At 55.1% G+C, this 125385-nt stretch overlaps 8 protein-coding genes across 22 annotated transcripts in view; 5 read left to right on the top strand and 3 right to left on the bottom strand.

Annotated features, from left to right (window-relative positions):
* Window positions 1–13669, top strand: part of LOC117643846 (hemicentin-2-like) — a 166533-nt gene extending 152864 nt beyond the window's left edge. The window contains exons 10-13 of the mRNA XM_034382963.1: window positions 880–1039; window positions 8542–8838; window positions 10660–11070; window positions 13303–13669. Coding sequence (XP_034238854.1) covers window positions 880–1039; window positions 8542–8838; window positions 10660–11070; window positions 13303–13634 — 1200 coding nt within the window. The 3' untranslated portion in view covers window positions 13635–13669. The remainder of the gene's footprint in view (window positions 1–879; window positions 1040–8541; window positions 8839–10659; window positions 11071–13302) is intronic.
* A 29517-nt stretch (window positions 13670–43186) lies between these two features.
* LOC117644148 (sphingosine-1-phosphate lyase) lies at window positions 43187–47138 on the top strand. 5 transcript variants are annotated; one of them, XM_034383409.1, is made up of 10 exons: window positions 43187–43342; window positions 44075–44253; window positions 44346–44564; window positions 44650–44858; window positions 44955–45188; window positions 45273–45618; window positions 45709–45811; window positions 45891–46037; window positions 46113–46233; window positions 46312–47138. In XM_034383409.1, exons 2-10 carry the CDS (start codon window positions 44100–44102, stop codon window positions 46414–46416), a joined length of 1638 nt encoding a protein of 545 aa, XP_034239300.1. In that variant the 5' UTR covers window positions 43187–43342; window positions 44075–44099; the 3' UTR covers window positions 46417–47138. The 5 variants fall into 5 exon arrangements, with proteins under 5 accessions (XP_034239300.1, XP_034239301.1, XP_034239302.1 ...); XM_034383410.1 differs by having other exon boundaries at window positions 43204–43353; XM_034383411.1 differs by lacking the exon at window positions 43187–43342 and adding an exon at window positions 43458–43618.
* Window positions 47139–47708: 570 nt separating this feature from the next.
* Window positions 47709–60666, top strand: LOC117644146 (2-oxoglutarate dehydrogenase, mitochondrial). Of its 9 annotated transcripts, none has more exons than XM_034383399.1 (18): window positions 47709–48063; window positions 48798–49079; window positions 49160–49375; window positions 50367–50487; window positions 53546–53801; window positions 53889–54123; window positions 54210–54389; window positions 54493–54673; window positions 54762–54889; window positions 54972–55124; window positions 55207–55435; window positions 55534–55812; window positions 55904–56205; window positions 56300–56463; window positions 56539–56686; window positions 56781–56935; window positions 57329–57517; window positions 59332–60666. In XM_034383399.1, the coding sequence occupies exons 2-18, from the start codon at window positions 48852–48854 to the stop codon at window positions 59429–59431; spliced, it is 3264 nt and encodes a 1087-aa protein (XP_034239290.1). In that variant the 5' UTR covers window positions 47709–48063; window positions 48798–48851; the 3' UTR covers window positions 59432–60666. The 9 variants fall into 9 exon arrangements, with proteins under 9 accessions (XP_034239290.1, XP_034239292.1, XP_034239296.1 ...); XM_034383401.1 differs by lacking the exon at window positions 47709–48063 and adding an exon at window positions 48082–48236; XM_034383405.1 differs by lacking the exons at window positions 47709–48063; window positions 50367–50487 and adding exons at window positions 48118–48293; window positions 51926–52028.
* A 505-nt stretch (window positions 60667–61171) lies between these two features.
* LOC117644177 lies at window positions 61172–71289 on the top strand. Of its 2 annotated transcripts, none has more exons than XM_034383453.1 (4): window positions 61172–61613; window positions 69032–69186; window positions 69262–69639; window positions 69709–71289. In XM_034383453.1, the coding sequence occupies exons 1-4, from the start codon at window positions 61569–61571 to the stop codon at window positions 69914–69916; spliced, it is 786 nt and encodes a 261-aa protein (XP_034239344.1). In that variant the 5' UTR covers window positions 61172–61568; the 3' UTR covers window positions 69917–71289. The 2 variants fall into 2 exon arrangements, with proteins under 2 accessions (XP_034239344.1, XP_034239345.1); XM_034383454.1 differs by lacking the exon at window positions 61172–61613 and adding an exon at window positions 67277–67590.
* A 246-nt stretch (window positions 71290–71535) lies between these two features.
* LOC117644176 (SNF-related serine/threonine-protein kinase-like) lies at window positions 71536–83782 on the bottom strand. Of its 2 annotated transcripts, XM_034383451.1 has the most exons (9): window positions 83637–83782; window positions 78457–78703; window positions 77972–78374; window positions 77710–77851; window positions 77394–77609; window positions 77179–77316; window positions 76953–77073; window positions 75552–76866; window positions 71536–72983 (listed from the first exon to the last, which is right to left on the bottom strand). In XM_034383451.1, exons 2-9 carry the CDS (start codon window positions 78694–78696, stop codon window positions 72910–72912), a joined length of 2649 nt encoding a protein of 882 aa, XP_034239342.1. In that variant the 5' UTR covers window positions 78697–78703; window positions 83637–83782; the 3' UTR covers window positions 71536–72909. The 2 variants fall into 2 exon arrangements, with proteins under 2 accessions (XP_034239342.1, XP_034239341.1); XM_034383450.1 differs by having other exon boundaries at window positions 71536–76866.
* Window positions 83783–83871: 89 nt separating this feature from the next.
* On the top strand, window positions 83872–92471 carry LOC117644175 (intraflagellar transport protein 172 homolog). Its single transcript, XM_034383449.1, has 32 exons — window positions 83872–84021; window positions 84292–84352; window positions 84426–84569; window positions 84638–84750; window positions 84834–85019; window positions 85097–85184; window positions 85300–85520; window positions 85600–85767; window positions 85843–86059; window positions 86139–86266; window positions 86338–86456; window positions 86576–86754; window positions 86824–86967; window positions 87052–87340; window positions 87414–87560; window positions 87650–87830; window positions 87913–88115; window positions 88206–88363; window positions 88612–88756; window positions 88829–89019; window positions 89152–89334; window positions 89430–89576; window positions 89655–89809; window positions 89894–90074; window positions 90144–90338; window positions 90423–90537; window positions 90618–90762; window positions 90846–91050; window positions 91115–91288; window positions 91403–91618; window positions 91705–91929; window positions 92015–92471. Exons 2-32 carry the CDS (start codon window positions 84314–84316, stop codon window positions 92336–92338), a joined length of 5325 nt encoding a protein of 1774 aa, XP_034239340.1. The 5' UTR covers window positions 83872–84021; window positions 84292–84313; the 3' UTR covers window positions 92339–92471.
* Window positions 92472–92573: 102 nt separating this feature from the next.
* On the bottom strand, window positions 92574–97842 carry LOC117644178 (circadian clock-controlled protein-like). Its single transcript, XM_034383455.1, has 6 exons — window positions 97693–97842; window positions 94064–94156; window positions 93814–93967; window positions 93597–93730; window positions 93374–93523; window positions 92574–93222 (listed from the first exon to the last, which is right to left on the bottom strand). Exons 1-6 carry the CDS (start codon window positions 97766–97768, stop codon window positions 93068–93070), a joined length of 762 nt encoding a protein of 253 aa, XP_034239346.1. The 5' UTR covers window positions 97769–97842; the 3' UTR covers window positions 92574–93067.
* A 3880-nt stretch (window positions 97843–101722) lies between these two features.
* On the bottom strand, window positions 101723–105968 carry LOC117643778 (phenoloxidase-activating factor 3-like). The gene is made up of 6 exons (XM_034382856.1): window positions 105505–105968; window positions 104755–105002; window positions 104363–104471; window positions 104008–104285; window positions 103612–103805; window positions 101723–103523 (listed from the first exon to the last, which is right to left on the bottom strand). Exons 1-6 carry the CDS (start codon window positions 105885–105887, stop codon window positions 103413–103415), a joined length of 1323 nt encoding a protein of 440 aa, XP_034238747.1. The 5' UTR covers window positions 105888–105968; the 3' UTR covers window positions 101723–103412.
* Window positions 105969–125385: the final 19417 nt, after the last annotated feature.

Raw genomic sequence — 125385 nt, forward strand, 5'->3', positions numbered from 1 at the left:
CTCTCCGCCCGCAGCGTAAATTGACACTTCTCGCTGCTCCTGAAAATTAGGAAAACCAAGATGAAGCAGCTCGGTCACCGAGGTGAAATTAAGACTGAGCTGTATGCGCGAGTCAAGCACAGCGAGAGAAGCATGAAGACGAAAATCCACTGCACTCGGAAAAAGAGGGTCAGGCTGTAGTTTTTCCAGTGTGTATTTGGTTGGGATGTGAGTCGGATAAGCGTCTGCTTGACGGTAGGTCGTCTAGCGGGCGATCCCTTGAGGCCACCAGCAGACTGATTCGTGGCTCTGTCTCTCTCGCACTCGTGAGGCGTCCCCTGCAGGTGCGAGAGGGACAGAGCGACGACTCTCGGTCTTTAGTTCCGAGGAAGTGAGTTTGCGTCACAGCAATTGGCGGCGTGTTACAGACCCATCGAGCCTCCTTTCTTTCGCTCGGAACGCCCAAACTAACGCGTCCTCTATGACGCGGGAACCGAGCGGGGCGAGCGCGCGTCATCGCGTCAATGCGTCGCGTGCCGGCCGAGTGAGAGAGTGAGAGCGAGGTTTTTTGTCTCTTCTCGATTTTTAGCATGGTGGCGCCACGCGGACACGCCCCCGGGACGGCAACCCATCCTGCCCTCCTTTCCTTCCTGCAGCGACGTTGAACTTGAAATGCCGCTCGCTCTCTCTCTCTCTCTCTCTCTCTCTCTCTCTCTCTCTCTCTCTCTCTCTCTCTCTCTCTCTCTCTCTCTCTCTCTCTCTCTCTCTCTCTCTCTCTCTCTCTCTTTCTATCTCTCTCTCTCTCTCTCTCTCTCTCACACACACACTCTGAGGACGTCCAGCGCAGGTGCGAGAGAGAGAGATGTCCTTTGCTTTAACCGCGGTTGTTTGTGCTTGCAGGGGACGCCGGTGACGCACAACGTGTCGGCGGGCGTGGTGCTGTCCACGCAGAGCCTGGTGATGCAGGGCGTGACCCGCGCCCACGCCGGCCACTACGTCTGCAAGGCGGCCAACGACCAGGGCGAGACGGCCAGCCAGCCCGTGCGCCTAAGGGTCAAGTGTGAGTACTTTCACCACAAAGTTTCCGGCGCGACACAAAAAGTATCACCGAAAAAAAAAGTGAGCCGCAAGCGATGCTGGCTCTGCTGCTGCGCGGCGTGGCGCTGCACGCTCGAGGAGGCCTGATGATGCAGTGTAGAATGGGTCACAACAAAAGTCTCGGAGGCCGTTAAGCCGCGCGAATCGGCAGGCCGTTTGGTTGCATCATCGGCAGTGGGTTTACTGCGTCGCCTTCGATGTCCGGAGCCCGACTCGAAGCTACTTTGTCTGCCAGCCAGACACGAATCAATCTCGCGTCGCCGGAGAGACGGTTCGGCTCGGGCCGCGCGAGCGGAAGGGCTGTTAAGCGCTTTATGAGGCCCTCACTCGCGACCCGGTGCGCCTGGACCTGGAGCCTAGGGCCAGGCGGCGCTAAGTAGACGAAGACGTGTGTGTGGACACCGTCAACGACCCCACCGACGCGTCAATGGAGCCTCCAGCAAGCCCTCGAGTCGGTCAGGTCATTCGAGTCTATATCATTTCTCCTACCTAAATGTTCGCCTACCTGTCTATTTCGCCTACCTATATTTCGCCTACCTAATAAAAATATTGAATAAGAATATTCAATAAAATATTGCCATTTTTCGCCTACCTATAGTTCACCTACCTAATAAAAAAATTAAATAAAAATATTCAACAAAAAAACGAAAAAATCGGCGGCAAAAAGTGGCAATACGAAAGTCTCAAGGAGACCCGCCGATCAGCTTCGGTGTTCTTATGGGAACCGGGCCTTCATCCGACGCTCCCTGCCGCGCAATTCGACAGATTAGTGGGTTCGTATTGGGCTGGCCCACCCGAAGTGCGCGCGGTTTCTGTGGTACAGTGAGAGTCCAGATTCAGAGGCCTTACCTCAGAGGGGTCACATTGGGTATTTGAACCCGCGACCCCGAGTGCCGAGTCTAGTCAACTCCTCTACCCTGACCGCTCAGCCACCGAACCAGCTTGTCGGCGGCGATGTCGCAACTCCTCTTGAGCTGCCGTTCGAGAAATCTGGTCCCGAAAAAATGGTACTTTGAGCGGTCTCGAACCCGGGACCTGCTGCTTCCCACATCATGCTCTTAACCACTGAGCCACCGAGACGCCATGGCACCCGCCCTGCCTGCGCTGGTACTCAATCTTCTCTGGATATACCTCCCCAAGCAATTGGTCGCCGAAAAAATTGTGTATACTACCGGTCCCGAACCCGGGACCTGCCACTTCCCACAACGTGATCGTAACCGCTGAGCCACCGGGACGCCATGGCACCCGCCCTGCCTGCGCTGGTACTGAATCTTCTCTGGATATACCTCCCCAAGCAATTGGTCGCCGAAAAAATTGTGTATACTACCGGTCCCGAACCCGGGACCTGCCACTTCCCACAACGTGCTCGTAACCGCTGAGCCACCGGGACGCCATAGCACCCGCCCTGCCTGCGCTGGTACTCAATCTTCTCTGGATATACCTCCCCAAGCAATTGGTCGCCGAAAAAATTGTGTATACTACCGGTCCCGAACCCGGGACCTGCCGCTTCCCACATCATGCTCTTAACCGCTGAGCCACCGGGACGCCATGGCACCCGCCTTGCCAGCGCTGGTACTTATTCCTCTCTGGATAGACCTCGTCAAGAAGTCGGTTGCCTCTGCCGAAAAATATGCTCATGGCACTAGCCTCGAACCCGAGACCTGCCAGTCAGGAACGCAGCACTCTAACCACGGCGCTACCAGGTTGCTATGCACGCCACTAACCTAGCGCCAAACTTCAATAGCCACCCATCTTGCTTGATGCTGGACGAATAATAACTTCGGCGATGGGGTGAGCGCTGTGCGTAGCAACCAAGTAGCGCCGTGGTTAGAGTGCTGCGTTCCTGACTGGCAGGTCTCGGGTTCGAGACTAGTACCATGACCATATTTTTCGGCAGAGGCAACCGACTTCTTGACAAGGTTTATTCGGAGAGGATTGAGTACCAGCGCTGGCAAGGCGGGTGCCATGGCGTCCCGGTGGCTCAGCGGTTAAGAGCATGATGTGGGAAGCGGCAGGTCCCGGGTTCGGGACCGTTAGTATACACATTTTTTTCGGCGACCAATTGCTCGGGGAGGTATATCCAGAGAAGATTGAGTACCAGCGCAGGCAGGGCGGGTGCCATGGCGCCCCGGTGGCTCAGTGGCTAAGAGCATGATGTGGGAAGCAGCAGGTCCCGGGTTCGGGACCGGTAGTATACACAATTTTTTCGGCGACCAATTGCTTGGGGAGGTATATCCAGAGAAGATTGAGTACCAGCGCAGGCAGGGCGGGTGCCATGGCGTCCCGGTGGCTCAGCGGTTAAGAGCATGATGTGGGAAGCGGCAGGTCCCGGGTTCGGGACCGTTAGTATACACAATTTTTTCGGCGACCAATTGCTTGGGGAGGTATATCCAGAGAAGATTGAGTACCAGCGCAGGCAGGGCGGGTGCCATGGCGTCCCGGTGGCTCAGCGGTTAAGAGCATGATGTGGGAAGCGGCAGGTCCCGGGTTCGGGACCGTTAGTATACACATTTTTTTCGGCGACCAATTGCTCGGGGAGGTATATCCAGAGAAGATTGAGTACCAGCGCAGGCAGGGCGGGTGCCATGGCGCCCCGGTGGCTCAGTGGCTAAGAGCATGATGTGGGAAGCAGCAGTCCCGGGTTCGGGACCGGTAGTATACACAATTTTTTCGGCGACCAATTGCTTGGGGAGGTATATCCAGAGAAGATTCAGTACCAGCGCAGGCAGGGCGGGTGCCATGGCGTCCCGGTGGCTCAGCGGTTACGATCACGTTGTGGGAAGTGGCAGGTCCCGGGTTCGGGACCGGTAGTATACACAATTTTTTCGGCGACCAATTGCTTGGGGAGGTATATCCAGAGAAGATTGAGTACCAGCGCAGGCAGGGCGGGTGCCATGGCGTCTCGGTGGCTCAGTGGTTAAGAGCATGATGTGGGAAGCAGCAGGTCCCGGGTTCGAGACCGCTCAAAGTACCATTTTTTCGGGACCAGATTTCTCGAACGGCAGCTCAAGAGGAGTTGCGACATCGCCGCCGACAAGCTGGTTCGGTGGCTGAGCGGTCAGGGTAGAGGAGTTGACTAGACTCGGCACTCGGGGTCGCGGGTTCAAATACCCAATGTGACCCCTCTGAGGTAAGGCCTCTGAATCTGGACTCTCACTGTACCACAGAAACCGCGCGCACTTCGGGTGGGCCAGCCCAATACGAACCCACTAATCTGTCGAATTGCGCGGCAGGGAGCGTCGGATGAAGGCCCGGTTCCCATAAGAACACCGAAGCTGATCGGCGGGTCTCCTTGAGACTTTCGTATTGCCACTTTTTGCCGCCGATTTTTTCGTTTTTTTTTTGTTGAATATTTTTATTTAATTTTTTTATTAGGTAGGCGAACTATAGGTAGGCGAAAAATGGCATTATTTTATTGAATATTTTTATTCAATATTTTTATTAGGTAGGCGAAATATAGGTAGGCGAAATAGACAGGTAGGCGAACATTTAGGTAGGAGAAATGAACAACTCCCGGTCATTCCCAGACGCGTGACGCATGAACCTCCCCTGCCAAAGTTTAAAAACAAACAGCACAGTTAGTTTTCGACTTCATTTTTTGGTGGCGTTGAGACGGTTCACACATTGGCCTTTTCTAAACAGCACGTCAGGGCACAATAAACCTGAGGAAATTCGAGCAAACTTTTTCGACACTGTGCTCGGGATGTATGAAAAGGGGCCCCTCAACGGTTTACGACGGTGCCATCAAGAAGCAGGACAGTAGTAGCGATTAAAAGTCACTGGAGCGCGCGGAGTATCGCCGGACCGTTTAGCGCGGAGCAGTGTGCTGTTGTCATCAGTCGCAAAAAAAAAGAAAACAACTCTACTGTACTAGTCGATGACCCTGCTTACAGCTCTCTAAAAGGGAACTCGAATCACACACCGTGACGGTGACAGTGGATTGGCACGTGGAGGAAGCGAGGGGGAAACAACTCAAAACTTTTGTGTGCACTTCCCAAAAATTTTCAAATGTTTTCGAAAGTATTCACTTTTTCATTTTTTTTAAATTGAAAAAAGTTTTTAAAATTTTAATTTTTTAAAAAAATATTTTGGAATTGTTTTGACAATACGGCAACTTCAAAAAAAAATCTCTAGTTTTCAAAAACTTTTCAAAGTTTTAAAAAAAATTCAAAATTTTAATTTTTTTAAAAAAATTTGTTTTTGCGTACACTTTTTAGGCCAGTGGTTCTTGCCCCCCTCGGGACGAAGAACCCGTTGTGCGTGTGACTCAAGTCCAGTTTGGGCTCCAAAAACGTGCCATGGATATCGGCGCTGCTCCGCCTACGGCCCGCTGGCGCGTGCGGTTCGAGCCGCCTGCCTCACCTGGCCGCCCAAGAGGCTGCGGGGCGCTGCGAGGCGACTCGACGGTATCTTCGATCTGGGCCGCCCGGCCGGGTCGCTGCCTCGCTGCGTCGCTGCGCATGATAAGGCAGGAAGTGAAATAAAGTCCCCGGCTCAACTAACTGGATGGCTCTTAAATTTGGACCGAGCACCTCGGCGCAGCTCGACTTGCTTCGCGCTCGGCCGCGGCTGGAGTCCCTGCCTTGCCTTATCGCCAGCTCGGCTCCCCGGTCGCCACCATTCGAGTTTCGAATCACGTCCCCCCGGACCGAGACAGGCGCCGAAGACCGTCGTCATGGCAACGAGTCATTAGACATTCCGCCGGGAATCAATTCGCTTATCCAGTCTGCTGCGAGCGGCGCGGACATGACGATGCTGCTGCTCGGGTTGCTGTTTTTCAGAGACGTCGGAGTGATGTCGCACGGGAAGCGGGACCAGGCCAACACACTGGTGGTTAGGCTTGAATGAAGCTTACAACAACTGTGTTATTTCTGGAAGGCCCAGCCGCGGGTCCCAGCAGCCCTTGCCCAGGACGAGACTAGACAGCACCTCGACCCTCGGTCACTTGGTCGTTAGCAGGACAGCGTCGTCGGCAGCGACCGGAGGGGGGGGGGGGGGGGGGGGCAGCAGCCAGGTGCAATGTGACCGCACCGAATGCAGGGAGGCTGCCAACTATTTCCATAACTAGCTTGTTGTCTACCTTCCCGGCTGGGCCTGCTAATGGCGTGCGCAGAGCGGTGCAGAGCCGGCCTGGGGTCCCTGCCCGAGAGGCTGAGCCGGGCCGGGCCGAGCCGCGGTACTTTCAGGCGCGCCCCGGTGCCGTATCGCTGGGTCTTAAATCCGGCCTTAACCTGCCCCGCCCCGCCCCGCCCCGCCGCACCTAGCTCCTCTCAATTTACCGACGATGAGGGAGCAATTCCTCGCGCTGGGCCGCTGGGCCTCCGGGGGCGCGGCGCGGCGCGGCGGTGGGCGCGATCTCCCGGACCACTGGCCGCTGCCTTCTTTACGTTACTCAAACTTTATCCCCCCCTGCGAGTCGAGGTCAGCACTGCCGCTTCGGCTCGCCCAAAAATTCACAACTTTTGAGCGAAAATCTCTTGTGATGCGCCTTTTTCCTGGGAGAGGACGCATGGAGGTCTTTTCGCCGAGGTCATTTTTGCGCGCGCGTCCTAGCCGTTGCCGGGAGTGCGTGTGCAAGGAGTGAGCATGGGTGTGGCGGGCGTGGCGGGCGTGGCGGGCGTGCAGTGCGGAGGCTAAGTAGGTCGCGGGGGCGTGGTGCCGGCCCCGGTCGGCCCCGAGCGCTCCGGGCCGGAGGGCGCCTTGAAGCCCTTCAAGACCGTTATTACCGAGTACAGCGCGGCGCGGTGGGCTGCAGGGTGCTCGCCGAGTCGGGCCATTCCGCTGCCCGCTCCGTCTCTCTCGCACACACTTGTGTCGCGGCGGTGAGAGAGACGGAGCGGCCAGATGTGCAGCAGGCACGGCGTGTACGCTCTCGAAAACTGAGTTGCCGTCCGGGAGGAATGCCGATTGCGCTTGCCAGGGTGCGTCTTAAACCGGGCGAGTCACCGCCGGGGTCCTCGGCGTCGCTGTCGCGGGGGTGTTATCGTGTTATCTGGCTCGCGGGGGCCGGGCCGCAGTCGGCCAGAATCGGCCGAGCACTGAGTATATACTCGTGCACGCGCGGCGCGGTGCGGTGGCGAGGTGGGGTGGGGGACTTACGGAGCATACACGGATTCCTTTGAGACTGGCAGCACCCCGTCTTTGGGATGCGGTCTGGAGCCTTGCGGTGGCGATAGTGGCGCCCTCCCCGCCAGCGCCCCGCCAGCGCCCCGCCAGCGCCCCGCCAGCGCCCCGCCAGCGCCCCGCCAGCGCCCCGCCAGCGCCCCGCCAGCGCCCTGCCAGCGCCCCGCCAGCGCCCCGCCAGCGCCCCGCCAGCGCCCCGCCAGCGCCCGCCAGCGCCCCGCCAGCGCCCCGCCAGCGCCCCGCCAGCGCCCCGCCAGCGCCCCGCCAGCGCCCCGCCAGCGACCCGCCAGCGCCCCGCCAGCGCCCCACCAGCGCCCCGCCAGCGCCCCGCCAGCGCCCCGCCAGCGCCCCGCCAGCGCCCCGCCAGCGCCCCGCCTCCTCGCGGCCTGTCAGGAAGCTTGACGCCTTCAAGCCGCCCCGCCCCGCCCCGCCCCGCCCCGCAGTGCTCGAGCCGTGTTCCCCTGACAACGTTGCATGTGCCTATCTGCTCATTCTAACCGCAGCAGGCCTGCCACCCCTGCGCCCTTTTCCCCCTCCCCCTCCCCCTCCTCGCGCCGCGGCAGTCTTTGCAACTTTAGGCGCTGCCGCGTGCTGCCGCGTGCTGCCGCGCGACCCGCATCCATTGCCTGCACGTCTCCGGCGGATTCCCGTCGGACTCTCGGCACACCGAGCGAGGCGGAGCGGCGCCGAGCAGCGCCGAGCAGCGCCAAGCGAGGGGTCTATTGTTTGCCACGCGCGCACTTGCAAAGGCGCGCCTGGGCCCGCCTCGTTTGTTGTTGTTGTTGTTGTTGTTCGTGGAGCGGGGACAGGCGCCCAGTGGGACAGGTGAAGGACCCTCGCCCTAAGTACGCCTGCCCCACCTTACCCCATCTTGTCCCGTACATGCGATGGCACCATCATTGAGGCCAGCACGCACACACGCACCCACACTAACGACCATGCATTTTTCGTCCTGGAATTCCAGTGCAGGCCTCTAGTTTCAGGGTCCTGAGGGACCTTGAGGTCGGGCCGGGGCCTGGGTCGGGGCAGACGCGCGTCGCACCTGGTCGACGCGGTCCTCTGATGTGCCGAGCCGCCGGTGCCGGCATAACGAGGCTGAGGCCGTGGGGCCGTGGGGCCGCTGGGCCGGGCACGACTTTGGGAATAAAGTTCCCGAGGTGACACTCCCCCTCCGCTTGTTCGCGCGCAGGCCGGGCCGGGCCGGGCTAACTCGGCTTGCGGCTGAGCAGCCGACGCGGCCCGAAAGCGAGGCGAAGCACGGCCAAAGTTACCACGCAGCGGCCATAGCACCGGCAAATTGTTTAGTCCGGAGGGTTTTGAAAGTTGTTGTTGTTGTTGCAGACGCGCCAGTGTGCCGCACCGCGGCCCCCGTCATCGTGGGCGCCTCGCTGGACGAGACGGTGCGGGTGCACTGCGCCGTGGACGCGGACCCGCGCGACGTGCGCTTCACGTGGCGTCTCACCAACAGCGCGGACACCTTCGAGGTGGCGCCGCAGAAGACGGGGCCGCACAACGCCACCACGTCCGAGCTGCGCTACCAGCCCGAGTCCGACAAGGACTACGGCACGCTCACCTGCTGGGGCCGCAACAGCGTGGGCGGGCAGACCGACCCCTGCGTCTTCAGGGTCATCCCTGCCAGTGAGTAGCTCGCGCCTATTATTTGGGGGGTGTTTTGAGGGTGCATATCAATTCATATCGAAATGACGATCAATTTTCTAATCTTTCCACCTCAGAAGCCCCCTTTTTTTAGAAAGTAGCCCAATGCGCGTTTTGCAGCTGAAAAGTCACGTGGAAATGGCAATCAATTTTGAAACCTCTCCATCCTTGTTGAAGCTGTTTTTGGACAGAGTGGCCCAAAGGGTTATTGTGCTGGCGAGTCGCTGCGCGGAGAGGGAGGAATAAAAAGTTTGATGCTCTAATGAAATCTCGGATCCCCGGTTTCAAGTTCCAAGTTTTGACCCCCCCCCCCCCTCCCCTCCCCCTTTCCGAAAAAAAGAGTGGAACGAAAACGAAAGTCGAAAGGGTAAAAACAGAAGGAAAAGCGGAAAAGGGACGCGGAGTGGCGGTTCGCGTTACAGCACGCGCACGTGTCGCGACGCCGTGTTCCCCGTGCCCCACCTGCCGACTCGCGCCGCCACGCCCCGCCCCGCCACGCCCCACCCCGCCCCGCCCCGCCACGCCCCGCGTCGCCCACTGAATGCCCGCGGAGAGCGCGGCGCGATTCGCGAGTCTCGTAAAAAGCGTCATAAAAAGCGACATTAACGCGAGTAGCTGGCACGCGGGGCGGCGCGGGGCGGGGCCGGGCCGGTGGACCCCGAAAAGGGGCCACTTTGTGCCAATCCCCCCGGCCGGGCAATGCAGCACCCTTTGTGACGACGCGGTGCCCGCCCGCCCCGCCGCGCCGCCAGTCACAGGTTGCGTCGTCGGTTCGCTTTACATCTCAATCCTGAAAGACCTCGCAAACCTCTCTCTCTCCGTCTCTCCTCTCTCCTCCGGTCGGCCGAGGCGGCGAGGCGACTTTACGAGACCAAAGTTATATTTCACGTTATTCGGTTAGGCCCCAAACAGCTGCTGTCTCTCTCGCGCTCTCCGGCCGTAAACGGTTGCCCGCTGCCGTTAACGCTAGCCAGGAATTTGCGGTGGGTCGGACGGATGGCGCAGCGCGGGAATATCCCCGTGTCGCTCCGCAGCGCGCCTCGTCGCCGCGTCTCTCTCGCACTCGGGGGGCGTGCGCAGGGCGCGAGAGAGACAGCGACGAGTAGTGCGGAATCGCTGTGCGCGCTGCGGTGACTTCGCAGCACCCGAAAGACCAGGTGATGCCCGAACTGGGTCGAGCTGGTCTCGCATTTCGGACAGAAGTGCGACCTTGGTCCCGGGTCGGTGGCCGATGGCCCCGCCGACGGCCCCGCCGACGGCCCGGTCGGTACGATGACGAGTGGACAATTAGCTTCCCGCCTTGCTTCCCGCCCCGCGCTGCTCTGCCCCTGGCCCTCCTTGTTGGACTAGCGCAATCGACTTCGCGCGCTTCGCCCCCCCCCCACCCCGCTTCCGTTGTGGATCAAGATGGGTCTGTTTGCGCCAAGTGGTGAAAAGATAGGTCGATAGACGGCTGCTCGCGCGTATCTCCTCGGCGCCGGCGATAAAAAATGAGGGGGAATTTACAGCTTCAGGGGGAAAATCAATAAACAGAAAACGAAGGGTTGCGATAAACCGAGTGCGAGCCGACCGCCAGTGCCCTGCACTGGAAAACCCTCTCGCGTTGGCGGTCGGCCCCGCCCAGTCAAATGGCGCCCGAAACCTCACCAACTTTTGTGTGTGCATACCATGTAGTTGAAGAATGGCCTCAACAAGGTGTTTTCGAATTTTCTTGAAGGTCTGAAATAGTTTCTTAAGTTTGGAGAGTGCAAGTGACAGTGTCGTCAACGGACTGCGTCTGATGCCAACGCTGTGTTGTTCCAGTGCGGCCCGGGCCCGTCCACAACTGCACGCTGCGCTCCGCCCCCGCGTCCAACGGGTCCTCGCTGCAGCTGCTGGCCCCGGTGGCGCCGGGCAGCGGCACGGGCAACGCCCTGGGCCACGGGCTGGGCGAGGCGCCGGCGCCGGGCTCCGGCGTGCTGGACGTGGAGTGCATGGCGGGGCCGGACGGCGGCCTGCAGCAGACCTTCCACCTGGAGGCCTACGAGTCCCGCACCATGAAGCTGCGCCACAACGCCACCTCCTCCGAGCCCGCCTTCCGCCTGGACCCCGGGCAGCTGCTGCCGGCGCGGACCCACACGCTGCACCTCGTGCTGTACGCCAGCAACGCCAAGGGACGCAGCCAGCCGCTCACCATGGACGGCATCACCCTGCGCGCCCGGGAGCGGCACGTCGGTCAGTCTCCGTGTTTGTGTTTCACGCGAGAAGAATAGCACAACGTCCCTTTTCACGGTGTCCCAGCCGAAACTAAGAAAGCCGCCTTTGCACTCCTGCGGCAGCCTGGCGGCATGATTCTTTTTAGTCTTTTAGGAGGGGCGGCCCACCTTGCCTGGCTTTGCTCCTGATATGACGGCAGGCAGCAGCCAGGCAGCCAGGCAGCAGCCAGGCCGCCGTGCAGGTCGGAGGCGCAGCCAGGCAGCCAGGCCCCCGGGAGCGCTCGGTCTAGACAGTCCTCGGCGCCCAGACGCGCGCTCTGTTTGCGTGCGAAATTAGGAAAGCACGCGTCGATGCACCGCGTTGGTAATTACCAATTCCGCGGCGTGTGCGTGCGTGTGTGTGTGTGTGTGTGTGTGTGTGTGTGTGTGTGTGTGGTGTGTGTGTAGGTGTGTGTGTGTTTACGGAGCCAACTTTGACGGTGTGTCGACCTGGCGAGACAACAGTTTGGCCGCAAAAGCGACGCCCGCGGCGGCCCGAACCTGAAATTTAAATCGAGCGAGGAGTAAGGTCTCCTCCCCCCCTCCCCCCACCAGCCCGCCGGCACTTGGGTGCGACTTGTCGGCAGACGCCCCCGGCTGGTATTCATCGAAGCCCCCGCCAAAATGAATGGACTCTCTCTACCTCTCTCGCTCTCTATCGCCTTTCTTCCGTCCCGGCAGTCAATGCGTCTGTCGCTGGAAAGCGGCTAAAAAGGATGAAACCGTCCTTCATGATTATTCATATGGATATCACAAAAGGCCAAATAACGGATCCAGGCTGCTCGTTCCCTCGCGTCGTCGCCCTCCACGCCGCGCCCCGCCCCGCACCACGCACCTCGCGCCCCGGGACCTCGAAGAGCTTCGAGAGCTCGCGAGCTCTCGAAGAGCTTCGAGCTCTCGAAGTACTGCCCCTATCCCGTCGGGCAAGCCCAAGGGCCAAGGGCAAGCCTGCAGCCCGTCGCGGCCCGCCCCTGTAATCTTGCAGTCGGCCCGATGCGACTGCTGCCCCTCCACTTCCTGCTCTCCGCACTGTCAAAAAATTCCTTTCACTTTCAGACCAGAAAAAAGGAGGGGACGCTTTCACTCTTTTTAAATGCGACAATTTCATCACAAAGCTACGCTTATGGCGTGGGCTTGCGACTGCAACTGATTTTTTAATGACCTTCTGGAAAGGAAAATTATTAGCAGCCTTGAAATTGTGACCAAAATTTTGACAGCACTGCCCTCGCACTCGTCGCGTATGAATTCGCTGCCACGCAAGTTGCGTACGTCTCGATCGTCCCGCCTATCCCCCTCCGCGTCTCTTCCGGTCTCGGATGCGACGCACTCGCAGTGGCGTGCACAGTGCACAGACGTGCACACAGCGCGATGCCGCGGCGCCGGCTTTGACAAGATAAGTGGTCCAGGGAAGTGCCAGCTGCCGCCGCGCGCTGCCGGTGCTGCCTGCAGTCCCCCTCCCCCCCCCCTCCCCTTTTCACCCCGCACGTGGCCGCTTAGGCAACCCGCAACACGCCGCAGAACTCTCGTCGTAACGTCTCGTGACATTCCGCGCGCCTGCAGATTCCCCTGCAACACCCCCCCTTTTCCAACCTCCGGGCCCTCGGCGAGGGGGCCCCCCAAGCCCCTCCACCCTTCGCACTTTTGCAGCGGCGTCGCCTTTTCCTCGCGTTGACCCTTTTTAATTGGCCCACCTTGAGAGGGGCCACGCTGCTGCGCTGCGGAGCTGCGGAGCGCCACCTGAGACACTGCGAGCCAAGGGCGCGGCCTGCAGACCGAATCCGGGAGTCGGTTTCGTCGCTCTGCCTCTCTCGCACCTACAGGTCGTTAAGGTGAGAGAGAGACGGAGCGACGAAAATGATCCCCCGTCTGCTGCGCCCTCACGCGGCCCCGCCGGCCGCCGTTTATTATGAAATTGACGCGACGGACTTTGTTATTTTAAACTTGTTCCTCGATATTGCCGCCAGCCCCGCCAGCGGAGGGCGAAGGGCTTCTTCTGGAGGTGGTGTCGCCGAGGCGTGAAACTGGCTTCGAAGTGGCCCGGCTCATTTTCGCTTTCTCTCTCTCTCTCTCTCTCGCACACCCCACGGCACACGCCACGAGTGCGAGAGAGAGGGAGCAGGCAGCGGGAAGCTCACCTAGCCCTCGTCGGTGTAGAACCTCGACGCTCCGCGATTTGCCTACGTTGTCTGACCTTTCTCTCTCCCTGTCGCAGAGTACATGGGCGACGGAGAGGGGCTGTCGCAGCCCCTGCTGTACACGCTGGTGGCCACGGCCGCGCTGCTGCTGCTGGCCGGCTTGGTGGTGCTGTGCCTGGCGTACCGGCGCCGCCAGGACGGCCACCCGGGCGCGGCGGCCGGCGTGGCCAAGGCCAGCCGCCACGGCAACCAGCTGGACATCAAGCAGGACCAGTGCTACGTGGTGTCGTACACGCTCAAGTCTGCGGCGGACTGCGCCAGCGAGAGGAAGCCGGACATCCTGGAGACCCCGAGAGGGAACGGTGAGGCCGCTGCATTCAACGCGCTCAACGCAGCCCTGTCAGGGTGATGATGACGGTTCTCGCTGTGTTTGTCCGCAGAGACCAACGCCGTCCTGGACGGCCTGGTGCCGTCGCCGTCCTCGGCGCAGAGGCCGGACCGGCCGGACTCGCTGTTCGGCGGCTCGGGGGGCTTCGCGCTGGTGTCGAGCGCGACTCCGGGCGCCGGCCAGGGCCCCGGCCAGGGCCCCGCACTGGGGCCCGCACTGGGGCCGGCGGGGCCAGGGGGCTTCCCCTACCCCGCGCCCAGCAGAGAGCACCCCAGGGAGCCCGCCATATCACACGTGAGTGTCCTTATCAATGTTTTCGCCGTCGTGTCTCTCTCTGTGCGCTCACGGCCATGGGACGCCCCCTGCGGATGCGAGCGAGACAGGGCGACGGAGCCACTGTACGGAGTCATCCTGCAGGCTAGCCCACTGCAAATAGCCGCGGTGCAAATAATGCGTGGCCTTTGTGTTTGCAGATATCCTCACCGGGGATCAACTCGCCGCTGTCGGGCACGGCGCCCGGGCTGTCGCTGCTGGCGGCGTGCGCGCCGGGCCAGGGCGCGGGGCTGGGTCTCCAGGGCCACGGCGTCCAGGGCCTGGGCAACAGCCCCAGCTACATCGAGAACGTCCTCGGCAACGGCACGCTGCGCAGGACGCCGCGCGAGCCACTGCGGGACGCGCCGCCTCCGCCGCCCATGCGCGACGCGCGCACAGTGGTGTCCACGGACAGGAGCATATCGGACTCGATACCGGGCCCCGAGAGCTGCGTGTGAGGTGGCCGAAGAAGTGGCAGTGACGCGTGGACTTCGAGCTCCGGAGCGAGCGCGGCTGTGAGTGTGTGCGTGAATGTGTGTGTGCGTGCGAGTGCGAAGACTTGCAAGCGTGGCGCGGGGAGGCAGTGCACTCAGCTGGCGGTCGCATTGCCCCAAGCGCAGAGCTCTGCGCAGGCAAGAAGCAGATTAGGGAAGTGGCTCGCGTGCCCGCCGCCGGGCGGTCCCGGAGCCGGCAAATACTTATCTTACCTGACTAAATAGTCTCCACTAAAGTACCCCCTCTGCAGTTTCTGCCTTCTGAGTGGCTGTGGCCCCCTCGCGCGACGTCGTGTATTAGTGTCTATAAATTAACTACCGAAGGTGCCAACTTTCAAGGAATTATTAATGTTATTATTGTTGAAATGAAAACTGGGACTAAAAAATTGGTGCATGCTTCACAGCGGAAAGCACCATGGCCGAGGTCCTCCAACTAGCATCAATGTTAACCCACATGCTGTTCATGCTGGTCATCTGCCTGTTGGTTGTTGTAACGCGCCGTCTTAAGTTAAATAACTGAATCTTCTCTACCAACCAATGTAGTAATTATACCAAAAAATAAACGCAGTTTCTTCGTTTGCGATAAAACTTTACATAAGTGCAAACTGGATTGACAATGCTCCCAAAACTATTTTTCTACTTGTGCTGCAGAGACTATGCTTTCAACTTCAGCGACCATTTCTTTGGGAATTTAAAGGCGTTTCTCGGCCACCTTTAATGATCCCAAGCTGGAAATGGTTTATGTTATGCGTTGTATAGGATAATAAAGAGAGTTTATGTAAATATTTTGTTTGTACATATGTAAATGTACATGAGAGATTTGTACAAATTAAACATTTTATAAAGACATGACATCCCACATGTTTTATTTTGATTCCTGTCACATCTATCACATCCCGAAATTAAGTCAACTGACCTAAAATTTACAAAATATAAAAATTAAAAGTAGACTACATCCATTTTTAAGCTAGGCGTCAACCTGGTGTCGAAGAAGAAACTCCGTTCTAAACACTCAACTCTTCGTTCCTAAATTCTCACGCCCCATTCGACAAAAAAAGCAATCTGGAATTTGGCGACATGACGCCCGACGCCTCTTCCCCCTTCCCCCCCTTTCCGGCTTCCTCTCCGACCACAGCTGGACAGCTCAGCACTTTCCAATGGCTTATCGGACCGAGTCTCTTCTACTGATACTTCTTGGCAATGAGGTCATCTGCTCCCCCATCCAGAAGCCCCGCCCCGCACTGCCCCCGCACTGCCCCTTCACCTCCTCGAAGGATCGTTTCTTCGTTCGCGGGCCCCGTGGCAGCGCCCCGGGTACTGCACTGCATGGTCAGTCCGAGGCTCCTGGAAAGGATGCTGCTGGTAACGAAAAATGGCTGAAACTCCGCCCAAAACTGAAGTCATAGTTGATTCCTGACGCTGTTAGTGTCGCTGCGCGGCGGACCCGGCCTCCGCCGCGACCCCACCGAAAGAACCCTTCACGCGATCGGCTCCGTTTTTGCGTCCTACTCCGCTTACACGCGGTGGGGACTCTTGCCACGACTTCTACGTAAGGAGCTACGCCAGAATGCTCAGTTGAGTTGAATCCGAGCAGCCTGAAGGCGTACGCAGACATGGCCCTGGTGAGCGGAGTGGTGGTGCTGTCCGCGCTGGCCGCCGTGTTTTTATAAGAATGGCACCTAGTTTTAAAAGAACTGTTCTTGTTTTTGTGCTCTCAGCAGTATTAGCTTATTTAAAATTATAATTGCTGTCGCCTTTCATATAAGTTCAACAAACCCATCTTATCAACGCAGTCGTTATTGTAGGTTATAATAATAAAAATATGGAAACTGAAACTGTTTCTTATTCATCACAGACCAAAACTCCAAAAGAGCCAGACCATTAAAGAGCCCTGCCGCAATCACTTTGCTCGCACACGCACTGACTCACGCATTGCCCCCTCTCCTCTGTTTTCCACTCACACACGCGCACGGGCTCGCAGATTAAAAATAAATGAAACTTAGATTGGGGACTCTGAAGCGGCGCACAAACCCGTATGCTGTATCGTCAAACAAGTTGGGAGCTGGTGTAAGTTGTGGAGCTCCACCCCCAGCGGCATGCGGGCGTCTCGGAGGGGTGTTTTTCTCTTTCTCGCCAATACGACCCCTGATCGCAATGCAGTCGTCCTACGGTGACACGAGGACCTGCTCTGGAACTTTCCATAGATGCGGGCCGAGTATGATGAGTACCCGCGTGTGACACTGTCTTGGCAACAGAGGTGCAGGCCTCGGTGCAGGCCTCGGTGCACCTCGACAGGGGCGCACCTCGACTGCCAACACTCCACACACCCTGCTCGTCTTCAGGGAAGGCTCGCATACGAGTGGAATTTTAGACCCCTAACAACAGGGAAGAGGATATTTTCCGAGGCACATCATGAGTAGTTCCAAGACGAAGATTATTGATTTACAGTCTAATCCCCACGAGAGCTATTGAACACACGCTCACTCACACAGAATAAAAGCAAATAAACATACACTTACACGCACGCTCTCCCGCCCCCTTTCGCTCTTTCCAACCCTGCCCCCCCCCCCCCACACACACACACACACTTTTCAGCTACTTTGTGTTTACTCGCCCCCTGAGTCGCTGCCGGCGCCCCAGAGGCAGTACATAACAGCAGCAATCATGCAAATACGGCCTATTGAAAAAGTATTAGCCTTCGGAACGCACCCCTTTTTCTCCCTTTTCCCACCACAAGGCGTAGGCTGCAGGCTGCTTCCGACCAGGGCTTCCGTCGCGCTGTCTCTCTCGCTCTCATGGCTCGCCCCGCACGACAGGGCGAGCCTGCCGCAGCCTGCCGCCTCGTCTAGCTATCTCATCTCCCACCAGAATGCGGGGCGGGATCATCGACAGACAGCGGTATCGGCAAAGATGAGGCCTTCGAACACATGCAAGGAGATCCATCACGGCCCCTAGGGGCGGAAGCGGCAGCGCGTCGTTCCGTGCTTCTCGCAACTGCCCCAAGTCAAATTTGAGATATTGCGTATTTCCCTACGCGCAAAAAAAAATTGTCCGCACTAATCTGACTGAAGTCACCGCATTTACAGAGGACTTTTGTTAGTTGTTTAAGCAATGACTTCTAGCTGCTTCCCTGCAGTCTCGCGTAGTGGGTGGCTTTCGAATCTCCCTTGCCATGCATTCCAAGTCACCGTAGATAGGTCCGCACTGTCTGATCGCTGGCTTCTTGTCAAAATCGTGGCGAGGCAGGCAAGGAGGTATCGGTCGGTGAGAGTTCGGGAAGGAGGTTTGGGGGACCGCTGTAAGGGGCGTAAGGTTGGCAGCCAAGCCATCCCGGTCCCCTCTCCCCCCCACCCCTTCTCTCTCTCACACACACTCACACACACACACACACACACACACACCGCTCTTGCTGGGGGACTTATCTCCGCACGCGTCGCTGCCCCCTTCATAGATAATTAACCTTGTTTTGAAAAAAAGGGTGTCCGTGGGTGGGTCTGGGAGAGGGGGCGGTAGGGATGCCTCCTGGCGGACTGTCCATCCAGAGGCAGACCTGTGGCCCTGGCCGTGGCCCTGGCGTTGCAAGTAATGTCCCTCGCGGCCTCGGTGACGTCTTAGCCACAGTTGAGGGTCTACGTCTTTCAAACATCCGCAGCCTGTTCAGGAAAGGCAGGGACGGGCGGGGCCGGGCGGGGCGAGGTGACCCGCAAAAACGTTCGGCACCATGCGTCCTCCTTCAGGCTGCGCCGCAGTTGGTGCTCAAACAGCGTTGACGTCGTACGCTTCATTATCCACACGACCTGCGCGGACTGTTTTAAGTTTCGAAGCGTCGCGAACCGAATTTTAGTCCTCGCTTTGAAGCATGGACCCTATTTTGGTCCAGACTTGGATCAGAATTCCGAATGGTTGATATTCCGGAATCAGTCTCGAACGGCCTCTCGGCCTTGTCCGGGCGGTGCAGGCACACGGCACGCGCTCCCCTCCCATCACGTCTTTATCTTTCCAGCGCCATTTGTCGAGAGGTTGACATGCATCGCCGTGCAGCGCCACGGAGACAATGATGTGCAGGCGCGAGCCGAACAGGTAGGCGGAGACAATCAGGCAGAGCGGTTCGGCGCACCGTTCCGACGCGCTGTCTCTCTCGACCCCTCGGCGGCTTCGTCTGCACGCGTGGGGACAGTCTGCTTCCGTCCAGCCGGCCTGCTTGTCTGCTTCCAGACACGCGGAGACGCGAGCGCTAGTCGCTCACGGAACTAACTACGCAGCCGCCGCCACCGCAAAAAAAAAGAAAGAAAAGGAAAAAAGGGGCGGGCAAGGGGCGGAAGAGGAAGGAAGGGAGTCTGTCGGCGAGGCGGTGCTGAGGGCGCCTTACAAATTCAGCGCCAAATTTTACATTCCAAGGAGGCACACGGGCGTCCGCAGAGAGGGGTTATTTATTAATGCGATAGCCCCGTGAGAGAACGCAGAGCGGCGCAGAGCGACGCAGAGCGACGCAGAGTGGCTGGAGCACTGCGACCAGCCGCACTGTAGAGCCCGGCGACGAGCAGGAGGAGGACGACGAGCCGGAGGACGACGAGCCGGAGGACGACGAGCCGGAGGACGACGAGCCGGAGGACGACGAGCCGGAGGACGACGAGCCGGAGGACGACGAGCCGGAGGACGACGAGCCGGAGGACGACGAGCCGGAGGACGACGAGCCGGAGGACGACGAGCCGGAGGACGACGAGCCGGAGGACGACGAGCCGGAGGACGACGAGCCGGAGGACGACGAGCCTCCTCCCTCTGTCCGTCCAAATAGCCGCCGACCAGTCGGTGCGAGTCGAAGCATGTCGAAGTCGCTTCAGACGTTCTTGACAGTGCATGGCCTGCCTGGCCTGCCTGGCTTGTCGACGAGCTTCTCATAAATTATTCGCTGCTGGAGGATGAATAATGCTGGCGCGGCCCAAGACACCCCCCCCCCCTTTCCCCTCCGCTCTTTTTACCGCGCACGGTTGCGCTCAACACGGTTTTGATGCGTTCCATTGTCGGTTCGAAGCACCAGATTGTCGGATGATTGAATTCCAGACGGAAAATAGCGAGCATTTGCAGGTTGGATTGTATGCCCCCTTGTGTGTGTGTGTGGGCGGGGGGAGATTCCACACCCCGCTCTGTCGGGTGAAAAAGTCAGTGCTCTCTTCCGAGGGTCCGCTGTTAAGATTTGGCTGACTCGAAGGCATTCAGACTGGCCAGGCAGGGCTGCGTTCCGCCGCGCTCTCTAACGCGCCGGTGCCTCTCGCAACTTATGGACACAAGGAGCGACTGCAAGCCGAGCCGAAGTTGGCAAAGGGACTCCAGGGACGGCGAGGAGGCCTGGAGGCTCGCCTGGAGGCCTCGACGCCCTCAGGCCATCCAAGAGCACTGGACGACACCTGCCTCGCCCTCGGACCGTGAAATAGAGAAGCACAGCCAGACAGGCTACCGCCACTTCCGCACAACCACCGTTTACTCGAAACCGCGGCGGTGCGGGTATTGAACCCGAGACTGAGCGGTGAGGGAAACGGAGGCGCGCAGCGCGCGGAGGGGGCGGCCGGATCGGAAAACAACTTCTTGACAGAGTTGAATCTTGAGACAATTTATAACCCACGCAAGTCCACATCTTCCGGGGAGGCTCCCCGGTGCGGGTGGCCGGGTGGCTGGGCTGGCGGAGGAGAAGGCGAGGAGGGTCCACGGCCTCCCCCGGCCCGGCCCACGGCCCACGGGGACGCTCCAACGGCGACGCATCGCTTCTCCAGAGTACTCCACTCCGGGACGCGTCCCTTTGCGACCAAAGCAATGCACAGCCCGGCGGCACAGCGCGGCACAGCGCGGCACAGCGCGGCACAGCGCGGCACGGTGGGGTGGACGATTGGGAATACAGTCAGGTATTAGGCGGGCCGCAGTGTCGGACACCGGAAGAAAAAAAAGGGGCGGCACTGCGAACGTGACAAGCCATACGCAAATATCTTTTTCATTTCGAGTCCGAGCAGGCGCAATATTTAACGGGTTTCTCTGCTCATTTTTTTTCTTCACAGTGCATCTTATTTTTCTTTCCCGCCGCCTGGGAACTCGCAGGGGTGGTGGCCCTCGGCTTGGCCCTCGGCGCCCTTGCCGCTCTCGGCCCGGCGGTCAGCAGTTTGCTGCTTCGCTGTTTGCCTTGCGAGCTAATTGCCCTGGCTGGCCGTGCCGCCGGTGCCACCACGACGCGAGGCTGCACCTGCCTGGCCCGAACGAACGCGTCTCGATGGAGGCTAGGCGCCCCGACCGCGGGTAACGCGACTCCGCGAGGCACCGCCTCTCTCCTTTCTCGGCGTGGCGGAGAAATCGGCTTGTTTTCGGCGGCTTTTGCGGATGGACGGACGGGGAAACTTTGGGCACGCTGTAACGAGATCGGCCGGCCAGGGCCATCGGCCGTCCTGTCCGTTTTTTGGCGCGATATTTGTCTATGCAAGATTTCCCGCTCCCTGGCCTTTCCGTGCCGTGCCGTGCCGTGCCTCCCCGACTGCGGCAGTGGGTCGTGCGAGGTGCAGCATCAGCGCCTTGCCCTTTGTGCGACACCTCCACCGTAAAAGCCACACAAAGGAAAGGTTCTGCTGCCCATTCGACCGATTCCACCGTCGCGGGTCGGAAGGGGGGAAAAATCGCAAAAATATTGCTATTGTCATGTAATGCGTATACTTTCTTTCACGGCTGCGCACGACATTGTGCGTCGCGGTTCCTTTCGTTCTCGGCTGTGCACTAGAAACTGAATAGTAATTAAGCGAGCAACAAAAATAATAAATAAATAAAATAAAAAGGTGCGGGAGCCCCTGTGCATCCGAGGGTAGGCAAGCCCGTTGCACACCGCTGCATCCGGGACTGCCCGCCTGCCGGGCGCCATGCAAGCGATTTGGCAACTTAATTTTCACTAGTGACGCTGACTTCTTTTGGCTGCGACTGTCAGCACTGTCATTAAATATTAATGACGTGACAGGTTGGAAGCGATGCACACCCTTAGCTAAACAACAACAACAAGGGGAAATGGGACGCGTGGCGGCGATGCGGCCCCGGCGAGTTGCGGTTGCCATTGTGGTCGGTGACTCGTCGGTGACGGTATAGGATTTGGATGCGTGCTTCCTCTTGAAAAGCGAAAACAATGACCGGCATCACCGCCCGCACTGCTTATCTGTGTGTGTGCGTGTGTGTGCGTGTGTGAGCGCCGAATTGTGTGCGCGTGTATGTGTGTTTGTGACACTGAGTGCTCTGGGTGTGTGTCTGTGGGGAAACAAAAGTAGCTTATCCATGGACTATTCAGACGACTTAGCAAAAGGCACATTGACCTGACGTTCACGTTGACACACACACGCACACTCACACACACACACACACACACACACACACACGTGAGCACGGACTAGTCCGATCTACGATTATTCTCCATCCCCCCGACAATCCGGACGGGTCCATTCGAACATGCCATGGCCAAGCCGCAGGTCACTGCCCGTGAAAACAATATATACTCTGATTCATCGTCAAATCGAGATTTATATCAATTGTTGACGAACTGTCATCGGGAGTGATGAAAATGTCATTCTATTTCTTTCATTAACTTCGCCATTCTATTTTTACCAATTTGCCCTGTTAATTGAAACCCTCTTCTCTGGTCGAAGCGAGAAACAAAAACAAAAACAACAGTCGTCCGTTGCGCCTCAAAGTAATGGAAAGACTCTGGTGTTGAGCTCCGTGACAAGGGAGGAGCCTCCCAGTGGTCTACCACATCTTCTGGTCTACCTGCCGAAAAGTCCGAACGCCGTGGCGTGGCGTGGCGTCCCCAGAAGAAAGTTTTGCTGCGCCAAGCCGATAGCAGGAGTGGGGGCGGCAGGGCTTCTTCGCCTTGTGCGGGGTGGAGTCGCGGGAAGGAAGCGCCGCGCCGATTTCTGTGGTTTTCCCTTTGAATCCGTGTCGGAAAACGCATCAGAATTCAGCTGTTGTCGCCGCCGGCCAACGCTGTGGTGGACGAATCGCCCCGCCCCGCCCCGCCGCGCCACAGCCGCCTGCTACTCCCAATTAGACATCCATAAAAATACGAGTCCCGACGGCGTCGGGGGTTTGTTACAGGCCGCTAACTTCTTGTGGTTCCTTTCGTCCAGCCTTGCTTTGCAATTTGTACCTCCTTAGCCCCCCTCCCCCCTTTCTTTCTCTTCCCTCCCCCCGCGCCGCCTTCTCTCCCGTCACTCATTTAGTAAGTACAATTAAACTTAATTAAAATAATTTATTCCCCGCCTGTTTTCCTCGAACCAGTCCGCCGCGCTGCTCGCAGGTCTGACGCGAATCTTGAGGGGCCCCTCCCCCCTCCCCCTTCCAACCGCCGCCTTCTTTGAACCAACTCGGGGAGAATGCAGGGAAAGGGCAGAGACAAGGCGGTGAGGCGGGGATGAGGGGTTTCGCACAGACGAGTCGCCAGACTGAGAGGCGTTTCCTCGCTCTGTCTCTCTCGCCCGCGCCTTTGCGCAGCGGCTCATGAGTGCGAGGGAGACAGAGCGACGACTCTAAGTCGGCTGGGACGCGGCGCGACGCTCATTCAATCATGTTTATCGGTCGTGTATCCATCCTTTCCTTGTTTACGACGGCTGATCCAGTGGATTCAGTGCGTCGGGGGACTCTTTACACGCCCGCCAGACCCGGCCGCGGCCACGGCCCCCACGGGGCTGCCCCGCCCTGCCCGAGCCCCACTGAAGGAGAGTGCAAAAGTGCAATCAAGTTTTCATTGGCGCGGCCAGGATGGACGCGAGCGGGCGCCCGCCGCCGCCAACGGGCCAACGGGCCGCCGACGGCTCAGCAATTTTTCAGGGTTTTCAAGTTGCAGGCCCTCCCCTCCCCCTCCCCTCACTCGGCTTTCCCTTTCTGAAGCAACCTCTCCGGGGACCGGGGCGGCGGTTGCAGCGGCCCGGCCAGCGCCCGGCAGCCCGGTGCTGGGGGGGAAATAATTGAGTAAAGAAGTGTTTATGTCCGAGATTCTCCACCCTCCGGCCTGTTTTTTACACGCAGGGGATGGGCTACACTGCAAAAAGTTCCAGTAGTGCGCTCGTGCTAGAGGACTCTCCCGCTGATAGTTTGGGGGAATTCCCCTGTCACGATCGTGGAACAGTCCAACTCGTTGCTGTTGGTCCCTACATTGCACCGCCAGGTTCGTTGTTGTCGTCCTTACCCCGTTGTTTGGTCACACAGAGAGCGATCCTCCGCGCGACCCGACGAACCCTTGACGGTAAAATCTAAAACGCGGCGCGGTCCACTCGGGGTAGCGGCAGCACGAGCAGTGCAGGCCCCGACACGACCCGACCCGACCCGGGCACGTCGCGCAGGGCTGCCGAGGCTGCCGAGGGCTGCCCTGCTCGCTAAGTCTCAGACATGTCTTTTCAATGCAAATCAGCATTACATATGTATGACTGCGGCGGCTAGGTGCGAGGAAGGAGTTAAGGGGGCGATAGGCCCGGGGGTGGGGTAGGGCAGGGCGGGGCGGGGCGGGGCGGGGCGGTGTCGGCGTCCGCCCTCTGGGGCACGTCAAGATGGGAGTGCTGCAGCGGAGACATCTGTGCGTGCGCACACAGCGCACAGGCGATCCTGCTTGTGGCCGTGCCTTGCCGTGTCGTGCCGTGCCTTGCCGTACCGTGCCGCGCCCAAGGGCTGCAGCGTGGGACATGTGCAGCTGCCAGGACGACGCAATAACACCACGTCGCGCTGCATTCCGGAGGAACGCCTTTTAGGCGCCCCAGGCCGCAGGGCCGCAGTCACTGCACCACTTGCCGACGGCGACGCGCGAAGCCAAACTCACGGGGAACACCACCTTGAGCGCCGCAGACCCAAGGGGTAACCAACTCAAGACTTTAATGTATGTACACTGATTATGTTTATATTATAATTATAGAGAGTATATGGATTACTTGTGATTTCTTTGCATTATTTTATTATTACGAATATCACTGATTATTTGATGTTATAAACGATTTTGTTGATTATTGGGGAATATTGCGGAATATTTGAGCACCGACCTCGGAAAGCTGTCGAAGTGTCGAAAATCTATTGTAGCTGACTTTAGGCGGCCACTGCGTCCAATTTAGTTGCGGTCAAAGGCCTCCCTCAACGCCCTAGTATTCTTAAGGCCCTACTCTTTCATTCCCCGCCTCGGAAAGGCTTTGACCGCTGATAGTTTGGGAGCAGTGGCCTCACAAAAATAGGTCAAAAGTGAACGAATTTCAGAAAAATGCCGTTTTTGCTGACTTTGGGCGGCCACTGCATCCAATTTAGTTGCGGTCAAAGGCCTCCCTCAACGCCCTAGTATTCTTAAGGTCCTACTCTTTCATGCCCCGCCTCGGAAAGGCTTTGACCGCTGATAGTTTGGGAGCAGTGGCCTCACAAAAAAGGTCAAAAGTGAACGAATTTCAGAAAAATGCCGTTTTTGCTGACTTTGGGCGGCCACTGCATCCATTTTAGTTGCGGTCAAAGGCCTCCCTCAACGCCCTAGTATTCTTAAGGTCCTACTCTTTCATGCCCCGCCTCGGAGAGGCTTTGACCGCTGATAGTTTGGGAGCAGTGGCCTCACAAAAAAGGTCAAAAGTGAACGAATTTCAGAAAAATGCCGGTTTTGCTGACTTTGGGCGGCCACTGCATCCAATTTAGTTGCGGTCAAAGGCCTTCCTCAACGCCCTAGTATTCTTAAGACCCCACTCTTTTATGCCCCGCCTCCGGAAGGCTTTGACCGCTGATAGTTTGGGAGCACCCCTTGCACAGACCTGCTCAGGCAAAATTATGATGTCAGGTTTCCTGCCGGCTCGCCGTGGCGCTGTACCAATGGAGTCGAAGGACCCTCATTAATGCCATCGTGCTTTTGACAGTCGGATTTGGCAGTGCGGTGCCTAGCAGTGCGGTGCCTGGCAACCATAACTAGCGCCGCCAAACACCTCGTCGCACACCGGAAGTACCGGGAGTACCGGAAGTACCGGAAGACGCACTTTCCGGAAGGATTTGCAGCGCCGGAAATTACAGCCCACGACACTGGCAGGGGAGAAGGGGGGCTGTTTCGGAAGGGGGCGGGGGGAGGCATTTCAAAAGAGGGGGAGGGGCGGGGCCCGGACCGGCCCGGCCCGGCCCCAGCACGGCCCAGCGCGGCCGTCCCTGGCCGTCCCCATCGTAGAACGGACGCAATCAAACTTTTCGATATCTCGACTGCAGTTTTGTCGGTCGACTGGACGACACGATGCCACCGCGGCGCCGCGACGCCGCGCCCAGGGCCGCCAACACAGGCAAAAAAAAAAAGACGGTTCACCGAGCTTTTCTCATCCTGCGGCCGCCGCGGCCGTGCGCTAATTACTCCCGGCGAAGTTGGCAACGCGGCATTCTTGGTGCGCTGTGCTGTGCAGTGCTGTGGTTGGCAACCTTGTCACCGGCAGACGGCACTCCCACCGCCAATCACTTTCCGCGTCCCACTCTCGCGGGGGGAAACAGAGTAACACTGCCTCGGCCTGCTCCGCCTGCGCCGCCTCGTACTTCACGCCGAGGGCTCCCAGGGCCGGGAACCAATGCGCGGAGTGAACCACAGCGGAGGTGTGCCTCTCTCCGTGTGTGTGTGTGTGTGTGTGTGTGTGTGTGTGTGTGTGAGGCGTGCGTCTGTGTGCGTACAAGGGAGCGCGCAGGAGCGCCACGCCGATATTGTGTGTCCAACGAGGCGCATGATATTGCTGTGGAGACGCGAAATTCCTTTGACCCAAACAGAGCGGGCAGGCTGATGCCGAGGCGTTGTGTCCGTCTCTGTCGCTCTCGCGGCGCGCCCCGTAGCGGTGCGAGAGAGACAGAGCGATGACTGTTCGGAGCGGCGCGGCAGCCGGGCCGGGCCGGGCCGAGGGCTTGTCGCCCTGCGTCGCTCTGCGTACTGCGCACTCCAGAACAGCCCGCGTGCCGCGACGTGTGAAAAGGCTGGAGGGGGGAGGGGAGGGGAGGGGGGGGGGAGGGGAGGGGGGAGGGGGCAGGAATGTCGTGGCGGTCTATTCAGCGCGGCAGGGTCCTTGGAGTGAAGGGGATTTCTCCATGGGGCGCCACCTGCCGGTCCGCGGTTTGCCGGTCAGTGAGCTTAGTTTTCACTCAACGAGAGTAGGGGAGGGGAGGGGAGGGGAGGGGGCAACGCGAACAACAAAATCAGCGCGTTCGTGGATTGTTTTCAGCAGGGGGTTTCGACTCCGACAAGAGCTCGCATCGTTTCCGGTAAGACCCTTTTTTGACGGATTTCGAGGTTAAAAAAAGAGAGAAAAAAGTTGTACATAGAATACGCATGCACAGACATGCAAATAGGCAAAAAAGGCACAAAGTGTTTGTTTTGTACTTCTTTTTCTAAATTGCTCGCTTATCAGTGAGCACGGCAGACACTTGCCAGATACGTCGCCAGATACTGTCCCATCTTATGGCCTACAGTCGTCAAGTCAAGATTTTTGCACCGGGCGGCCTGGGCGGCGCAACAGAGGCACTCGCAACCTGCTTGCCCTTGCCCCCCACCCCACACATACACGCATACTCACACACATGCGCATACTCACGCGCGCGCGCCAAAACGCACGTAGAAACAGCCGACGACAGTGCCGCGCTCCTAATGGAAAAGATAATGAAAAGTGAAATGAAATGTGTACAACATGTTTTAATTAAGGTGCCGTGTGTGTATGAGGGCAGGCGGGGCAGGCTGGGCAGGCCCTGCGCGTCGAGTCACAAAAGCACGCCGTATTTCTCCCCGTTTCTTTGTCCTTTTTTTAATTTTTTTTTTTGTTTGCTTTGACAGTGAGCTAAAGGACTCGTCGTGCGACGTTATGCCAATCGAGTGTGTGCCACTCAGCAGACTGATTTCGCACAGCGTGTCCTTCTCTCTTTCTCTCTCGCACACCTATTGCGAAACGCCCCAATGGGTGTGAGAGAGACGAAAGCGATGAATCCCTCTGCAGAGCTGCCACCCGAAACAGCGACGCGGAACGGAGTTGTCGAAAGAGTAGGGAGGCGGGGCGGGGCGGGGCGTGGCGGGGCGGGGCTCATGTAATGAAACTGTTGTACGGCAATAAGAGATGTGCATTTCCATTTGGAGCCGCCTTTGCTTGCCTCATTCCCTGAAGGCCCTGAAGGCCCTAGTCGTTGCCGTTCCGAGCATCCGCCACGGCCGCGCTTAGGCCAATGAGCTGAGTCCATTCCCGAGAGTTTTCCTCTCAAATCTCGGCCGGCAGCCTGCCCCTGTCTCTCTCTCTCTTTCTCTCTCTCTCTCTCTCTCTCTCTCTCTCTCTCTCTCTCTCTCTCTCTCTCTCTCTCTCTCTCTCTCTCTCTCTCTCTCTCTCTCCCGAGGTCCACGCGGTCCGCGATGGTCCACGCGGCCACCGGGAGGCCTCGCCCCTCTCTTCCTTCTGACCATTCACTTTCATTCCCGGACTCTTCCTCAGAATGCTGCGCGCTGTCCGTGCCGTGGCCGCGGAAGGTCGCTCGCGTTTGCAAGTTTCCGTCACGCCGAAGCGAAGTGCCGAAAAAGTAGGTTACGTTTACGTCAGGTCAGGTTTGAATGAAATCAATCTGATCACGTCTCTAGCCGAAGTCCTTCCGCCCCTCCACTACTGGGGTGTGGCAAGCGTGCTTCTCTCGTCGTGCAAGTCTCAGACCGCGCGCGGAGTCGAGGCAGCATGGTCGCGGCAGCCTCCCTCGACCGCACGGCCGCACCTCGGGGTGTGGCTCCGAGCCGACGCCCTCACCTGCCCACTCTCCGCTTCGCCCCTTCGGGCCTGTGAGGCCCGCGGGCCTGCGGGTTTGCCTGCGGGCCGACACCGCGCTGTAAGCCTAATTTATACGCCCTACCTTGTCGGATTATGACGGGCCAATTTCAGCGGAGTAGCATGCCGACCTGTGACGCGCTCGACGCGCTCGACGCGCTGCCATGCCTCTCCGAAGACCACCCCTCGACCAACACCGCAGTGCCTCCCCTCCCCTCCTGTTGAGCCGTCCCTTCGCTCCGTCTCTCTCGCACCATACATGAGTGCGACACGGCGGCGATACGACGCATCTATTTCGATTTACTTCATGGTGCCAAGTAAAATCGCGGTATTTCAAGAGTATTTTTAGTTTCCAGCATTTTCCCTGGTGTGCATTGTACGCAGTGCCACGGCAGGGCCGCGGCCAACGGCGGCAGCTTCTCGTGAAGCCTCGACGGGGTGCTGCAGCGCTGCAACGCTGTTCAACAGTGTAGTGTCTGTCCGCCCCGCGTCTGTCGCGCTGAACGCCCAGCCCATTCAGCTACTTATTAGGGTCCTTAGGAGCCACCCAGAGCCCTGAGACTGTATTAACCGCCGAGGCGCGCGCGGGGTGGGGTGGTGGGGGGGAGGACGGCGTCGTGGTGGCGGGGGCGGCGTGGGCGGCGGGCGCGGAGGCCATGGCGGTAATAGACGAGAAGGAAGTGACTCTCTGGCAGCCCTTGGCGATGAGGTGTGGTTTGTCACGGCCTGCAAGGCCTCTGCGAGAACAAAGCCGCTAAAGCCCTCCGCGGCCTCCGCGGCCTCCACCCCGCCGGGGAACGCTTTGAAGTGAGGGGACAATTTAGTGCTAATCGGAGACGTTACCCTCCAGGAATGTGCCGGTCTGATTAGGCCGAGGGTCGAACGACGCGCCCGTCGGCGGCCTCGGACACGGCCTCCACCGCGGCCTCCACACGGCCTCCACACGGCCTCCACACGGCCTCCAGCACGGCCTCCAGCACGGCCTCCAGCACGGCCTCCAGCACGGCCTCCAGCACGACCTCCAGGAGCAAGAGTGACTCGTCCCGCCACGCGTAAAGGGACCGAACAAGCCGCCGGCAGCGGCGGCGGTGGCTATCGACTTCCGGTGAGGGAATCCACCACCTCCAGATTAAGTCCCGCCGGGCCAACGGGCCGACGGACCGACCGACCAATGGGGAGAGCGGAGCAGTGGCCATTGTGTTTCGGAGAAGAGCCCCCTCCCCCCCCCTTCTTCACGGCGACTCGTTTCAATTCGGTGACGCCGCGATAGAACTTGATAAGCGGAGAGCGGCACGCTGTGTAGCCCTCCGGGAGAGTCGAGCCTGGAAATGCGAATATTTCATAAAGACCGGTCATTGTGTGACTGTTCACTCTGTGTTACGCGGCGCGACGCGGCGCAGGGGCCATCCATAAACCAGGCGGGGCCCGAGAAGGGTGGAAAGGCACGTGAGGTCCTTTGCCTCGCTAAGTAGAGGGTTCGTCGGTGCTGGAAAAGGCTAAAGAGGAGCTGCACAATTCATGGCCGGTCCCCTACACTATCGTGGCCATGCAAGTTTGAAACAAAGCGCGCCAGGTCTGTTTCTCGGCGCGTTTGCCACCTATCAGAGGCGCGCCCCCACCCCTCTTAATTGGCAAGTGTATTATTTAACGCTGCCGGCGCTGCTCGCCACGGCCAGCCCGGGCGGCCCGGGTGGCTCGGCGGCCCCTTCCACTTGATCAGGTGCGGTGAAAGGGTCTCCGCCAAGTTTCCCTCTTTATACCCGAGTACCTTGGCGGCGCGCATAGCCGCGCATAGCCACGCAGCCCTCCGTTCTGGATGAGTACCCTCTGTCGCAAAGTTTACGACCAACAATATCTCCGTCCCGCGACCAGCCTACCCAGCCGAAGGCAGCCGCGGGCCAAAGAGACAAAATTCCATGTGAGCGCGCGAACTTGGCCAGGCCCTGCCAGTGGCCGCTGTATCAAGCAGGCATGATTTTTCCACGCCCATGAGCTTCACAAGTAGTGCCGGCGCGTTGGGACCGCAGTGACATTGGGGACGGGGGCAGCGCCGTGCCCAGCCTCTAAGCCGCCCTGCCCTTGGCACCCTTGGCGCCCTTGGTCCTGCCCGTGGCCGGCCACCTTCACGGCGGAAGCGTTGCTGCACCGCAACCCCGTCGGCCAGGCCGGCCAGGCCCACAATGAGCACAACGCCCAGGACGGAGACCGCCACGACCTTGCTTTCGGACAGGGTCGCGACGAAGGTGACCCGCCCCCTCGCCCGCCTGTGATGTTGCCCGATGTAGCCAGTGCACTTGAATCCAACTACTCCACTCCGCCAGCATCGCCCGCTTTAACCGCCTCGCCAGCCCCATCCCGGTGGGTCAAAGGTCGCAGCCACTCCACCGCAACGAGGCGCCAGTCAATGAAAGCAGCGAGGGCTTCGTGTCGACCCTCTCGGACGCGAGCCGCACGACGACGTCGTCCCCGAGGGGCCGCGCTCCCGACCCAAGCCTTAGGTTAGTTTGGATCAGATCAGATTGGACGATGTTTAGATGATTAGGTTCGGTCCGAACGCCCACCTGATGCTGCTGCAGGACAATGAGAACTGTTACGCAAAGTCTGCGAAAGTGAGGTTAGGTCATAATAAATTAGGTCAGGATGAAGAGGTTCCGTCAGGTGAAGGTAGTTATGTTAGGACGTGTTACGTTGGGTCGCGGTCCAAACGGACGGACACATAATAGGACGACGCAGTGTGCTGGTGGAGTGCTGTTCTGCAGAGTTTCGTCCCGTTTTGGCGCGCTTTGCCGCGCGTTGCCGCGCTTTGCCGCGCTGCCGCCGGTTGGCGCGCTCGCTCCTCCGGCGGAGTTTTCTAATGTCCCCTCCGCCGGCTCCACACTGCACACTTACGTGGAATGTGTTTCCGGCGCTCGGCTGGCGATGAAGGCTTGTCATGCTCGCTAATGGTTTGCGCCCCGCCCGGCCCGCCTCGCCCCGCCCTGCTGATAGTTTGCAAGCAGCGTGCCGCTCAAATTAATGCACTTGGCGGAGTAAGTGTTGCCAACTCTCTTTCAGCGACATGGAAATAAATCATGCGGCCGTCGCGCCGCCTCGCTCGCGTTAAGATGCTGCTCGAAACTTCCAGGGATGCGGTCTCATCAAAGTGGCGTGGGAAGCGGCATTGTCTCGTCGAGCAGGAAAAAATCCAGGCCGATAGTCATTTTATGTGGAAAAATTTTAGAAAAATAATCATATCATCCTTTTTGTAATTTTTTTGAGCTTAGCGCGGATTCTAGGTAAAATGGCTGTCTTAATGTCCTAACGTCCTAATTAAATCAACGCTGAAATAACTGCCCGCCACTGGTCATGGAGTCTCGCAACGGCGCGATTTACTGTTATCGTTAGTTGTTGTTTTTTATTTGTTTCCTTTTTTGTTGTTTTTTTTTTTTGCCGGCATGCCGCCTCGCGGTGCGGCTACAGTCCATTCCACCCATACAGAGACACAAGGGGCGGGCGCGCTGCAAGGGGGCGGGGGGATTGTTCTACAAGCTCGCGCCCAGCTCGCGCCGTGCCGTCATAAAAGTCAATGTAGCGATCAGGAAAATCGCTCACGGCGTTTGGCGATGATTGCCACTCGACCAATCGCTGGACGCTGGGCCGGGCCGAGGGGCGGGCCGCTGCGACGACACGCTCGGGAAAAGGCGGCGTGTTTTAATCCTCTGAGCTATGACTGTTGTTGTTCGGGCTTCGGGCGGGGCCGGGCCTTTGCACACCGCGGGGCAAGACATGCAGGCGGGGGCAGGCGGCGATTTTAACCAAGCCGCGCATGTTGGCCGCAAAAGCCGCCGGCGGCTGTGTATGCGCGGTGGTGGTGGCGAGGGTGGAGGCTATGCCCGGAGCTGGGTTACCTGACAATGGAGCCCCCCCCCCTCCCCGGCCCCACAGCACCGTGACAAAGGGGATGATGATCGCCTGGCGCTCCGCTGCGGATTGAACAGGTCAGGCTGCGGCTTCGCCGAGGCTTCGCGCAGACTCGTCCGAAACTATGACGGGGAATCAATGAGGACCCCGACGAGCCGGGCGGGCGGGCCGGCGGGCCGCACCAGGTGGCCCGGGGAATCCCGGCGCGGTTTTCCCTGCCCCTCCTGGAATCGGTTGCATGATTTACCGGCCACCGCGGTGCGCGCGGCGCCCCACAACAACAACAACAACCTCGACCGTCGTGTGACGAGCGCCTGACGGATGCGACGCACTGCCCCGACTCCCGGGGCTGCCGGCCTGAGGATTGGCGGCCGCGGCGGCCAAGGCGGCAGCGTTGAAGCCTTTGTACTGCGCCGGCAATCCGATGCATCGGAATTAATTCATCAAGCAATTTGTCGGTCAGAGGGAACGCCCGGAACGCTCCGCGGCGGTAAACAGTCGATTAGGGGCGTCGAGTCGTGTGATTAATGGGCCGATTAATCAGGCGCGAGTGCGAGGAAAGGGAGGCCCGCTTTAAGGCGCAGGACGGGTGTTCGTTCGAAGGAACTCGCAAATAAGGCGTCGGGAAAGGGGGAACCAAAATGGCGCGCGTTTGTCTGAGTATCGCTGCGAGGCGCGTGGGTCCCGTCCGCCGCTCCGTCGCTCCGTCGCTACGCGCGACGAGATTTCATGCAAATAAAGGATGAATGAAAAAGATCCCCCCGAAAAAAAAGGGAAAAGAAAAGTCGACTTCTGCTTTCGCCTCCGGCGTGATGACAGAGTATTATCATCGCCGCCTAGAAAGAGGCCGGGATAAGGCGAATAATTAGAGCGAGAGAGAGAGAGAGAGAGAGAGAGAGAGAGAGAGAGAGAGAGAGAGATTTATCGGGCAATTTGCTATGCAATAATTCAAGCCCTAACGCGCTGACGGCTACATAACAACCAATGAATGATCGGACTGCAGCTTGTGGCTCGCAGCCCCGGCCTAGGCCAGGCCTATCCCAGGCCCAGGCAGCCTTGGCCTCCGGCTGGGACCTGCGGGCCCCTGTGGCCCCCTGTGGCCCCCCGGGGTGGTGGGGAACGCCGGCGCCTTGGTCGAAACACGCCTTCCAGCACATCTCGGGGGATGAGAATGCTCCGGGGTGCAAGAGTCAGTGGTATTGTCAAAGGGTGTCAGTGGCAAGACGATCTTACGTGAACACTTTTAGGTACTCACTCACTTATTCACACACACACACACACACACACCGGTGGAGTTTAGAGGGGTCCAGGGCCTAAACCGCACGCCCCCTCTCAAACCGCCACTCTCCCTCTCTCTGTTTCTCTGTCTCTCCCTCACTCTCATTCCAGGAACGTGACATCACGTTGAAACGAACGTGACAAAGTGTCACGTTCGTTTGAGCATTGTGTCACGTTTGTGTGGTTGTGCCACACAACGTTCGTTTGAATGTGAACGAGCTGATTTTCGGCCAATTCACACCCAAACGAATGTGACACAATGCTCAAACGAACGTGACAGTTTGTCACGTTCGTTTCAACGTGATGTCACGTTCCTGGAATGAGAGTGCTGTCTCTCTCTGTCTCTCCTTATCTCTCTCTGTCTCTCTGTCTCTCACTCTCAAGTACACGCCTACTCGTGCACGCACGCCCGCCCGCACAAACCGTGCACGTCCCCTCCCCTCCCCTCGCTCCAGAATACCGGATAAGCCCGTGTACGGAAGGAAATTGAAACCGGAATGGAGAGATATGAAGACATTACCCCGGGCGTCAGAGTGACGACATCAGGAGCGAGCCTGATAAGGGCTGCGTGCGGAAGTACGAGGAGGACTGGGGGAGGAGGGGAGGGGAAGGAGGGGAGGGGGAGGGAATTACGCATCAAGGATTAAACGTGGGAGACGTCAACGTGCGACTCCTTGTGTGGGTGGTGCCCGGAAAAAAAAGAGAGAACTGGTATTCGATCCTCAAACTTGTGGATTTTGCTAACGGCGTCGCTGGGGGACGAAAAGGAGCTAATGTTGGCGGGCCCGGTTTGCTGGCGGGCGTTAATACAGCACTTTACTAGTGGAGTGACTCGACTCCCTCGTCGTTTGTCACGATTACGGTGCCCGGGCCAGCCGCCACGCCGCGTCAAAGTGTGCGGAAGAAATTAAACCGTGCCATGGTTGGTAATAAATTTGCAGTCTAAAGATGGGCCGAAGCGATCCGAAGGGGGCAGACAGGCGAGGCAGACAGGGCTGCGGGGTGCTTCTGCTCAGCTCGAGTATATTTTTAAATGTTTGTGTTGTTGCTGTTGCTGTTTTTGTTTGTTGTTGCTGTTGTTGTTGCTGTTGTTGTTGCTGTTGTTGTTGCTGTTGTTGTTGCTGTTGTTGTTGTTGTTGTTGCTGTTGTTGTTGCTGTTGTTGTTGCTGTTGTTGTTGCTGTTGTTGTTGCTGTTGTTGTTGCTGTTGTTGTTGTTGCTGTTGTTGTTGCTGTTGTTGTTGCTGTTGTTGCTGTTGCTGTTGTTGTTGGAGCTGCTGCCCACCACAGGTGCCGCGGGCCGCGGGTACCACCGAGTGCTCCCCTGTCGCTGCCTGTCGGTTTGCGGGTCGGTGCGGGTAGCTCCGTGCTGCTGGGCTGGGACTCGGCTGGGACGCTGCGATTGCATCCGAAATAAAGCGGGCCGCATGCAAATGACCCCCACCCCCAGTCCTCCGGCACTGCCTGTCACTCTTTCCCCGCGGCTGCGGGCCCGTGGTCGGCAGGCACCCCCACTGCAAGCGGCAGCAATGTGCTGTTTTTCGTGTGTCACTATTCTCGTCATTTATTTATGTATTTTCCAATGGCGTTGCATTCACTTACCGGAGACACAGCCAGGGCGGCGGAGCGGGGCAGGAGCGGGGTGGGGGTTCCGGAAATAGCGGAGCTCAGCATCTTGGTAATGCTCTTCTTGGCCGCGCCGCCCCACCCGGCTGTCTGCCCGGCCCGACGCGGGCCGACGCGGGCCGACACCCCGGAGTCGAGCCCTAGCCTTGCCTGCCCTGCCACTGATGAATCGGACGGGCGATTCGTCAGCATCATCCGCGGCCGTGTATTTGTCTGTCTTACACCAACAGGTCCCCCTCCCCTCCCCCCCCCCTCTCTCTCTCTCTCTCTCTCTCTCTCTCTCTCTCTCTCTCTCTCTCTCCCTCTCTCTCTCCTTACATTCTCCGGGCGTCATTTCTCCTGGCCGCTTGCACCGCCCGCAACGGACTGGCGAGAATTCGGCGCGCTGTCTCGGCCTTCTCGGCACGAGCATTAGTCTGCTTTTGGCTGCCGCAGCAAAACGACGGTTTGCTGCCGCCGCCGAAAACAGCAAAATGGCAAATTGTTTCATTTCACCCATGTGTTTCATAAAAACAATATTATTCACGCAGCGAGTTCGCGCGAGCAAGGCGACGAGGAAGTTCCACGCACCTGGCACTCCCTGGCACTCCCTGGCACTCCCTGGCACTCCCTGGCAGCCCCCGATCCTTGAAGGCGAGGACGCGACGGGACGCGGCGGGACGCGGGGTTAAATGGAGATGAGCTGAGAAACGAGAGGCAATCACTCTGACTGGCAGTCGTGCTGGCAGGTATGTCATTAAAGGATATCGGCCGGCCATTAGCGCCCTCCTCACGAAAGGGCCGAGGAGGTTAGGGGGGAGGGCGTCAAAGGCACGGGGATTAGCGCCGGGCTTGGCACAGTGGGTCAGAAGAGAGGTGGAGGCGGCCGAAAGTCTAGTCGCGCTTTGAGCTCCAGAGTCGCTAAATGGGACTCGAACCGAACGTGTGACCCCACCAATGGACTGCACTCCGAACGAGGAATCCATTGGTGGGGTCACATGCTCGGTTCGAGCCCTGCTCAGCGACTCTGGTGCCCAAAACGCGTCTGGAGTTTGGGCCGCCTCCACCGGTCTTCTGGCCCACTGTGCTTGGCCGCGGGCAGGCGGTGGCGAAGTAGTCGTGGTAGTCGCGTTAGTTGTCGAAGTGGCGGCAGTAGTGTGAGAACGGGGGACGCACGCCGCCCTGCAAATAGATTAATTCCCCCGGTGTAATTAAACGCAGCGGGTGCCATCTGAAACGAGAACAATAAAAAGGAGGAAAAAAGGGGGCGATGGCGGGGAGAATATGGCCCGGGCGGGGTGAAGGGGTGCTGCCTGAAGCCTGAACCGCTGCGAATTTTAATCGGTCCCGGGCCGTCGGCGGGGCGGGTTGGGTGGGGTGGAGCGCGGCCCCAAGGGGGTGTAAATACAGAGAAGAGAGCCGGCGGCGTGGGAAAACATGCCGTCTCGGCACTCCGGCGTGGCCGTGCCGTGCCGAGCCGTGCCGTGCCGTGCCGCGTGGCCGAGGCCGTGGCTGACCGCCAATAAAAAGATGGTTATTGCGTCGTCAAATTCGGGGGCATTACCCACTTTGCCGCGCTGCCGCCTCGTTGGCCGCCTCGTTGGCCGCCTCGTTGGCCGCCTCGTTGGCCGTCTGTTTCCGGATCCGCGATCGAGGGTGCAGCGTCCTAATGGCGTCGCCGGACGCGTGTTCCTTATCGACGCGGCGATGCAGGCCGCGCTGCCGGCCGGACTCGGCGCGGACTCGACCGCGTCTGCGACAGCCGGCGACAGTCAGTCTGCGATTGGCTTCGTTACGCCGGCGACACGTCGCGTCGACACGTCGGCCACGCGGGCCGGGGCAGCGGCGCCGCGCTGCAGCGCGTTAATGCGACACGCCAAGGGTGCGAGGGGTCGCGTAGGGTCGCGTAGGGTCACGTAGGGTCGCGTAGGGTCGCGTAGGGTCGCGTAGGGTCGCGTAGGGTCACGTAGGGTCGCGTAGGGTCGCGGAGGGTCGCGGGGCAGCGCGCCCGGCAGGTAGGCAAGGCCGCCGCGTGCGCTGTGGCGGTGCGCGCCGGGACTGCCTACCCGCACGGCGCTCCCCGGGCCGCGCGTGGTTTGGCTGCGCCGCGGCAGGCCGATGACGAAGAGTCGAGTCGTCGCTCTGTCTCTGTCCCGCATGGGCGCGTGAGACGGCGTGAGAGAGACAGAGCGACGAAGGGTCCACGGAAGCGCTCGGCGCTGCGGCAGGGCGGTGCAGGCCGGTGCAGGCCGGCGACCCCGAGTGGCCGCCCCACTGCTACTGCGCTGCCGCCCGGCCGGCCAGCCTCTCACTTTCCAGCTTGGAGTCTGCGACTTTGCGCGGGAATCATCGGGTTGGATGAGGACGGCCAGGACGGCCTGGGCCGGGACGGCTAGGGCCCCACAAAGGTACAAAGGTAGGGTGGGTGCTGACGGAGCAACTTACTGCGGCATTGTTTGAGTTATGGACAGAGAACGAAGCGGAGCTCCCCTGTACTCGGAGGGGGAGCGAGAGAGAGAGAGGGAGGGAAGAGGGGGCGCTGCCGCGGCGTGTTCACGGCAGATAGCCCGTTCTGCCATGCTCCGCGCGGCCACGCGGCCACGGTATCACGGACAAAATTAATATTCGTCAGCTTAGAAAAGTGCCCCCTTTCCCCCTCCACTCCGGTTGACGCGCCATCCCTCCCCATACACTGCACCGCGCGGCACCCGACTGCACGCATGGCGCGACGACCGCACACACTGTAAAGCCAGGCCACTCGTTCGAACTGTGTCCGCAAGAGCAACTCGTATTGCGCTGCTTGGGAAGAAACACTCGGCTAAATGACTATCCGCGAGCAGCGCCGCTAAACGGCGAGTCCAACCCGTTCCACTTTGCCCCGACACACGGACCGTAACCTACATTCAACAACTTTGGACCCTTCGTCTTCCGACCACGGCGTCCGGCGCGCTCTGCCTGCGCTCTGCCTCGGCTCTGCCGGCGCGGCCGGGTGTTACTTCAAATGCAAGAGTGGCGCATTCGCGCGCTGCTGCCGGAAGGTCCGCCGAAGGCCTCGCCTCGCCGAAGGCCCGAACGTCCGGGGGCCGTGCCGCCGCGGCGCCGCGCCGGGCAGCGGCCAGGTAATGGAGAGGGGGTGGGGGTGGGGTGGGGCTGAGCCAGGCCGCGGCCGGGCGATGCGCGGATAAGTTGCAGAGCTGTTTCCGCTGACCAGACGGAACAGCAGCCAACGCCTGCGGAACCTGCGGCCGGCTAGCCCTCCGGCAGCAGCCTCGTCCCGATCGCCCTGTCTCCCTCGCACCCTGCGCAACGCCCGGCGAGTGCGAGAGAGACAGAGCGACGAAAGCGACTCTGCGGGGCAGCCAGCAGGCCGATTCCGAGCTAGCAACGGTGGTGCGAGAGAGACGGAGAGAGGCGCGCCACTTTGTTCGGAAGGAGCCGGTTGCGAGGGGCAGCCGTCCGGGCCGCCAAACCCCCGGCAACCCACGGCAATCCACGGCGAGGCACAGCGACAAAGGGCCACTCCCCTTCCTTGATGTGGCCACGGAGGGCCTGGGCGGCCTGGGCCCAGCTCGCTGCCGTGGGCTGGCCGTTGGCCTGGCCAGCCGGACGGTCGTGCTGGCTTTGACAACGACGACCTCGCGCAGCCTGGCGCTGCTACGCAATCCGTACAGTGTGCCGCGTTCTCGTCGCACCGCGGCACGGCGACGTCCAGGGTCCAGGAATACAAGTCCAGCTCGCCGGAAAACCGTGGAAGGTTCCCTTTCTAATAAATAATTTTGAAATCACCGAAACTTGCACTTTTTTTGGTGGCGCTGGTAAAAGACTCGTGACAAACCGCGCATCTGCCCTTTTCCCTCCTCTCCCACGCTCTCGTTCTTTTCCTTTTCCCTCTCGCGGCGCGCTTAATTCGTCATGCTGCGAACAAAGGCGGCGAAGGCAGCGCGATGACGCGTGACCCTTTCTTTCATTTACAGTGTAGACAGTGCAGGCAGTGTAGCGGCGAGCCGCTGCAATTTTAACCGGCCAGCCGGGCCGCCGTTCCATTATGCCTCGGCGACACTCCGCGACCTTTCTTCCCCCATTACACATTCAGACTGTATTCAGACCGCACTCTCGGCCCGCCCGTGCAGGCCACCGCCGCCGACGTGCCCCGCCCCGCCCCACCCCGCCCTGCTCGGCGCTCCGAGGGACTCAAAAAGCTACTCCCTTTTCACCTTGCTGGCGCCCCGCTTGGCCGCGTGCAGGGCGTGCAGGGTGCTGCAGCCGAACACGGCAAGGCACGGCTAGGCCGTCCCTGCGCTGCCGGTCCGCGTTCGGCAAACTCCCCCCTGTTGCAGGCCCCGCCCGCCCCGCCCCTCTCAACGCGCGGCCTGGACCTTCACTGCGCTCGCCGCGCGCGTTACAGCACACCAGGCCCAGTCCGAACACCGCTTTCATCGCTGTCTCTCTCGCACTGCTCACGAGGCCCGCCGCAGGGGTGCGAGAGAGACAGAGCGCGTTGTTCGGAATCGCTGTGCAGGCCAAACTTTGTCCGAAAAGATGCCATTGAAAGTGGCCCTCCTCTCCCTTCCCCTCGGCGTCACGCACCGACTTAAAAATTAATTTTCCGTACAAAAGACACTTTATAAAGGGAAAGGTGTGGAGCCAACGAGCCAACAGGCACGTGAAATGAATAGAGTGGCGCCCGGCGGGGGCTGCGGGGGCTGCGGGGGCTGCGGGGGCTGCGGGGGCTGCGGGGGCTGGAGGGGCCTCCAAGTTTCTCGGAACACCGGGGCGGCCGGAGCGGCCGGAGCACTTGGTAACTGCTTTCTCTCTCACACCCCTTGTTTCCACGGTATCGAGTCAGGGCGAGTCGCAGCAAGGCGGCGTTGGCGGCGGCAGCTTGACGTCGGGAAGCGCGTTGTTTCCCGTCTCTGTCTTTCGTCCTTGCCAGGCCTCCGGAGCGACGCGTCTCAGGTAAGGAACAGCTTCGCCAGCCTCGCCGCGATTTCGGTTCGAATTTCCGGGAAGGCCCGAGCTAGAGGTGAGTGAAGCCCTGTGGAGGATGGAGAAGCTTCGCTGGCGAATGGCCGGAGGCAGCGGCGCCGATCGTGCTTGCTTTTGGCGTAACGCGTTACAACGCTGCAACCCGGTACTGTTTACGTAACGAATCGCTTTCCCGTGTCGAGTCCGTGTAGCGCGCCGGCGCGTGCTGTACCGTCGAGTGCCACTTGACGCCCAGATTCCACCCACACCGGTGCGGCTACTGCTTGCTGCCCGGCGGCCGCCAGCCCGCGCCAGCCCGCGCCAGCCCGCTCAGATAAGGGCCGGATTCCAAAGGCCACCCGACTGTGGCCTAATGCATGCACGGCCGGGCCGGGCCGGGCCGCGCCGGACCGGACCAGGGCCCACCAACATTGCGCACCAGCATTACAAGTTATTTTCTCTTACGGAAAAGGGGAAAGTTTCCAGTGGGCTGCTTGCCGTGTGTGAGACTGTGAGGCCCGCTCTCGCACTCACTTTACCCTTCGTCCTCATCCTGATAATGTGCTGCCCTTGTTAACCTTGCAGGGGGAGGGGGAGGCTGTCGGACAATGCAAAACAAGGGGAGGGGTACTTCCACTTCGCGCACCTTGGCTCTCTGCAGGGCGTGCCCCCGGCGCCGCCGCCCCCGGCCCCGGCCTCGCCGGAGGCCCTCCACTGGAGCGACAACGAGTACTAGTAGTAGGCTGAGCCCTTGGCTGAGCCCTTGGCTGGGCCTGGCCGTGTGCCCTACAGGGACCAGGCATGCGTGGGCTCGAGAGACACACACACGCCCGCACGTCCGCCCGTGCGCACATGTGAGTGCGCAAATAACAGCAGTTACACTGCAGAAGCAGGCCAACCAGCTCACTGGAGCACAAGCAGGCCCTGGAGTCCGAAGGAGTTTTCATAGAAACATTAAAAAGTTGTGAACACGGGGGAGTGTGTTGTCTGATTCTCGTCCCCCTCTGCCCCTGCCTGCCCCTCGGTCGACCCGTGGCGTGGCCCGGTGGCGCCCCAGAGCGGCCGTCATGTGAACTGGTGCTGCAAGAGCATGGCTAGCATGGCCAGCACGGCGAGCATGGCCCACCAGGGCGTCAAAGTACACCAGCGTGGCGGCGCGACCTGGCCCGACCATGGCATGGCGGCGGCCAGGGGAAGGGGACGGCCTCACCCGCTAAAAAGAAAGTTCCTTGGTTTGTGGCATTTTTAATTTTATTCCATTTTTTTAGCACACTTCTTGTTGCTTCGTGCTTCTGACAGGTGCGCGCGAGCCGGGCGGCTGAGTGTCACGTTCCAGGTACACACAGGCATGACTGGCGTGGCGTGGCGGGGCGGGGCGGGGCGGGGCGGGGCGGGGCGGGGCGGGGCGGGGCGGGGCGGGGCGGGGCGGGGCGGGGCGGGGCGGGGCGGGGCGGGGCGGGGCGGGGCGGGGCGGGGCGGGGCGGGCGGGGCGTCGTCTGGCATGGTATCGACACGATGCCGATAGTGAGTGTGACTGTGTGACGCGTGCGGCGGCGGTAAGAAGACGTCACCGCATTTCACGCATAAGCAGCGCGCTGCAGAGATCTCTGCGCCGCGCGAGGTTTGTCAGCCATTTCAGCGCTTGTGTGTGTGTGTGTGTGTGTGTGTGTGTGTGTGTGTGTGTGTGTGTCGCTGCCTCCGCGGGCTGCCTGGCTGCCTCGCGCACTGCTTGTCCTCCCCTCCGCGGCCCCCGTGTCGCGTTGGTGTCGCGGGCCGCAAAGTACACTCCACTCTGTACACTTTTTGCTGCTTTGCTGGCGCTGCGCGCCACGCCCCGCCACGCCCCGCCACGCCCCGCCACGCCCCGCCACGCCCGCGCTGCCGTCGCGTGCCAAAGTTTCGGTCAGGCCACGCTTCCGCTGCCCGCGCAGGCGATGTGAGAAATTGTCCAGCAGAGTGGATCCGCGCGCCCCGGAAAAGCGGAAAAGCACATCGCGCGTTGCGAAATGAACAATGGAAAGATGTGGCCTTTACTTTGGGGGACGGGGGGTAATCCTTGGGGGGGAAAGCTGTGCTTCTCGGATTGGTGCTGAGGAGTTTTAGCGAGTGCTGCGGCCATTGGGTGGGAGGGGCGATAGGTATGAGGAGCGGGCTGTCATTTGGGCCACACGGCCAGTGCAGGCCCCGAGGCAGGCCCCGGGCCCCGGGCCTTTGGGGCTTGGGCCCGGCCCCAGCCCCGCCAGGCCCGTATCAGACCCCCAGCACCAGGACGGGAGCCAAGCTCGGAGCCAAGCTCGGAGCCAAGGGCGCCGGGGAGGCTTGCCAAAGCGCCGAAAGCCATCGGAGCGACGAGGGGGAGGGGGAGTGAATGGAAGGGAAGTCCCGTTGCCGATCCACTGCGTCCTGCACGAGGCCCTGCACGAGGCCCTGCACGAGGCCCTGCACGAGGTGCTGCAGCGATCACTGCCACACTGGCCAGACACTGGCGGCACTGGCTGGATTATTCACTCTTCCATAAATTCTGCAGACGAGCGTCTCTCTCTCCCTCGGCGGCGCGGCGTCTGGTCCATTTCCCTGCAATAATGCACGGCAGGCAGCCTTGGCCGCCTCGGCGTCACCATGGCCATGCCAGGCTCGTCCTAGCTCGTCCTGCCCGAGATCCATCTTGATTATCACCAGCACCTTTATGATGAAATATGGCGGGGCGCGGCGTCGTCGACGACGTCGTCGCTGCGTCCTTATCTTGTCTTGGCACAAAGCTTCCCCCTCCGCCTCGCCTCCCTCAGCCTTTGCAGCACATTCAATATTTGCACGCGCCCCTTGATTTCTGCTCTGAAAATGAACTCCGCCGTCCCGTCGCCGCGCGGAGAAGGGGAGGGGTGGGGGAGCCGGAAGAATCCCCAGCAGAGAAGATACTGCGACGCTAATCCAATAACGCACTCTTCCGTGGCCGGGTCATTGCCTCGCGTCTTTTCGCGAGAAAATCGACCAGAAAGTTCGAGCTGGCGGGGAGGCGCGGCGTGCGCCTGGTGACTAGGCGACCCAGCGGGCCCCTCTGGCTCGCCCTGGTCCGCCCCGTCGGGAACGTTTAGAGGAGGAGGACTGCACACCGCCAGGCGAGCCGCCAGGCCAATCGTGCACGACAACCTTTTATCAGGTGCTTGGCAGAGCGCGATTCCGAACCAAGTCGCTGTCTCTCCCCCGCGCGTATGAGGGCCCGTTTAGGGAGTGCGAGAGAGACTGCCAGGAGCTATCTGTCAGGACATCGACACGCCTTATCGATTTAGTTCCCGATGCCCGTGATAGGCTTGGGGGACGTGCGGCCCGCCTGCAGGCCCGCCGTAGTGCCACCGACTGGGTCCTCTCGTCTCCGCGCAGCTCCGCGGACCGCCGTTGTCGCGTGGTGAGTAGAGAGTGAGTAGCCTTGCCCTTCAGCTTCGCTTCCGGCTGTCTCCAGCTGGTAGCGGGGCAGTGTCGTGTCTAGCCGCGCCGTGCCGTGCCGCGCCGTGCCGCGCCGTGTCACTGTCACGCTACATCGTCCGCAGTCCGCAGTCCATCGACACAACTACCACAACTACACGACTTCCCCCTCCGGCCGTGTCTAGCCGTGTCCAGCTGCATGCAACATGTCGCGCTTGCCTTCAAACGCCCCACCCACTTTCGCAGTTCTGCTACCACGGTGAATCAAGTCCAGGACTTTTATGTCACGCGCAGTGCAATAGGACGGGTGTAAAATCTTTACGGCAAATTTGGTTTGACTTTTTAGAAAGGTTTGAATCGTATTCAAAGTTCAAAGTTGATGACAAAGAGGCAGATCGGAGGGCGTGTCGTATGTTGCTGTTGGCTACAGTGATGCATTCCTAGAGCTACCTAGCCAGCCTGTCCCCTGCCCCAGAGCCGCAGTCCAATAGATCTTTGTTTTTTACTTCGTGAACATACGCGTGTCTGTCAGTGTCAGTGGTTGCTTATCTGATGCTGTTGCAAAGGTAGTTTGTGAAAATTGTTCGGTGGAACCTTCGTAATTTTCTTTAAATATCGTCAATATTTCGTTTTACGGGGTCTATAACCTCAAGCGATGAAGATGGTGAATGAAGTGTCATCATTGTGTCTGACATTTGTACTGTGTTCATTCTAGGTTATTTCACCGCTTTTAAGTGACAATGGCACTGTGCTTAGTCAAGTCTGCTGCCACCAATTCTAAGGAATTTGTCAACGGTTTGGTGAGGCACAAGGAACCATGGCAGATTGTGGCAATAACAGCTACGGGGACTTTGGTCGGTGTGTGGATGTTTGAATTTATTTTTGATGGGGATGGTGAGTATGCTATTGTTTTTATGGCTGATTTATCAACCTCATTATTTTTATGATGTTTTTCTGACCTCTCTGCCATTTTGTTCATCTCTCAGAAAGTGCTTGGGCCCGAATCAAAAAATCGGCTTTTCGTCTGTTGCGAAAGATTCCTGCAGTGAGGAACAAGATTGACTCTGAACTCCAAAAAATCCAGGTTTCATTTTCTGAAGATGCTAAGAAACGTTATCAGGGGAAAGAGTTCTTTTACGCTCTCCCCAGTAAGGGACAGGCGGACTCTGAAATCATGAAGCAAGTTCATGAATACCTGGAGTTGGGTAAGATATCAAATTAAAGCTCACATAAGTCAAACTTTCTCTGCTAAACCTTTATGTTTACATATTTTTCTTACCATTTCCTCAGGGGAATACCAATGGAAGGATGGTTACCTGTCTGGTTCTCTCTACATGTGGAATCAAAAATTGATTGAATTACTGACAGAAGTATGCAGTGCTGCATTTTACACTAACCCATTGCACCCAGATGTCTTCCCTGGGGTGAACAAGATGGAAGCTGAGGTTGTACGGATATCTTGCAACCTCTTCAGGGGAGGACCAGATTCTTGTGGCACTGTGAGTTCAGTTTGTCGTTTGGTTCTCAGTAACAATTTATTCGCATTGTATGCATGCCTTGTATGATTTATTCGAACAATCTTGTCTTATTTGCAGATGACCACAGGAGGTACAGAATCCATATTTATGGCTTGCAAGGCATACAGGGACTATGCTCGAGAGACCAAAGGCACTCGAAGGCCAGAGATTATTGTCCCTGTCACTGCGCATGCAGCATTTGACAAGGCTGCTCATTACCTTGGGATCAGAATCAAGCATATTCCAGTGAATGAAGACACCACAGTCAATATTGCAGCTATGAAGCGTGCAATTTCTAAAAATACCTGCATGGTAGTAATCATTTTGTCGCATGATAGCCCATTTTATAACAATTTTCTAAATAGGCATTTAAAATAAAAAATTCGTCTCTTACAGCTTGTTGGGTCAGCCCCCAATTTCCCATATGGCACCATTGATGACATCAAGAGCATTGGAGAACTTGGGCTCAAGTACAACATTCCAGTCCATGTTGATGCATGTCTTGGTGGATTCATCGCTGCATTCATGGATTATACGGAGTATCAAATGCCACCATTTGATTTCCGTGTGCCCGGTGTTACAAGTATCTCTGCTGATACTCACAAGTATGGATTTGCACCTAAGGGATCATCAGTTGTGTTGTACAGTGAGCAAAAGTACAGGAGGTTCCAGTACACTGTCACCACTGACTGGCCTGGTGGTGTGTATGGTTCTCCAACTGTCGGTGGCTCTCGGTGTGGAGGTTTGTATCATAATGTGATTTATTATTCTGGATCATACTTTTCATATGTAACCTTTCTTTCATAAAATTATATTTTATTATTATTTCTAGCTATTATTGCTACGTGCTGGGCTACATTTATGCATTTTGGTATGGAGGGCTATGTAGAAGCAACTCGTCAGATTGTGAAAGCTACCAAGCACATTGAAAATGGGTGATTGTTTATTTTTAAAGGAATGTTTTTCAATTTTCATGCTGTATTTTTACATATTTAAATTTGTTTGAATCTTCAGGCTGCGCAAGATTGATGGAATCTTTGTCTTCGGTCGTCCAGTGACATCTGTTGTAGCAGTAGGTTCAAAGGATTTTGATATCTATAGGCTTCAAGAGGCTATGCAATCAAAGGGCTGGAACCTTAACACCCTGCAGTTCCCCAAGGGGTAAGTATGCTGACAATTTTTTTCCTACACCTTTTTTCAGCCATACTCATTTATTTCATTTTTTATTTTGTTCAGAATTCACCTCTGTGTGACACACTTGCACACAGAAGAGGGTAGGGCAGATGCTTTCCTGAAGGATGTTAGAGAGGCTGTCGCTGTCATCATGAAAAATCCTCAAAAGGAAGTTGAAGGCAGTGTGAGTTTTTGGTCAGGTTGTGATTGGTCCTTATAAGCAAGTAGTCCAAGTCTCATTCATTTCTTATTTTCATTGCAGATGGCTATGTATGGTGCTTCAACAACTCTGCAAGACCGCTCCATTGTCACTGACTTCACAAGGTTTTGGATTGACGCTTTGTACTACACTCCTGATTCTGCATGATGTTTTTCAGTACAGTGTGAAGCAGTAAAAGGAACCAAGGGATCAAAAGTAATGTGTTAACTTATCTCACTCTATATTCCATGAGCCGCAGCAGTACTTAAGAAATGTAGTTTTGGAAGATGCAATTGGCTTAGACATCTCAAATTTTATTTTTGAAATTATTTTATCGAGCATACTTTTTAAAGAGATACATACTTAAGTATTAAACATTTGAATGCCTGCTAGCTTCCCTACAATCCTTTCATTCTAGCATCCGATCATTGCACTATTAGCAAGAGTTTAAAATAATGAGAAGTGGGGAAGGCCAGCTGTATTATTAGAGTTGGCAACTTTTTGCCTTCCAATATTTTTAGAAATGCACATTGATGTCCTTGTTTTTTAACGATTTTTGGCTAGTGAGTTTTTGTGTGTACCAAGAGTATTGCATTTTTATTCAGGATCACAGTAACTAAGTGTGATATTGTTACATTTATATGTCCTTTGCATTTATTCAGATTTTTTAAATGTTGCTATTTCATTGTAAATTATTTGTGAATATGGTTATATTTTTTTACTGTCTATGTGTTAATGAGGTGTGAAAAGATGTATATTCTCTGATTTTGTTTCAGACAGATACAAACTTTGCTAGTCAGATGACTGCCTTTGAAGTTGTAAACCAGTGCTATTTATAATTTTGTAGAAGTGCTCCTTTTTATCAATATATGCACTTTCCATGTTATGAATTATTTTTGGCTGATTACCTCCGGTTATATTTATAATGCATTGTGAATTGTGAAATCATTCTAGTTCCCCTCTCACAATCTTCCCCGACAATTAAAAAAGATATACTTATTTTCCATAAAGAGCCAAGTTATTCGCCCCAAAACCATTCAAGGTTATCACGTTCCGACGGTATCTGTTTGAGGTGTATTTCAAAACGAAGTTGATGTCCTGATGCTTAGGGCAGTGTGTGTCGATACCCCGCGGCTGCCGGCTGCCGCCGCCCGTGCCGCTACTCCACGGCACAGAGACGCTAAGCGCGCCAAAGTTTTACCGACGCGAGTTCGGGCACACTGACGGACTAAACACGTTTCCCGGTGCCCAACTTTATGGCCACATGCGATAAACGACCTGCCACAGCAGTAAATGCGATGGTACACTCGCAATTCGCTGTGCCCAGGTGACTTTCTCGGGCATCGCGAGGTTGGCACCGCCTCGGCGCCACCGACTGCAGCGCCACCTAGCACACGCCCTCGCCCAACACATGACATGACAGCGGCGCGGTAATGTGGCGGGTGCAGCAAGGGGCGTTTTCAAGACCGAGTAATACCGAGTCAACGCCTCCGCTGCGTTCTCGGCCGCGCCCCTGACGTCGGCGGGTTACATGCGTTGAGGCGACGCCCCCGGGTAGACGGTCGGCTCTGAGCTGTGCAGTGACCCCCGCTCGTTCCCGTGACCCCCATTCAACCCTAGAGTCCCGAACCGCATCGCACCGCATCGCGGTCAAGGTTGCCCCGTCCGTCCGTCCGTCCGTCCGTCTACCGCGCGGCGCGGCGAGCCAGGTTGGCCACCACCACAGCAGACGCTGCGTTATCGACCGCGCAGGCCGCGATCTGTCTCAACACGTCGTTTTTTTTCTGCCGACGGAAAACGTTTTCCTTCTGCTGGGTGTGTATATAGCGATAAGCATAACCGATTAATCGGACAGCGGCTAAGTGCTTCAGTCTGTCGTCGCGTGTGTCACCATCGAGACCCTCGAGAAAGGCTTATTCATTGCGCTACCCGTTCTCATACATTCTTACATCCATCGCGGGACAAGGGCTGGTCGTGGCTGACATCAGGTGACAGACGGTGTTCATGCCCTTGCGAAAGTGTGAAAGTGCGCGGACAGATACTTGGTAGGGTGCTTTCCGACGAGGTATTTCACAACTCGCGTGGGAGGTCTCGAAATTTCGGGCTGCTATGACTGCTTTCTTCTTTTATGCGCGCGTGACTTTAACGATCGCGTAGGGTTAGGATCCTCTGCTAACTTGTGGATAGGTCGTGGACTGGTGTTTTCGGAAAGTCGATTGACTTGTGAATTTTTCTAAAAGTACATTCTCTGTCAATCACGTACGGAGATTTTTCCTAATTTTGTCCTGTGAACCGAAGTTTGTGGGCCTCTTGGCCTGTGATCAAGTGAAGGCAACTGTCCAAGCTGTGCTAAAAATAGTGTCCTGAGACTACAGGTCATACAGGACATTTACTGTTTCTAGCAAAGACATTTAAGTGTCATGGTAGCCGACCACCATACATAGATCCTAGTCTCAAAAGTGGCTCTCCTCTTCCATGACCTAGTTTTGTCCAATCATTTATAGTGTAGTATTAAAACTGACAAACAAATTTTTCTTCTGTTTTTATAGGTTTTGTTGACGCTTGTAAATTCAACCTTGGCCTGAGAAACTGAACATATCAAGATGCATCGTGCACGCTCCGTAGCAACTAAGTTATCGCCCCTGTTGGGACCAGAACAGTTTGGATCGTGGCTTCTTCAAAGTAGCAAACCCGCCCGATCATTATCTATAACAACCAGCAGACATTACAATGCACCAGTCGCAACAGAACCTTTCCTCAATGGCAGTTCCTCTGCTTATGTTGAGGAAATGTACAATGCCTGGCTGGCTGATCCCAAGAGTGTCCATGTGGTAAGTATTTCAGCTCACAACTTAAAACAAATGTGCTCAATTTTCTACTTGAATTACCACTTATTCTGATTTCTGTACAGTCGTGGGACTCATTCTTCCGCAACAGTACTGGTGGTGCCGCTCCAGGCCAAGCCTACCAATCTCCTCCTTCCTTAGCTCCACCCGGTAAAAACCAAGTGCCTATATCTGCCATTGTGCCACAGTTAGGAGGATTAGGAGCATCAATGCCTGGTCAAGTCAATGAGAAGCTGATTGACGACCATCTCTCCGTTCAGGGCCTCATCAGATCTTATCAGGTAGGAAAATATTAACAAATGATTTTATCATTCTTTGCTAGGATTCCCGTTCAAGAATAATAATAATATGGACTATTTTGGTGGTAAAAATGAAGTAAACAGGACCATCAATGAATCAATATTGTCTTGCACCCTAGTGATGCATGCCTGAAAAGTTGTGTACTGAGTGATGATTCAAAAGTGTCAAAGATTAATTTTTGTAATTTTATGTAACTGTTGATTTTTTTACAGCTGTTCTTGTTTTTGAATATTTTGTTGTTTTGACTGTGTTCATGGTGATTTTTGTAACAGTGTGACATTATATTAGAAATGTGTGTCGTGCAAGCAAATCAAATGTTAGCTTTGTCATCACCACCCACTCAAACTGTCAAGAGCTTTGACTTTTCTCTCCTTAAAGAAAAATGTATCAAAATTTAAAAAAAGAATCTGTTATAGTAGACTCATTGAAATATCAGTAGAATTCAATGAAACAGTATTAGTTTTTTTTTTCTGTGAATTGTTTAGACTTCTCACACTTTTTTGCTTGAAGTTTAGTTTTAATGAATTTTTTGTTGCATACATTCCTATCCGAAGTAAACTGCTTAGATTACTTCTTATCATTTTTCAGCTTCATCAGTTTATATACTAATTTTACTTTCCTCTTCTACAAATTGCTATGCATGAGGTGCATGTTGTTGGGCAGGATCGAGTAAATAATATACATGGCAAGTGCAGTCTTTTATCAGCAAAGGGGACATTGATTTCACCAAGAAAAAATATGATAAGCCATAGCCATTTCTATTGAAATTTACGGGGAACTCAATCATTCAATTGTGCTAACAAATATTTAATCGAGTAATCGTGCATTTCCTGCTTCAATTGATGCAATAGCAATAAGAGTATGCATATCACATGACTTTAATTTATGCGATTTGCCAGGGCTTAGCATGTTGACAGTGTAAGTGTTTATTTGCTGAGCCTTGCCTTTGCTTTATTTGCCTATCGTCTCTAGGCTCGAGGTCACCTTGCGGCTGAGCTGGACCCGCTGGCCATCATGTATGGCGCCACCGATGAAACTTACACTGTCCGCAAGGGTGCTCCACCAGAAGTGGTGGTGCGCCAGCATATGCTGGGTAAGGCTTGGGATTGAGGAAGAATAGCATTGCCCAATAGCCGCTCTATCCCTGTCAACATCATATTTGTCACTTTCTCACAGCAATTTTAAAACCTTTGAATCATGATACGGATCACTCTATCTTCACATACATTCTTAACAAAATAGGACTACAGTTGGGGTAAAATCATGACAAAAAGCAAGTTGGTCTCACCTCTTGAAATGGTATGAAACTAAAGGCCTGCAGAATTACAGTATTATTAAAGGAAATTTTGGTTAACCGCATCTAAAGCATGAGATGCTGATAGAAAGAGATTAAATGGAATAAGCTCATTTTCTGCTTATTTTTGTGCTTTGGGGGGGCGAACGTGGTTTTGTGTGCAGTAGTTTCTTAGGCTACTACTTCTTTGTAAGTTTGTGACTGGGCTATGTAGTTAAATAAATTTGGGCATGGACAGTATGGTGGATGTTTTAGTTTTTATCTTTGTGTTATTCAAGTTACATTTGTTATCTTTCTCAGATTTCTCATAAACACTTGCTGAAAGGTATTTCACGACTTTGATTGATGCTGGGTGAAATTCCTCTGCATGAAGCTTGGTTTTCTTGTCAGGGATGCTTCTATCATGCATGAAAAAGACATGTTCCTTCAACTCTGGACTTCTCCTCTTTGCTTGCAAATGTTTAGCACTGATTCCCCTTCTTATATCACTTCAAATTAATTCTGCTTTACCCACTCAGCCTCTGGATTTTATCAGAGAAAAACTAGAACTGGAACTGAAAGTTAGCTGCCGAGCCATCTACCCTCTGTTCACTGTACTCTCTGCTGCAAGGGTCAGGACTCCCATGTTGACCCAATTTTATCACAATCCCAAAACCATTTTCAGTCAATGTGCTAAAAACCATTCAATTGTGATTTTTCCTGTTCTTCTCAGTGTTTTTGCTCACATCAATGAAGGATGATCTTTCCAGGTACAAATCATAGCTGACATCATGTGTGATAAATCTGAAGAATGGGGCTCACAATTATGTTGCTTCAGTCCAAACCCCTCTCATTTCTTGTAAAAATCTTTTTGCCAAGCTAATTACTAAGTCCTGTGTGGTGCTAATCAAATTCTAGGTGCTTGCTCTTCTTTGCTTATTGGTACTGAATTTATTCTTCTTTCTGTCAAACTTTCAAACTTTTTCAGAGCCTTCTATAATTTTAATGCTTCCAGCAACTATACTACATGTTCAATTTTCAGGTGCCTTCCTCTGTATCGTTTTGTATTTACAGACTCAGAGAGTGAACATTGCCAACCTTTTTCATACAGCAGGCTATTTAGAACATCTGTTCAGACAGTGCATATTCATAAGTCGTTATAGATTAAAAATCTAAATTAGATGAAGTGGTGTTACTTTTGAGTAGGCAAATTATTGTTGGTGATGGTGTGACAATTGTCTCCGCACTGCATTCGCAGATCCGAGGACACCATATTGCGCAGCTGGACCCGTTAGAGATCAACAGCGCAGATCTGGATGACTCTCAGCTCCCAGAGCTGCTCTATAATAGCTATAACTTTGGTAAGGACATTGACATTTGATACTTCTCTTAAATTTTTGTTTCAGTCGTTATTTAATATTATTTTTGTTTGTTTGGATGGAGGTTCTGTAGGCAGCTTCTTTTGCCTGCTCTATTATTCTTATCTATTATTAGAGTATAATTATTTTCTTTCAAAGCCAAGTCAAGAACAGAACCCTATAACTCACTTGACAAATCAAAATTAGTATTCCTCCGTTGGAATTCGGCTTAAAATTTATTAGTTACAATACATAGGCTACTCTATTTTTTGGCCCAAGGTTAGTTTATATGAAAATCACTTATGACAAACACCATCATCCATCTGAAGTCTGACCAGCAGATCACCATTTTCTGGCCTAATCTTTGTGCTGAATCTGTGTTTGAGGAGCCCTTTCATGTTTGTTCATGTTCATGGTTTACTATACTTTGTGTTCGGGTGAACATTATTATGATGCTTTCTGACCCAATGTGCCCTTATCTCCCCTGCCCTTGTTCTACAAGTGAAAGGAAATGCCATTGACATTCTTTTGCAAGCATTACTCAACCCCATTTCACATGGGCTCCCTCAGCAAGTTCTTCATACTTGGTCTTGGCAACTGGAAGGTTTTACTTTGTGTGCTAGGTTACTACTTAATTGTGTGCTTGTGCTTCTTCTGTGTGTTTTTATTAATTGGAATTTGATTTTCTTGTAATTTGCATATTGCCTTTCTGCTTAATAAAAGAGCAGCATTGGTAATCCAAACCTTGAAATTTATACAACACTATGTTTAATTCTAAATTCCTTGCAAGCTCTTGCTGGTAGTTCCAAGCAAACTGCTAGTAGTTCCGATGATTGTAGCTATGTAGTTAGTTTCTTATTTGTGCAGTAAAACTTCTGGCCTGGTTGGTTGGTTGTGGGAGTCCAATTTTGATTAGACAGTTTTATAAACTAATTTGATTTGCTTTCCTGTTAACATTTTTTCTGGTGTTGGATTAATATAAGTTGTTTTGCCTTGGTGACGGCATCCTAGTATTGACTTGAATCTTCATTAACATGCTTCTCAGACGGCCTTCAATTATAGTCTGTCCTTAACCAAACACTTAAAGATACCACTGCATATGTGATTTCTAAGAGCTGTCCATGCACAGTAGTATAAGTAGTGGGAAAAGTATGCAGCTCTCACATGTCCATAATCATTTTCTGTCTATCTACGTTAGTTGATACTGACTGGAAATCTACAAATATATCTTTGTTTCATCCTTTCTCTTGTGACCAACTTGACTTGCAGCAGTCCTACTTAATGTTAGTAAAATTATGGGATATCTTAGTTGGGAGTGGTGGTTGGGTCAGTCACAGAGTTTAATTCAAAGCCCTTGTCAGGTATTTATTTCTAGTATATCATTATTAAATTTATCGTAAGAGGTTTCTATATTTTGAGACTTATTTTTCATTTATTTATTATCAAATCTTAATCTAATAGTTGTGGAAAATATTTCATGGTTTTAACAAAAGACATTTTTTATCTCTTTCAAATTGCAGAGGAGTCAGATATGGACAGAGTATTCAAGCTACCTTCCACAACCTTCATTGGTGGCAAAGAGAAGTCCCTGACCTTGCGTGAAATTCTTCGCCGACTGGAGATGTCCTACTGTCGGCACATTGGTGTGGAGTTCATGTTTATCAACTCATTAGAACAATGCAATTGGATTCGTCAAAGGCTAGAAACCCCTGGAATCATGGATATCGACAACGCTCAAAAGCGCCTTATCTTGGCCCGTCTTACTCGAGCAACAATGTGTGTATTGCTATTTCTTTTTATTTCTCTTTCCACGATTTTCGTGATAGTTTTTCTCTTAATGTTCTCATGTTTTTATGTTAATAGGTTTGAAGCTTTCCTGGCTCGTAAGTGGACCAGTGAAAAACGATTTGGTCTGGAAGGATGTGAAATCCTAATTCCTGCCATGAAACAAGTCATTGACAGGTCAACTGAGCTGGGAGTTGAATCAATTGTTATGGGTATGCCCCACAGAGGCCGTCTGAATGTGTTGGCCAATGTGTGTCGTAAGCCTTTGCACCAACTCTTTACTCAATTTGCTGGTCTTGAAGCAGAGGATGATGTAAGTATTTTTTTTCTTTTTCAGTAGCTCTTCCAAACCATCTATCTTTAACTCTTTTAATGAAATTTTATTATCTTATTCTGTAGGGTTCTGGAGACGTGAAATACCACTTGGGTACTTACATTGAGCGTCTTAACCGAGTTACCAACAAGAACATCCGTCTTGCTGTTGTGGCAAACCCATCTCATCTGGAGGCTGCAGACCCAATAGTGCAGGGCAAAACCCGTGCAGAGCAGTTCTACCGTGGCGATAATGAGGGCAAAAAGGTACTGTTTTTCTATTTGGGGTGTCTTCCAAGATTTCTCCTGTTATGCCGCATATTGCTTGTTCAGGCATTTTATTTGTCTGTTTTCTAATTATCTGTTCCAGGTCATGTCCATCTTGTTGCACGGTGATGCTGCATTCTGTGGCCAAGGAGTTGTATTTGAGACCTTCCACTTGTCAGACCTACCAGACTACACTACTCATGGAACTATTCATATTGTTGTCAACAACCAGATTGGTTTTACAACTGATCCTCGCCACTCTCGGTCATCACCTTATTGCACAGGTTCGTTGGTCTTAATTTTTTGCAGCTCAATTGTTTTGCTTTTTTAGAGAAATTATCTACATTAAAAATGAACTTCTTTTATTTTCAGATGTTGCTCGTGTTGTGAATGCTCCAATTTTCCATGTGAATGCTGATGATCCAGAGGCTGTGATGCATGTATGCAACCTTGCTGCTGAATGGAGAAACACCTTCCATAAGGATGTTGTCATTGATATTGTTAGTAATCGCATTTAAGTGTTTGTGGTGTACGTTTGGACTCTATTGTCACTATTCCTCTAACGTTGCTCTTTCCTCCCAGGTTTCATACCGTCGCAATGGACACAACGAGGTGGATGAACCCATGTTTACTCAGCCTCTTATGTACCGTAAAATCCGAAACACAAAACCAGCTCTTGACAAGTATGCCGAAAAACTGATTGAAGAAGGTGTGGTAACCCCTGAGGAAGTTAAAGTAAGGCTTAATTTGGGTTGTTTCTTGTTTGACCTGGCATGATTCCCCTCTGCTCTATTTAACTTTGAGTTGTGCTCCTCAGGATGTCAAGGACAAATATGAGAAGATTTGTGAGGATGCGCATGCTGCTGCCCGTAAGGAGACTCACATCAAGTACAAGGACTGGCTCGATTCCCCATGGTCTGGTTTCTTTGAGGGCAAAGACCCTCTTAAAATGTCCACTACTGGCATCAAGGAGGACACACTTGTGCACATTGGCAAGCGATTCTCCTCTCCTCCACCCAACGCAGCAGGGTTCATTATCCATAAGGGTGTGTGTACCTTCACTGCAGTGAAGGCCAATTGACCAATGTATATGATACTGCAACTGCTAGCCAAAAGTTGTCTTTAAATCGGTTATCCCTTCCAGGTATTGAGCGCATCTTGAAAGCTCGCATGGAAATGGTTGAGAACCGCACAGTTGATTGGGCACTTGGTGAAGCAATGGCTTTTGGTTCTCTGCTGAAGGAGGGTATTCATGTTCGTCTCAGTGGACAGGATGTGGAGCGTGGAACTTTCTCTCACAGACATCATGTCCTTCACCATCAAACTGTAGACAAAGCAACATACCGCCCACTTTGCTCCCTGTACCCTGATCAGGCCCCTTACACTGTATGTAACAGTTCCCTCTCTGAATATGGTGTTCTTGGTAAGCTTTCAATCCTGATTGGTTTGATTTCTGTCTCTGGCTTATCTTTGAAATGAAATAATATTTTCTCTTCTCATTATTTGTGGTCCAGGATTTGAACTTGGATTTTCAATGACCAATCCCAATGCACTGGTTATTTGGGAGGCTCAGTTTGGAGATTTTAACAACACTGCTCAGTGCATCATTGATCAGTTCATCTCGTCTGGTCAAGCTAAGTGGGTTCGACAGTCGGGCTTGGTCATGCTCCTACCCCATGGTATGGAGGGAATGGGACCTGAACACTCCAGTGCTAGGTTGGAGCGCTTCTTGCAAATGTCTGCTGATGACCCCGACTACTTCCCTCCTGAAAGTGAAGAGTTTGCAGTCCGTCAGCTTCATGATATCAACTGGATTGTAAGTACTGTAGTGTTTTTGTCTTGTCTGGTAATAGCACATTGTTTTGGATTCTCTAGTGCAATAATTCCTGTTTTGTTTTTTCTTCAATCAGGTAGCCAATTGCTCCACTCCTGGCAATTTGTTCCACATTCTACGAAGACAAATTGCTTTACCTTTCCGTAAGCCACTGATTTTGATGACTCCCAAGTCTCTGTTGCGTCATCCTGAAGCAAGGTCCAGCTTCGATGTTATGACTGAAGGCACTGAGTTCCAGAGGTTAGTCATTAATCTATCACTCTAAATTGCTATGCTTGGTTGTTATTATTCTTATTAAAATTTGATCTTAAATAGGATTATTCCTGATGAGGGCCCAGCCGGTCAGAACCCATCAGGAGTGAAGAAGGTGTTGTTCTGCTCTGGAAAGGTGTACTATGATATCAAGAAAGCTCGTGCTGATAAGGGATTGGATGATAAAATTGCTTTGGTCCGAGTTGAACAGGTAGCCTTTTCTTTTGACTCTGTTCTGTATTTATTTGGATTTCCTAGAAAAGAGCTAAGCTCAATCATTTTTTATTTGTTTTCTGTTACATCAGATTTCACCTTTCCCGTACGATTTGATCAAGAAGGAGTGTGCCAAATACCCCGATGCACAGCTGGTCTGGGCTCAGGAAGAGCACAAGAACCAAGGAGCCTGGTTCTATGTCCAAAACAGGTTCAACACAACATTGAATGGAGGACGCCCTGTGACGTAAGTTATCATAACCATCTCTCTTATTTTGCATATTCCTAGTGTCCTTCTTTAAAAAAAAAAAAAAACCTGTGTACTGTACAATGCATGTGAGTTTTTGGCATTGTCTTTGCTTTTTGTTTCACTTGGGTTTCATTCACTCTTTTGACCATCCTTTCTTCCTTAACTTTATATTTTGCATCTACTGCAAATTCCCTGTTGTGTGTGTTGAATTTCCCATGTTTTTGTTTTTGAGTATAAATGGTTGTTTCTGGGTGGGGAAAATGTTTCGTGTTGAATGGGCTCCAGTATCACTTGTTATCATTAATGAGGGGATAATAATAATAACCCTGTGAGTATCTTAATTGCATGTTGTGCCTTGTGGTGTGGTGTGAGAGGTTGTCTCTGTTTCAGCGGACTAAGTGGACCTGTCGAGGTCTTTTGTGATGGTGCTAAGGAACAAGGGGGGTTGTTAAAGCGCCTTTTTGGCTCTGATGTACGTCAGGAGAATGATACTTCATTTGAGTCTGCGTCTCAGGCTGGACCTCAGTCTGAGACCCAGACGCAGACTTCAAGTCTGCAAACCAATATCCGAACCATTAGGTGAGGAGAGAGGGTCACTATGGAGTGAACAATATGCTTTCATAAAATATTACTGTTTGTGTATAGCTCAGCGGTTCCCAACCTTTTTCGGTTCGCGACCCCAAATTTGTAGCCAAAACTTTCCGCGACCCCCAGGAAAAATTTCGCGACCCCACGCGACCCCTCCTTTAGCATGCCTTTGTTACGGAGTGCGATTATCTGCCTTAGTTTGGGAGCAGTATTGCCGCAAAGTTGATCAAAACGGTCACAAATGCCTGAAAAATCGTGTTTTGGGCCGACTTTAAGCATCCACTGCGTCTGATCCGAGGCGGTAAATCGTCCTCCGTCAACGGGCAATTGGTCTTTAGACCTTCCTTTAGCATGCCTTTGTTACGGAGTGCGATTATCTGCCTTAGTTTGGGAGCAGTTTTGCCACAAAGTTGATCAAAACACGATTTTTCAGACATTTGTGACCGTTTTGATCAACTTTGCGGCAAAACTGCTCCCAAACTAAGGCAGATAATCGCACTCCGTAACAAAGGCATGCTAAAGGAAGGCCTAAAGACCAATTGCCCGTTGAGGGATGACGATTTACCGCCTCGGATCAGACGCAGTGGATGCTTAAAGTCGGCCCAAAACACGATTTTTGACAGACATTTGTGACTGTTTAGACCAACTTTGCGGCAGTACTGCTTCCAAACTGAGTCAGATAATTGCACTCCGTAACAAAGGCATGCAAAAGGAAGGTCCAAAGACCAATTGCCCGTTGAGGGAGGGCCATTTACCGCCTCGGATCAGAAGCACTGGATGCTTAAAGTCGACCCAAAACACGATCTTTTACACACATTTGTGACCGTTTTGATCAACTTTGCGGCATTTAAGCAGCCAGTGCTCGGCGTGTGGGCCAGCCGGGAAACCACCGCGACCCCAGGCGACCCCAGCCACCTCGCCGCGACCCCTCGAAATTTTTTCGCGACCCCATTTGGGGTCGCGACCCCAAGGTTGAAAACCGCTGGTATAGCTGCCAGAGCTTCATTTGGTAGTGGGTAGTCCACATATTCACTGGCATAATTTTTACTGTAAATGTCATTTCTTTGACCTGATTTTTATGTTTCCTGTTTTGTTGGCATACAAACTTAAACTGTACCACTATTTTTTTTAAAGAAAAGTATACGGTCATTTATATTTGTGAAAGTTGAATTGTGCTTTAGATTTATATTTGAATTGAGAATTTGTGGTCATTAATGGCAGCTTTCCAATGTTGAATTAATTCATGAATGTGTTTGTTTCTGTTACAAATTTATTGATTTCCACAGACTGTGTGTAGCGTTTCTTCAGTCTGAAGTTTTCAATAATTTCAATGTTGATTATCTGTTGAAAGTTTGTAGAAGGTCTCATTCGACCATGAGTTTTGGCTGTAGCCGGTAGAAAGTGGAAAAATAACGGCCACTTAGAATGCAGTGGTGCCCTCAGGCCTCCTACACTGTCGATGGCTCAGTCAGATTCGCTATCGGCAGACCTTAAGTCTGGTATTGTTCTGTTCGCATGAACTTGTTCTTGGTGCTTTGGGTTTGGGCATTGAACTGTTATGGGCTTACTTGTGTGATTCCTCCTGATTCCACTTTTACAAAGTTTAGTTCTTAATTTATTATTTTCTCTCATTCACTTGGCTTTTTGGTGGATGGGCTTACTAACACATTAATTGCCCTGTTTTAGCTCTAATGTACTTAACATGCATGACTAATCATCATCAATGTTACCGAGTGCCTGTGAATTCTGCTGAATCATCATAGTATTGTGTTCAAAATGTATCAATGGTATGCTTTCTGTTGCAGCTACTGTGGACGTCCCACTGCGGCCTCACCAGCCACGGGTAGCAAGGCTCAGCATTTGAAGGAACTGAATGCTCTCCTGGAAGATGCTACAAGTGTTTAAATGTCTTAACTCTCTAGATTAGATCAGCTCAAGTAACATTTAGCTTACAATCTTTATTTTACCTTGTGCCTGCTTCATAATTCAGAATTTATTAGTTTACAAAGTACCTTCTAATTGTAGATGCAAAATTTTCTCTGTAAAACATAAATTTTAGTTTATTTATCTTTATACAGGCACTTGGTTTGTTTCAGAGGAGTTATTATCTTGTATTGTGTCAGCTGGCCTGGCTATTGGTTTATTTGGCAGAGGCTCTGTAACACAGAAAAGGGGTCTGTATGCTGATTTAGTGAAATTGTTGAGTTCCTATGACTGTTAACTCTGTGTTACATTGTGGTTAGTCTTCTGTAAGGTAAACTTTTGTTTGCTTTTATTTGTTTTTAAAAGAGTCTTGAAAGTCCTGTCCAACAATTTCAGGAGGTACTAAGACTCGAGGTTTGTGCTGTTAATTTATTTAAGTATTGTTATTTTTCTTTAATGTTAGTTTTACGATAATGCACAAGTCCTCTTTTTATGCACCATAAAGTGACTCTGGTGTTTTCCCCTCTTTGTTGTGAGCCAGAGTTGCTGTTAATCGTAAATCAGGACTCCTAGTAATGGTCCATGAGACTGAACTTGCATACATAAGATGTATTTTGTAGTCCGCACTCTAATTTCGGGCTTGGCATTGTGCGACTAAAATTGTATTCACCATCATTTGTTGTGACGAGTGTTGCAAGTGGACTGATTTTTCATCAAATGTGGAGGAAATTTCCTTTACTTGTCTGTATAACAGGCATGAACAAAACTGTTGTATACTCATTTCTGTGGGAGAAAGAAATATTTGTATCTTGCTGAACGGAGGAAAGTGGTAAATCAATCTACTTAAGATATTGTTTCTGAAATTCCAGAGGCTGCTTGCTATCACAACTTAGAAGACAAATCTTTTGCCAGCTGTATTATAAAATGGCATAATGTCTAGCTGTAACTATACTGTATTCTAAGCACTTTATTGTAGGCCGCATCCCATTCATACAGGATTTGTTTCAGTTGCTCGTTTAAAAGAATATGGTGCATGGGTAAGACCTGTACATGGAGGATAATCCGTGCTTGTTAATGTTATTTATTTTTTTGTCAGTGTGTGCTTGGATGTGAGATGACATGACCAATGTCCTTCTGTGTACAGTAATGCTACCTGAAATGAATGTATGTGATTTTTAAAGTTTTAAGTCTGTAAAATAAAATCATGTTGTTTCAATGAAAATTTTTTTTGTCCTTCATACCCTTTTACCAAACACCATCATATTAAAAGTTCAAACTCATGAAAACTTAAGAAGTTGACCGCGAATGTGGACGTGGACAAAACAAGTATTTCGTTTGAGCAAAAATATCAAGAGGATTCCACGAAATTTGAGAATTGTATTTCTCCTGCGGTTGACCGGGCCTCCAGCGCACAGTTCAGCGGAGGTCGTGTGGCGACGCGGTGGCGACGCGGTGGCACTTCCCGGTCAGTGACTCGACTCGGGCTTACTCGGGGCGGGACGGGCCGGGCCGGGCCCCCAGCCCCTCCGCGGCCCCCGCTGCCCCGCGGGCCTCGCCATGCCATGAGGTGTGCCCCTCCCCCCTCCCCTGCGCCACGCCACTCCGCGCTCGCCACGAAGTAGACGACGAAGGCGGACCGTCTCTTCGGTTCAACCGGACACCACCGGGCCGCCGGAACCCCGTCGTGGAGCGGAGGAGCAGGAGGAGGAGGTGGTGGTGGCGGCGGCGGAGGCTTCGGCCGGGCTGGGCTTGGAGCTGGAGTCGTCGACGTCGAGTTGCTTGAGTTGTCGGCTAGTCCTACGCCCGTACGGTTTCGTTGCACCGAGCCTCAGAGCCCCGCAGCGTCCAGCGTCGTCGGGCTCCGCGGGGAACGCGTCCGCCAGCCTCTGTCGCCGTCAGCCCGCCAGCTAGGGCAGCTTGATCCTTGCCACGCCGCGTCCCGCGTCGCGCCGCGCCGGAGCAGCGCCGGGGAAGTGACAGTGACTCCAACGAACGCGAGGGATGGGTTGCTGATCGATCGCTTCGGTTTAGGGTTTCGGGTTTCGGGTGCGCGGCTTTGCAAGTTCGCACGGAGGTTGTGCGGTCGAGTGCAGTGGACGCCACGCGACCTGCGAGCAACATGCGCTGGATGTCCTGCTTCGAGCACCGCCACCACCTGCACACGGTAAGTGGAGTGTGGAGTGGAGTCTGCAAGTCAGCCACTTTATCTCAGGCTCTGGGGGTTTCGGCTTCACAGATGCGATAGATTAAATTCGAACACCAATTCTTGATTTTTATTTGAAAATAAATTGCGAAACGGAAGTCTGAAAGTTGAGATTTGGCTGGGCAATTGGATGATGTAGTGACAGGCGATCGGTGTTTGACCTAACGCAGGCTAATTAGCATGCAAATCTAGATAGAATGGATTCAAATACCAAACGCACACCTTTTTTTAAAAACAAATATTATTTGTTTTTTTGCGGCCAACTTGGGCTTTTCTTCCGGCTCCCAGTCGTGCGTTGAAGTCTCCTGGAAAAATGCTGACTCGGGTCGGGGAGGAGGGCTCTGTTAGAAATGGGTGGTATGGGATTGCCGGTTTCGACGTCTGGTCGGATATTTCTCACCGGGTCGGGTACAGCTCGGTGCTTTTCCGGCGGGGCTGCTGCACTCGCCGTCTGCTATGTAATTGTCGCATCTGGGGCCGTGCTGGCTGCGTCGTGACGGAAGCAGGGAATTCCAGGATTCCTGCGCTGCCGCGCCAAAACTCTTCAGCTTCTCATACCGATGGGCACTTTATCTTCCTAAACGCCTCTCCAGGAACGGCGTGGCGCATCATGGTGCATTGCCCGGCGCGGCGGCGAGCCGACAGAGACGGCATGCACAGGGCTGCAGTGCCTGCACTGCCTGCACTGCCTGCCAGCGCGGCCAGGACTCAGGAGGACGGGGCAAAACCGATGGGCGTGTTTGGCGCCGGCGTCTTGCGCGGGGCGGGGCGGGGCGGGGCCTGCTCCGAGGACAATGACTGCCACGAATGAATGACGGTATGACGGCACAGCAGGACGCCCCTCCCCCTCGCCTCCGCTCCCCTGTGACGGTCAGGAGAGTGGCGACGACGCCCGGGGCCCAATCTGGAGAGGATGGATAGGGGCATCAGGGAGGACTGGAGGAGATAATGGCCTTGCAACAAAAAGAGCAGGGCAGAGTCAGGCGGTCCGAGTCAGGCAGCCTGAGGCAGCCAGGCTCGGCCACTTTTTGGCGTGCACTTTTGTTGGCGCGGTAATGAAGAGCGGGGGCGTGGCGGAGGGTGGGGGCTCGTTTTCGAGTCCGTTTTCGAGTCCGTTTCCACCAGTGCAGGCGCAGCAGGCGCCCCGCCCACTCCGCGCCCTCCGTCATTGCACTCGAAGATGCCGGTCTGCGGACGCATCCTCGCTTCTAGTGCAATACTCTAGATTGAATCCGACCCCCCGATGAGCTCGAACCGTAGAGCGGACGAACAGACAGACAGACAGACAGGCGGCCGGGCGATCGGAACCGTTGTCGGGCTGTGGGGCTCATACCCACTGACCTAATGGGAGTCGAGTCGACCGGAGGGAAGTCACGATCAATACAATCCACACGAGACAAAAGGGGATTGTTATCTCTATGCCCCCTTTCCTCCTTCTCGGACTTTCGGGGAGGAGAGAAAACTTACTGCCATCAAATTTACAATGCATTCTCTACGTACTTCGCCTGACCGGACACACTGTACGGTGGTGGAACTTGGTAGCGCAAAACGAGATGACGGCGTTATTGGCGAGTTGTGTTCGCAGGGTCCACAACTTGACAGACAGGTCACGTGCCCTGCGTTTGATGCCTGCTCCATATCTGGGTCGATCTCTGAGGGCCCAAGGGACCGAAGCCGAAGCAGGGTGGGGACGGCCTTTTATTGTCGTCTGGCCCGCGTGCCGCGTGCCCGCCGCACTGTGCCCGTTACATAGAAATGACTCACTCGGGCTGAGGCTGCGCTGGGCTGCGCCCTTTCGGGGACCCGATCTAACCAACAGGTTTGCTTTGCCTTGCCGCCTGCCGCCCTGCCAAATGGCCAAAGCCAAATCCCACTGCATTGTGTGGGGGATCCGGACGACCAGGAACGGCGGGCCGGGACGCGCCCACGCTGTGCTCCCCTGACCCAGAACCCGGAACGCATCCGAGTAGTGGTGTGCGTGTGAGTGGGTTCGAATACCGGCAGAGGCGGTTCTCGGTTTCTGTTTTTCGGAGTGTGCGCGCTGAACAGCATGCACTTGTTGGCGTGCGGCGCGGCGGCGCGGCTTCGCGAAGCGTGCTTCTTGCCGGCTCCTTGCCGGCGGCGTGCCGCTCGGGTCAGTGGCCTTCCCGGCGGCGCGCCTCCGCCCCCGGAGCCTGGCACCCCGTGTCAAGGTCAGTGGCTGTAGACCGATTTCCGCGCAGTCTCGACGCCATCCCTCTCGCCCCGTGAGTGCGAGGGAGACAGGGCGACGAGAGCATTGTTCGGAGGCTGGCTGCAGCGCCAAGGGGCATCCCGGGCGTCCCTCGATGGCGCCGGTCGTCGCGTCGCGTCGCGCGCCACGCAGGACATGGACAAGACCGTCTGAGTCGGGCTCAGCCCGTGGCGCGGCGGCGTGGCGGCCGAGGTGGCGGCCGAGGTGGCGGCCGAGGTGGCGGCGCCGCTGTCTCTCTCGCACCCCTGCGGACGCCCCATGAGTGCGAGAGAGACAGTGACGACAGCGTTCGGACTCGGCCTGCAGAGGCCAGGGAGGGCGCGGCCGGCGCGGCCGGGATAGGCCGGATGATTCCAGCCATGGCGCACCGTGGCGCACCATGGCACCAGCGCCACGCCACGCCACGGAGCGAGGCGCGAGGCGAGCGAGGCGTCGCTCTTCTCATGTTTGGTGTTGTGTTATGATATACCGTTATACGCCGTTGCGGCGTGGCGGCGTGGCGGCGCGTGGCGGGGACGTCGGCCGGCGGCAGCCTTAGCGCGGCGCGCGGCGGTCGAAGGCGGAACGAAGTGAGCCGGACGATGAACATCAGCCGGCGGCTCCTTTCGCCAACCTCGCCAACCCACTGTCTGCCCCGCTGCCGCGCGTCGCGAGTTCGGACACCGGGCGCTGCTTCATTCTCGCGGCACCCCGTCGACACGTTTCCGCGGCGGCGGGCGGCGGGCGGCGGGCGGCGGACCTAGCTGGCGCTTCTCCGCATGATGGTTGCGTCTCTGTCGCCCTCAAGGGGCACTCCGTAGGGGTGCGAGAGAGTCAGAGCGACGAAACGATCCTTCAGTCAGTCAGTCGGCTGCCGAGATGGCGGTCAAAAGCGTGCAGAGATGATGCGCGGAAGATGGGAGTCGTGGTGGACGGCTGGACGACGGCCTGGACGTGTCGAAGCAAGGCAGCGGGGCCATGACGCGCCGCGGTCTGCTGGCGGATCCCGAGCGGCAGGTCTCTTTCTCTCTCTCGCACTCGAGGGTCGCTAGGCGTCCCTCCCTCCGGGATGGACGGATGGACGGCCGTCGAACGGTATGCCCGGCGGTAATGACACGAGTGGATCATGTTGGCGGCCGTGTCGGCCGGGCCGTGTCACAGCGCAGCGCTGTTATGCTGTGCGCCTCGCTGCACCGCCAGGCCTCGTGCTGTCGCTGTCTCTCTCGCACTCGAGGGGCGTCCCGTCGAGTCCCGTCGAGGTGCGAGAGAGACAGCGACGAAGGGCTGGCTGCAGAGCCAGCTGCACTGCGGGCCGGCTGCAGCTGCTACGTGCAGGCCGGCCGCGGCATGGCTGCAAGCTGCACTGCCCTCCTGCAGCCCCACAGCGTGACGTGGCGCGGCAGGGCGGGGCGGGGCGGGGCGTGACGGTAACGGGATGAACATTATGTGGACGGTCCTCCGCGGGGCGATCTTAATGGACGGCAAAAAGATGAAACACAGAAAGAGCCCCTCGGTGAGCAGTTGTTGGCGACGCCGGCGACGCCGGCGACGCGCCGCGACGCGCCGCGACGCGCGCCTCAGACGAGCAGGTAACTGAACTAAAAAGAGATTCGGTCACGACATGACGCCGCCGCCGGCTCCTCCAGATTCCGGGCCCGTTGAGTGCTTCATCGTTTCTGTCTCTCTCCAACACGAACCTCTACGCCCAGAGCCTGAGCGAGACAGAGCGACGAATGCGCTGTTCGGTACCGGCCCGCAGGGCGTTGCAGTATTTTTGCTTGACATCAGCAAGGACACCCATCCAAACTTATCGACAAAGTTGGACTTGCTTTCCTAACTCTGTTGTGACTCCTCCTCCCGCTTACAAAGCGCCTTACCCGCATCACGTTACTTAGTCGAGGCTTGCCGGCCGCCGCGAGGCGTAATCCGGACTGTTTTCATTTTTACCGCAGGATCAAGCGCAGATCAGTGGGTCTGACTGGCCTGACCGCAGGCTGCAGGCCGGCCCGTCTCGCCTCGGTAGCTCCCCCTCCCCTCCCCTCCCCCTCCAGGCCCCCGTGCGGTTCCGACCATAAGCCCCTCAATGAAATGGCTGGCCGCGGAGCGCGGAGCCCTGGCACCGCACCGTACCGCACCGTACCGCTCGGACTTGAACTTGACTCTGAATCCCAGGAAGTACACTGGAAACGCTACCTCTGGCAACAAAAGGCCGCTCTCCCGCTTTTGTTCCTGCTCCCTGCGGCTATCGCTGCCTGCCTGCAGGATGATTCGTCGCTGTCTCTCTCGCAGCCTTACGGGACGCCCCTTGAGTGCGAGAGAGACAGAGCGACGGGATCCGCGGCGGCGGTCCGGAATCAGGGAATCGGGGCGCCGGCACCTGCTGCACCTGCCACCGCGCATACGTGCTGGCCTGCCAACCTCCCTTGCGGTGCCACAACGGTTGGCACGCTTGGGCCTTGACCTCGCGGCGACACGACGACGCGACGCGACCCATCGGGTTGGCACGACTGTGCAGTTTGGCGCCGCCCTCGGCCCCTCCGCTCTGCTCCGCCCTCCATGCGCACGCAGTCAAACGCAGTGGCACGCAGCGAGATGAGCGGGACGCCACCATGATGGCGCAGAACCCTTGGGTGATCGTTTGGCGGAGTAACAGGACAACAACAGGACGGCGATGATGGGGGTAAAGGAGGACGGCAGGGTGGAGTGGAGTAGTAGCACAGGCTTATAGCCATCCCGCGCCTTACAGGAGAAATGGCACAGGCCGTAAAAGTCGAGACGCTTCTCCTACAAACAAAAACTGAGATTATTGAATTTATTGGCTTCATTGAGATAGTAGTGCATCGCATATCACCGCTTCCCCGTCTGAGCCGATAACGCCTTGACGCTGATAACACAGGCAGCGCCGTAGACGAGGCCAAAGCCAAACAAGGGCAGTGACAAGGACAAGGCTTGGGCAAGGCCAACTGACAAGGCGCAGACGGCAGCACTTTCGCTCCAAGGCCTCGGCGCCCGTCACCACGGACGTCGGCAACCCTTGGCACAGCGAGGCGAGCACGGCGGCGCTACAGAGGCGCTGGGACAGGCCGACAGGGATGCTCTGCGCCCCCAGGACCACGCCGAGTTCGTGAACATCGCGAGCCTTGACAGTGCACACGCCTCACCTTGCCTGCGCGGCGCTGCGCGGTGTCAAAGCGCCGCCGACTCGTCGGCAAACCGGTTGACTCCTCCGAACCGTCGTGCTCGTCCACCTCGTCCGCGGCAACGGCAAGCCCGCGAGCCGCAGGCCGCAGACCGCACAGTGTTTTTGTCGCTCAGTGTCTCCGTCGCACTCGAGGGATGCTACAGAGAAAGAGAGAGGCACTGCTGGTAGGCCACCACCACGAGCGTCCGATGTGGGTGACGGAAGGCCGACAACGCCCCCCGGGTGCGTGGGTGTACTGCCCCTCCGCGATCAGCTGGGCTCGCACTGGAGAGCAAAGGCGGAGGGGAAAGAGGGAAGGGGGCGGGGGAAGCAGGTCGCCATAGCAGTCGCCTTGTTGCCGTTATGTGCGCACACACACACACGGATTCTTTGCCCCTTTCGTGGCACGCGTGTGTGTGCGTTCGTGTAAGTGTGTGCGTGTGTGTGCGGTATGACTGGCCCACTGCCATCCCATATGTATGCCGTCCACACACACACACGCACGCTCGCATCCTGCATCCGCACAGTGATAGTATGCGGGCGAGGTGAGTAAAGGTGGGTGTGTCTTGCCGGAGAGAGACGGCGAGGCGAGCGACCGGTCCTCTCGGCAGCAGGTCACTGCAGTCACTGCGTGCGTGACGGTTCAGCGCCGCGGCGGGTGGCGGCTTGGAGGACTTGGAGGACCACGCGACACCCCTCGGACACGCGGCGCCAGGACACGCGGCGGGTGGCGGCTTGGAGGACTTGGAGGACCACGCGACACCCCTCGGACACGCGGCGCCTGGACACGCGGCGGGCGGCGGGTGGCGCGGGGGGTCCTGTAACGGGACGGGGCGTGGGAACGGGGCCAAACAGTCCAGCCAGCCAGGCCGGCAGGGCTTCGTCGCTCTGTCTCCCTCGCACCCGGACGCAACGCCCCACCAGTGCGAGAGAGACGCAAAGCGACAACAGCCTGCCGCCGAGCCGCGCCCTGACGCGTGGCGGAGTGGGAGCCGGCTCCGGACTGAAACAGTGAAACACTGTTGCTGCTGGCTCCGCGCATTTCCATGTTGGTCGAAAGAAAAGCAGGGCAAGATCGAGGCCAAGCACCACCGACCCCCGCGACCGAGCCTCGCAAAGCGCGAAGGGCACGGCACGGCACAATGCGACGCCTGTTCGCCTGTTCCCCTGATACACTGCACGCGCTTCGACGCGCTGCCGCTAGGGGGCTCTGCGAACCGCTGCCGGCGCTTCCCTCGCGGTGTACGGTCACCGCGCCCTCTCAACAGGTGCGCAGGCCTCTCGCCTGCCTGAGTGTCTGTGTGGGTGGACGGGGGACTTTAGAGTCTCCTGTACATTACTCCTTAATTTTTGAAGGGGCAAGTTCATTCCTTCTTGAGCTGCCCTCATAACTACCGATCCTACCAATGATGTGAAAGTGCATGTGGCTTCGGGCTGCACTCGTACCCGAGATCACAAATTGAGTCACCCCACTCCGCTCCGCCACGCCGTAAGACAACGCCGTGGTCGTTCCCCGTCGACGTCATCGCGGTCGCCGTCGTCGCGTTTCCCACGGCTCGCATTGTCAGTGACGATGTCGCGCGACGCGGCTTCCGAGACAGACCGGCAGCCACCGGCAGCGTCCCGGCCGAGCCCGCCGCGCCGCCCGCCGCGCCGCCAGAATGCCATCAAACGGTCCATTGGCCAGACTGTCCGTCCGCTCCGTCTCCCTCGCACCCTTGGGGCGGGCCGCATCGGTGCGAGAGAGACGAAGCACTGTTCCGCCCCACAATGCAGCCGCAAGCAGCGCAAGGGCCCAAGCCGGCAAGCCAGAGGCGCATTGGGCTCCTCGACCCGAATCCGGCTGCCTCGCGGGCCTCGGCCTTAGCCTTCGATTTCCAGGAACACGCTCCGAATCGACTCGCGGGCGTCACGCACACTCACTCACAAAAGCAGTTTGAAATCCGCCAGCGGGATTTGAACCCACGCTCCCTCTCCCTGTTGCAGATGTGGCCAGCACTGGTGGCGCTGGTGGTGGCGTCCGCGTCCACGACGTCGGCGGAGTGCACCCCCGGGGCGGGCCACGGCCTCAAGTACCTCTGGGGCGACGCCATGAACGACCCACTCAACTGCATCGGCCCCAGCGGCAACCCCTACCCGACGTGAGTACTTTCCGCTGCCGAGCCGCGTCAACTTGATGTACCCAGATTCGCCAAGGTTTCTTCTTCCTGCGGCAGGGCGGCGATCGCGCGGTCGTGGGGGCGCGGCCACAGCGGCTCCTGGACGTCGGGGCTGTGGTCCGGGTCGGCGCGGACGGGGCGGGCGTCGGGGCTGCAGGCGCCCACCACCATCGACCCGCGCCTCACGCAGCAGGCGCTGCTGCGCCACTACGAGATCAGCAACAGGGAGCCCGAGCTGGAGCTGTCGGCCCGGACCGGGCGCAGCGGCTACAGCCAGAGGGACGCCTGCCCGTCCGCGTCGCCGTCGCGGCTCTGCAAGACGCGCTACAACACCACCGCGCCCATGTACGGCGTGTCGCTTACGTCGGGGCAGCCCGTCACCATCGTACAGAAGTTCCCGGACCTCCTGCAGCAGGTCGTGTTCGAGGTTTGCGAGTGAGTGTCCGCGGTCCCCGCCACCGCCACAGCCTTCGACGCCAGTACTCGAACTGTCCTCTGTTCCAGGTCGAGCGAGTGCGACGTGGTGCGCGGCGAGTGCACGCAGACCTACGTGCCCTACCTGTTCCTGGTCATCCCCCTGGGTCCCGTGACCCTCACCGGCCAGGACTACGTCCTCGTCGAGAGCGGCTGCGTGTGCCGGCCCAAGAGCGGCTCCGGCTCCTCGTCGGCCGCGGAGCCCCCACAGTCCGCGCCCCCACCCCCCGGCCCCTGAGGGGTCCCTGAGGGGTCGGGAGAGCCGCCAGCCCAGGCCCTGAGGGCCGCCCTGAGGGCCGCCCTAGGGGGCCGCCGGGGCAGACTGCTACGCTGTGATGTTCGGAAGCGAGGCGCGCCGTCAGACATGGACCAAAAAGCTAAACGCGCGCCGAGGGCGCCATAACGCACGCCTCGTCGCTTTTGTGTGTGTGTGTGTGTGTGTGTGTGTGTGTGCGCGCAAGCGTCTGTGTGAGTGAAAGGAGACATCCGTGTCGAAGCGCAGCGCCAGCAGTGAGAGAGTGAGACGACGAGTGGCGCCCGCTGGCGCGGTCGTAGCCAAGCAGCGCACGCCGAGGAAGCCGAGGACAAAGACAAGCCTTCAATTGGCGGCGAGTGGCGGCGCCACAGGACGAGCAAAGGAGAGAAAAGATAGAAAAACGAAAACGAAAACGAGGAACAGGTCGTTCAAGTGGAAGGCACCGCGTGAGAGGTTCGCCTCACCGCGGACCGCGGAGTGAGTGCCCAGTGCCCCCTGCCCCGCCCCGGCGGTGTATAAGCCAGCCGCCCGGCCTGGCTAGGGCCTGGCCGCGCTCCGCGAAAAGTGTTCAGCTCTGTTGGGTACAAGTACACATTGCACCAATCTATTGAAAAATTGGCCGGCCCTTTGGCACAGCTCAATTGTAGGGCTCTGGTTATTGGTTGTGGGTTGGGCTCAGCTCTCGCGGTAAATTGCAGTCAGGACAAATCCGGGTGATGGGAAAGCGCCTTTCCAAAGGCGAACTCACATTTTGCGTCTACAGATGAAAAATAAATAAAGTGCTGAACATTTTTCGGGAGCTCTGAAGCGACCTGAGCGAAGTTGTTAGTCTAAGCGCGCAGGAGTCCCTATGTGTATATTTAATTGTGTGAATGTGTGCGTGCGCGTGAGTGGATGAGATGACTGCCTACGTTAATGAATTATTATAAGATGAATGGTGCGCTGTACTTAGTTCTTAACAGGCTTTTATTTATTTTTGTGCTGAAAGATGTAGACGGCTCGTCGTGTTGCTTGACCATTGTCACAGCCCCAACGGCTACATGTAGTACCTAGAAACTGTAATGAATATTTATGTGATAAAAGGAAAGGACCATTTGAGTCACATTATGCGGACCCGGTGGGATGTTAGTTTTCAGACCCATGAAAATCAAACAATAACATTATACGGTGGCAAGACGGGCGTACATCATTGCACGCTATCTCACTTTCATCAAAAGAGATGAGTGTTATCTGCAGAGTTGAAGTTTTCTGTTTAAATTCTAGTGAATTCGTAGCGAGGAAAGGAAAGTCATGGTGCTTCAACATGTGAATGTTACAAGAGCTGTTAATAAAGCAATTGGTGAGATTTTTGCGGATTTTTGGAAGCTTTTTTTCTTTTTTTGGACACGTGAATTTTATTTCCAAGTCCCACCACAGGACACCTGCTGCGTGCGGGCAATCTCGCGGAACCCACCCACCTGGCAGTCCTGGCAGTCCTGGCAGGCGCCCGTGGCGCAGCGGGGCAGTTTTGTGGCCTACCGGACAGGCGCTACCTTCCCGGCGCGGTGGCGAAAAAAGATGTGTGCCAGGCCAGACAAAATCAAATGAAAAAAATAATGATATTTGAGTCACATGCATTGCACTTTATTATGACCCTCTGAAATAGAAGGAAAAATTTTAAGAATCACTGTGCTGATAACAATAAATACATGCTCTCATCTCATATGAAACATTTCATAAACTATAGTTTCGTGACTGAATTTAATCAATTACAAATGTTGCTTTGGGAACATCAGAATGATTTGTATTAATTACTATTCACAATAATAGATTAGGATTACCTGATCTTTTAAAAATCAGTTCTCATTGTAAATCTGAGTTGTGGGGTAAAAATTCTTGGATTCAATAGCTTTGGTTTCACAGTTTGCCTACAATTCATTATCTACATCATTTACACAATTAATACAAAGACACTAATACACAAAGAAGCATCGCATTTTCTAAATGGATAGTATTTACACCACTGATAACACCATACTAATGTATAACTATGCGTCCTGCGCACATTAAAATCAGGTAAATGTACAAGTATTGGAATTTTCATCGAACTAATTAGGGCATTAGGAGATTTTGGAGAAAGCATAAACAACACAATATACTTGCAATGTGAAAATGTTTCCCTCCAAAAGGTTTTGTTTAGAAAGTAACTTCTTTCTAGCTTTCTGATCATGATTGGGTTCCATAATGTATTTCATCTCCACATGCATCAGTTCATGCTCTCCTTGATTTACAAATAATCATTTGACATTCCTTTAATTTTTTCTTCTGCAAAATTACCTCCTCTATCTATGGTGGACCAAGTATTTAGAAATCATTGTGCGTGAGACCAATGATAACTTGTCAATGTCACAGAGTACAAACATTCATAAACAGTAGAGTTTAAGCATGAAGAAAACAGAAAATGTAACTAGTATTAAGTAATCAGGAAATGCATTCATTTAGTACATAACTCATTTTAACTTTTTTTTTCAGTTTTGGTTAAAACAATAATAGAGTGTAGCAAAAAAACAAAACAAAAAAAAACGAATAATAGGTTTTTAACCAACCAATTACTGTACCACCAGTTCACGAACTACACGAATATTTTAACAAATCAAGAAATGTAGAATTGTACTTCGTATTTTCTTTTTAGTCCTGTCTAAAATTTTGTTGCTAAGAGGTCATAATTAAGACCATCTTCTAATTTGGGAGTAAAAGTTCTGGATTAAAAGATCAACAAGAAATCAAGAGAGTAAGACAGTCTCACAAAATGATAGTACAATGTGCCGCTCTGTTTCCTACGGTACATAAATAATATTGACATCTAGATGCTTGCTTGAAAAACAACAACAACAAATACACAAGGTAAACCGAGGCAAAATGCAAGCATGCAGCAAGGATGCATGCATGCAGGCACCACAATATCATTCAATTGACACAAAAAACTAGAGGCAGATCTAAGTTGTGCAGCCACAGATGTCGGGGATTGTGTAGCTGAAAGCCTTCACCATGGGCCCTTCACATCTGCCACCTGAAAAGTAACATCATGTAATCACATGCCAGTTAAGGAACAATTGTAACGGACCAACAGTTAAGCTCAAGACACTTGCTGCTACATACAATCCTAAACCTACAAATAACTTTGAGCCAAAAAGCAAGAGCACAACCAAACTTTGGCAAGAAAGAAACACTATAAAGTAGTCAGGAAATAGCCTGGAACTACAACTACAAAGGCTGGACAACACACACACATACAGCTACACCCAACCTTTAATTCACAGTAATGTGATAGTTACTATATCATAACAACATCCTGATGACTCAAATGAAGAGAAAAAGAAATCATAGTGGATCTTTAGTTAGTATTAAAAAAGTCTAAGCAAGTTTGAAGCTCAAGGATAGGCAAAATAAAATATGATGATAATGGTGATCGAAACTATTGACAGAAGCCAATGCATAACAGAACACAAAGCAGCAACACATTATTATCAAAGTTCAACATGCAAGAGACAAACAAGAAGAGACAGGCTTCTGCAATTTAAAAGTACTGCGAATCCCAATAGCAGTATTGATAAATGTAAGGTAAACAAAATCAGTCTTTACAAAATGTATCAAGAGCTACTCTTTGATTGATGATTGATTCATATTTTAGGAAAGAGCTTACATTGTACGATGTAGTGCATGATTGCATACATTTGTTGTGATCAAACTGTAAATGATCAAAATGTGATTTGTCAACTCACAACTAAGCTGGGTATATTGTGATTCTAATGAAATCTTTTAGATTTATCATGTTGACCACAAATTTAAGCCATATTGTTATCCCAGGAAACTATACTCCGTAGATATGCTAGCCGATCATTGCGTTTCATAAAATTGGTATAAAATAACTAATAACAGGGGCAGACTTTAACCTTCAGACAGAACAAATTCAATAATAACTACATAAAAAAAATACCTCAGTCGTGGAGCAAAAGAAGAAAACGAAATATAGATTGATATCCATAGGGTCGGGTTGGATAGATATAGTTAAAATGCAACACCTAAACGATACGAGGAGGAGATACAGCATATGTATCCATCCAATACATTAAAAAATACTATGGCTGCCCATAGTACAAAGAGATGACTTTAGTATAGTAAACAGCTTATTGCACATTATTACTATGATTTAATAAATTAAAAAGCCATCCTGGCCAGCAGGAGGTTACACAATTCTAATTTCTACACTCACTTTAGATCAGAGACTTTGACGTTATGGGATGGAGGGTGGAACAATCTGCACATTGCAAAAACTAACTCTACAATTTCAAACAATCAGCCAACAAAAGTAAATGTCTTGTGTATAAATTTTGAAACTTACATAAGGTACCTAAGGTAACAGTCGACATATACACAGACAATGTAATTTTAAAAACTGTACATAAAACTACACATAATATATAGTATCATGTCAATAAAGAAAATTAAATCACATTATGAACAGAAAAAAACTATTTATATTTAACAAGTTTCATAAAAAAACAAAACAAAAAAGCTAATTGAAATAAATAGTATAGTAAATTCATGTAACATACAGTCAGTTGAAGTAAAAAGGGGGAAAAGAGTAAAAAGCAGAAGTATAAATATGACACTTTTAAAGTGCTCTTTGGATGTCACCCCCTTAGTCATACTTAAACCAACAAAAAAGTAGTACTGCATTGTTGGTGAATAGAAAGCAGAGTCCACTAAGAGCAGTGGTTAAGCTGGTGAAGATGCAGTAATCTTTTTTTTTTTTCTTTTTTTTTTGATAGAGCAAACAAACCCTGAATAAAAGCCATCCTCTGACTTGGAATTAATGCAAAAACTTCCACTCTCTCATTTAATTTGAAAGAAGAAAAGTTGACAAGGGTTTTGACAGGTTTTGGGCAAAAACATGGGGGTTTGCTCTTCAAATTACGAGAAAGAACAAAGCAACAAAAAGCCAACAAATAAAAGTGATGCAACTTCATTCACACACAGCAATGCAACAATTTATCACAGAGGGGAAAGCTGGTGGAGTCTTTCTTCTCATTCATTTTGCAGTCGCCAGACAAAGACAAAACATCAGTCAAGAGCAAGAGAGGCAGTGGCAACAGCAAAACTTCAACTTCTTAAATGTTTAAGACCAAATTGGTAAACATACACATGACAAAAAAGATGATGATAAAAGGCACAACCTTAATGAGCCGATTTCCCTGTGACAAGCATGGGATTGTGCACCAGACAAAATCAATATTTTTAACATGATAAATAAACATTAAGGTACATAAGAAGGATACTGCTATACCAAATTAAAAAGGATTGTCCCAAAAATGTAATGTAAGTCAACAAAGACTGCAGCACTTTGAGGAGTCCCCAAGATGAATTTGACAGAAGCCAATACCTGCACAAACCTCACTTACTGCAGTAGCAGTTGCATGCAACCCCAAATTTTGGTTAATATCACTAGGTGCTGCTACACGATCCCGTGTTAGAGAACTACAACTTTGTGCCTTGTACAGACGCCCACGACCAAACAGTGGAAGACAAAGTTTGCGGTGCATCTGGAAATAACGCCCCAACAGCCGTATTTTCTTACCTGTACTGCTTTTGCTCGTTAAGGTTTTGCTGACGTTACATACATTTTCCTTTTCTGTAACGGCCTGCTGCTTAGAGACCACCCCTCTGGACCCTGCGTTGGTGCGAGTGGTTTCCAAAGGCTTCGGCTGAGGTGATGGTGGGGGTTTGGGCTGGTCTTCCCGGGGGGTGCCAGGTCCCGCACTCGCAGCAGAGACTGGCGTCGAGGTTGACTTGAGGTTCAGGCCTTGCAGAATCCGCGTCCCGAAACTCCTGGCCTTGGAAGTGCCCGCATTGGTGGCGGCGGCTGCACTGGAGTGGGGGACGGCCAGGACGGCTAGCTCGGCCTCCTGCACCTCAGTGATGCGGTTCAGGGACTGGCTTTCACGTAGTCTCGTCTCACGGGCTCGTCTGCGCCCAACTCTGTGACCCTGCCCCGAGCCCCCGCCGCTGCCGCCGCCCCCGCCGCCCCCGGCACTGCCACCCCCGGAGCCAGTCTCCGACGCTCCGCCGCCGCCGCTTCCACTACCGCCGCCACCGCCGCTACTTCCCCCGCCGCTGCCGCCGCCGCCCCCGCCTCCAGTCTGCTGGTCTTGGGAGCCACCGTCTCCGACAGAGCCACTCCCAACACTTCCACCGCCCCCACCGCCTCCGCCGCCGCCCCCGCCTCCAGGGTCCTGCGAGTCACTAGAGTCATCGTAGGAGTCTCTGCGCGGAGGGTTTTTGAAGTTCTTCAGTTTGTGCGCGCGCTTCTTGCGGCTCTCGCTATCGTCGTCGCTGGCGTCCGAGGAGCTGCAGGACGCCGTCCTCGTCTTGTGGAACTTGCTGCGCCGCTGGTCGTAGCCCATGGTGCGCGGGCTGACGCGGCCCGGGCCCGTCCGGGACGAGGGCAGCATGACGGGCGCCTCGTTCAGACTGTCCACCGTCCGGAAGCCCCCCTCGCCCTCCTCGAAGATCTCGTTGAGCAGCGTGCCGGACGACCGCAGTGACTGCGCGGGCGAAGGCAGGTTCTTGTACCTCGGGGACACGCAGGGCGTCGAGGACGCGTTCTGGGACGCGGGCACGAGCACGGTGGTGGTGGACTCCATCGTAATGGAAGTCCGCGGCTTCGTGTCCTCCATTGGCTGCGAGGCTGTCCCTATCAGCGAGTCCTTACGCCTCTCCGCTTCGGCGAGGCGGTCCTTCACCAGCGCGCTCAGCTTGCCTTCAGAACGAGACCCCCGCCGGTTGAGGGAGCAGGCCGATGCCATGTCCTCTGAACCACTCCCTGCAACTATGTCATCATCTTCTTCATCTTCTTCCTCGGCAACGATGCTGCACTTTCTTGACCGGAAGTTCTGCCAAACATACAGCATTACTAGAACCACACACTTAATGTTTCGTAGCTAGCGCAACTACTGAGCAGGGTAAACACAAGTAGTACCTGGCCAGGGACATCACCGACTGCACAGGGCGAAGCAAGCAATGAAGGGTTCACAGAGCTTATCGGGGACTCCAGCTCGCCCTCTACCACAGGGGAGACACTCACTAGCGGGGCGTTATTGCTGCAAAGGAGAAGGGAATCTAAATAGAAGCGGTAGTTGTCCTGCAAGATCTAGAAAGTATTGTCAACATGAAAGAACACTGAGAACAAATTGCACTAGACTTACATTGGAACATTGTTCGAAACTTTAAGACGAGATAAAGGCCGCTTTGGAAGAGTAGCTTGCCGCACTTGCTTGAGACGCCGTTCAGCCAAAAGGAAATATGTTGCTGTAATATAGTTGTACTCATTCTTGTCTAAAGCTCTGTAATAGGGAGGGATTTCCATTTTAGCTGTGAAATACAGGGCAAGCAAGGAAATGAAGCAGGACTCAAATCTTACTCCATGATTTCTTCTTTAGTTGCTATATTGCCATTGGCCATTTTCTGGATGATGGTAGTGTGATCTTCTTCAGAAACTTGTTCATGAGACACCAATGGCAATAATTCCGCTTGAGGTTCTGCCTCTTCTTCATCCAAAGCAAGCCAGGGGTTTTGAGATATTTCTTCTAATGTTGCTCTCTTTTCTGGCTGTCTGACTAACATTTGAGCAATCAACCTGCACATTAAAAATGATCAAAATTAATAGGGTGACAAAAATTTTAGCTGATTTATGCGGTAGCATAGAGTAATTTATTATTATTATTATAAAATATTACCGTTTGCAAGTGTCTGAGACATGCACTGGAACTGTGTATTTACAGTCCATGATCATTGTCAAAGTTTCACTATCATTTGCTTCTTGAAAAGGAGCTTGACCACAAACTAACATGTACAAAATAACACCCAAGGACCATACATCTGTAAATAGAAACAGAATAAGATTTGTAATATGGAATTGATAAGACTTAAAAAAAAATTGATAGAAATTTTTTTTATTAAAATTTAAAGGACTTAACAGTTTTTGAAAAGGGTACATACCAACAGCAGGTGCATCATAGGAATCACCAAGTAAAATTTCTGGAGCGGAATAAGCAAGTGATCCACATGAAGTTTCTAATTTTTGCCCAGGACAGAACCGATTACTAAAGCCAAAGTCAGTCAGTTTTACTACACCCAAGGTCTCAAAGAAGACAACATTTTCAGGTTTTAAGTCTCGATGAACCACATGCAGACGATGGCAGTAATCTATGGCTCGAACAATTTGCCTAAAGTAGTTACGCGCTGTTTCTTCATCAAGCCCTCTTCCTTCATGTCGCATTATATAGTCATAAAGATCCCCTCCATCTCCCAGTTCCAAAATCAGGTACAGTTTGGTGTTTGTATCAATCACTTCATACAAGCGGACAACATTTGGGTGCTGAACAAGTTTCATACAGCGAACCTAAAACAAAGTTCAATTATTGTCACCGTGTCAACAACGATGAAATAACAAAAAAGCAATTCAAAGAAAGTTGGTGCCTCACCTCCTGGTACAGATGGGCTCTCGACACATCGTCCAGTTTGTTCTTGTCAATGACTTTGACGGCCACCTTCTCGCCGGTGAAGACGTGGCGGGCCAGCTTGACGACGGCGAAGTGTCCGCGGCCCAGCGTCTCCAGCAGGTCGTACATGCCGGCGATCTTGGAGCCGCTCTGCGCCGCCTGGGCCTGCGCCGCCTGGGCGCCCTGGGCGCCGTCGGCCGCGCGGTGCCCGATGCGGTGCATTTCAGAGCTGCAACACACGGGGGGCAGCGGTCAGACTGGCACACAAATTCCGCATAGTGGTTTAGTCGATCTGTCTCAAGGGGTGCGAGAATCGGAGAATGTAGCCAGACGACACGGCGGCGCGGGGCGCGCGGCGCTGGCGAGGCCCATTCACACCCCGCTACACTGCCACCTGCCGGCTCCTCGCTCCGTCTCGCTCGCACTCGCGGGGCCGGCCTTGCCGGCGGGGCTCCGGCGGGGGTGCGACAGAGACAGGTGCGGCTCGGAATCGCTTTGCTGGCGCCGCCGCGGCACGCCGGCACACGTGGGCGCCGCGGTATTAAAAATAGCGAACCCTAGGCCGCGCCACCCGCCACCCCCACCACCGGGCAGCGCGTCCCTTGGGGAGGGAGGGAGGCTGTCCGCGCCGCGCCGCCGCGCCGCCGCGCCCCGGGGAACATCAAAAGGGAGTTTCGCACGCAACAAAATCCCAGCCGCCATCCCCCTAGGGCCCCTAGGCATGACGGCGACGCTGGGGGGACGCGCTGGCCGCAGTGCACACCCCGATGGTCAAAGCCACGCCGCCGAGCGGCCGCGAGCCGAGGGACGCCCCTGGTCGCCCCGTGGCCCCGCCGTGGAGGGGGCAGCGCCGCGCCGCCCTGCCGCACCGCCAAACCCAGACCAGACCAAACAACCCGATTAGGTCAGCCAACCGCGTGTTCGCTCCATCGCAGTATTGTTTGTGCCCTGCGGATTCCCCGATGTGACGCCGCGGGATTTGTAGTCGGGGCCCTTGCGGTGCAGTGGCCGAGGCAGTGGCCCCGCGGTGCCGTTGGATCGGCAGTGTCCCCGGGGCCCGGCCGGTGCGGTGGCGGCGGCAAATTAGCTGTCAGCACCAACAACCCAGCGACGCAGCGAGGGGCGGGCGGGCGAGCACAGAGTACAGCACTTCCATGCAAAACACGGCGTCGCGTGGGACTCGGCGCGCATCCGCATACAACTACGTAACATAGTACGACTTCGACGGGGTCGCGCAACAGGATGCTTTCGATATGAGGAGAAACCCACCCTGGGGGCGCCAGGGCCATGCCGCCAGGGCCACCGCGCCACACTACGACGCCATCCCCCACCCCCTTCCAGCGAGACAGGGACAACACCGTCCGCCGCCCCTTCACCGGCCCCCCTTGACTCCCCCTCCCCACCCTGAGCCCTGAGCGAGGCCGCCGAGGCCCTCGGGGTAGCCGTCTCTTGCAGCGTCTGGCGCGAAAAACCGTTCCAGTCCGCCAGGCCCGGCCTGTCTCTCACAAGTGTGCGAGAGAGACAGAGCGACAAACCGATCTTCCGAATAGCTCAGACCGACACAAATCCAGAGCGGGCGGAGCGAGGCGGACTTGGGTCCTCTTGCTTCACAGCAGCTACACTCGGTATGATCGTCTACCCTTGTCTTGAAAAAAAAGGGGGGGGGGAGGCAACCCGTGTGTCAATTTTTGCGGTGGCGCCGAGGGTGGCGCGCGGCTCACAACAGCTGGGCGCGAGAATCGCGATCGGCGATGCGCGAAGCTGCTGAAGCCCCATTTAAGCCAGGCCACGTGCCGGCCAGAGGCAGCTAGAGGCAGCCAGAGGCCCCAACCCGCCAGCCTTAACTAGGTATGCATATTGCATCCGGCCATCCGGCCACCCTGCACTGCAGCGTGGTGCCGCGTGCCGAGTCTGGGCCGAGCTGGCCGAGCCCAGGGTACGTTCTGCAGGGGTGCGAGGGAGACGGAGCGACAGGCTGCTTGCCGCCTACCCTGCCGTCACTGCCGAGTGGTTCAGAAGATCGCTTGGTCGCTCTGTCTCTCTCGCACCCTTACGGAGTGCCCCATGAGGCGAGAGGCAGAGCGACGAAAGCAGTGCTGGGAAAACAGACCTGCTTGGCCTACCCTGCCGCGCTGGGGTCCGCGGGGGGCGGCGCGGGCATTTTAAAAAAAAAAAGTCTAAAATTCAGACCAAATTGGTAAGAAGTTATTAACAGACTTGAGGTCAAAAGTTCAGCCCTTTAGATGGTCTGAAAATTCAAAACTCGAGAGTCTTACATTAAGAGTTTGGTGGTTGAAAATTCAGTCCGTACAAAGATTGTAAATTTTAAAGGGTTTCGTGACATATTCAATATTACATAGAAAAAATCTCGGGTGTGTGTGAACCTCCAGAGGGACAACATTGAGTAAAAATTGTGATGAGGGAGAAGGCCCTTTTCCCTTTTTCCCCTGACTTTCGAGAGGCGGCCTGTGGCACCCAAGGAAAGGGCGCACGGAGCCCCCCGCAGGGGAAATTTGAAGGGATTGTTAAACTTCCACCATATTGGGAGAAAAATCTTGCGGCAGAGATGGTTCTCATATGGCCGATTAAGTCCTATCAATTTGGAACTTTTCAACCAATATATTTTCACATTAGAAGCCTTTTAAAAAGAAGTAGGTGTGTTCCACAACATGCCGCCATCTAGCGGACAAACGAAATCTGGGGTTTGGGCTGAATTTTTAAAACTTAACCATCTAAATTTTCAGACTGCGCTGGTCTGAAATTTAGGTTCTGAGACGATCAGGTCGCAATTTTCATACCGGAAGGCAAAAAATTTAGACAAGCAGTCTGAAACAAGTCTGAAAAAAAGATTCAGACCACCAAGTCTGACAAAAGTGGTCTGAATTTTTAGATTTTTTTTAACAGTGGGGCGCGTCGCTGTCCCCGTGTGGAGCCTCGCTCGCGCCTCGCGCAGGTCAAGGTCAAGCAGCCCAGTCGTCGGGCCGCGGCGGCAGCGGCACAGTCGCCAACAGCATCCCTCCGCGACACTCGCTTTGTAAACGCCGCGCGGTTGGCTCAAAGTGTTCAAACTCAGACCACTACAGATGAAAAAACTGGTCTCAATTTTCAAAACAGAGACGGATGAAAATGGGTCCGGGCTAGGGTATTACGACGACGCGGTGCCCGCTTCGCCGGTCCACCCCCGGTGCGTGGAACGCCGTTTGCCTACATCAAGGGCAGGGCAGGGGTAAGGGGCGTCGGAAAGGGGCGAGGGGGCCGAGGGGGGCTGGAGCGCAAACAGCCAAGGCCCGGCCCGGCCAGGCCAGGCGTATTGCGCAGCACGCTGGTAAACAATCAGAAGGCCCTCCTTTTCTACGTCCGCCAGCCCGGGGAGTCACTTCCAACTTCTTCACTTGAGAAATAAAATTTTACATTCAACATTCAAGTGTAATTGTTTGTGCCATCTCATTTCGGGGACCGTTCCACCCATTTTCCTCCGAAAATGCTAGAAGTAGGGTCTCATTCCCATTGGTCGCTCCGACTCCCTCGCTGGAGCCCCTGCGAGTAGGCAGCCCGGCCGGCCGGGCGCACGGCTGCTCGGCGGGTTGCCTACCCGGTCTCACTCGGGCGCTTGGCAAGCTTGGCAGAGCTGGAGGCCCCGATCCCGATGCACGCCGCCCGGGGCGGGGCGGGGCGGGGCGGAGGGGCAAGCAGATGATAAAATCCGAATCCGTCGCCTCGAGGTGACCAGCGGACGACCTTTCCGACGGCCAATCACGGGCCCCGAAATGGGCAGCACGGCACGGCACGGCACGGCCGGGGGGAATGGAGCGCGCTAAAACGCAGCAAAACGCATAAAAAAACCGACTGGGATAACGAAAATTCTAAATTATTTTTTTAAATTTACGCCTCTGGGTGCATCCTGGCGTGCGAGAGAGACTGCTTTACGGTGGCGGCGCTGGGCCCGGGGTGCAGGCAGCGTGCAGCGGCGCGGCGCAGCGTGGCCGCGGCAGATAGTTAGCATGCACAAAGCTGGTGCGGCTGCACTAGCTGCACTGCACGATAAAAGGGGAGGGGGAAGGGGCAGTAAGACCGTGCGAGGGGGCCGGAGAAAGGATGGTATTAAAATGATACAAATATCAAAAAGAAAATAACTGAGAGACTGAGATTAGAATAAATGCCTCTTTCACATTTCACTAGTTGATCAAATAAAATAGCAAACAACATTGTTTCGTGATTTTTAGGATCGGACCTCTCCTCATTTCCAAGAAAGACTGGCTTTTGATCTTATCTTGATAACTCAGACCAAATCTCACTCATGTTGTATGGGATCCAGCTGTGTTCACACCAAAGAAGTGATCACTCGTCTTTGAATGTTGAAATATAACACTGCAACGATGGAACACAACAATGTGTCCAAGGAAGAGCAACAGTCAACAGGCAGCGTATCAGTACCTGGCTACTCTTACACAATGAAATTGTTGAAAACTTCATTTTATATCAACCTTTGGGACTTGTTAATTTTAAACAAATCTGATTCAAATTGTACACGATACAGTTATTATCAAACCAAAGGAAAGGAAAGGAATGGAAACAAACAACAATCAAGACAATGCAACCGACATGTAAAACCACAGAAAAATCTACCATAAGATAAAGAGATAGCCGTTGACAAATGAGAAAGCAGGAACATTAATTCAAAAGATTATTTTAAAGGGCAGAATCATAACCTAATAGAATCACATACCCCATATGTTTGTTTATGTAGAGCAAAGCCTGTGGTCCGAAACACGAGTTCGGACAGACACTTCAGCATGAGTTCGAGCAATTACGCTATTTTTTAATGCAAATTCAATAAGACTGCACGAGTTTCGCTGAAATGCTGCGGGGGATACCGTGAGCAGCCACAAATGGAACTGGCTCTGGCTGACTGCCCTAGAAGTGTCAATGGCATTGTCATACACAACAAGGCCAGTGGCAGTGGCAACTTGCTCACTTGGCGCACTCAAATACGATTTTGGGCTTGAATGGGTATTAAAAAATGGCACCGGAGCAATCTAGCGGCTGAGGTACAAATTTAGCTCACATAAATCAACCGAGAGGAGTGGCTGTCGCCTGTCGACACACATTATAACCAAATCACTGGTCAGCAATATAAATAGAACTGCTGGGAGAAAACTTACCAGTTAGCAAGGAAGAGTACTTGTCATGAAATTCACATCCGCGCTATCCTCGTAAACAAAGTGCAGAATACATTTTCATTACTATTGTCGAACACAGTCAAGTAGCCATCCGATCGTCAAAATCCATGAGGCGCGTTTAGTTAGATTGGTTGTGTCGTTAAAAGGTTAGGTCACCCTCCGCCTTGGATGACATGCAGGAACTGTTCCGAAACCGAGCGACAACGGGTGTATTCACCACTGAACAGTCCCTTTTGTTTACTTCAAGTGCAAACATGATTTAAATTTGACATTTCGAACGAAAAACATGATTGAACGAATTACTCTGTCGATTCTTGTATAACCGTGATCGTCGCAGAGTAGATTCTTCAATCAGCGTGAGAAACAGGTGGGCACTGTCACAACTTGCTAATCGAAAAATAGCCGCATAATGGTGTTTTTCACTTCGGTGCTTAAGGGTCGGTCTTAAGCAAGTTTTTGCAAATTTGAAGTATGATCTTGCCAGAAGTTTGTTGTTTGGAGCATTTGTTTTTCGTGAGGGTTGGTTTGCAAGTCTCTCCTGCCTGCATCGAAAATCGATGAAAGTGCCGTGCGGCCGGGCCGCATTCCAGACCTGTAAATCACCCCTTCCCATCTCACCTATTTTAATTTTTGACAGTCTCCACCTACTGATCTGAGCGATGCGTTTAAAGCACCTGAACACTGTTATACCAGCACAGGTAAGGTAAAAAGACTCAAAGTGTCAAAGTTCAATGACTTCTATTAGCTAATTATTTCCCTTTAACTGCGCAGGATGGAGAGGCTCGTATCACAGCGATTGCCTGGTCACCCAACAACTTGAAGCTTGCTGTATGCACGTCAGATAGAATCGTGCTTCTCTTTGATGAAAATGGTGTGAAACGAGATAAGTTTCCTACAAAGCCATCAGATTCAAAGGTAAACTCATGAATTAAAATTATTTACAAGACTCAAATATAATTTAAACATAACTTTTTCTCTGACAGTTTGGCAAAAAGAGTTATTCCGTGAAAGGCCTTGCATTCTCCCCAGACTCAACCAAAGTTGCTGTGGGTCAGACTGATAACATAATTTATGTCTATAAATTAGGTGATGATTGGTAAGCATTGATTTATGGTTGTTCCATCCCCTGGATTGTTAAAGGTTTTGTTTAACACATTGCTTTGCTTGAATTCTTATCAGGGGTGACAAGAAAGTCATATGTAACAAATTTCCACAGCAGTCTGCTGTAACATGCTTGGTGTGGCTTGCTGATGGGCCAATTATATGTGGGACTGCTGATGGAAAGTTGCGTGCAGCACATATTAAGAATAACAAGACCCAAACATTGTACACTACCAACTCCTATGTTGTGTCACTTGCAATGAAGTCAGTTAAATAACTGTATTGATGATATTTTCATGAGTTTTATATGTATACTGTACTCATTTCAATTTTTTTTGTAGCTCTCAAGGAACAGGATTTTTGTCAGGGCATGCTGACGGCTCAATTGTTCGATATTATGTGACTCAGGAAGATAATATGGAGCCCCAAGTAAGATTTGTAGCAGTCAATCATTCTCTTTTAAAAAAGAAAGCTGAAATAGAAGTGAACGAAGTTAAAGTAACTATGCAATCCTTCATAATGCTAATGTTAAATTTGTTTGTAGGGTAGAGTTACTACTCATCCCCACCCTGTTCCTCCCTATGCATTATCATGGCCTATGGGATGTGTCATTGCTGCAGGCTGTGACAAAAGAGTTACTGTCTATGACCGAGACGGTAGAGTCAGTAATCAGTTTGACTACAGCAAGGATGAGAGTGAAAGGGAATTTACTGTTGCATGCACCAGTCCAAGTGGACAAGCAGTGTGCGTTGGTAGTTATGATAAGTAAGTGTTTCTTCATTCAATTATCATTCTCATTTACTTTTGCGATCATGAAGAAATAATTTTACACTTTTATGTTTAGACTACGTTTGTTTGGATGGAATCCCCGAAAGCAATCTTGGGAAGAGGAAGCGGTTAAAGAAGTGCCTCATCTGTACACTGTTACAGCAATGTCATGGAAAAGGGATGGGTCTAAAATAGCATGTGGGGCTCTTTGTGGCTCTGTGGAAATTTTTGAATCTGTTATCAAGTACGTATGCCTCCCATTGTTTAAAACAAATTAAGCAACTTTCACCTGGTTTGCACAAGTTCTTTTATTTTACAGACGAATGCTGTGGAAAAATAAATTTGAGATGACTTATGTTGGTCCAAGTCAAGTACTGGTGAGACCATTATCCTCAGGAGCCAGGGGTGTGGTTCTAAGGTCACAATTTGGTTATGAAATAGATGACGTTCGAATAATGGGTAGAGATAATTATTTAGTTGCTAGGACTCCCAAAACTCTCCTATTGGGTGATCTAGAGCGGAACCTGTTAAGTGAGGTAAGAAATTAAATCAACGGGTAGTTAGTCTAATAAATAACACGGCAACACCTAAATACTTTAAAAAATATTTGCTCAGGTGATGTGGCCTAATTCCGGCCGGAATGAAAGGTTTTACTTTGACAACCCTTTGGTTTGTTTAATATTTAATGCTGGAGAACTGAGTCTTGTAGAATATGGCAGCAACCATATTCTGGGATCTGTCAGGTAGGTCATTTTCTTGCTTTTAACAATTATGTCTTCCAACCAGAAACTCAGATTTCATTTTACTTTTTTAGGACGGAGTTTATGAACCCACATCTCATAAGTGTCAGGCTCAATGAGAGAAGACCTGAAAATAGCACAGAAGATAGTAAAACTTTAGCATATCTTCTGGATTTGAAAACGATTTGTATTGGTGTGTAGTGAATGTATTATTTTACAAGCATGTTATAAGTCAGCAGTTTTGTACTTTTTTACCATATGCTTTTCCACTCCCTTTCCTTATTTATTATCCCCCTTTGTATGATTTTTCAGTGGATTTGGTTTATGGAGTAACTCTGTCTCAAGTGACCCATGATTCTAAAATTGACTGGTTGGAGTTGAATGAAACTGGACACAGACTGCTGTTTAGGGACAAAAAAATGCGCCTTACTCTTCTAGATATCAGATCTGACACGAGGACTCTGATTTTAAGCTATTGTACATTTGTTCAGGTAACTTCAGAATGTTTGTGCTTGCAAGTGCTTAAATTTCTTGTATAATCATTTTGATTTCAATTTTAGTGGGTCCCTGGAAGTGATGTTGTTGTTGCTCAGAGCCGATCAAACTTATGTGTTTGGTATAATATTGACCGCCCTGATGGGGTCACTATTATAATGGTGAAGGGAGAAGTCACCGATGTTGTAAGAGCTGATAACAAGACGGAAGTGAGTTTATTAGTGAGTCACAATTGCAGGTGTTACATCTTGCTCTGACCTTTTCTCATCTCTGTGCCATCTATTTTTATGAAGGTTTTGGTGCTGGAGGGGCACTCTCAACTGAGCTACGAGTTGGATGAGGGCTTGGTAGAGTTTGGCACAGCCGTTCAAGATAATGACTTTGGACGTGCAGTTCTCTATTTAGAAACCTTAAAAGATAGAGCTGTTGCTGAGGGAATGTGGCAAAATCTTGGGGCTATAGCGCTGTCTCAAAATAACTTAAAAGTGGCTGAGCGATGTTATGCAGCTTTGGGTGATATATCCCGCACCCATTTTCTGAGAGAGACTATGAGAATCGCTGAAGAATACTCTAAAGAAACAGGTTTGACTGCAGTATCACTATTTAACTACCCCCATATCCATGGGTTTTGTACAATTTCATTTGATTGTTATAGGTCAAGAGTGGACAAGTTGTCCAGATTTATGGGCTCGAATAGCATTACTGAATAACAAGCTAAAGAGCGCTGAAGCAATATATTTAGAACAAAATCAAATTGACAAAGCAATTGAAATGTACCAGAAAATGCATAAGTGGAACCAAGGTATCTTCGCATACAGCAATATCTTTTTTAAATTCCTTCAGTTATTTATGAATTGTAACACTTTTGTTCTTTTTCTTTCCCTCCTGAAGCTCTTTCAATTGCTGAGCTCAAGGGTCATTCCGGCACAGAAGATTTGGCTTCAAAGTACCTCTCTTGGCTTGTGGAAACAAAGCAGGACGACAAGGCAGGAGAGGTAAAAGAGCAGAATGGAGACCTTGAAGAGGCCTTACAACTGTACTTGAAGGCTGGACTTCCCCTTCGTGCTTCTAGGTGTGTAGGAGTCTCCTCTCTTCTACCTTACAAAATGAAAAAGAGAAATAGAGTGGTAAGTAGTTTTAACATTGTTCCACAGGCTGCTACAGAACAACCCTCATCTGCTCTCAAACGAAGACCTTGTTTCCCGCGTCACTTCTGCTCTTCATCGATCTGAATTATTTGAACAAGCTGGGCAGCTTTATGAGAAGCTCAACCAACCTCAGAAAGCCCTTGATTGTTACCGTCGAGGCCATGCCTATGCTCGGGCTGTTGAATTATCCCGGCAGATTTCACCTTCAGGTTCGTTTAAGGAAGGCAATTCTAGCCCCTATTTTGTAAATTTATTACCATTTTAAGGACTAAGAGCTCATATTTTTATTTAACTCACAGAGGTTGTGTTCCTCGAAGACCAGTGGGGAGACTTCCTTGTAAATTCTCAACAGTTGGATGCAGCCATAAATCACTACATAGAAGCTGGGAAAATGAGCAAAGCACTTGATGCTGCTGTAGGGGCAAGGCAGTGGAGGAAGGCAGAGCAAATCATTCAAGTGAGTTTCCTTCTTAGGAAAATTCCGGATTGCATTTGGAGAGCCTATAGTGGCAGTTCACTTAAGATTTGCACAGTGATGTATTCAGCACATTCAGCACTACATTATGCACTGTAGTTTTGAAATAGTGTCTTCTTCATGGTAGGTGTTTTCTTTTCTACTCCCATTCTGAGCAATTTAACTGTCGTTCAGCATCAAATTTATAAATGTAAAACAAAACCTGTACAATTCATTCTGTAATTTTTCAGGTAATAAAGGATAATAGTATTGTTGAGAAGTACTCTGTGCTGCTAGGGCAGCATTTTGCATCTGTACAAGATTACAGCACGGCAGAAAAGTTGTATTCCCAAGCAGGCATGTTTAAAGAAGCTGTGGAAATGTATAACAAAGCAGGTAAGTCTAAGAAATATACCGTAAATTGCTTGGGACCCATATCATCAAATTTATTTTTTACTTTATTTTTAGGCCTTTGGGATAAAGCTCACAGCATAGCCAATCAACATTTGCAGTCAAATGAAGTCAATTCTATGTATGCTGAGCAAGCAGCTTTGTTGCAACAACAGGGGAAGTTTCGGGATGCAGAGAAACTCTTTGTGTCTATTGACCAGCCTGATGCTGCCATTTCAATGTATAAACAGCAAAAGCAATATGATCAGGTCAGTGTGAATGTGAATGATAATGCAACAAATCTATAATACTTTCTCTTTTTACTGCCCCTTTTTTAAAGCCCCTTTTATTGTGTTTGATTGGTTGCATGTCAAATCATAAACTTAATTTGTCATTTCCAGATGATGCGACTCGTCGTTCAATATCATCCTGATTTAGTTCAGACGACTCATTTACACTTGGCGCAGCAGTTAGAAGCAGAATCAAGCCATGCATCTGCTGAGTATCACTATAATCAAGCTGGAGATTGGAAGTCTGCTGTCAACATGTACAGGACAGCTCTTATGTGGGAAGATGCCTACAGGGTAATGCTTGTGATCAATTAGATGTTGAAAATAAACCCTAAACTAAAGCAATATTTCTGAAATAATTGGATCATATTTTTCCTGCTATGATCAAGGTGGCTAACCAAAAGGGAGGAGCTGCAGCAGCAATGCAGGTGGCGTTTTTGTGGTCCAAGAGTCTGGGAGCCGATTCAGCTGTCAAATTGCTGAACAAAATGAATCTTCTACAGGCCTGCATAGATTATGCATGTGAAACATATCAGGTTGGTTAACTTCAAAGTCATGGCTCTACCATAAGCAATTGGTTTATTTTTCCTCACATATGAAGAATTCTCTTGCAGTTTGATTATGCTTTTGAACTGTCTCGGTTGGGACTGAAGTCTCACCTCCCCCAAGTTCATTATAAGTATGCTATGGCTCTAGAAGATGATGGGAAATTCCAAGAAGCAGAAGATGAGTTTGTGAAAGCAGGCAAACCAAAAGAAGCTGTTCTAATGTATGAGCAACTATGTAAACAGTACTTAATGATTACTTTTTGTTGTTGTGACTCAAAGATTAATTAATTCATGAAAATTTCTAGGTTTATCCACAATCTGGATTGGGACAATGCTGCCCGTGTTGCTGAGCTTCATGATCCAGATAGTGTTTCTGATGTTCTCATTGGTCAAGCAAAAGATGCATTTGCTCGAAACAGCCTTTCTCAATTTGAATCTCTGCTACTGCGAGCTCATAAACCAGAATTCATTGTTAAGCAGTACAAGGTAAGTAAATCTTGACTCACCAAGGATTTCTGTTATTTATTTTTGTTGAATTTATTTTTGTTTTCTCAGGAGGCTGGTATGTGGGTGGATGCCCTTCGTGTATGTAGAGAGTATTTACCTATGCGTCTCCCTCAACTACAAACTGAATATGAACAGCAGCTGGGCAATGCAAGTGGTCCAAGTGATGTTTCCCATTTGATAGCTCAGGCCAAGGAATGGGAGGAGAGCGGAGAATACAAGACAGCTGTTGACTGTCTAATCAGAGTTAGTCCTGCCACTACTTCTCTTTACATTGTCTGTACTTAAACAGTGATCATTATTCTCATTTTATTTTATGTTGCTCCTCAGGCAAGTTTAAATGCTCAAGATTCTTCCATAATAATGCGCACTCTCTCAGATGCTGCTGAAATAACAATGAAATTTCTGGAAGGGAATCAGTCTATGGAAGCAGTTCGTGTTCTAGGTAACACTTTTTTTGCTGTTTTAATATTGCAAAGGTACCTAAAGTAGTTACTTTTTTTTATAATAACCATCTTGTGACAGGACCAAGGATGATGGAAATGAAACAGTCCAGTCTTGCTGCCCAATTGTACCTATCTGCAGGTTTAAGCCGGGAAGCAATTGATGTACTCATTCAGGCAGGAGACTGGAACAGAGCAAAGAAAATTGCCAGAGAATATGACCCGACGTAAGGCTTCATTTTCTGCTGTTCACAAATTTTCTTTTAATAAGATTCTCTTTCAAAATTAATTATGTTGAATCTCTTTACAGTTATGAAGCATATGTTGAGGGAAGGCAAAAAGACTTACTCCGGTCACAGGGAAGAGTGGATCAACTCGCAGATGTAGATGTGATTAGTGCGCTTGATTTGATGGCAGAACAAGGACAGTGGGACAGGTGCCTTGAAGCAGCCTCTCCTCATGGACCTCATGTACTGCACAAATATGTAGCTCTTTATGCATCTCAGCTCATAAAGGTTTGTTACAAATTGTGGAACAAAATTTATAATTTTCCTTTCAACTAAATAAATGTAATTACAGGAAGGCCAGGCCCTGAAAGCATTCGGACTTTATACAAAATATGATGCTCCTGCCTTTTCTCAAAATTTCAATATTTATCGCAGAATTGCATTAGAAATATTTAGTATGCCAGGGCTTGACAATGCTGATGCCTTTACTACTTGGAAGCAGCTCCGCACAATGTTTTACAAGCTGGTAAGAAATAGAAACATATGTACATCATCAAATGATGCACACTGATTCAGTTGTTTTTATTCCAAGACTCCCTGAGTTGTAATTAATAATAATTCATTGATGGTGTTTTTGCAGATGGAAAACTTGCGGACAAGTTCTGAAGATGTATCTCAAGCTTACAACGAGTTTGAAACTCTTTTGAGAATAAGCCACTACTACACATTGTGGTCAGCCTGCAGGTCAAATCCGTCAATGGAGCAGACTGCATTTAAACTTGCTACAGCCTTGTTGAGATATTCCGACATTATTCCAGCAGATAAGGCATTTTACGAAGCTGGAATGGCAGCTAGGGTAAGAATGCTGATCTAAAAGTAACAAATACAGTAATAAAAAAGCAAATAAAATTTATCAAAGTTGCATTTTGTTTTTTGCTGCAGGATGTAGGTCGGGAAAATGAGGCGTTTGTCTTCTTGAACCACTACTTAGATATATGTGAGGCAATCGAGGAAGGAAATGTGGATTTGCTGGATCATTCAGACTTTACAGAAACAGATTTTCCACAAGAAATTCCTCTTCCTGCTGCACCGTACCTCAATCCAAAACAGCATGAAGAAGTCAAGGAGTGGGTATTGGCAATATCCATGGACCAAAAAGTTGACCAGGTACATTTAATTTAAAAAAAAAAAATAACAACCAAATTTTATTTTGTTGTACTTTGAGATTTGCTCGCTCATAATTGGTTTACAGGTTTTGCCTTTAGATGAGCGCAATCTTTATGCATCTTCCTTGCGGTCCAGTAACAAGGCAGAACCAGCAGCCTTCCCCTGTGTTGTGACTGGCTACCCAGTTATGGGTGTTGGCTCAGCAAGAGTTGGACGCCATCCTGCCCCTGTTGAGTTCCAGAAGTCTAATTGTTATGCGAACCAGGAGGATTGGAATGGGTTAGTGATGGCAGCAAGGCTGCCAGGTGGAACAGCCTCAAATTTTGCTGATGTTTTTGATTTTATTAATGAGTGGTGTGGTAGAAGTAATAGTGGAACTGCTGGCATGTCAGGGTTCTCTTTTAAGTAGAATTATGTTTCTAGGCTTTATGTAGTTTCATTGACTATTTTTGACTTGTGACTTAATTTTCAGTTGATGTTTGTATGGTATTTTCCCTTGTGTATTTTATGGTACTGGAGTGAATATATTTGTTGATAAACCACAAGTGTTTCCTCTCTTTTACCTTTTCCAAATCTGACTGCACCTAATGCTGCATGGATGATTCAAATATGATAATGACCAGAATATACAGAAAAGCGCCAACTTCGGTTTGTATTTCCAACTATGGTGGAGTTTATTGAGCAATTCACATAATCCAATTGGTTTAAGAACAAGTAAAACAATATGTATCGTCTTTTAAAGTTATTCCTGAAAATTCACAAATACTCTAAATTACTAAAATCCTCCAATTAAAAAAAAAGAAAAGAATTATCTTTGGAACTAAGGTAAGAGGTCATCACAGAATGATTCTAGTCAAGGTTCTTTGCTTATTACATACATAGCCTTAACATTCTGAAAAACAACAATCAACTTTCGTTGTCTCATCGTTCATTTTAAAAATACATATGATGCATTTTTATATTTACAAAATGTCTGCTTTTCAGTCAGTGAGCTGCCAGGCGCCTGCTCTGCAGAACATTTGTAAAATCCTCACTTTTTCTTCAAAATTTAGCTAAGACACGAGTTTAGTAAAATGAGCTGCCTTATGCTGTGGCAAAGAGGAGCGTCGCGACGGGTTCGGCAGATTGCCTACCGCGCTTAGTTTTCGGGGAACAGCTGGTCGTAGGTGAAGTTCTCCGTGATCCTGTTGGCCACCTCCAGCAGCATCTTGGACGCCGTCGCCTCGATGATGGGCTTGATCACTTTCACGAAGTCCTTGTTGTTGGCGTTGATGGCCTGGTTCACAGACTCGCCTGGAACGGGGAACAAGGAACAACCGGTAAAACGCCTGCGAGAGCCGAGGTAGGCAAGCCCGCCACACTGCCGTGCGTGGGAGCCTGCGTGTTGCCTACCGGCCGGGCGGTCCGCTTGGCTCCGCTCCCAAAAGCAAAAGGCAATACTCACTGAGCACGGGGTCGTTGCCGAACAGGTTGCCGAGGTAGATCTGGTAGTTGGACAGCGCCACGTCCAGGTCCAGCTTGTCGAACTTGATGAAGCGCTGGCCGTTGCGCTCCTCGATGCGGCCCACCATGGTCGCCTCGCCGTACACGTCGGCTGGAGAGAGAAAGAGACAGTCAGGCAATGTCCGGCACACTGCAACGCCACCAACATCCCGTTTCCAACTCACTCGTGTTGCCGGTCATGGGCCCGCGGGTCTTGATGGGCAGGGCCAGCACGTTGACGTTCACCTCGTACTCCCCGGTGAACCGGATGGCGGGGATCTCGATGCTGGCGCGGAAGGTGTTGGTGGCCAGGTCGGTCCTGGAAACGGAACCAAGTCAAAGTTAGCCAATCGGATTCGCGGACGAGTCGCCTGGCAGACGGCGCGGAACATGTCCACTCACTCGATCTTGTGGATCTTGAAGTCGCTGACGCCGCGCGCGTCCACGTTGTGGCCCAGGGCCTTGAACCGGGGCAGGCGGCTGTTCTGCACCGGGGTCACGTTGATCTCGCGGAGGTGCAGCGGCTCCATGGCGGGCACGTCCAGCTCGGGGATTCCTAAACAGAAGATTCACGGTTCGAATCCCGGCACTGCCTCTGTTTTGAAAGCGGTACATTGACCTGCTAATTTCTTTTTGACGTGACGACACTCACCAGCCTTGAGCTGCGGCCTGAGGTTCTCGATCGAGTCCCTGATGCAGTCATTGAGGTTCGGGTTGTTCCTCTTGCACACCTTGATGTAGGAGGCTGCGGGCAAAGACAATGATCACGCTCGGTTAGGGAAGACGCACACACGCACTCACACACACACAGTCACACACACCGACACGCAGGATGAGTGAGAAGCAAGCGTCCCGGCCCGGTGGGAATGGGACCTGAATGGAACCCCGCGCCGCCCGCGCTCAACCACCCATCACCTCGGGCACGTGCTCCGTCGCCGCGTCTCTCTCGCACCCCAGCGGGACGGTGCGGGACGGTGCGGGACGCACCGAGGAGTGCAAGAGAGAAAGAGAGAGGCAGGGCCACGTGCCCCGCCACGCCGGGCCTTCTCAGCCGCATCTCCGAATTGGCTCCAAATTGGCGGTGTAAGGCAGCGCTGGAACAGACGTCGCGTCGTCTGCTCTGCGTCCGGGACGGTCCGGGACGGTCCGGGAGTCGGAGACGTCGTCATCCGTGTCTACGCCGCGGGTCGGCCGGGCCGGCCGGGCCGGCGCCACGCGTCTGTGCAATCATTTCCGGCCAGAGCACCCAGCGCGGCCTGCCCCGCTGGGCCCCGCTGGGCTTGTGCTTGTTGTCCACCCAATTTGGAATTTCCCCGCGCGGTTGCCGGATTCCGATTCCCATTCCGCACGGCGTTTCGCCACTCCGTCTCTCTCGCACCCCTGAGGAACGCCCCGTGGGTGCGAGAGAGACAGAGCGACGAAACCACTGCGGGTGACTCTGCCGAACGGCGGCTAGCGAGGTCCTGCAGGTCCTGCGAGGGAAGTCCGCCGGCCGGGCGGTTCACACGCCCGTGACCGTGGTCCTGGTCGCCGCCTCGCCGCCGTGCGGCGCGCGCAGCGCAGGCAGCCGCTTCCTACTGGCGTCAGAAAGCCGAAGCCTCCGACGCCAGCACGCCACTGCAGTGTTATTGATTGAGGAATCCAAAGCTAGCGCAGCGAACAAAGACAATGTACGCAACTATTAAATATGCGCTGCGGCTGCCAAGGATGTGCGCGTAGTACACTGGAGGACGCTGCTCGACGCTGATCCACGGCCGGCCGGCAGATTCCGTACAGTGTTTTCGTCGCTCCGTCTCTCTCGCACCGGCCGGGGTCCGAGTCCGTGGGCGGGGCGCGAGAGAGACGACCGTGCGACGACGCACTTCTAGGAATAGTCTTTCCGCAGACTACCGTTCGCGCGCTCATTCAGAGAGGATGGGATAATTCCGGATAATTCTATCGGTTGCATAAGAGCTAAACGCACGAGGCGGCAGACGCCGCGTGGCCGGAGAGCAGAGCGATTTGCACACGATGTGTCACGAAGTACCGCCCGCCGCGGCACACGCTCCACGTCACACGCCACGTTCGGTCGGTTCGTGCGCCGTGCCAGGCCGCGCCGGCAGTGCAACGTTTTGACACCAATTGGCGCCGGTTTCCCCCAACTCTGCCGTGCAGTGCAGTGCTGGCTGTGCTCCTTTGCCGCGGCCGGCCCCCGACGGTTCGGCAGTCCCGCCGACCACGCCTGCCTCCGGACTGCCTGCCCGCCAAGGGGCTCGACCTCTCTGTCTCTCTCGCACTCACAGGGCGTCGCCTAAAGGCGCGTAAAAAGTGGGCAAACAGGCGATCAAGCGCACCCATGTGCATCCCGCCTACTGCTTTAAATATTCACTCCACCTGGTACACGCCTTCGGAGTCGACCTAACAAGTACCGAGTAAGCAAAGTTGGCAACTTCTCGCCACGGCGATCGGAGGCTCGCCTGCGGGGGGTATCGACGGTTTTTTCCTACCGATCATACACTCTCGAATTTCCTCGAGCACCCGTCTCGCTGTGGTGTACAGACGGCCTTCGGCTGTGAAATTGGTTTCGCCCGTTCTAGGAAATAGATCATTCTCTCAGAGATGGGACCCGGCAGGCCTGGCGGGCTCCACGCGCGGGGACGGATGGGGGGAGGGGCGGGGGGCGTAGGCGCACGTCAAACACTGTGGTTGCCACCGGCAATCGGCGTGCGCGGTGCGCGCAGGACCGGGAAAACCACGCATCAAAAAATTGAAGATGAGAAATCACTCTGGCGGAGAGCAGGCTCACGCACTGTCGTGTCAACACGCTCGCTCGACGGGACGCTCGCGCTGCATCGCCCTTGGACACCGAGCGCCACGCTCGCCGCCACGCTCGCCGCGCCCGAGCGCGCTGCCGGCTGCACTCCGATTGCACTTGACCGTGGCCGGGCGGAAACGCGTGCAGAAGCGCGCGAGTTTTCGGAAACAGTTCCGTCCGGCAATGCGGCGCGGCGTGCGCACCGAGCACGTAATGCGTTACCGCTTGGCCGAGCCGTGCCGCGCCGTGCCGTGCCGCGCCGCGCCAATGTTCACGCCCAGCCATTGAGCGTGTGAGGCGAGGCGACGCGACACGCGTCCTCGGCGCCTCCTCGCCGCTCAGTCAATTACGTCGCGGCCCCGCTTCCGAACCGAGCTCCCTCGCGCTGTCTCTCTCTCACTCCAACGACTCGCCGCACGCGTGCGAGAGAGACAGCGCGACGAGGCATTGTTCAGGACTGCCCCTGACGAGAAGCGTGAGAATCCAGGCGTCATTTCACTCGAATCAGTCTCGGCCTGACGCGCGGCACTTCGTGCTCACAGTGGTTCCTGTCGTGTTTTTATGACGGCTAGGACAGTTTTTCCTTCTTATTTTTTTTTGAGGGGGCGGGGAGGAAAAGAAGTGACGAACCAAAGTCAATTGGCACTGTGTTCCAGTGGCTGGCCTTTCGCTAGTTTCGTCCTTGCGGTGACATTTCGCTCCGGGCCTTCCGGGCGCGAAGCCGCCAACGAGTTCCAGTCCAGCCCAACCCGGGGCAGTGGGCTCTCGCTGCAGGTGCCGCCGGACTTGGATGTATTAGACGCGTCTAGAGTTTTGTCCGCCTCCACCGGTCTTCTGGCGCACTGTGCGGGACGTCCGTGGCTTTCAGGGGATGCCATGGTGCGGGCCGCGCGGTGTGCAGTTTGGCGCACTCGACGGCGTCCTTGAGGGCGTCCGAGATCGCAGCGCCACGCCACGCCACGCCGCGCTACGCCACGCCACGCCACGCCAAACGCGCCAAGCCGCGGAAGCTCTTTCGCGGAGCATCCCGCCGTTCGACGTTTTAATGAATCACTTGTCTCACACAGGGGAAAAAATTCCGCGAAGAATGGCACCGTGTGGCAGGTCACCTTCAAGGACCGCTCAAGTCCCTTAGCCGCGGTGTCCAAAGGACCCTTGTTCTAGGGTCCTAGAACTGTGTCATTTCAGGTTCTAGCGGTTTTCCCAGTTCTACATCGTGCCGTTACGCCCCGTGGAATAACACTTGTGCGCGAAAACGGTAATTAGATTAGCGAGAAACGAAGAGGGGAAGCCAAAATTAATAAGATCATTGCGGTAGTCAAATATTGAAAACGAAAACAGCGAAACATAACGACAACAAGTGCGCAAAAAGTGCGCACGTAACTTTTTTTTAAAAAAGTAAATTTTTGACAATGCGTGAAGACTGCTGTCATGAGGGTGGGTGGTCGCTGACTGGATGCCAGGGTGGCCGTCCACAGAGTACTCACGCAGGGGCTTCTGGGCGTGGGCCAGGGCGAGGACGGCGAGCAGGGCCGCGGCGGCGAGGGCGGTGGCGGTCTTCATCGCGGTGGCTGCCGGTGGCTGCTGGAGGAACGGAACTGAACACGACGGGCGCCGCGGAGCACTGCGATGCCCCAGCGCGGGCGCCGGCAGTTTTATAACAAACAAGGTTGGGACGCGGCGGCGCCTCCTGCGCGGACCGCCGCGGGGAGTGGAGCCTCAGCGGCGCGCTGTTCGCTTGGCGCTTCGCGGGGGGCGGCGTGCCGTCGCGCGGTCCATGCGCAGGACCGAGCGACGGCAGCTATCAAAGTTCGGTCCCTATCACACAATTGTTGAACAAAAGTTGAAAAAAAATAACAGTACAAAACAAGGGGCCGGGGGAGAGGGTTAGTCCTCGATTTGGTACTTGGTCGCCTGAACGCCTCTGCTCGTCGTGCTGTGATGGAAGTCTGAAGGTGCCATCACGCTGATGGAGACGACAAAACGACAGTGCGGCCGGGGGGCCTGCGCGCTCCGTCTCCCTCGCACCCCTGATGGACGCCCCATCAGTGCGAGAGAGACAGCAGAGCGACGAAAGCACTAATCCGCACGTGCCTGCCCCGTGCTCGTCGCCGAACCTGGAGAGCAAGCCCAAAGTGAAGGCACGACCAATCACCGCCCACCGCGCTTATCCATCACCAGAGCAGCATCCGCGTCCGCCAGCGGAGCGGAGGAGGAATTAACGGTCGCCCTGTCGCGCGCGTGCGCGTTCAAAGCGCTCCATTGCCGGCGGAAAATCTTACAACATCTCGAACAAACCAATCGACAAAACGAAGCCGCTGATTGGCGGCGCGGATCGGGAGTTTCCTGCGAACGACCGCCGTCGTGTTCCCTCCTCGGCGCCAAGCCGCGCCAAGCCCGAAGCGCGAAGGGAGCGGAGGCGCCATGCACACACACACACACACACACACACACGTACACACACACACACACTCTCACACACACACTCGCAGGCCTGCCGTGCGGCACGCGGTGCGGCATTGCAGCCGATTTTTCCGGCCGTTCCCGCGACGTGCCTTTCTCGGTGGTCGTGCAGCAGGCAGACTGATTCCGAGCCTCGCGGCGTGCCGCATAGGGCGCGAGAGAGACGGAGCGCAAGACCCTCCCGGAATGAGTCTGCATAGCACTTGCGTAGCGGCGCGTCCACTGCAGCGTGAGCCGTAAAAAGTATTTTTGCAAAGGCGATGAGTTTCGGGAAATAAAGATCCTCTCCGAGCGAAGGAGCCGCGCGGTCCACACACTGCAACGGCCGACCGTTGATCATCATGTCGCGGTGATCATCGCAACATTTGGACATGATGACGTCAGGACGATGACGTCACCCGAACAGTGCTTCGGTCGCTCTGTCCCACCCCTACGGAACGCCGCACGCGTGGGAGCGAGACGGAGCGGCGGAGATCTGTTTGAAATGAGACCACTGACTGCGCGACGTCAGGAAGACGTCAGGACGACGTCATCGGACGCGTGCCTCCATACGGGCAGTGCGGTCCGTCCGGGTCCAGCGGCTGCCAGCGGCCAGCAACAACAGGGCACCCATTAGCATGCGGGATGGTGTGCGCTCCAGGCTTTCAGGCCGTGCAGGCCTTTCGGCGTCCGCACTGGGTGCCGTGCGCTGTGTGCGGTGCGCGCCGGTCGAACCGAACCCGACCTAACCTCCTCGGCCTGCAAGTGGACCATAACTGAGCGCGCTGAACGGAGTCAGGAAGTTTAAGATCCGAGTGCTTCAAAATCAAAAGGAATGTGCATCTGCGCGCGCATGCCAAACAAAAACACCCGATTTCGCAGTGTAGGTTGGACGAGGTTAGGTTGGCTGAAATGAGGTTAGGTTAGTGAGGTTAGGTTCGGCTGTGCTCCCCGTCCTTCCTCTCTAGCCTCTCCAGTCTCCCTAGTCCGTAGCGGCACGCAAGGCGGGGGACGCGTCGGTGCCACTACACTGTAGCCTGCCCCGTCATCAGGGGGACAACGGCGGGAAAAACTGAAAGATGACGGGATGCGCGGGGATTTGAACCCGTGCCCTGCGTGGGATTTGGATGGGTGCCTCGAGTGAACGATCGTACAGAGTAGCAATCTGCCGCTGGGTCAAGGGAGGACAGGGCATCGGGCGCTCGAGTGCTCGCACACTACAACTTGCGGTGTTTGGAGTGGAGACAGGAGGACCGGGATGAAAAGGTTCTGATTTGAGCTCCTATCCTCCCATTGATTTTGGTTTGTCCATGTTTGTCGACAAGAGCTGCTGCAACAGAACCTTACTCTCAGAGGAGATCCAAAAATCGAAAAGTGAGACATCTGAGTGGGGCTGCCAGGCTGAGCTAGCCCCGCCCCCGCCGCAAGAGCCGCTACAGTTTGGCCGTGGCAGTGACTTGAACGCGGCGGCGCGGGCAGGGTAGGGCTGGGCCGTCGGCCGCCGTCGGGGCCGCTCGGGGCGAGCGCGTACGTCACGTCGCGTCGCGTGGCTGGAGCCTCCAGGATCTAGAGAGCCTCCAGTGAAATCAACAGTCAGGCGGCGATGGCTTTTCTTTCCGCTCCACCAGTTTGCGCTTTAAATTGTGTTTTATCCCAGTCATTTTGTTTTGGGGAAATAGTAATAGACAGACAGCAGCAAAAAAAAAAAAATTCTAAAAAAAATATCCATTGGAAATTGCCGGCTTTTTTTGTTGGAATGACCATCAATTATTAAGTTTAATAAATTAAAATTAAGCCGTTTTTTTAAGGCATTCCTCACCATAAACTTGCGGCCAATGCTCGGGTTGAAGGACGCGGGGCGTGATGCGAGCGCGGACGTGCATGGGCACTGCTTCGTAAACACGTAAGCACGTAAACTCGCGTCTTCCATTTCCAATTCAATGCCGGGGTGGCTTCCCTTTGTCTGAGTTTCTGTCTTACGGCCTCACACTGCAGCGCGGCTCGTTACTGTGTGTGTGTGTGCGCGCGCAGACTGCACACGCGAACGTTGGCACCTCACGCAGCCCGCCAAAGCACGGAAGGGTCCATGACACGGTGCAGCGGCCGTGTGTCTGGCTGCGCCTGTGCGTGTGTGTGTGTGTGTGTTCAGGGGCCGGGCCCGATGCATCCAACACTCCATCCTGCAGTAATAGTGCCGGAAAGATGGGAGGGAGAGAGATAGAGAGAGGCCGCAGTGCGGAGCTGAAGGTTGGCCGCGAATTCTGTCACGCTCATACTCGTTGCGGTTATCGTTAACGCCTGTTGGGGGGTAGCTCAGGGAAACCTCCTCCGTCGGCTCAGAGCTAATCCTGCTACTGTAGGAGTACATCCATGTAAGGAGTTTCTTGAACTAAGATAATTTACTAGGATCAAGTGAATTGCCTTGGTTCAACTTTTTGGAGACGACGTCAATTTTGTGACAGCGTCCGACAGTGTCCGAGCGTCAATTGATTCTCCCAGAATGTTGCACATAGTGTGAAAATTAACCGCCGTCATTGAGACATCAACTACAAAATTTACAACAAAAAAAATTACGAAAAAGAAACCCTTGTTGAAGGCAACATGACGAGCGTGCCATCCTCAATTTCCCAGACCAAACAAAACATGCGTTCTGTGTTTGGCAGCAGAGACTCTGGGGAGTTCCAGAAGACCAACCGAGTCGTCCGAATCCGGCTTGTGGTTACCCACACTGCAATTAACTGCCTCGCCTCTGTAAAGACCGCAATAATTAAAACGCGCTGTTTTCCTCGGGTCCCAATATTTTGCTCCGATTGTTGTTTGTTGTGCCTGCTCGAGCAGGCTCGACGGACGGCGTGGGCACCAAGCACAGCCTCAGTGTTGCAGAACCTGCCAAACTGCGCCGCTCAGCGTCGCTAACGTTTGAAACTTCCATGTCTGCAGGAGACTGGACTGCCCAGGGCCGCCTGGCGGGTAGGCCACCCAATTGGCGCGTCGCACACGTGTGTGTGTGTGTGAGTGTGAGGGTGGGAGTGAGAGAGAGAGTGAGTGTCACTGTCACAAATAAAATGGAGCGGGTTTATGAATTGCTTCACAATCGTTTATTTCCATACAAACTCGGAACATTTATTCAAAGAGGGGTATTTTGCGCGCAGTAACAAATAGACAATTGCACTCTGTTCTGTCACAAAAATAACTCTTGCTACTTTATCAAAATTCACTTTTTTTTAACAGTAATTGCAGGTCCTAATGATTAGGTTTAAGATTTCGAAAAGTTAGTAATTGCGCGTTTTACCGAGGTGTTAAAAATTAACGTTACACTAAAGTGACAGTTTACTTAATGCCTCAGTCGGCATTCCACATTTATGATTTACAAAAGGAACGGAAAGGAGTTCTTTATACAGTTTTTAGTTGCTGCGAAATCAATTCATTTTGGCACAAAATATATTCAGATTGAAAAGTTTAGATAACTAACATGGAAGGATTGAAGGAGATATGGCAGTTACAAATGTTTTATTTGAATATAAAATCGCAACTGGATCTCTCATAGTTATCAACTGTAGTACTATGGGTTGCAGTCCTGAGCAAAATGTGCAAACTAATTCTACCGTGAGTAATGTATTTCTTTAAAATAATTACACTCGAAAACTCACATACAGCTACGAAGACATCGGCTCAGGATACCCATCGCTTAAAATTACTAATTAAATAACAATAAATGGAAAAATCATTACGCACTATTCTTAAAAATGCATATAAGTTATTGTCATGGGCTTCAATTGGAACTTTTAATTTATTCTTCTTCGTAATAAATACCACTCGATCATACACTCTACAAATCTTTCAGCTGGACACATATTGTTCTCATAAATTGACCTTCAATCGACTTGATTGAAACCTTACACAAAATTCACTCTATTTTAACACTGATATCTCCTTGGACGTTTAAAGCAATAGCGCGAGAGGAAAGTTTCACGTGTTACGTAATACTTATGAAGCAAACCAATTTCAGGTCAGTTAAAGCTAAAGATCACGAATAGGCGCTCCTCCGCCGCAGGCAGGACAGAATTAGTGTTGTTCACTCTAAAAGTCTTACAGTGAAATTTTAGCTGAGATACAGTGATTCCGGCGCCAGCATAAACGGAAACAGCATTTCTCCATAATACGAATCGTTTATCGATTTTCACTGTAACGTGCAAAGAAAAACTTTCATAATGCAAAGAAAAACTACGTTCGTATTACTAGGCTGTTTCCGTCGCAAAATGGTAAATTTCTTCGTAAGACTTGGGATTGTCTGCCGTGTGGGAGCGGCCAGCTTGACTCAAGGAATGAACATTTTCGAAGCGCACCTTGCACCGTTCGCCAGAAACAGGAGGGCGGTGACGGCGCAGCGACACGGGGCGAGGAGAGAAGGGACGCGAAGGACGTGCGGGGCGCAGGTTTCCAGCCGAGGGCGAACTGAACGCCGGGTCGCCCTCGTCTCTCCAACGGCGGGCGTATTTCGGAATTGGATTTCTGACCTTCGTTAACCCCACATGTCAACAACCGCCGCACCTTTGAGGAGACGAGCCCGACCGCCACGGCGGACGTCACGGGTCAAGCACCGAGCAGCCCGGGCCGCCGCCGTACAGCCGCCGTGCCGCGCTGCGCTCGCGAGCGATGGGTTGCCTACCCAGGCCGCCACATTACCATTACGGGCTAGACCACACATGATCGTAGGCTGTTGCTTGGCCGTTGGTGATGGTGATGGGCTTGGCCGCTTGGCTCGCTACTGCACCATGTTGGCGCGAATCCACTCGGCGTAGTGGTCCACCCTGGTGTACACGCTGGGCACGCCCTCCACGCCGCACTTGGTGGAGCCGAACGACACCATGGCGATCTGCGGACAGAGACACCAGTTGATGACTTTGTCGATACCCCGTGGCGTCTGGGCGAGCCTGCCACTGCCACGCGGGGTAGTGCCGCACCTGGTAGTAGCGCGTGCCGGTGGCGTCCAGGGTGACGAGCGGCGCGCCGCCGAAGCCGGAGCAGGCGTCGTGGCCGTCCTCGCCGCCCACGCACAGCATGTCGCTCGTGACGGGCACCACGCGCTCGTAGACCTGCGCGCACGTCTCCAGCGGCAGCACGGGCAGGTCCAGCTGCTGCTGCTGGCCCGGCACCGCTGCAACAGAGAGTCGAGAGTTTGCTCGCAAGCGCACAAAGGCGACCAACATTCTAGACGCGTTTTGAGCTCCAGAGTCGCTAAATGGGACTCGAACCGGACGTGTGACCCCACCAATGGATTGCTCTCCGAACGAGGAATCCATTGGTGGGGTCACACGGTCGGTTCGAGGATTGGCAAGGCGTTGCTAGGCGTTGCTTACCCCTCTGGCCGGCAGCGAGCCCCCAGCCCACCAGCTTGGCGCGCTGGCCCACCACGCCCACCACGTTCTGGCTGATGCAGATGGGCTGCGCGCCCAGGGAGAAGGCGATGGGGGCCTTGAGCACGAGCAGCGCCACGTCGTGGCGGAACGAGGCGCGCTCGTAGCTGGGGTGCACCACCACGTGGTCCACCGGGATGTCCTGCGGCGGGCGCGCGCAGAAGCCCGTCGAGCAGTCGGGGTCCTCGTCGGCGTCGTACTCCCCCACGCGGACCGCCGACCTGCGGGACGAAGGCCGTGGGGAAGAAAGTTGCCTCGGATCGTTTTGGAAAATTTGCGAAACCTGCACTCGACTTACAGCTTGTGCGTGGCGGTCTTGGCCAGCGCGCAGTGGGCCGCGGTCAGGATCACCCGTTCGGAGATGATGGAGCCGCAGCAGGGGTACTCCATGGCACCGGTCTCGACCTCTGTGACAACGAGGACAACGTGAGTAAGGGCATCCTCCAAAACCCAATTTTTTAAAAACAGAAACGTTGAGATAGTGTAAAGAATTTTGACAGAAAACAGTGACTAATCAAAAAGGAACTTGTCAATCATTTCGCTCTTGATGGAGGCGGCAAGGAAATATTTTTGCTCATTGTCGTCGAACCATCAATCGAACAGACAAGCGAGCATTGTCCAAGTTGGCTTGCTCGTGCGCGGGGCGTCCTTGCCGCTCGACACGGATACGCTGCAGCGGGGCGGACTTACTCTTGAAGCCGATCCGGGCCACCCAGGGCTGCGAGCCGACCCCCGCGTACCGACTCCTCCAGTTGTACAGGTGCGGGGTGCCGCACTTGTGGGGCAGGGGGTCGGGGGTGGTGATGGCGGGCGGCGCGGTGGTCACAACGGGGGCGGCGTTGGCGGCGCCCGTGCTCATGTAGATGGGGGAGAAGCCCCCCGGGGGACAGCAGACCATGGCCTCCGAGCCCCTGGAGCCGCACGACAGCTGGGCCAGCCTGGTGGAGCCGAAACAAAGACAGTACAGTACAAAGAGGCGAAAAAAGGAGAGAAAAGAAAAAGAACCGAGCGGGATCCACCGAAGCATATGACGTTGTATGTTCGACCTCGGCCCCGGTGCCCCCGGTGCCCCCGGTGCCCCCGGTGCCCCAGGCCGCGAGGGGCGTTTGGACCGCCAGTTCAGTAATTCATTTTTGAACACAAAAGAGCAGGTCCTGAATGCTTCCCTCGTTGAAAGGATTTTGTTTGGCGCAGTGTCACTGCTCCTTGGAGTCAGCCCAGCACAACTCCTTATGCTGCCCTACTTCCCCCGCTGTCATAAAGGCGTTTATATCTTTCTGCATGTCGAGGAAGAAGCTGGTGGAGCACGGCGAGCACCGCGCTGTACTGTTCAAAGCGCGCGCACGTATCACATTTCGTGGGGGAAGTTCAAAATACCTGCAAGATTGCGTTTTCTTGTTGTTGTTAAGACAAATGTTTTTGTTGCTGGCGGGGACTTACTTGTCGCCGGCGAGGCACGTGCGGTCCAGCAGGTCCAGGATGGTCCTGCACTGGGTGAGCGGCGTGCAGTAGGCGCCGGGCGCGCACAGCACCACGTTGCTGGCGGTGGCGGCGGTGGGCCCCAGCGTGTACGGCACCGACCGCGGGATCTTGCTGGAGACCAGGTCGCCCTCGTCGCCCATGTCGGACTCCAGCTCGGGGCCGGCGGACAGCCCCACGGGCAGCCCCACGGACACGTCAGCCGGGGAGGACGCGTACGCGGCCGTGTCCACCTCCACGGGGTCCGGGGACGCCGACGACGCGGGGTCCGACCACAAGGCCGCCGAGTTCGGCGTGGTCACGGCGACGACCTCGGGGCTCCCCGTGCCGACCAGGCCGGCCATGCCCGAGGAGGTGCTCCATGCCGCGCTGAGGGGCGCGGCGCTGGCGGCGCTGCTCTCCGACAAGCCGGGGCCCGGCGAGGACTGCAGGCGCTGCACGTCGGGGCCGTCCTCGTCCACGAGGGGCCGCACGGCTGGAACACAGACAGTCACACCATTAGCGCGAAAGGCTTGCCTCGAAAAAAAAAAGACAAGAAAGACCGCGGAGGGTTGTCTGGAGAAAAGCGGGCCAAAAAAAGGGAACGAAATTATTAGTCCTGCCACTACAACGAAGAATTTCTCAAGCTCAAAGAAACATGCAACTCCCCGGCGGTGTTGGCTGGGGAGAAATTGTCTCCGGAAAAAAAAGGTGTCCTCCTCTCCTCCCCCTTTCTCTTGAGCCTTCTAGTGCTCCAGTCTTCCAGCGCTCCGGCAGACAGGCGTCTCTTTTTCGCCCTGCGGTGCGTTTCATTTGCGCCAAGATATCCGGATTATCAAGTCTCATTACGTTTATGCGTTTGCTGCCTGGAGCCAGGAGCCCGCCCCCTACTCCTAACACCGCCCCCCACCCCACGCTTTTTCTCCCCCTCCCCTCTCTCTCGGTCCCTGCGTGTCTTTCTTCTTCACCCCAGCAGCCCAGCAGGCTCTTTCCGAACTGTGCAACTTTCGTCGCGCTGTCTCTCTCGCACTCATGGGGCGTTCTGGAGGGGTGCGAGAGAGACAGCGCGACGACGCCCCGGAGACAAAGCCCTTAGTATTCACCGCGCGGCAAGACCTATGAGGGAAGCCATTCTATTTTCCGTGTTGGCTCCTGATTCTCTGCCCCGGGGCCCCGCCGCGCCCCGCCGCGCCCCGCCTTGGCCGCGCCGCGTCCCTGGAGGCCGCCTCCCCCCTCCCCACCCTCCCGCCCCTCGCGTGGAGGGACGGGCCAACGGATGTGTCCTCGGCAAACACTCTGTGTGCCACCCTCGGGCAGGACACAAAGGCCAGGCCGCCGGGCCCGGCTAGGCCGCACGTTGGTTGGCTTTTAGGCAGATTACTCATCAACTGTGACCGGCCGGTCGGCCGGTCGGCCGCCGTCAGTTGGTTGGCAGGCAGTTGGCGGCGCGCTGCGCTCGTCAAAACGGTACGAGGTTCGATTCCGGCCACCGGCCTCATTTTCCTGTGCCCAAACCACGTCAATTCCAAGTGAAAGAGAAACAACAACAAAATTCCGTTGTTGGAAATAAAAAAAACGCCGCGCTCAAGAGCATTGACAAGACCCACTCTTGGGAGTAAAGATGGATCTTCTCCGTTTGGCAGACCGAAAATGGGGGCAGGTTTGATTCCTGGGGGGTGAACGCCGAAAGGCACGGCGGAAACAAAAAGCACGAAGTAAAAACTTTGTTCCCACTTTTCGGCTCTCCCGTTCGGGCGTGGGCGCGTTTTCTTTGCAGTGAAGGTTATTCCAAAAGTGTTCCCCAATTACGGGACACGCTGCCAAGACGCCATCAATACGCTACAGTGCCCACGACGGCCCACGACGTGGAGGTGGGGAAAGGGGGAGCCACTTGGAGGGTGTTTTCGCTCAACTTGCTATCAATTTCAGCCTGATTGGCTTCCTCCAGGCTCCAGCCCGCTCCAGCCCGCCGCCGCTACAGGTAGTTGGCAGCAGTGGCCCCGCCAAAACGGCCCCGCCAAAACGGCCGCGCCGAAACGCGCCGAGGTTTGGCGCCGCCGGCCATCGCTGCCAACTTGGCGGGACCGGCTAACTCTTCCCCGGAAATGGAATTTGAGCGCGTGAGGGAGAGAGACAGAGCGTGGACGAGAAGTGAGCGGGAAATTTGAAGCCCGCGTGTACTTTGGAGCGGCGCCTCTCAGCGACGCCGGGACGGCCGGGGCGGGGCGGGCGAAAGCGCAGAAAGCCTAGGCACGGCACGGCACGGCCTGGCGCGGCTCGGCACGGCACGGCAAGCCACGGCGGCAAGCAGCGCCATTTGCATGATTGAATTCATCAGCGAGGCCGAGGCGGCCGAGGCGAGGGTGGAGATCGCGCATTCAAAGGAGCGCTCCTCCACTCCCGTGCGACCCCTCCCCCCTCCCCTTCTCTTTGCCCCACGAGCGCTCACTCGGTGGTTGCGTTACGGCTGGCGGGGAGTGCGGGAGGGGGGGGGGGGCGGCTAAGCGCGCTCGCACGGCACAGAGAGCATCCTGAGTGCCTCCGTCTAACGCCCGAGGAACAAGACTCACTGGCCCGGCTGAGTTGATTGACACTGGCGGATTAGAGCTGGGGCGCGCTCTGTCGCCGACTAGCGGGACCGCCCGCCCAGCCCGACTCGTCGCCCGTCTCTGTCGCGAGAAAGACACAGAGCGACCAACCCGACCGCTTCTCTGAACAGCTCGGCAGGTCTTGGGCGAGAGCGCCGTGCGCGTAGGCAACCCTCCTGCGTGCGCGCCCAGCGGGCTGGCAGCGTGGCCTCGTCGGGCTGACGCGCTTCCTCGCCGGGGAGGTGGATGAACCCCACGATGAATGGGCCGGGGTGCAGCCATCGCGCGATGGTTGTACCCCGTACAACCATCATGGGATGGCTGGGTCGGACTGGGTACATGTACCCCTCGGTACACTTCTCCAAATGGTGCATTCATGGCACGACAGCGGCCGGGCCGACGCGCGCTGCTCGCCGCGATCCACGCGGCGCCGAGCCATTACCATGCCGTGCCGTGCCGTGCCGCGCCACGCCGTCACGCTCGCGTCGCGTTTCCGGGAGCGCTGCACGCCGTCGGTGCAGTGCGAGTGTGGCGAGGATCTGCGATTCGCGAAACGACTTTGGTTCTCAAGTGGCGGGGCGTGGCGGGGCGTGGCGGCGCGGCCGTCGTCGAGGACGTGATTGGAAAACGAGCCGGGAGTCCTGAGAGGCGACCACCACGACGACGACGCGGTCGCGCTCCTCCGTGTTCCGCGCCCTCCGGAAATGCCTGTTGCGCTTCAAATAGACGGGTCCGGTTGGCTCGGCTCAATTCGCGGCCGAAACAAACTGTACTCGTCCGTACCTGTGGCCCTTCACCGCAAGGTGAAGGCTACATTGTCCTAGCCACGGCCGGGGCCGGTGTGTGTGTGTGTGTGTGTGTGTGTGTGTGTGTGTGTGGTGTGTGTGTGTGTGTGTGTGCCGCCTGTCGGCGCCTGTCGGTCTGTCTGTATATCCGTCCGTCCGTCCGTCTGCCAGCTCACTGTAATATTGTCCCAGTCAAGGACACGCCACACAAAAGTGGTCCTGGGACAAATCGGACAACATGCGTTCGCGTTATCCGCATTATTTGGGGTGAGTGAGCGTGAGTCAGTGCTCCGCTTGGCTCCGCTTTGCTCGCGGCCGGGATCGGGAATCCGTGGGGAAATCCCTCGGTGCTTTGTGGAGGCAGCCGCGCCGCAAAGTTGGCGCCGGGCTTTCAAGTCTTGTTTTCAGCCACCGCGCACACAGTGTGCCGCACAGCGTGCCACACAGTGTGCCAGCCACACACGCCGCTGTTTTTTGCCGGTCTCTTTTTCCCGTCCGTTTTGATGTTCACATGTTGAGTCGACCAAGGCCGCCAAGGCCGCCGCGTGACATACGGCACACGAACGCACGCTAGGGGGGGGGGGTCTGGGAACGACGCGAGCGGATCACGCTCGCTTCGCTGGGAAGAGACGAGGCGCCTGCCGAATAGAGTGCCGAGTAGTTGCATATTTTGGACACGGGCAAGGGGGAATCGGTTCGTCCATGTTTGTAACAGTGTGCCGTCTGTCGGTGCCGCTCCGTGGCGGTGCCACAGGCTGGCCAATCTCGGGCTAAGTTACTCTGCTGATTAATATTGCCCCTGCGGCTGACAGCGCTGCCAGCCCTGCGGCCCCCTGGCCTACCCTGGCCCTGCCGAGCGTCCTGCCGACGACGGCACGGACAGGCCAAGACAGGCCGGCTCACGGCGATATCGACGCCAACCCCGGCGGGGACGCTTCTAGCCTTGCTTCTAGCCCGGCCCGGCCCGGCCCGGCCCCTCCGACTCCGACGACGCCAGCGAGGAGCCTCCGACAGTGTGACCACGCAGCAGGGTGGCCACCCCAGAAGAAGGGGGACGATCGCACGACGCAGTGCCAGTACGACGTCGAAAGGCCCGCCCGCCAACTGCTCCTGACAAAAGGAGGCAATCTGAGATAGGCAACCCTCGCCCAAGCGCACGCTGGTTTTGTTAGCGTGTCGAGGGGCTTCATCGCTATGCACCACACATACACGCACTCTGCAGCACGCACGTCGGGTCGGGTTGGCGCGTCGCGTCGCGGCGTTGGCGCGGCTCGGCAGGGCCCGGCCCGGCGGTGTCCTGGCCCGGCGTCCCGGCCCAGCTGGCCGCGCTCCACGCTCCATATTTACCGTCTCGATGAGCTCGTGCCGGTCCGGAGCGCGTGCCCGTCCGTGCGCACCGCTCCACATTTAACCCCTCCAGCGGGCGACCCGCAAAGGCCCCTCGGCCCCGCAGAGGCCCCGCAGAGGCCCCGCGGCCCCGCGGCCCCGCGCGTCGCAAGTCTCCCCACAATAATAGCTCGGTCCGGTGGCTTCGCCCCATCTCTCTCGCACGGCCGCGCGAAACACACGTGCGTGCGAGAGAGAGAGAAACTGGACGGAGGAAGCACTGCTAGCTGTGAATCAGACCACGCTTCCAGCTTCGGCTTTCTGGATTTTCCAATTTTTCGCTTCCACTTTGGTTTCCGGGGGCTAATCTACTCGGGGGCATCGTCGCAAATAAGGTGGCGGGGCGGGGGGAACAGGAAAAGGGGGCGGGGGCAGGGGATGAAGAGACCCTTTGCTCGCAGAGCAAATCGAACTTTGGGTAAACAAGCCCTGAGACAAGACTCGGCTTGCGTTTCGAAGGTACACAAGCAATGAAAGGAAGGCCGGGCGGAAGGGCCAAGGGGCCAAAGGAAGGGCCGGAGGGGGCGCCCCCCGCGGGGGCGAGGGTGTCCGCAAGCAGCAGCAAAGCAGCGTCCCTTCGCTTCGGCCTTCGGCTCCTTCGGCCCTCTGCCCTCCCTGCTGGCTGTTTCGAGGGGCCAGTCGGCTAGTCATAGCGCTGGCTGCCAGCCGGGCTGCCTGCCGGGTCCCTTTCCCTTCACTAAGACGCCCTCGCTCGCTGACTCCGTCTTTGTGACCCATCCGGGATGGGCCATCCGAGGGGGATGGCCGCCCCACCCCCCACCCCACCCCGCCTCGCCTCGCCCGGGCTACCTCTAACCTTCAGTACACAGCGGCCCGCATTAGCGGGGAGGGTGGGGTAGGCGAGGGCAGGTGTGGCGCAGGTGCCACCATCAGCTTAACCCCCTCCCCCCTCCCCGCCCACCGCCTCGCCCACCGCCTTGCAATTAAGGGCGTGGGGCGTTAAGGGCTTATTACTCTCTTCGCGTGCTTCGCTGCAGCAGCAGGCCAAAGACTGGTCCCGCCTGCCTGCGTCCCAGCGCTGCCAAATAAGCGGCCCGAACTTGCAGCCGTGCACCAGTGTGGCCACCCTCAGCCCGGCTAGCGGGCGATACTTTGGCTTTACCGAGGAGTTTGCCGGTAGGCAGGCTGAGGATGGCAACCCTCTCGGTGCATAGTGGCAAGTTTTGCCTGCTTATGTGTGGCCCTCGGTGCGGCCGTGCGTGCCGTGCTCCACCAACGAGGGGCTGCTACCGCCACGCGCTGCGCGCTGTGCCCTTGGGAAGCTTTTGTCGATGCTGAGGCGGCCCCGGCGGCCCCGGCCTGCATGGCGGCCTGCATGGCGGCCTGCATGGCGGCCTGCATGGCGGCCTGCATGGCGGCCTGCATGGCGGCCTGCATGGCGGCCTGGCGGACCGCAGGGGAGGGCGAGAGACCCGTGCTCGACAAAGGGAACGTTCAAAGGGAGTGGAGGCAGCATTTTGTGCTTTGGCTGACGATGCATGCACTCCTGGGCTGTAGCGTGGACCCCCCCCCCCTCCCCCGCCCACTCGACCGAACGGGAAGCAAAAAACGCAGCCCGTGGAACGGGCAGAGGCTGGCGGTGGCTTTGTCTCTGCCTCCCTGAAATGGCGGCAGTTCACAGACGGAATTAGCGCAGAGACGCACGCAGATCTCACTGCCAATTTCTCGATTCGACCGCTTCTTCAATTGGATTTAAACCTCAATTGCTGACTTCTGGTATGTGGTTCGAGACGAGTCGGGACGACGGACTGTTCCCTTGGCACAGTGTCCCCGGGCCGCACGACCCTGCGTCCGCCGTACCGCCGTACCGTGGCGAGCCGCGCCAGCCGCGCTGTCCGACGCGATCCTGGTGATCCGGACGGGGGTAGTGGGACACGGTATTGGTCACCTCGCCGTCCTCCGCCCGCCCTCCCCTATTCCCGACCCCATCCTCCGACCACCGCACGCCTCGCCGCGCCTCGCCACGCCGCGCCACGCCTCGCCACGCCTCGCCGCGCCACGCCACGCCTCGCCGCGCCACGCCTCGCCACGCCACGCCTCGCCACGCCACGCCACGCCACGCCTCGCCACGCCCGGCAATGTCATAATTTAATCAGCTGGTCCAAACTCTTCCCTCCGCCAGCGGGATGGTTCCGAACAGCGCTTTCGTCGCTCTGTCTCTCTCGCACTCGTGAGCCGTGGCGTGTGGGAGCGAGAGACACGGCGCGGCTCCGCTCGGCATCAGCCCGCAGCGCAGTCTCCCCAGGGCACAGCCGGGCACAGCCAGGCACAGCCGGACTGCGTGAGGCCGTGAGGCTCCGTGAGGGCTGCAGGGGCTGGGGGAGGGAGAGCCAGAGGGGGAGTATTGTCTGTGGACTTCGCGAGAGACTTGATATTTGGCTAACGTTGAACGCAGTCCGCGGCTTCTTGGGCGGTTCGGAGGTTTATTGCATAACGGTGGAGGAGTCGCAGCGGTGCGGTTCCACTCGCGAAATCGAATAAGGGTACTACTGTGGTAGGCGCAACCGCACTCGTGTAAGTAGGATGTTCCCACACTGTACGCGTGTTGTCTTTGTTTTGGTCGCCCCGCTTGTACCGTTTATGAGATCCAGCCCCAAAATTAACAGCGGTTTCATTAAGTTGCGTTCCCCGCCGGCGGCCCGAGCGAAAACAAAATTAAACAAAATTAAGCAAAATAAACGAAAGGAGCGCGGTCGACGTTGACGTCGCTCCAATTATCCGAATTAAAACCCAGCTGGCTCTCTCCCGCTCTTTCTATTTTCGCACTCGCATTTCGCGACCGCTCCGTCGGAGAGGGGATTCGAACTCGAATCATTCCTGCCGGGTTCGGTAATCCCCGCCGCCTGCGAACAGTGCTCTCGCCATCCCTGTCTCTCTCGCGCCCCTGCGGCCTGCGGGACGTCGTGGGAGTGCGAGAGAGACAGGGCGACGGCCGCGACGGGGCACTGTTCGGAACCAGCCTCGCGGCGTCGGCCTCCCCTGCGAAGTACGAAGCCGCCGCCGCGCAGAGACCCCCGCCGGACAGTTTCATTCGTTTTCAGATGAGATATTCCCCGCACTGCCAGGAGCACTGGCCCCGCCCCGCCCCGCCCCGCCCCCGCTCTGCATGGCGTCGCACCTGTCAGGGCCACGCGGACCCGAGTCGGCCCACAGCGAGATGGACGCGGACACATTCTCGGGAATCCCTGCCGGCCCGTCCGGGCCCGGGTTCAAATACTCGCAACGAATATTGCGTTCCTTTCACCCTACTTTGTTTTGTTTTCGTTTCCATCCATTCGGCTGAACGACACGCGGAGGCGGGTCGTGTCGAGTCCCCCTCCCCCCTCCCCTCACAAGGTGGCCGCTGAATTTATGGACCAAGCCAATGTATCCCGCGGTGTTGTGAGAATGCGCGCTCTGTGGCTCTGTGTCCGGTGGGGGTGGGGGTGGGGGCGGGGTAGCGGCAAACAACGCGAAGCTTCGCCAGCTTCGCAATGCTGCCAACACTGGCCCGGTATGCCCGCGGCCGCTATTGGCTTTTGTGCCGTGCGACTGGTAGGACTGGTACGACTGGGACAAAGCAAATAATCACTCCCGAGAGGGTGTTCGCTTCGCATAGCGCGCGGCGTGGCGTGGAGTGCGGTGCGCGGCACGCCACTGCATAGGTGGCCGCGGCAGACAAAAACAGGATTTGAATCGGGGAGGGAATAACGTGACCGGGGCCTGCCTGCCCCGGTGGGGGCCGGGGTGGCCGACGGGGGGCACTCCCCCTCCATCGGGGAGAGTGCTGCGAGCAGCGACGGCACCCGGGGCGAAGCGCGGCCAAGCGCGGATATGATGCTGTACCTCGCCACGGCAAGGCGAGGGGACCCGGGGCAGCCAATGAGGACGCGAGAGCGAGACGCCGGCCTGCTCGGCGGTGGCTCCGAGGCGAGGAACTACCCGGAACTACCCGGAACGACGCGGCGCCAGAGAGGGCGGCAGGCTCCACCCGGAGCGGCCCGGAGGCGAGCCGGAGGCGTTGGAAGATGGATGAGGCGGGAACCGGAGACTGACTCCGAGAGTCGGTTTCGACGCCACGTCTCTCTCGCCCTCACGGGGCTTCCCTCATGGGAGCGAGAGAGACAGTGCGACGAAAACGACTCTCGGAATCAGTCTGCAGCAGGGCGCCGCGTGGCCGCACCCGAGTCCTCCGGCCCCGGAGTCAGTCCGAGCGAGCACCGCTTTCGTCGCGCTGTCTCTCTCGCGCTCAGGCGGCGTGCCTGAGATAGAGAGAGAGAAAAGCTGTGCGGAACCAGTGTGCCGGCTGCAGGTGCCTCGCGATAGGGCGGCGGGGACGAGGCTGACGCACTTCGGCGCCTGCAGCAGGCAGCACCAGGCAGCGATCGGAGATTGGGAGTCTTTCCAGTGGACTATCGACAGGCGCCATCGCGTCGCCATGGCGTCGCCGTGAGCTAGGGCTCTACAGTGTAGCAGCGAGTGCGGCGCGCACGGCGGCTGCCTCAGGAAAACATGAACGTGTGTCGTTTCCTCACCGTCAGTGGTCGCGGTGGCGGCCGCCTGTTGCAGCAGCACCAGCAGCACCGGCAGCAGCGACCACAGCGGGCCCGCGGTGCGGCGGCGCATCATCACCTGCAACAGGACAGAGACGGTCAACGGATTTTAAGCGGGCCGATGCGTGTTGAACACCGGTGGCTCCACAGCGGACTGGTTCCGAGAGTCGCTTTCGTGTCTCCCTCGCACGGCAGGGGCGTCCCGTATAGGTGCGCGAGAGAAAGCGATGAAAACGACTCGCTCAGTGGCGCGGCGACGCGAGAGCAGCGGGAGTGCCGAAGGTCGGAGCGAACCTTGCAAAGCGCGCCCTTCTTTGCCCGCGCTGGCACACTGGGAGGGCAGGGTGCTGGCACCGCTGGCACACTGGCAGCCCCTCACTCTGTCTCTCTCGCACCCCCACGGCAAGGCTCCATGAGTGCGAGAGAGACAGAGCGGCGGCATCGCTCGACAGGGTAATGCGACGAGTGGGACGGAGAAGCCGACCCGCCCAGCCCAGCCCCCGCGCCCCGCGCCCTCGTGCAAGGATTTGTGTGTAAAAAAGGTAACAAGTATGAATTATTCCGCGCGCCGCGTCCTTTCCCTCTCCCTTTCCCCGCCGGTCCACCGGCAAGCAAAAGTTGGCCCCTTTCACCGCTAGCTTTGGTTAGGTTGGGCTAGGTTAGGCGAGGGTCGGTTTGGTTAGGTGGAGGTTCGGTTCCCTCGCGTACTGAGACCCTGGCAGCCTCACTGACTGTTCTCGTGCCAGCCTATCACAACACACATGCTCCTACACCCAGGAAAGTGGGTTCCTTGACTGGCTCATTTTCGGTATGACAATGGAATAATTCTCAGGGCCTCGGCTAGAGCGCGCGTCCAGGATCACGGCGTTGAGGTGCTTCAGCAGCTCCGAGACCTTGGTGGCGGCCGAGGCGCCCTGGCTGCTTCACGATCAGCGGGCTAAGGAGGTCTCGGTGGCCCTGAAGGTGATGGTGCTGGTGGTTTAGCAGTCGTGCCACTTGCCCCCAAGCTCGAGTTGGACGAGATTTAACAGGCCGGCGGCAGGAGGTGGAGGTGGGGGTGGGGGCGGTGGTGTAAACGAGGACGCTTGTCAACGGGCCGGTGGAAGTTGGGACGAGCCAAATCCGACACAGCTAGTACCCGCGCCACCTCCAGAATTGTAATAACTCGCACGACCAGGCCGCGCCGCGCCACGCCACGCCACGCCCCGCCACGCCACGCCACGCCACGCCACGCCACGCCACGCCACGCCACGCCCGCCCCGCCACGCCGCACCACGCCACGCCCCGCCACGCCGCACCACGCCACGCCACGCCACGCCGCACCACGCCACGCCACGCCACGCCGCAGCGCTCTACGGTACGCCGTCTCCAGCAGGCACAGCCCGGCGCAGCCGCGAGCACACTCTGAATAAATTAAATTTAATCAAGGCGTGTGTGGGCCGCGGCGCCCTATGCTTCCTTTGGAAATCCTCACAGTGGCGCGGCGCCGCCGAGGCATTATTGAAATGGACGCCGTTTTCACGGGCGAGGGAAAGACGAGGTCCAAGGAATCGGCAAAAGGTTAGGTTATGTGCATGGTCCCACGCAGAGCGTTAATCGCGGCTTGCTGTCCAGCCGCCGGACCGCGCGGCCACCGAGACCCACCGCGCCGGATGAAAAAAAAAGCAAAAAAAAAAAAAAAAGCGAGGTCTCTGTCAAGGGCAAACTGATGGAGCTGCTGTGAATGAATTGCGTTTCTATTATCAGCATAAGTATCTCGACTTCAGGTTCTGTCTGGCGCCCGGCGCGCCAGTCCACAGCCAATCCGACTTTTCGCAGTTGGCACTTAAATGGTGCCACCATTTCGTATTTCGCATTGAAAAATGCGTAATATATTTTGAACCCTTTTTTTGTTATGCCAAGTACACGCTGTACATATAAGATTCCGATTTTCCCTCCACACTTTGAGGCTACGAGAAGTGGGCTCACGGCCTTGTAAACCTTGAACGCACCGCAAGGCTCCGCTCATGAATCGCGTGAATCACGGGGTGCGAGTTCAAATACCGGCCGGATTTCCTTGTTCTCAAAAACCTTTGAGGGGGTTGTGTTAATCATCCCCCCGAATTTGGCTGGGCCGTCGACGCCGAGCTCGTCACTTGGACGTGTTCTAATTGCTCGGAATTAATTGGTTGGAGTTGGACGGGGCGGGCCGGCGGGCTGCGAGGAACGGATCGACGCCATCAAGAAGCTCGGGCGGCCTGTCGTTATTCGACGAGCCTCCACCTCCACCCCATCCCAGACCCTCCCCTCGCTCCGCCCCGGATCTCCGAAACGAGCTCGTTTTTCCACGAAATATGGCCACGCGTTCCAATATCGCGGAGCAGACCGTGGCCCCCCCCCCTTTTCCATCCACCCGAAAAGCAAGCAGTGCGCCCGGCGGGGTGGTTCAGGGTCCAGGACCTTCGCCCAGGCTCGAAATCAAGGCAGGGAGAGGGAAAAAAGCCGCTCCTTCTTCATGTCGTTATGGTTTTTCCCGCGACGCGCCGGGGGTTGGTTCAAAGTGATGGGGTTGGACCCAACTCCTGCCCGCGTTGCCCGCGTTAGCCGGGCGCCGCTGCCACCGTTATGATTGCAGATTTGCAGCGTTCCGTTTTTCAGAGCCGCCAAACGGGGCCCCGCAAAACCACCCCGGCCCCAAACACCACCGCCGCCGGCCCGGCCCGTGGTTTTCGTGCTGCGGGGAGACCCCCCTCCCCTCCCCCTCCCCTGCCCGTCGTCGCCCAGTGCGGTGCATTCGAATGTCATGTTTTGCCCCGGCGGGGCGGGGCGGTCGGCGCTGCGTCCGGGCGATGCACACCCCAAGCACACCCCAAGCACACCCTCGGTGCCCCGCTGGCCCCGCTGGCCGCAGGGTACGCGTTTCCGCTCCACTATCCGCCCCGCAATGCCCCCCCCCCCCCCTCTCCTTTCCCCCCGGACCTCCGGCACCCCGGTGAGCCCCTCGCACCGAAGGCCCGCTCCTCGCCCTCGGTCAGCTTCCGATGCGGCGTCGCGGCACTGCCCGCGCGATGCACGGTTGCACTCTCAAAGCGTGCCAAGCTGCGTGAGCCAAACTTCCTACGGGAACGAAAATTCACTTGGGGAGTCAGAGACGCATTCGCGACGGAAGCGTGGAGACATGATTGCGGGCCTGAGGCCTTGCCAGAGACGCGTAACGTGTCCCGTTCGACGTACACTGCAGGATCGATCACACTCTTTCGAAGAAAATGGCCGAAAACAGGCGGTAGATTGAAATTTCAACTCGGTACTGTACCCACCAACGCGGCGTTGCAGCCTCACAGGCAGCGCTGTCCGGCCGGGACGGCCGCGAGGTGACGTGCTTGACGAGCTACGCGACGAGTGAGAGGACGCGCTGCCAGGACCTGCCCAGGACGAAGCACCGCAGCCACTGGGCCGGCACCAGGGATTCCTGGTCCGCGGAGGCCCGCGGCACAGCCCGCGGCACAGCCCGCGGCACAGCCCGCGGCACAGCCCGCGCCTCACACGTGAGTTCGGTACGTTCATCGGAGGGGAGGGGAGGGGGGATGCACTGTGACCAGGGCCGCGGGCGACACGCGATGCCGGGGGCACGCCGCCGCGGAGCGCCCAGCCGCCAGCACCGCCAGCACCGCCAGCCAGCCGGTGACTCATCGGCGGCGAAGTGCCGTGCGGTGTCGTGCAGTGCAGTATCAAATTCAAACAGCACGCAGAGCGGGAACGACCTATACTTTGCCTTTTCGGCCCGCTCGTCAACAGGCCGGCATGGAGTCGTTATCCGAAATCACAGCCCCCCCCCCCCACCACCACCACACACACACCACTGGAGCCGCCTATTCTTGCCGCGTCCTAGCAGTGGAGTAGACGTCGACTGAAGAGAAGATGTCAGCGCGAGATTCGGCCCGAGCGTTTTGTGTGCACCGTCCAGGGCGGCCGGGGCGGGCGACGCACACCCGGCCCCGCGTATTGAGGCTGGCTGGGCCCATCCGGATTGGAGTGTATTTCTGTCGCGGGGTATTGGCAGTGGGGTGGACGCCGCGAGGGATGGGGCGCTGGGCTGCCGGCCACAGTCGAGGTGGATCAGTTCACTTTCCACTCAGTTGACGTATGTTTCTATTCTAGTAGAAATATTGGTAGAAAATGTTCTCCTCGGAAATTCTTTTTAGCAGATGATACCTTCACACTTGAAACATACTTAAAACTACTATACACATGAAGGTGTCAACGTGCTTTTACTCTCGAGTCCAGAAACGAAGCGCGTATCCTAAATTTTAATTACTATCTTTGGAATGAGCCCGCATACTACCCCGTATAAGGAAACCAAACGAGTATTAACCGAGAAATTTGAAAGGGAAAAGAAAAAATTTGAACTCTACACCCCCTCCCCAGTCTTAATGGGGAGGCCTCCTGCTTTACTTCGGTGTTCGGGATGGGAACCGGTGCTATCAGGTACCTGGGGTTAATCCCGTCAGCGACCCAAGCGTTCGCCGGGGGACCCAGTAGGACCCCAAAGCTCAGGCAGCTGGGTGAGAGCACCCAGTACGAAGCTCTTTGAGGGGCGGGACGTAGAGTGAGACGACAGAGAGACAGAGAGAGACTCAGACAGAGAAGAGGTTTGGTGGGAGCTTCTTGTTTTCGTAGGGTTGGTTGTGTACCCCATGGTACCCCCACTGTCCGGCGCTCCCGTACCGAACATACAGCGTTTTAGGCCAGCTTCAAAGGACTTATCATCGCCTCCCCGACAAGTCGAGGAGGCACCACCCGCAACCACACACCGGGTGGTCTGGATTGATGGATCAAATACGCCATCGCTCCAGTGCCGAGGCCAACCCGCCGAAGCGGATTGCTTTTTAGACACCCACAGCGGAGTGGCCAGGTGAATGTGACTCTGACCACTACGCTATCACGCTTGTACGTCTGGCAGCGTGTTGGACGACGGGTTTGAGTTGCAGTGGGAGGAAGGCAGTCGAAAAATGTAACGAAATGATGAGATTCGATCCCCGGACCCCGCCACCGGGATCACACGACTGTACGCTCTCGGCCACCACGGCCCATGATGAGGGGACCGGCGTGAGGTGGGTTCTTGACGCAACAGGACTCGACCGACCCGGTCAAAATTTCGCAAGAAGTTGGGGGAGTCGAACCGCCGACCCTAGCATTGGGAACCGACGCCTCTACCCCCTGGACCACCACGTCCCATGCACGGAGTGGGCTCACGTTCACGGGTTTCAACCGCACTGGGTGAGGCAGTAAAATTAAATGGAAATATTTGTTAGGAGTCGAACCTCCGGCATGTGGGTCTGTTGCACACGGCTCCGCTCGGATGGCCTCGAACCACCACCCTTAGGATAGTAAGTCGAAAAAACGTATGTGACGCTGGTATTCGAACGCCCGCCTGCGGTAACTCGATCCCACGTCTGTAACCTCTCGGCTATCACAGCAGTTGTGAAACGCGACGGATCATCTGATTTCATTAACGTTTGTTGAATGAGATTTTTTTCGCCCGTTTCGGTTACACCCGTGAGGGGGGGGGGGGCGTTCGTCCGCGCCAAATTTCGCTACATGCACGCTTGCAGCATTGCCGTCCGCCGCGGTGGGCCAAAGTGATGCGAGGGGGGGGAGGCTAGCGTCTTGCATACCTCGTGAATATGAACGAGTGCGAGCGTGTGTGTGTGTGTGTGTGCGTACGCGTTGGTGTGCGTGTTCGTGTGTGTGTCTGTGTGTGTGCGCGCCCAGTGGCGCGGAAAGAACCTCCGCTGCCGACCCCCTCCAGGGTGGCGAGGTGCATCCAAGTGTGCTGCGACACGGGCTTACTTGGAAGGGCAGCCAAATGATGCGGGAAAAAGCTGGTCCCTGGCGCGGCACCGCCGTGTGGCGATGCGTGGCACGGGGACTGGATCGACTGGTCGATGTCGGAGGCGCGGGGCTCCGAGGCAAATCCGAGCAAAGCCACCGGCCGTGCCCATCCAGAACATCATACTCCACTCGGCCATCAACGTCGACGTCGACGACGCGCTACTTGGCCCCAAAGTGGAGCCGCACGTCCAGGCCGTGCCGCAGTCCGTGACTGGGACACTGTGAGACTGTGAGGTCGGAACGGGGCGGCCACGTGGCCGACGTGGCCCTGGTCGCGGCGCGGGCAGCCCTCCGCTGAGCTCTGCGCCTCGCGTCGCCACGGCGTCGCCACGGCGCGGCCCACGTGCCCGATCGGGGACCGTCGGGGACTCACGCAGCTACTCGGGCTAAACAGCCGGAACAACCCGGAACGGCCGGCGGCCGGAAACGGCGTTTGGCGTTTGTTTCGCACCGCCTGGTGGCGTGGCCACGCCGTGGCGTCGTGGCGCGCTGCGAATCTATGCGATCCGCGCCGACGACGCAGTGCTTTCGTCGCTCCGTCTCTCTCGCACCCCTGCGCAGCGCCCCACGAGAGAGACAGAGACACTGCCACGCGTGCGCGGCGGCGCGGCGGCGCGGCGGCGCGGCGAGACGAATGGGGTGGACGGGATGGCTTCATTCGCGGCGCGGCTGCCGACTCATTCCGAGAGGCCACTCAATTTCTCTCTCTCTCTCTCTCTCTCTCTCTCTCTCTCTCTCTCTCTCTCTCTCTCTCTCTCTCTCTCTCTCTCTCTCGCACTCGAGGGGCTCCCCGAACGAGTGCGAGAGAGAGGGCGCTAGCCGTGAATGAGGCGGGCGCGTCGTCCGCGGTACCACCTGCATCCCCAAAGGGCCCGAAGGCGGCTTGCTCCATCACTGTCGCCGCGTAATGTGCGGATTAGCGAGCCTACACTGTAGGCCCTACACCGCCCGGACCTCCTCGCCTACAGTGTAGGCCCTTACACCGCCCGGACCACCTCGCATCGGGGCGGAATACACCGACTCATTTTTTCTTGTCGCATAACGGCCCCGGTCCGTTTAACCTGGGCCCTAGACCAGGATGACCTCACCGCAGTCAGGTTGCTAGGCAACGCATCTATAGTTCACAGTGTGCTCGCCGGGTCTTCACTACGCGATCAAGTTTTTACCGCGCTTGCCCTTTCTTTCCCCGGCACGTCAGTCCCGGGCTTCCTCGGCGGCGGCGGTGGCGCCGCGGCCTGGACACCCACTGGGAAGCTCCACCTCGGCGCGGCCACGGCCCTGCAGCGCTGCACCGACGAGGCCGAGGCCCCGACGGCCCGGGACGTCAACTCGTAATCTTTATTGCACGCCGTTCCAGACCTTCCAGACGGCCGGCTCGAGGGCTCCAGGCTCCAGCCGCGGCTCCAGCCCGGGCCAGCCAGACAGTGGAGTTTGTTAATAATTCGGCCGCCGAAGAAGTACAGCCTGGGCAGCCCGACGTGGCACAGTGGGCCAGAAGACCGGTGGAGGCGGCCAAAACTCTGGACACGTTTTGAGCTCCAGAGTCGCTAAGGGACTCGGAACCGGACGTGTGACCCCACCAAAGGATTCCTCGTTCGGAGAGCAATCCATTAGTGGGGTCACACGTTCGGTTCGAGTCGCATTCAGCGATTCTGGAGCTAAAAACGCGTCTGGAATTTCGGCCGCCTCCACCGGCCTTCTGGCCCACTGTGCGTGGGCGTCGTCTCGGTCAGCAGCCAAGGCAGGTGGAGGTGGAATTCACCGGGTGGCATCACAAAAGGCGGCTGCCCCGTCACTCAGGCAGACCGCCGGCCGGCGGCCAGAGCACACATCCCGTGCTCTGGACACTGAAGAGTACTCGGTTCGCTTTCTGGAGTCAACCTGAGAGTGCGCAACCTCCCAGAGAGTGCGCAGTGCAGAGTGCGTTCTGGAGAGCGCTTTCTGGACAGTACGCCGCAGAGTGCAGTGGCCCACTTCCTTGGCAGATGCAGGGCGCAGATGTCGCCGAGGCACGCCACACACCGTCAAGTAGAGCCTCGCCAAGTAGAGCCTGGGCAACCCATTCCGCTGCCGCGCGCTGCGGCGCCGCATCCGGGCCTGTTTCCCCGCTTCCCCCGAACATAATCGTTTCACGCTGTAGCGACTAGCGCGCTAGCGCGCTGAGCCGCCAGGCCGCCACACTGCAGAAAGGGCCGAAAATGGACTGGAGTCGGGATAATGGTTCGTTCCTCGGTTCGTTCGGAGTGATGCCCGCGCCCGGGCCCCGGGCCGGGCGGGCAGTTGATCGCCACCGCCTGCGCCTTCTTCCCTCTCCGACTTGCTCCCCGAGGAGGGGGAGGGGGAGGGGGAGGAGGCGGGGAGCTTGGAGTGGAATAATTCCTTGGAGGGCTCCCTTGCAGCCCGGCCGCGGCCGCCGTGGCCGCCGTGCGGTGGTGTGTTCCAGATCTGTATTCGGCCAGGGTTTGCGCAGCAAAACGATAAATTCTCTTCTAGCAGACCATTAAAACTTTTGGTTCGGGACGGGAAAAGAGGGCCGGCAAGGTTAAAGCGGGATGCCGCCGCCGTGCCCGCCGTGCTGCCGCAGTGGGAACAAAACCGCCTAACTTTGGCCGCGGTGGCTGCGAGGAGCGAACCAAAACGCCTAACTTTGGCCGCGGTGGCTTCGAGAACGGAACAAAACCACCTTTGGTCTAGTCGCGTCGAGGTGAGCACTCTCGGTCGAGAACGGCACTGTCAACTTGAAAGCCTCTCGACACCCCTGTAGTCGAAAAACCTGACGCTAACGTAACAATGTAAGAACAAAGAAAGACATAAGAAAGTGTTATTTGTGAACCCTTGAAACTGTTGCGGCCTCCTCCACTTTATCAACAAGCTTGGCCCAGGCCGACCCCGCCGCGGTGTCCCGGGGTGGCCGGGGTGGCCGGGCCCCGCTCCAGGGGAGCCAACTTTCGCGCGGCGCCACCCCTGCGGGGCCCTATGGGCCGGGGAAGCCAGGGCAGCCAGCCCGGCGCTGCCAGGGCGGTGCCGGCGGCGTGTCTAATAATTAGCTTACGAGGCCGGTTTATTGAATAAGGGCTGCGGCCAAGCGAAGGACTGGATGCCAGCGAACTGGCAACGCTCCCGCGGCACTTGTTGCTACAAAACGCGGCAACGCGCGCTGCAGACTGATTCCTCCGCCGCGGTGCGTCGCTCTGTCTCTCTCGCACCCACGCGGAACGCCACGCCGAGCGCCGCGCCGAACGCCGCGCCGAACGCCGAGAGACGGCGCGACGAAATTGATGTTCGGCATCGGTCTGCGCAGCGCGTACCGCGTTGGCCCTCCCGGGCGAAAATACACCTCGCCAATCCGACCGCAGATTAAAGAGGCGCCCTTTTTTCCTGTTCTGTTTTCCTGCTCCTCCACCTCGCCTTCGCCCTCGCACTCGGCGGCACCGTTTCTCCGGGTAGCGATCACGACCGAGCCACGCGGTCAAGCATGCAGATTTCTCTGGGACTGCCCTTTGTGTTTGGAAAAGGGGACGGAAGAGGGAGAAAGGGAGGGACCTGGAGGGGGCGGGAGCGCTGCCTGCAAGGCTGCATTAGAGGGAGAGAGAGCGGGAGAGACAGAGAGACGCTGCTCCATGCCGAGCCACGTTGGCTACACAGCAGTCGGTCTGACCAGAACAGATCTGTCTGTGTCGGGCCCAGAGGGACACGGCGCAGAATTAGGGAATGAGTTTGTCGTAGACCGTCCCCTCCCCCTTCGCCTACCCCACCTCACTCATCAACCCCCTCATCCAGGAACCCCGAGGGACAGCCGGGCACACGGACAGGACGCCCTCCCGGGGAAGGCAGCCTGCCCTGCTGCTTCTGTGCGAGAGAGAGAGAGAGAGAGAGAGAGAGAGAGAGAGAGAGAGAGAGAGAGAGAGAGAGAGAGAGAGAGAGAGAAACGCAGCGAAGAAACGACTCTTCGGAGCCGCTCGCCAGCACCCTGCTTTGCCTGGCATCGCCTGCTACAGTCTCTGCGACATTGTAGCAATCACAGGACAAGTTGGAAAAGAGCTCGGGTGGTTCGAATCTTTGCGTGGGCTCGTCACGGCCCGGCCAGGTGGAGTGCTGTACGTGGCTGTGCGCGGCTGTGCGTCCCCCAGGCCTATCACTCCGCCTATCATTCAGCACCCCCTCCCTTGCTGGTGACCTGGGCTCCCTGGCGCTCAGCGGGCCAAGGACTGATGCAGAGATCCACCCATTCCCATTACATTACGTCCCCGTCTCTCTCTCTCTCTCTCTCTCTCTCTCTCTCTCTCTCTCTCGCTCTCTCTTTCTCTCGCACTCACTGAAGCGGAGGATTATTCGTTTTTTTGGCGGTCGACAGTCTTTTGACTCCTCGCCAAAAAGGCAAACTTATTCGAGAGCGAAATTTTACTATCTTCCTGTAGTGACAACGCCAGTGAGAAAGTCAACATTATTGTTGGTCGCCGCAGCAGAAATATGACAATGTCCGGCTCGCAAAAACGTGTCCAGTCAATCGACATAATCGGACAGATGACAAAGGGAAGTATGGAAGAGACGCCACGAGGAATCAACTTTCGGCCAAAAGTTGCCCTCAGCCTTCAGACTGGACGTCCTGGACGTCGCGACGAGCGGCCCGCCTGGCTGCCAATGCCACAAATAATAGAGACTCTGCGCAGTCGTCTCGTC

This window comes from Thrips palmi, unplaced genomic scaffold (genome assembly GCF_012932325.1).
Source record: "Thrips palmi isolate BJ-2018 unplaced genomic scaffold, TpBJ-2018v1 HiC_scaffold_17, whole genome shotgun sequence".
Classification (NCBI taxonomy): Eukaryota; Metazoa; Arthropoda; class Insecta; order Thysanoptera; family Thripidae; genus Thrips; species Thrips palmi.

Bases quoted from the DNA above. Each gene is read 5' to 3' on its own strand.
- LOC117644146 (XM_034383399.1), top strand. From the start codon at position 48,852: ATGCATCGTGCACGCTCCGTAGCAACTAAGTTATCGCCCCTGTTGGGA. The intron at 54,390-54,492 runs GTACTGTTTTTC...TATCTGTTCCAG, and splicing joins GCGATAATGAGGGCAAAAAG to GTCATGTCCATCTTGTTGCA. The intron at 55,813-55,903 runs GTAAGCTTTCAA...TTTGTGGTCCAG, and splicing joins CTCTGAATATGGTGTTCTTG to GATTTGAACTTGGATTTTCA.
- LOC117644175 (XM_034383449.1), top strand. From the start codon at position 84,314: ATGCGTTTAAAGCACCTGAACACTGTTATACCAGCACAG. The intron at 85,020-85,096 runs GTCAGTTAAATA...TTTTTTTTGTAG, and splicing joins GTTGTGTCACTTGCAATGAA to CTCTCAAGGAACAGGATTTT. The intron at 89,577-89,654 runs GTTGGTTAACTT...ATTCTCTTGCAG, and splicing joins ATGCATGTGAAACATATCAG to TTTGATTATGCTTTTGAACT.
- LOC117644178 (XM_034383455.1), bottom strand. From the start codon at position 97,768: ATGAAGACCGCCACCGCCCTCGCCGCCGCGGCCCTGCTCGCCGTCCTC. The intron at 93,731-93,813 runs GTGAGTGGACAT...TTCCGTTTCCAG, and splicing joins TTCAAGATCCACAAGATCGA to GACCGACCTGGCCACCAACA. The intron at 93,524-93,596 runs GTGAGTTGGAAA...TTCTCTCTCCAG, and splicing joins GCCCATGACCGGCAACACGA to CCGACGTGTACGGCGAGGCG.
- LOC117644176 (XM_034383450.1), bottom strand. From the start codon at position 78,696: ATGCACCGCATCGGGCACCGCGCGGCCGACGGCGCCCAGGGCGCCCAG. The intron at 77,610-77,709 runs GTAATATTTTAT...TTTAATGTGCAG, and splicing joins GTCTCAGACACTTGCAAACG to GTTGATTGCTCAAATGTTAG. The intron at 77,317-77,393 runs GTAAGATTTGAG...TCCCTATTACAG, and splicing joins ACTAAAGAAGAAATCATGGA to AGCTTTAGACAAGAATGAGT.
- LOC117644148 (XM_034383409.1), top strand. From the start codon at position 44,100: ATGGCACTGTGCTTAGTCAAGTCTGCTGCCACCAATTCTAAGGAATTT. The intron at 44,254-44,345 runs GTGAGTATGCTA...TTCATCTCTCAG, and splicing joins ATTTATTTTTGATGGGGATG to AAAGTGCTTGGGCCCGAATC. The intron at 44,565-44,649 runs GTAAGATATCAA...CCATTTCCTCAG, and splicing joins TCATGAATACCTGGAGTTGG to GGGAATACCAATGGAAGGAT.
- LOC117644177 (XM_034383453.1), top strand. From the start codon at position 61,569: ATGCGCTGGATGTCCTGCTTCGAGCACCGCCACCACCTGCACACG. The intron at 61,614-69,031 runs GTAAGTGGAGTG...TCCCTGTTGCAG, and splicing joins ACCGCCACCACCTGCACACG to ATGTGGCCAGCACTGGTGGC. The intron at 69,187-69,261 runs GTGAGTACTTTC...TTCCTGCGGCAG, and splicing joins AGCGGCAACCCCTACCCGAC to GGCGGCGATCGCGCGGTCGT.
- LOC117643778 (XM_034382856.1), bottom strand. From the start codon at position 105,887: ATGGCCGGCCTGGTCGGCACGGGGAGCCCCGAGGTCGTCGCCGTGACC. The intron at 104,472-104,754 runs GTAAGTCCGCCC...TCGTTGTCACAG, and splicing joins GGCCCGGATCGGCTTCAAGA to AGGTCGAGACCGGTGCCATG. The intron at 103,524-103,611 runs GTGCGGCACTAC...CTCTGTCCGCAG, and splicing joins CCGGCACGCGCTACTACCAG to ATCGCCATGGTGTCGTTCGG.